This window comes from Rattus norvegicus, chromosome 1 (assembly GCF_021556685.1).
Source record: "Rattus norvegicus strain SHRSP/BbbUtx chromosome 1, alternate assembly SHRSP_T2T, whole genome shotgun sequence".
NCBI lineage: Eukaryota > Metazoa > Chordata > Mammalia > Rodentia > Muridae > Rattus > Rattus norvegicus.
In genome coordinates this window covers 83,335,043-83,479,221 of record NC_141534.1, presented here as the reverse complement: position 1 = coordinate 83,479,221, position 144,179 = coordinate 83,335,043, and the positions used below count along the sequence as shown (strand labels likewise).

At 39.9% G+C, this 144,179-nt stretch overlaps 2 protein-coding genes and 8 pseudogenes across 6 annotated transcripts; 3 read left to right on the top strand and 7 right to left on the bottom strand.

The window, feature by feature from the left end:
* Nucleotides 1-40,771: 40,771 nt before the first annotated feature.
* On the bottom strand, nucleotides 40,772-81,398 carry Vom1r42 (vomeronasal 1 receptor 42). Of its 4 annotated transcripts, XM_087580002.1 has the most exons (8): nucleotides 81,292-81,398; nucleotides 73,645-73,847; nucleotides 72,571-72,670; nucleotides 72,352-72,390; nucleotides 58,953-59,072; nucleotides 50,672-51,161; nucleotides 42,288-42,447; nucleotides 40,772-42,202 (listed from the first exon to the last, which is right to left on the bottom strand). In XM_087580002.1, exons 6-8 carry the CDS (start codon nucleotides 51,065-51,067, stop codon nucleotides 41,235-41,237), a joined length of 1,524 nt encoding a protein of 507 aa, XP_087436128.1. In that variant the 5' UTR covers nucleotides 51,068-51,161; nucleotides 58,953-59,072; nucleotides 72,352-72,390; nucleotides 72,571-72,670; nucleotides 73,645-73,847; nucleotides 81,292-81,398; the 3' UTR covers nucleotides 40,772-41,234.
* A 4,012-nt stretch (nucleotides 81,399-85,410) lies between these two features.
* Nucleotides 85,411-86,264, bottom strand: LOC148007236 (protein YIPF5 pseudogene; annotated as a pseudogene).
* Nucleotides 86,727-87,609, bottom strand: Vom1r-ps50 (vomeronasal 1 receptor pseudogene 50; annotated as a pseudogene).
* Nucleotides 91,704-92,537, top strand: LOC148007235 (ribosomal L1 domain-containing protein 1-like; annotated as a pseudogene).
* Vom1r-ps49 (vomeronasal 1 receptor pseudogene 49) lies at nucleotides 93,685-93,889 on the bottom strand (annotated as a pseudogene).
* On the bottom strand, nucleotides 96,116-101,185 carry LOC148007234 (zinc finger and SCAN domain containing protein 4C-like; annotated as a pseudogene).
* Nucleotides 101,186-103,007: 1,822 nt separating this feature from the next.
* Nucleotides 103,008-117,614, top strand: Zfp494l1 (zinc finger protein 494 like 1). Of its 2 annotated transcripts, XM_087606612.1 has the most exons (4): nucleotides 103,008-103,310; nucleotides 106,308-106,798; nucleotides 116,148-116,301; nucleotides 116,385-117,614. In XM_087606612.1, the coding sequence occupies exons 2-4, from the start codon at nucleotides 106,403-106,405 to the stop codon at nucleotides 117,344-117,346; spliced, it is 1,512 nt and encodes a 503-aa protein (XP_087462738.1). In that variant the 5' UTR covers nucleotides 103,008-103,310; nucleotides 106,308-106,402; the 3' UTR covers nucleotides 117,347-117,614. The 2 variants fall into 2 exon arrangements, with proteins under 2 accessions (XP_087462738.1, XP_087462742.1); XM_087606616.1 differs by lacking the exon at nucleotides 103,008-103,310 and having other exon boundaries at nucleotides 106,068-106,798; nucleotides 116,385-117,611.
* On the top strand, nucleotides 118,923-119,898 carry Vom1r-ps108 (vomeronasal 1 receptor pseudogene 108; annotated as a pseudogene).
* On the bottom strand, nucleotides 130,759-133,498 carry Mtdh-ps1 (metadherin, pseudogene 1; annotated as a pseudogene).
* Nucleotides 133,499-135,899: 2,401 nt separating this feature from the next.
* On the bottom strand, nucleotides 135,900-137,435 carry Sbk1-ps1 (SH3 domain binding kinase 1, pseudogene 1; annotated as a pseudogene).
* Between the last annotated feature and the right edge of the window lie 6,744 nt (nucleotides 137,436-144,179).

The following is a 144,179-nucleotide window of genomic DNA, read 5'->3' as shown; positions in this document are numbered from 1 at the left end:
GGCAATTCTATTTGCTAACTCTTTCTGTTAACTGAAATATGTCAACCTAAAAGGTTTTGTGCTTAAGAGCTCACCCAAAGAGGGGTTCAAGGGCACAATGGGATTCTGAACATCCAGTGTATATCAAGGCAGGCTAATAAATAATTTTTATTTGGCTTAAACACAAGTCTCACCAATCCTTTTTTACGAATTGCCCATAATTCTGGAGGTTCCACAAAGATCCCAAAAATCAGACCATTTGGACATCTATACTCTCAGAACTCCTTTGGCTTGGGTAGAGTTCAGTGGTCTGTAGATTCTAAAAGATGCATATACTGGGATGTTGAACTCCCTCGGGTTCCCTTTGTTCATCCTCTCTCCCCTTCCCCTGGGTCTTAGAGATACTTGAAAACTCTACCTCAAAAGGAAACACTTTAGAAATTCTCCTGGGGGGTTGGGGATTTAGCTCAGTGGTAGAAAGCTTGCCTAGCAAGCGCAAGGCCCTGGGTTCGATCCCCAGCTCCGAAAAAATGAAAAGGGAAAAAAGAAGAAGAAAAAAAAAAAAAGAAATTCTCCTGGTCTGTGACCTCCTAAGCTAGGGATGGTTAAGGCAACTACTATTTGGACATATAGGAGAGATCAACCATGGCTGCTGATGCAGTGCCTAGATTTCATGGATACATCACTGAATATCTTTATCTCTCGGTGTATGAATGTGTAGTGGTGTCTTAGGGCTTCCCTTGTTATGAAGAAACACTATTACCAAGGCAACTCTTTTTTTTTTTCAAAGAAAAAATAATGATGTTTATTTTGCATACTACTATAATAAGAGTGCATATGTCACAGTAAACTGAGAATATATGAAAACCTTGAATCAAAGATACTCTTAAAAGACAATGTGAAAGGCTTCTTATAGCAGCTGATGGGAAAAGATACAGAGATCCACAAGCAAATATTAGGTGGAACTCGGGAATCTTAGAAGATGTAGAGGAAGTGCCAGAGGGATCAGGGATACCAGGAGAACACAGCTCATAGAATCAACTAAACAGGACTCATAGAGACCGAAGGAGCAACCACAGAGCCTGTATGGGCCTGAGCTAGGGCCTCCTCTACACATGAATTTTGGTTATGTAGCTTGGTGTTATTGTGCGACTCTTAGCAGTGGGAGTGGTGGTGTCTCTGACTCTTTAGCCTGCATGTGGGACAATTTTCCTCCTACTGGATTGCCTTTTCCAGTCATGAGGAAATGTTTCTAGAATAATCACAACTTGATATACCGTATTTGGGAGGTCTGACCTTTTCTATAGGGAAAGGAGGAAGAGTGGATCTGGAGGAGTGGGAAGGTGGCAGGGGAGAGACTCAGGGGAGAGGAGGAAGGGATTGTATGAGAGAAGAATAAAAAAAATGAAAAAAAAAAATGTGAGAAGGATCACAGTGATTAACAACAGCAAAGATAGCCTTAGATTGAACAGACAGCTGCTGGCACATTTTCTTGTATGATATTGTGCTGTGTGTACAAATTCTTTTATTTTCAATAGTCTTTTGTAATAGTTATCAGAAATCATGTGTAAAAACACTTGCTTCAAAACGTTTCCTTTTATCTACTCTTTCCTTCTGTTAGGGTTTGTGGGACTCTTTTGTTTCTGAAAACTTTGACATTTTTCTCCCATTCTCTTCATTTTCAAAATTATTCCATGAAAATGTGTTTTATTAACCATCCCACAGGTTTTGGACCTGGGTTTTGTACTGGTTCTTGGTTTGTTCTCTTCTTTCTTTTTTTTTTTAATTTTTTTTTATTTTTTTTTTTATTAACTTGAGTATTTCTTATATACATTTCAAGTGTTATTCCCTTTCCCGGTTTCCGGGCAAACATCCCCCTCCCCCCTCCCCTTCCTTATGGGTGTTCCCCTCCCAACCCTCCCCCCATTGCCGCCCTCCCCCCATAGTCTAGTTCACTGGGGGTTCAGTCTTATCAGGACCCAGGGCTTCCCCTTCCACTGGTGATCTTACTAGGATATTCATTGCTACCTATGGGGTCAGAGTCCAGGGTCAGTCCATGTATAGTCTTTAGGTAGTGGCTTAGTCCCTGGAAGCTCTGGTTGCTTGACATTGTTGTACTTTTGGGGTCTCGAGCCCCTTCAAGCTCTTCCAGTTCTTTCTCTGATTCCTTCAACGGGGGACCTATTCTCAGTTCAGTGGTTTGCTGCTGGCATTCGCCTCTGTATTTGCTGTATTCTGGCTGTGTCTCTCAGGAGCGATCTACATCCGGCTCCTGTCGGTCTGCACTTCTTTGCTTCATCCATCTTGTCTAATTGGGTGGCTGTATATGTATGGGCCACCTGTGGGGCAGGCTCTGAATGGGTGTTCCTTCAGTCTCTGTTTTAATCTTTGCCTCTCCCTTCCCTGCCAAGGGTATTCTTTTTCCTCATTTAAAGAAGGAGTGAAGCATTCACATTTTGATCATCCGTCTTGAGTTTCATTTGTTCTAGGGATCTAGGGTAATTCAAGCATTTGGGCTAATAGCCACTTATCAATGAGTGCATACCATGTAAGTCTTTCTGTGATTGGGTTAGCTCACTCAGGATGATATTTTCCAGTTCCAACCATTTGCCTACGAATTTCATAAACTCGTTGTTTTTGATAGCTGAGTAATATTCCATTGTGTAGATGTACCACATTTTCTGTATCCATTCCTCTGTTGAAGGGCATCTGGGTTCTTTCCAGTTTCTGGCTATTATAAATAAGGCTGCGATGAACATAGTGGAGCACGTGCCTCTTTTATATGTTGAGGCATCTTTTGGGTATATGCCCAAGAGAGGTATAGCTGGATCCTCAGGCAGTTCAATGTCCAATTTTCTGAGGATCCTCCAGACTGATTTCCAGAATGGTTGTACCAGTTTGCAATCCCACCAACAATGGAGGAGTGTTCCTCTTTCTCCACATCCTCGCCAGCATCTGCTGTCACCTGAGTTTTTGATCTTAGCCATTCTCACTGGTGTGAGGTGAAATCTCAGGGTTGTTTTGATTTGCATTTCCCTTATGACTAAAGATGTTGAACATTTCTTTAGGTGTTTCTCAGCCATTCGGCATTCCTCAGCTGTGAATTCTTTGTTTAGCTCTGAATCCTATTTTTTAATAGGGTTATTTGTTTCCCTGTGGTCTAACTTCTTGAGTTCTTTGTATATTTTGGATATAAGGCCTCTATCTGTTGTAGGATTGGTAAAGATCTTTTCCCAATCTGTTGGTTGCCCAGGCAACTCTTATAAAGCCAAATGTTTAACTGAGGCTGGCTTACAGTCCATTATCATCCTAGCAGGAACTATGACAGCATGTACGAATTAACTTTGTTAGAGAAGAAGCTGAGAGTTTTATTGCTTGATTCTACGTAACCAGGAGGGAATGGCTTCCAGTCAGCTATTATGAGGGTCTCAACACCAGTGTAAGTGGCTGCCTGTAATCATTTTTACACTGTTTTTCTCCCTGTCCTTTTATGTCGGGGACTGGACGTCTGAACTAAGCAAAGCTAGAACCCTGCCCTGAGTAGATTCCTGAGAAGGGCTTGACCTTTTCAAAGAACTTGTCCCCGGGTAGACTGTTGCCTCATTGTCTAAGGAGAATATCTTGCAGTTTAATGATTCACCTTATGTCCTTGGGCACTTCCCAGTACTCCCCCCCTGCCCTAAGCTTCAGTTCCTGCTTCAATTCCTGCTTCAGAGCTTTAAATGCTGTACATTCCTCTCAATAAACGAGACCTTGACAACAGAACCTTGCTTGGTCTCCTTCTCTCCCCGCCCCCTTGACCCTCAAGGTTGTGCCTCTTCGGGACCCTGAATAACTGGACCTGCTGGACGGGTCACTTTTATGTGCCTGTCAGTTTTGTTTTCATGATTAACTATGGCTTTCTCTAGTTTAGGATCTTCCTCCTTCTCAGCTTAAGACCTTCACCCCCTCCTTTTGCTTTTGGAGACCTGAATCTTTGAGTTTACAAGGTCATCCAGGGAAATAAGCAAACAAAATTCCATCTTTACTGCTTCAGGAACTGGAGCTTGTTTGATTGCTTCATTCCTACTTATAGTCATGGGGAGGGCCTCTTACCAATGGCCTCCTGGTGCCTGAGAGGAATGCACACAGGGAGAAGAAAGTAATCCCCCAATGTAAGAATTCCCCTTTCTCTAAGTCTGTTCTCAGAAGTCCTGGGAAAGAAGAAAAGTTCCTTATTTCTGAGGCCAAAGGAAAAGCTTTATTATTCCTTTCTCTTTCATGATTTATGTTGTCATTTTAACAAATATCCACATACTGAGAAAAAGAAACATCAACAACAAAATCTTACAACTCAAACCAAATGAACAAATTCCAGTGGGCTGGCTAGGCAGAGGGATTGCTGCCAAACATTGTAGCTTAGAGACAATGAATTTCCCCCTCTTTCCAACACTGACCAAAGAGACTGTAAACAATTTTCACTAGATCCTTTTGAAAATTATTAAAATAGCTTTGAAAAAATTTTTTTCTGCATTTAGGCCCAGATGTTTGGAAAAAAGTTTAAGTAATTCAGTGGTATCACTAGGCCCCAATTATTGTAGGTAGCTCAAAGAGTGGTAAGCAATGGAGAACTGATTGGGACAAGACCTTTGCAAAGACTGAAAGCCACTTCCACTATTACTAATAATGAGATGCAATTAGACTTACAGATACTCATAAATTTGTGGTTTCTTATTGTACTGGCTGGTTTTGTGTGTCAACTTGACACAAGCTGGAATTATTACAGAGAAAGGAGCCTCCTTGAGGAAATGCCCTAAGACCAGTGAGGTCTACTGATATTCTGATGACATACCATGACCCAATTCTGCCTGAGATCTCATAGTAATGAAGTAACATCTGGTGGGATTCTATTAATTGACCTTCATCAGGCTATTCTTGTGGGATCTAGAAAATGCTCTGAGTTTCTTAGACCAAGGTATGTTATGCCTAGGCTGGACAACTAGTGTGCGATGTCTCAGCCTAATGTCATGATTGTGTTCTAGTAAATGAAAAACAGCCCTTACCCAGGAAGGATTCTGAACAACAGACAAACCCTGGTGAACTCTGGGGAAATTCATTTCTTAAGATCTTTAGTATGGGGAAGATAAAAATACTTGCTCATTTTCATAGATATCTATTATTGGTGGGTAAAAATATTTCCTATCTGGAATGAAATTTTTCAAATAGGGCAATAGTGGTCAGGTAGTGGGGAGATAGAGAGATATAGAGGGACAGAGACAGAGAGAGACAGAGAGTGTGTGTGTTTATGTGTGTGCTTGTGTGAGTGTGTGTGTGTGTGTATGTGTCTACGAGTGCTTGAGCATATCTGTGGGTCTGTGTGCGTTCTTGTCTCTCTCCCCTTCTTCCTTTTCTGTTTTCTCTGATTCATGAAGAGTTAACTAACTTGAGGTTCCTGCCTGACCAGTGATGGCCCTTGGGACAGAGAAAAAAAGAACAGAAGTAACTAAGCCTTTCTTAATTCCTTGCTGCTTCTCATTAGGAGTCAAATTAAGCCAGCAGCTTTTTGCCACAGAATAAGGAATACTTCAAAAGTAAGGAGCTTTAGGCCACACAGTGGCTGACAGAGAATTGTTAAAGCTAAAGCAATTTTGGTCACAATCAGTGACTCCAAAACTTACTTTTTGCAGCATGATTCAAATTATCAAGCCTACTCCTAGCAATAGTATCCAACAACAGACTGTTCTCATAACTAAAATCTCTCAACCAATAGCTGATCCTTTTCAAACTTTATTTGGTATATAGACTTCAGAATTCTGGCCAAGTAAAGTGATTAAATGGGTTATTAAAAATAAAAGAAAACAAAACAATAACAATAACAAAGGAAGAGAACACTAACAAAACATTAATTAGAAATCAAAAACAAAAACAAAAAATGAAAAACAGGTAGACATGCTTTCCTCTGATTTGCTTGAGTCTTCTGCACCCCATAGAGGGTGGGATTTACCCCTGTATGGGTTATGGACTCACTGAAATTCAGGTTTCATTAGTCCTTAAGTCTTTCCCTTCCACATCATTCTACCACCTCCTGACAATTATATTTTGCATCATGGGTAATGGTACAACCCCGACTGTTGCTCAAGCCTGTAGTGGAAACTAAAGAAGACAGATGCAAGGAAGGTATTTGCTAATGTGACCACAAGCCAGCAAACCATATCTCATTGCTACCTTTACTTACTGAAGCACACTTTAAATATCTGGTTATAGGCGGAGTGGGGGTGGGGACTACAGGAACTTATCTCTGCAGGTAGAAATACCAAGCTTACAATCTTCTGCATGCCCTGCAGATGGTTCCCCTAGTTGCTACAAACAAGGTAGTTTCCATTGCAAAAAAAAAAAAAAAAAAAGGAACTTTAGCAGTGAGACTTCCTGAAGATTTCCTTTAAAAAGCTTCTGGCCTTTAGGGAAAAGAAAAAAGTAGAAATAAAAAATTTATTCAAAAACAACCAGGGTTGCTAGTTATACTTAAGCCCCTGTCTCCCATACTATGTAGAAAAAGAAACTAATCAACCAGCCAGTCCATTGACTGATTAAACTCACTGTGATGGGAGACAGCCTAAATTAACATTACAGAACTATTAAGGGGCTGAAATTTGTCTAATATTCAAAACCCTTAACCTTTCAACCTTAATAACTTGTCTGTTTTCTGACTTATGGGCTAATTCTTCTGGATAACAGCAATATTATTGAACCTCTGAGACCACTTTTTTAATATATTCCAGTGGTTTGACTAAATATGCCTCTTCTTATACTTTTCAAACTAGATAGGAAGGTTGATCAGGATCTGGAGGTATTAAGACATTCCATTTCCGAATTAAAACAAAAGTTAGATTCCCTAGCTGCAGTGGTCATACAAGATTGGAGAGGCTTAGATGTCTTATAAGATAAAGTAAAATATGTCTGGCTTTAGGAGCAAAACTATTGCTTTTATGTTAATTGTCCAGGAGTAATTAGAAAAGTTCTTTCCATAGACAAAACAAACAAACAAAAAGAAAACACACAAAAAAACCACTGAAAAGAAAAAGAAAAAAAGAAGACATAAGTCAGAACTTTGATACTAATTTTTGTTCTCTTAGCTCCCTAACTAACTACTCTGCAATCAACACTGACTGGACCATTAATTCTCATTCTGACTGAATTAACTGTTTGCCCCATGTACCTTAAAATATGTGGTCAATTAAGTATCAGTGCAGTAAACTAATGTTCCTTAAGAGCAACTGCATTTCTTTAGAGCAGGATAAACCCACTGAACTCATAACAGCCAGAAGCTGGAAACAACCCAGATGTCCCTCCAACTGACGAATAGATGCAGAAAATGTGGTACATTTACACAATGGAGTACTACTCAACTATTACAGACAATGACTTCATGAAGTTCACAGGCAAATGGATGGAACTAGAAAATATCTTCCTGAGAGTGAGGTAACCCAGTCACAAAAGAAAACACGTGGTCTGTACACACCGATCAGTGGATATTTGGCAATAAACTTGGAATACCCATGACACAATTCACAGATCATATGAAGCTCAACAAGAAGGAAGATCAAAATGTGGATGTTTCATTCCTACTTAGGAAAGGCAACAAAATAATCATTGGAGGCAGAAGGAGGGAAGGACCAGAGGTAGAGAGGAGGGGGAGGGAAAAAGAGGGGCAGGATCAGATGTGAGAGGGGACTGGGAAGAAGTACAGAGGGTCAGGAAATTAGAGGTTTGGAGTGATGGGGGATGGAGAACTGGGGGTAGTGACTAGAAAGTTCCAGATGCCAGAAAAGCAAGAGACTTCCAGGACCTGACTGGGATATTATTAGTTGAAATAACCAACAAGGGTGGGGGGGGGGGCCTGTTAAGACCATAACCAGAGGTTAGGCATGGTCCCCAGTTGAGGGATGGGGCCACACACCTATTTCAAAAATAGTAACGAAGAATTGCTCCTGTCTAAAAAATACAGAGACAAAGAGTAAAGCAGAGACTGAAGGAAAGATAACCCAGACACTGCCCCCACCTAGGGATCCATCCCATTTACAGCCACATAACCCAGACAATATTCTTGATGCCGAGAAGTACAAACTGACAGGAACCTGATATAGCTGTCCCCTGAGAGGCTCAGCCAGAGCATGACAAATATAAAGGTGGATGCTTGCTGCCAACCATTGGACTGACCCAGTGACTCCAATGCAGGTGTTAGGGGAATGACTGAGGAAGCTGAAGGCGTTTGCAACCCCATAGGATGAACAACAACATCAATCAAACATAACCCCCAGAGCTACCAGGGGCTAAACCACCAGCCAAAGAGTATACAGATGGAGGGACTGGCATCAGTGGGAGGGGAAGCCCTTGGTCCTGTGAAGGCTTGATTTCCCAGCATAGGGGAATGCTAGGGAGGTTAGGTGGGAGTGGGTGGGTGGATGGGGAGCACCATGATAAAAGCAGGGGGAGGGGAATGGGATAGGGGGTTTTTGGAGGGGAAACTAGGAAGGGGGATAACATTTGAAATGCAAATAAAATAATAACAACAGCAACAACAGACCAGTGGGGAATGTAACAAATACCTAGACTTCAATAGACCAGAAGACCTCAGCACAACTAACACCATGATGGTAGGACCAAACAAACTTTAAAACTCAGTACATGATAGTCTGCCAAAACTAAAATAAAGTTCTAACCCATTAAAATCCATAGTTCTGGAAAAGTCTCTAAATGTGCTAATCTTGCCTTTTGGCTTCTGTACTTCTGCTACTGGTTACCTGCTCTTGTTAACCCAAGACATGATTTTTGTGCTTTAAAGTTCACCTTGAGAAATACTGAGGGCTGTGAATGGATTACCAACACTCATTTTAGTCCCTGGGTGTCTCATAACGACTTTCTATAGACTTAAACCCATTTCCAAGCAGACATCTCTGGTGAATACCCCACCACACTTCCACTACTGAGATTCCCTCAAATTCATGATTGTACCATCTCTCAGACCCACAAATAATAACAAATACACATGTCCTTACTCAGGGGGACAAAGAAGGAAGTGCATCTGTTCTCCAAACTTACCTTTTTCTATGGAGAATTTCAGGGGTGATTACAGGAAGCATTGGGATGTGGTGTGTGTCTGTGCCTCGGCTTTCCTTTAAGTTCTGTCTGAATTCACTTCCTTTTATAGTTCAGGGCTTCAGTGAGTCAGTTACAGATTAACTTCAGAATGTGATGGGATTAGACCTCCCATGGCTGGGTTGGGCAGCTCACAATTTTCTATTTAGTACTCTTAGCAGGGTTGGCTCTAATCAAACATTGCTTGGTAGGCTAAGAATGCCAAGGTCTGCCTGGCCTATTTGAAAAGATGGTGTCTACTTAGAGCAGTGAAAGAAAGCAAGGCAACAAAATAGGGGAAAGATACCTCTCCTGCTGATTGCATTACAGCCTGATTTAACCCAAGCTCTGTTTATCCAGTACAATCCTGGTAATTCCCGTAAGAAGAACATATCCTAAATAAGCATTGTAAGTCACTGTGGTGAAAGCTGAAAGCACCACACTGAAAGGGAATACCAAGGCTAGGATTTGTCTCTCATGACTTCTGATCTTGTGTTCTAACATATGGCTCATTTGAAAGTTGTTAAAATTTTCTAATTTCCAGAGAATTTTGGAAACTAAGTGCTTCAGTGAACATTGTCAACTCCTTGGTCATTGAATGAGACAATAGGAAAGAGACACTCACATGGTATCCCTAGCACAATATAGAGAAGGCAGAGGCTGAAGGGAGCTGAGCTCTATCAGCAAGGATAAGAACTTCATTTTGGAAAAACATGACTTTTGATGGATATTATGTGAGGACTATAGTCTGGGGAGGAACTACAATGTGTAGTCAAAAAAAATCTCTATCGTTATTGACTGTTTTTGTCTCCTTTTCTGTTTTGGTATTTGCTTGTCTCTGCAAATGGATGTGTTTTAGCTTATGCTTCCCACAAGCTAGCTAAGAATTTGAGGATGACCTTGTTATGGGTTTTAACTCCTGAGTGCAGAGTTTCCAGACCTGGAATACTACTTCAAGTAACCTGTCTGTGTTTTTAGTTCATTGGTTGGTTGGTTGGTTTTCTTTGAAGAGAGTTAGAGGCCCTTAATTCCTGTGCACACCTTTAATCCCAGCAGTCGGGAAGCAGAAGCTGCTCAAAATCTGTGTGCTTGAGTTCACCCTGGACTAAAAAAGGAAGTTTCAGGATACTCAGGGCTAGGTAGACATAGCTCTCTCAAGATAAAAGAAAAGGAATAAAATAAAACAGATAGTTGAAGTAGGGAGGTGGTGCTGGAACCCCAGTACTAGGAAGGGAAAGTCATGTGATCAGAGTACTAGATCATCCTGAACTTCATAAAGAGTTTGGGAATAGAATAGTTGAGAATGACCTTGTCCCTTACTCTTTTGGCTTTTACCTCCTCAATGTGGTTTCCAGTCCTGCCTTGCTACTTTAAGCAACCTAGTTTTCTGCTTGTTTGTTTTCTTGGTTTGGTTTTAAAAGTATCAATATTAATCCCGTATAAGCATTTAATCCCAGCATTCAGGAAACAGAGGCTGGTGGATTTCTGTGAGTTTGAGGAGAGCTACATAAACATATGGTTTCTCCAAGCACAACAAAACAAAATAAGACAAAACAAAATGGATGCTTGAAGTAGTGAGGCTGTCCTCTAATTCCAGCAGTGGGAAGATAGAATCGATGGGATAGGAGTACATGGTCATCCTCAACTTCTTAGTAAGTTTGTGAAGAAAATAGGCTACAAGGTAATATTTGGAAAAAACATGCAGAAACAAACAAACAAAAAACCAAAGAAACATAATTTTTAAAAATTCCAAAAAGAAGGAAAAAATAAGACAGAATGATGACAAAACACTCACTTTTTGCAACATAATTTAAATTCCTCCCCAGACCACAATCTTTACTTCACATTTATCAAAAATCTTATTTTCCCATAGCAAAACACATGCCTCTCTCTCTGCTGACAGAGGTAAGTTCACTTCAGCTTCATTTTTCTATGCTGTGTTTCAGACACACCCTGTTTGCCTCATGTCCTCTGTTTCACTCCAATGGAAGAAGTATCTGCCCATGTTCACTGCAGTATTTGGTTTCCAAATATCTCTGAACATCAGGAAATTTTAATGACTCTGGAATGAGTCATATATGAGAACACATGATTAGAGTTCCCAGACCACTCCCTACTATAATTCATCTCAGGTGCTCCTCAATTAGCCCCAGGACCTGTCTGACTCTGAGTCCTTCCCTTCCCATCCCTCCCATATTCCTCTACAATGGAAAATCAATGATGATTCCGCTGCTGAAATAGAAGAAAGGATATTATCTATACTGGCTGGTCTTGTGTGTCAACTTGACACACTGGTTATCACAGAGATAGTAGCCTCCCTTGAGGAAATGCCTCCATGAGATCCAGTTGTAAGGCATTTTCTCAACTAGTGATCAAGTGGGGAGGGCACACTGTGGGTGGTGCCATCCCTGTGCTGGTAGGCCTGGGTTCTAGAAGACAGCAAGCCAGTAAGTAACATCCCTCCTTTGGTGATGAACAGGAATGTGAAAGTGTAAGCTGAATAAATCTTTTCCTCCCCAATTTGCTTATTGTTCATGATATTTGCGCAAGAATAGAAACCCTGACTAAGACAGTTGGAAACCAGGTTCCTCACTTGGCACCCTGCCAATCTACTAGAAGTGGTCTTTTTACGTTACCTCTCAGCACTATTAGGCATTTTGGTGAAGGTCGCCCCCACTAAGTTCTGGATCCTAGGTCTCTGGGACTTTCTGGAGCTCCCCTTCTCCCTTCTAAGAAGCTTCAAATTTCCATTCATTCTCCTGATCTTGTCTTCTGTTCCCTTCCCCATATCTGATCCTGCTCCCATTTTCCCTCCCCTTCCCTACTCCCATCCAGGTCCCTCCCTCTGTCTCTTATGATTATTTTGTTCCCCCTTCTAAGTGGGATTGAAGCATCCTCACTTGGGCCTTTCTTCTTGTTAAACTTCTTACAGTCTGTCGGTTGTATTCCGTACTTTTGGGCTAATATCCACTTATTAGTGAGTACATACCATGCATGTCCTTTTGGGACTGGGTTACCTCATTCAGGATGATATTTTCAAGTTACACCATTTGCTTCCTGTATTGGCTGCTTTTGTGTATCAACCTGACACAAGCCAGAGTTATACAGAAAAAGGAGCCTCCCTTGATGAAATGCCTCTGTGAGATCCAGCTGTAATTCATTTTCTCAATTAGTGATCAAGGGGGGAGAGCCCAGCCCATTGTGGGTGGTACCATCCCTGGGCTGGTAGTCCTGGGTTCTATAGAAAGCAAGCTGAGCAAGGCAGGGGAAGCAAGCCAGTAAGCAGCATTCTTCCATGGCTTCTGCACCCACCCCTGCCTCCAAGTTCTTGCCCTGTGTGAGTTCCTGTCCTGACTTTCTTTGGTGTGAAAGTGCAAATTGAATAAACCAGTTCCACTCCAACTTTCTTCTTGGTCATGATGTTTTGTGTAGAAATAGAAAACAAAAGACACCCCCAAAATGCATAATGTCCTCATTTTTAATATCTGAATAGTATTCCATTGCATAAATAAATCACATTTTTTGGTATCCATTCTTCTCTTGGGAGACATCTGGCTTGTTTCCAGCTTCTGGATATTATGAACAAGGCAGCTAGGGACATAATGGAGCACATGTCCTTGTGGTATGGTGTAGTATCTTTTGGGTATATGCACCAAAGCATACAGCTATGTCTTCAGGTAGAACTATTCCTGATTTTTTGAGGAACAACCAGATTGATTTTAAAAGTAGCTATACCAGTTCACAATCCCAACAGCAATGGAAGAGTATTCTTCTTTCTCCACAACCTCAACAGCATATGCTATCACTCTGACTGTTCCACATCCCATACCTCCTTCACCCATGTCCAAGAAAATGTCCCCACCCCCATCCCCCACCCCACCAGACCTTCCTACTCCCTGGGTCCTCAAGTCTCCTGAGGGTTAGGTACATCTTTTCTGACTGAGTCCAGACCTGGGAGTCCTCTGCTGTACATGTGTTGGGGTGGGGGGCTCAAATCAGCTGGTGTGCCTGGTTGGTGACTAGTGTTTGAGAGATCTCAGGTATCCAGATTAGTTGAGACTGCTGGTCTTCCTATAGGGTCACCTTCCTCCTCAGTTTCTTACAGTTTTTACATAATTCAAACACAGCAGTCACCAACTTGTATCCATTGGTTGGATCACCAGCTTCTGTGCATTGGTTGGGTATATTTTTAAACTGTGAAGAAGAACATAATTAATAGGCCTGAAGGAAATAGTTGCAGTGAATGATCTTTGTCTCCATTTCTTCAAGCTGTATTTTCTAATAGATAGATTCATTTTACTGTGCAACTGTCATATATTCTTTTGAATTACAGTTACAGTATTCCATGAATAAAGTATGTAGATAGCTAATATGTGACTCTGATTAGGATTATTTTGCTCTGGCCTTTTTATCAAGTAATTATAGTAAAAACATGCAGGTTTGCCCAGGCAGACTGAACACTACCTGATTAATGGAGTTTTTTTTTTTTAAAGATTTATTTATTTATTATATATAAGTACACTGTAGCTGTCTTCAGATACACCAGAAGAGGGCATCGGATCTCTTTACAGATGGTTGTGAGCCACCATGTGGTTGCTGGGAATTGAACTCATGACCTCTGGAAGAGCAGTCGGGTGCTCTTAACCACTGAGCCATCTCTCCAGCCCGATTAATGGAGTTTTGAAATACTGTCTTTTCCCTTAATTCTTTGAGAGTATCCTATATGCATAAGTGTACCTCGATCATGTTCAACCCACTTAGCTACAGATAATATAAAATATGTTGGGGTAACTCTACCCAAACAAGTGAAATATCTTTATGATAAGAACTCCAAGTATCTCAAGAAAGAATTCAAGGAAGATCTCAGAAAATGGAGAGATATCCCATGCTCATGGATTGGCAGAATTGACATAGTAAAAATGGTCATCTAACCAAAGGCAATCTAAAGATTCAATGAAATCTCCATCAAAATCCCAACACAATTTTTTGAAGACATGGAAAGAGGAATTCTCAAATTCATCTGGAAAAGCAAAAACCTTAAAATAGTGAAAACAATTCTTAACAATAAAAGAACGGCTGAGGGAATCACCATCTCTGACCTCAAGCTTTAATATGTAGCAATAGTGATAAAAACTGCATAGCATTGGTAGAGAAACAGACAACTTGGTCAATGGAATAGAGTTGTGATAGCCAGAAGCTGGAGACAACCCAGATATCCCACAACAGAAGAATGGATATAGAAAATGTGTTCCATTTACACAACGGAATACTACTCAGCTATTAAGAATGAGGACATCCTGAGTTTTGCAGGCAAATGGATGGATCTAGAAAATATCATCCTTAGTAAGGTAACTCATACCCAAACGGACATGCACAGTATATCTCACTAATAAGTTGATATTACCCACCCCTCCAAATTACAGAATACCTAACATACAATTCACAGAACTCAAAAGGTTAACAAGCTGAGGATACCTCAGTCCCACTTGGGAGGGAGAAGAAAGCAACCACAAAGTGGGGGGCAGTGAAGAGAAAGGGGGTGGGGGTGGGCGAAGAGGGGAACATGATCTGGTATTGGGTGGGGGAAAAAGAACTAAAGCCCTGAGGGACAGCAGAAAGAATGGAAACAGGTGACCTCGGGAGGAAGGAGGTTCAGAGAACACTCTAGGATGTACCAGAGACCTGGGAATTGAGAGACCATCAGGAATTAAAGGTGGAAACCCTGAATAAAATGCCCTACAGTGGGGAGAGAGAATTTACTGAACCCACCTCCAGCAGAAAGACAGGGAAGGCATTAAGTGAAGGTTGGGGTTGCTATCCCACAGTCAAAGCTCTGACCCAGAATTCTGAAGGAAATTCTGAAAGAAATTCTGGGATAGAAATAGAGAAGAACCTGAGTAAACAGAAGTCTAGCAACAGGTTCAAAGTGGGATCCAGATCAAGGGGAGTCCCTAAGACCTTACACCATTACTGAGGCTATGGGGTGATCTCAAAAACGGACCTAACATAACTGCCCTCCAAAGGACCCAGCAAGCAGCTAAAAGAGTCAGATGCAGATATGTGCACCCAACTAATGAACAGAAGCTGCTGACCCCTTGGTTGAATTAGGGAAAGTCAGAGGAAGCTGAGGAGGAGGGCAACTCTTTAGGAGCCAGCAGTCTCAATTAACCTAGACTTCGGAGATTTTCAGACATTGGATCATCAACCAGGTAGCATACACCAACTGAGATGAGGCCTCCAACACATATACAGGAGAGCACTACTGTGTCTGGGTTCAGTCAGAGAAGATGTACCTAACTCTAAAGAGACTGGAGGCCCAAGTAAGTTTAGAGATCTAGTGGGGTTGATGGGTTGGGGACATATTTGTAGAGACTGGATGGAGGGGGAGGAAGTATGGGATGTGGAATAGTTGGGGCAGTAGACTGGGAGGGGAATAAAATCTGGAGTGAAAAAATAAGTAAAAAAAAAATTTGAAAGTAGCATTTATCAACCTTCTTTCTTTAGAGAATGTTTACATTATGAAAGTATTTTTGTCACAATAAAATCCTTAATAAGATAAGACAAGCTACTGCCCAGAAGATCCACAAAATGAAAACAAGATCTTCTGATGTTTTGGAGCAGATCACCAAGTGATAATTTCTGTAATATGCAGAGAAAGCTCACAGGCAATGCATTAGACAATAGATGATAAATTACATCAGAGAAGATTTAAAATAATCTTCAGCTTATACAAAAATATGAGGAAAATTATTTGGTTTTTGGAAATGTTTTTTGGTACATAAAGTAAAACTAAAAACAAGATACATGAATGAAACAACTGTAAAAGTATGAGTATAGAACCTGTAAAATGACTTGAGGCTAGTACACATGGCTTAGTATTATCACAGTTATTTAGAAAACAGTATGTCAGTGCTTCTAAAGAATGGCAAGCTAGGGTGGAGGTGGTGCACGCCTTTAGTCCCAAAACTTGGGAGGCAGAGACAGGCAGATCTCTGTGAGTTCAAGGTCAACCTGGGATATATTCTTCTACCTAGGCTGCATTATCTTGCCTCTGTGGGAGAGGAAGTGCCTTGCCTTGTAGATACTTGAAATTCCAGGGTGGCAAAATAACCAGAGGGCCCCCACACATTCAGAGAAGAAGGGCAGGAGGTGGGCAGGCAGAGGTAGAGGCAGAGGTAGATCTCTGTGAGTTCAAGGCCAACCTACTCTACAGAGTTCTAGGATAGTTAGGGCTAAAAAACCGACTTTATCTGGAAAAATCACAAATAAGTAAATAAAAGTACAGGACAAAAAAGAATGGCAAGCTGTAGTAATAAAAACCACATGGCATTGGGATAAAAACAGCTCTGTTCAATGAAATTAAATTAAAGACCCAGACTTAATTCTACCAGGTGCCCTACCTGGTGATCCATCCCATATACTGTCACCAAAACCAGACACTACTGGGGATGCCAAGAAGTGCATGCTGACAGGAGCCTGATATAACTGTCACCTGAGAGGCTTTGCCAGAGCCTGACAAACACAGAGGCAAATGCTTGCAGTCTATCATTGAACTGAGGACAGGGTCCCCAATGGAGGTGTTAGAGAAAGGACTGAAGGAGCCGAAGGACTTTGCAACCCCATAGGAAGAGCAACAATATCAACCAACCAGATCCTTCAGAGCTCCCAGGGACTATCAACAAAAGAGTATACATGGAGCAACCCATAGCTCCAACCACATATGTAACAGAGGATGGCCTTGTAGGATATCAATGAGAAGAGAGGCCCTTGGTCCTGGGAAGGCTCAATGCCCCAGTGTAGAGGAATGTGGAGGAGGGTGGGGAGGAGGGAGGGAGTTGGTGGCTGGGTGGAGTAGGACCCTCATAGAAACAGGGGGAGGGGATGGAATAAGGGGTTGCTGGAGGGGAAACTAGGAAAAGAGATAACATTTTAAATGTAAATAAAGAAAATATCCAATAAAAGAAAAAACTAAAAACCCAAGAATTAGAAGGATGCAAATAAAACTGTATTTATTACCCTGGACAAAACTCAAGTAGAAGTAGATCAAAAGCCCCAGCATAAATTCAAATATGCTGAACCTGAAAGAAGAGAAGTTAGGAACTAGTCTTATATACATTAGTATGGGAGATAATTTCTTGACAAAATACCAATTGCACAGGCACTAATATCATCAATTAATAAATTGGAACTCATGAAACCAAACATACTTTTTAAGGCAAAGAACACCATCAATAGGACAAAACAGCAGTCTACAGAATGGGAAAAGTTTTGCAGCAACCCTACATATGACAGAGTGTTAATACACAAAATATATAAGGAACTCAAGAAATTAGGCACCAATAAACCAAATAAGCCAATTAAAATGGGGTATATAGTTAAACAGAAAATTGTTCACAGAGGACTCTCAAATGAATGAAAAGCAGCTGAAGAAATGTTCAACTTATAAAGACAGTCATTGTGGAAATGCAAATAAAATAACTTTAAAATTTCATCTTATACCTGACAGAATGGCTAAGATCCAAACTCATTCTGGAAAGGATGTGAAGCAAAGGGTGCAATCTTCCACTGCTGGTGGAAGTAGAATCTTGTATAGCCACTTTTGAAATCAATATGACAGTTTAACAGAAAATTAGGAATCAGTCTTCCTTAACACTCAGTTATACCACTTCTGGGCATATACGCAAAGGATCTTCCACCATACCAAAAAGAAACTTGCTCAACTAGGTTCAAAGCAGCTAGATAGACAAGAAGTGGAAACAACCTGGATATCCCTCAATTGGAGAATGGATAAAGAAAATGTGATCCATTTATACAACGGAGTATTAGAAACAATGACATTATGGAATTTGTAGGTAAATGGATTGAACTAGAAAATATCATCCTGAGTGAGGTAACCCCGACCAAAAGGAAATGCATGTTATATACTCTCCACCAGACAGAAGAGCTGCTAAGGTTGAGTGATCCCAAACCCTATGACACACAGAATTGAGTATGGTAGATGTGGTGCTAGCTCCCGGCCAAACTACCTGATCTGGAACACATAACTATGACACCCCGCTGAGAGGGTCACAGCAATCAGTCACCTAGCATAAAATCCTAGATTTTTCCATACTAGTGAGGCATCTAGTTATGTCCTTAGTGTTCAGCCAATGTGCTTCTGTTCCTGGGCATTCCTTTCTGCCAAGGGTATTTAATCCCTGGTTCACCTTAAGCAACGTGTATGTATTTTCACCATCAAATAAAGCTGTTTGGAGAAGCAAGGAACTTCAAAGATCAAAGACCCAGGTGGAGGGGTTTGTCTTAAAGAACCTTGCCTTAATCACCAAGAGAAAGCTTTCTCTATCCCAGCTCCTTCTTACTCTAGGTACTCACTCAGAACCAAACCAGATTCTGACCTCTTCAGAAAAGTACAAGCTTCTCCTGGATACAATCCAGCCATCCAGCCGTAGGATATCATGTTGCAATAAGTTTAGTCACCTCTTCTCCTATTAAGGCTAGAGAACACAACTTAGTAGGAGGAAAGGGTCCTAAATGCAGTCAACATAGTCAGAGACAGCTTCTGCTCCCACTGCTAGGATTCCCAAAAGAACACCAAATTATAGAACTATAACATATGTGCAGAGTCTCTAGGTTAGTCTCATGGTGGCTCCCTGGTTGGTAGTTCAGTCTCTGTGAGCTCCTATGAGGGCAGGTTAGTTGGTTCTGAGAGTTTTCTTGTGCTGTCCTTGATCACTCTGGTTATTACAGTACTTCTTCCTCTGCATGCACTAGTTTTCCCAAGTTCTGCCTAATTTTTGAGTGTGTCTTTGCATCTGTTTTCATTAGTTGCTGTGTGATGTCTCTCTGATGGAATTTGGGCTAGGTGCCGATGTAGGAGTATACCCGAATATTGTTAGGAAACATTTTATTGACTGTTTTGTGCAATTTCATTTTGATTCCATCCGAGGACACTGGGTTATTAAGCTTTTGGGGACTGGTCCTCAAGGCATTGTCTGTCCGGGCCACCTGGCCTGCTTATGCCTATCTTTGCATGAGCTAGGTGTATTCCACTTCATGGGTCCTTGTTTCCAAGTAACATACGTGCAGGTCACCACCAGTCAAGAGTACTGGAGGCTTCCTGGTAGCTTGCTTCGGCACTAGAATGAGTTTCATTCTATTGTTAGAAGCTTCAGGGAAATTGAAACTTGTTTTAGGTTGGAAGTTTTTGGGAGATCGAAACTTATGCCATTGGTTTCTGATGTGACATGTTTATTGTTACCTTGACAACCAGTTTGTGTTGTATGATTTTTCTGCTTATAAGCAAGTGCTTTTTGCTTTATTAAATGAGACTTGATCAGAATACTATCTTGTCTCCATTTCTCATGCCTCTTGTCCCATCCATTCCCACTCCCCTCTCCAGGGTCTTTGTTGATGTTCCCATGGGCTAGGACAATTGTCAGGAGTTGGTTTCCTTTCAGGGTATTCATGCTGGGCCAGTCACTGGTTGACCAGTCCTCCAATCTTTGAACCATCTTTGTGCAATTTGCAAGCAGGACCAATTGTAGTTGGAAGGTTTTGTGTAAAGTTCGGTATCTGAATCGCTCCAATTGGCTATGAAATAGATGAGTAAGTCCTTGTGATATGGTTTATACATTACCATATCCTTTGGGTATATTTTCAGGAGCGGTACAGCTCGGTCTTCCGGTAAATTTTTACCAATGTGCTTAGAAACTGTTATATTGATATAAAAGTGGCTGTAAAATTTGTACTACCATCAGCACTGAAGTAGTGTTCTCTTATTTCCCATCCATGCTCCATGAGCTCTCACTTGTGTTGTTGATCTTAGCCATTCTGAGACTAAGATGGAATCTGGGTTGTTTTGATTTGTATTTCCCAGATAGAGAAGCATGTCGAACATTTCTTGATATGCTTTTTGGCCATTTTAGATTCCTTTTAAATATGTTTGTTTTATTTTGTTCTTGAGCTTTTAGTTGTGCTGGGCAGTCTCTAGTATGAGATCCTTCTAATTTCCTTATGAAAGCACTCATTTGCCATTATCTTTCTTCTTAGCATCACTTTCATTGTGTCATATAAATCTGTGTTCATTTTGCATTAATTTCCATCGAATTGTCTTGTTTTAAATGTCTATGAAGTCTTTAATTTCCTTTTTTTTTCATCTTTATTAAATTGGGTATTTCTTATTTACATTTCGATTGTTATTCCCTTTCCCGGTTTGTGGGTCAACATACCCCTAACCCTTACACCTGTCCTTCTCTATGGGTGTTCACCTCCCCATCCTCCACCCATTACCACCCTTCCCCCAACAATTACATTCACTGGGGATTCAGTCTTGACAGGACCAAGGGCTTCCCCTTCCACTACTGCCCTTACTAGGCTGTTCATGCTACCTATGAAGTTGGAGCCCAGGGTCAGTCCATGTATAGTCTTTGGGTAGTAGCTTAGTCCCTGGAAGCTCTCGTTCGTTGGCATTGTTGTTCATATGGGGTCTCAAGTCCCTTCAAGATCTTTCAGTCCTTTCTAAGATTGCTTCAACCGGGGTCCCGTTCTCAGTTCAGTGGTTTAATGATGGCATTCAGCTATGTATTTGCTGTATTCTGGCTGTGTCTCTCAGGAGAGATACATCCGGTTCCTGTCAGCCTGCACTTCTTTGCTTCATCCATGTTATCTAGTTTGGTGGCTGTATATATATGGGTCACATGTTGGGCAGGCTCTGAATGGATGTTCCTTCTGCCTCTGTTCTAAACTTTGCCTCTCTATTCCTTCCCAAGGGTATTCTTGTTCCACTTTTAAAGAAGGAATGAGGCATTTGCATTTTGGTCATCCTTCTTGAGTTTCATGTGCTCTGTGCATCTAGGATAATTCGAACATTTGAGCTAATATCCACTTATCAATGAGTACATACCATGTGTGTTGTTCTGTGATTGGGTTACCTCATTCAGGATGATTATTTTCCAGTTCCATCCATTTGCCTATGAATTTCAAAAGTCGTTGTTTTTGATAGCTGAGTAATATTCCATTGTGTAGATGTACCACGTTTCTGTATCCATTCCTCTGTTGAAGGGCATCTGGGTTCTTTCCAGCTTCTGGCTATTATAAATAAGGCTGCGATGAACATAGTGGAGCACGTGTCTTTTTATATGTTGGGGCATCTTTTGGGTATATACCCAAGAGTGGTGTAGCTGGGTCCACAGGTAGTTCAATGTCCAATTTTCTGAGGCACCTTGAGACTGATTTCCAGAATGGTTGTACCAGTCTGCAATCCCACCAACAATGGAGGAGTGTTCCTCTTTCTCCACATCCTCACCAGCATTTGCTGTCACCTGAGTTTTTGATCTTAGCCATTCTCACTGGTGTGAGGTGAAGTCTCAGGGTTGTTTTGATTTGCATTTCCCTTATGACTAAAGATGTTGAACATTTCTTTAGGTGTTTCTCAGCCATTCGGCATTCCTCAGCTGTGAATTCTTTGTTTAGCTCTGAACCCTATTTTTTAATTGGGTTATTTGCCTCCCTGCAGTCTAACTTCTTGAGTTCTTTGTATATTTTGGATATGAGCCCTCTGTCAGTTGTAGGACTGGTAAAGATCTTTTCCCAATCTGTTGGTTATCGTTTTGTTCTAACAACAGTGTCCTTTGCCTTACAGAAGCTTTGCAGTTTTAGGAGATCCCATTTGTCGATTCTTAATCTTAGAGCATAAGCCATTGGTGTTTTGTTCAGGAAATTTTCTCCAGTGCCCATGTGTTTGAGATACTTCCCCACCTTTTCTTCTATTAGTTTGAGTGTATCAGGTTTGATGTGGAGGTCCTTGATCCACTTGGACTTAAGCTTTGTACAGGGTGATAAGAATGGATAGATAGGCATTCTTCTACTTGCTGACCTCCAGTTGAACCAGCACCATTTGCTGAAAATGCTATCTTTTTTCCATTGGATGGTTTTGGCTCCTTTGTGAAAAATCAAGTGACCATAGGTGAATGGGTTCATTTCTGGGTCTTCAGTTCTATTCCACTCGTCTATCTGTCAGTCTCTGTACCAATTTTTATCACTATTGCTCTGTAATACTGCTTGAGTTAAGGGATAGTGATTCCCTTGGAAGTCATTTTATTGTTGAGGATAGTTTTAGCTCTCCTGGGTATTTTGTTATTCCAGATGAATTTGCAAATTGTTCTGTCTAACTCCCTGAAGAATTGGATTGGTAGGGAGAGAGTGGGCAGCCTTGTCTAGTCCCTGATTTTAGTGGGATTGCTTCAAGTTTCTCTCCATTTAGTTTAATGTTAGCTACTGGTTTGCCGTATATGGCTTTTTACTATGTTTAGGTATGGGCCTTGAATTTCTATTCTTTCCAGGACTTTTATGATGAAGGGGTGTTGAATTTTGTCAAATGCTTTCTCAGCATCTAATGAAATGATCATGTGGTTTTGTTCTTTCAGTTTGTTTATATAATGGATTACGTTGATGGTTTTCCATATATTAAACCATCCCTGCATGCTTGGGGTGAAGCTTACTTGATCATGGTGGATGATTGTTTTGATGTGCTCTTGGATTCGGTTTGCCAGAATTTTATTGAGTATTTTTGCGTCGATATTCATAAGGGAAATTGGTCTGATGTTCTCTTTCTTTGTTGGTTCTTTGTGTGGTTTACTATAAGAGTAATTGTGACTTCATAGAAGGAATTTGGTAGCACTCCGTCTGTTTCAATTTTATGGAATAGTTTGGATAGTATTGGTATGAGGTCTTCTATGAAGGTCTGATAGAATTCTGCACTGAACCCGTCTGGACCTGAGCTCTTCTTGGTTAGGAGACCTCTCGCCATCAGGTTGTCTCTGGTGTTACCTTGTTCTGCTATTTCTGTCAGTGGCTAGACCGTCCTATAGGCCTTTGTGTCATGAGTGCTGTAGACCTGTTTTCCTGTTTTCTTTCAGCCAATTACGAGAACACAGTGTTCTGCTTTCAGGCATGTAGTCTTTCCTATCTACTGGTCTTTAGCTGTTGGCCTGTATCTTAAGTCAACCAGTAAGGTCACTTGGAGCAGAAAAGTTGGTCTTAGCTGTGGTCCTGGGCCTGAAGCTGCTCCTGGGGGGCTGCGTTTGAGGGCTCCGTGAGGGTGGCAACCAGAATTGGCTGCCCTGCCTATTCCCGGGGCCCCTGTGCATAGGGGTCCCAGATGGCGTTAGGTGTTTTCCTCTGGAGTCAGAAATGTGGGCAGAGTGTAGTCTCGTCTGGCTTCCCTGGTGTATATGCCCCTCCAAAGGTTTTGCTCTCCCTCCAGTGGGATTTGGGTGCAGAGAACTGTTGATCCAGTCCCTTCACGTCCAGGCGGTGTCTGGAGAGCGGGGTACCTGCAGCTCCAGTGTCCCTATCTTCTGGTTCGGAGAGGCCGTATATAGTTTCCTCTTGGGCCAGGGATGTGGGCAGGGATGGGCAGTATTGGTGGTCTCTCCAGGTCTGCAAGGGGTTTGGGAGCAGTGAGCTGTGGGCCGGGATCAGGAAGGCTGGGGCTCCAGCTAAAAACCTACGTTGTATCTTCTTGATCTCCTTTGTTTTCTTGTTCTAACTAATATTTCAAGTACTATATTGAATAGATATTAAGTAGTGGTCCCAAAGACACTCAGCTGAAATGGCTAACTGAACGAGTATTAACAAGTCAGAACAAATGCTAGCTGTCAGACACTCACAGCACTCAAAATACCGCTTTCAGAATCCTTACTCCTCTTATCAGAACCATATTCATCTAAGTTAAATCTCTCTAGAACCAGAGGTTCACTTCCTTTCAAACAAGCTCTCTTTCATATAAACTCAGACATTTTTGCCAATGTTCTATTGGGTCTTGTTTCTTCTAAGGGTCCTCCTTCTTTAAGTTTTCTCATGACACATTATACTCTTGATTTCCTTGGTTCTCTCTCCCCTGTCTTCAGTTCATCTCTTGTTCTTTCCCTATTTTACTTTCTTAACCAGGTTCTGAGTACTGACCATGTCCAATATATTAGTTTCTTGATAGGCCCTGAGCAAGTCCAGATGGCTCTTCAGTTCTCTCCTTCATATTTACAAGAAAAAGCTTCTTGTTAATGATACCTTGTTTTGGTCATGTATGTAGTTTCATTTCATTCAAAAATTTTACAAGAGTAGGGCTATGTCAGAATGCAGACATTATAAGTCTGTGTGCATTGCATTCTCCAAGTCAAGATTTCTAAATTATTTCAGCCATAATTTTAATTGTGTACTGAGAATCTAATTCAGTCTTACAATGTGTAATTCAGATTACAATGTGAGAACCTCAATGATTGAGCTGTCTTCAGACACAAGGACTCTTCTTCTTTTTTTATTAGATATTTTTTATTTACATTTCAAATGTTATTCCCATTCCTGGTTACCTGTCCATAAGACCCTAACCCACCTCCCCTCCCCCTTCTTCTCTAAGAGTGTTCCCCCCTTGAAACACCCCCCTTCTAGCCTTCCCGCCCTGACATTCCCCTACTCTGGGGGTGTCCAGCCTTGGCAGGACCAAGAGCAACTCCTTCTATTGGTACACAATAAGACCATCCTTTGCTACATATGAAGTTGGAGCCATGGGTCTGTCCATGTATACCCTTTGGGTAGTGGTTTAGTCCCTGGGAGCTCTGGTTGGTTGATATTTTTCTTATGGGGTTGCCTTTTCATAAGCCCTTTCATCTCCTTCAATCTTTTCTCTAACTCCTCCAACCGGGATCCCATTCTCAGTTCAAAGCTTTGCTGCTAGCATTCGCCTCTGTATGTGTCAGGCTCTGGCTGAGCCTCTCAGGAGACAGCTATATCATGTTCCTGTCAGCATGAACTAATTGGCTTCATCAATACTGTCTAGGTTTGGTGGATATATATATATATATATACATATATATATATATGTATATATATATATATATATATCCCCATTTTAAGTAGGACTGAAGCATCTATACTTTGTCCTTTTTGAGCTTCATGTGGTCTGTGGATTGTACCATGGGTAGTTCAAGTTTTGGGGCAAATATCCACTTATCAGTGACTGCAAATCATGTGCATGCGTGCGCGTGTGTGTGTGTGTGTGTGTGTGTGTGTGTGTGCGTGTGTGTGTGTGTGTGTGTGTGTGTGTGTGTGTGTGTGTGCGTGTGTGCGTTTTGTGATTGGGTTACCTCACTCATGGTGATAGTTTCTAGTTCCATCCACTTGTCTATTGATTTCATGAAGTCATTATTTTTGATAGCTGAATAGTACTCCACTGTGTAGCTGGACATCCTCTGCTACATATGCACAGGGTATCCACATTTTCTGTATTTCTTTATCCATTCCTCTGTTGAAGGGCATCTGTTTTTTTTCCAGCTTCTGGCTATTATAAATAAGACTGCTATGAACACAGTGGAGCATGTGTCTTTGTTATATGTTGTAGCATCATTTGGGTATATACCCAGGAGTGGTATAGCTGGGTTCTTAGGTAATGCAATGTTGAATTTTCTGAGGCACCTTGAGACTGATTTCCAGATGGTTGTACCAGCTTGCAATCCCTCCAACAGTGGAGGAGTGTTCCTCTTTCTCCATATCCTGGCCAGCACCTGTTGTTATCTGAGTTTTTGATCTTAGGCATTTTGAACAGTGTGAGGTGGAAGCTCAGGGTTGTTTTGATTTGCATTTCCCTGATGACTAAGGATGTTGAAAATTTCTTTAGGTACTTCTCAGCCTTTCAGTATTTCTCAGCTGAGAATTTTTTGTGTAGATCTGTATCACATTTTTTTAATAGGGTTATCTGACTCTCGGGGGTCTGACTTCTTGAGTTCTTTTAATATTTTGAATAATAGCCCTCTATCAGATGTAGGATTGGTAAAGATCTTTTCCAAATCTGTTGGTTGCTGTTTTGTCCTAATGACAGTGTACCTTGCCTTGCAATTTTATGAGGTCTCATTTGTCAATTCTTGATTATAGAACATAAAGCATAAGTGTTTTGTTCAGGAAATTTTCTTCAGTGCCCATGTGTTCAAGGCTCTTCTCCACCTTTTCTTCTATTAGTTTTAGTATATCTGGTTTGATGTGGAATTCCTTAATCCACTTGAACTTAAGCTTTGTACATGGTGATAAGAATGGATCCATTTCCATTCTTCTACATGCTGACCCCCATTTGAACTAGCAACATTTATTGAAAATGGTATCTTTTATCCACGGGATGCCTTTATCTCCTAGGTCAAAGATTAAATGACCATAAGTGTGTGGGTTCATTTCTCGGTCTTCAATTCTATTCCATTGATCTACCTGCCTGTCTCTGTGCCAATACCATACAGTTTTTTATCACTATTGCTCTCTAATACAGCTTGAGGTCAGGGATGGTGATTCCCCCAGAAATTCTTTTATTGTTGAGGATAGCTTTCACTATCATGGTTTTTTTGTTATTCCAAATGAATTAGAGAATTGTTTTAAATATCTCTGAAAAAAATTGAGTTGCAATTTTGATGGGGATTGCATTGTATCTGTAGATTGCTTTTGGTAAGATGGCCATTTTTTACAACATTAATTCTGCCAATCCATGAACATGGGAGATCTTTGCATCTTCTCAGGTCTTACTCTATTTCTTTCCTCAGGGAACTGAAGTTTTTCTCATATAGATCTTTCACTTGCTTGTTTAAAGTCAAACCAAGATATTTTATATTATTTGTGACTATTGTGAAGGGTGCTGTGTCCCCAATTTCTTTCTCGGCCTGTTTATCCTTTGAGAAGAGGAAGGCTACTGATTTGTTTGAGTTAATTTTTTATCCAGCCACTTTCCTGAAGTTGTTTATTACCTGTAGGAGCTCTTTGGTAAATTTTTTGTGGTCACTTGTCCTATCATCTGTAAATAGTCATTACTTGACTTTCTCCCTCCCGATTTGTATCCCTTTGATCTCTTTTTATTTTCTAATTGCTCTGGCTAGCATTTCCTGTACTATATTGAGTAGGTTGGGAGAGAGTATGCACCATTGTCTTCTTTCTGAATTTTTTTATTAGATATGTTTCTTTATTTACATTTCAAATGTTATTCCCTTTCCCAGTTTCCTGTCCATTAGGCCCCATCCCCTCTCATTCCCCATACGGGTGTTTCCCCCATCCACTTCCCTCATCCCCACCCCCGGGGGCATTCCTTGGCACTGGGGGTCCAACCTTGGCCCGACCAAGGGTTTCCCCTTCCACTGGTGCCCTCACATGGCTATTCCCTGCTACATATGCAGTTGGAGCCCTGGGTCAGTCCATGTATAGCCTTTTGGTAGTGGTTTAGTCCCTGGAAACTCTGGTTGGTTGGCATTGTTGTTCTTATGGGGTTGCAAGCCCCATCACCTCTTTCAATCCTTCCTCTAATTCCTTCAAAGGGGATCATGTTCTCAGTTTAGCGTTTTGCTGCTAGCATTGACCTCTGTATTTGACATGCTCTGGCTGTGCCTCTCAGGAGATATCTATCTCTGCTTCCTGTCAGCATGCACTTTTTAACTTCATCAATCATATCAAGTTTGGATATACATATATATATATGTATATATATATATATATATATATATATATATATATATATATATATGTATATATATACACACATATGGGGGGAACGCTCTTAATGGCCGTTCCTTCATTCTCTGCTCCAAACTTGGCCTCTACATCCACTCCTATGGATATTTTTGTTACCTCTTTTAAGAAGGAGTGGGAGCAACTGGATTTTGCTCATCCTTCTTCTTGAGCTTCCTGTGGTCTGTGGATTGCATCTTAAGTAATTTGAGCTTTTAGGCAATATCCAGTTATCAATGAGTGCATACCAAGTGTGTTTTTTTGTGCTTGGGTTACCTCCCTCAGTATGATATTTTCTAGTTCCATCCATTTGAGTATGAATTTCATGAATCATTGATTTTCATAGCTGAGTAGTACTCCATTCTGTACATGTACCACATTTTTTTAAATCCATTCCTCTGTTGAAGAACATCTGGGTTCTTTTCAGCTTCTGGCTATTATAAATAAGGCTGTTATGAACATAGTGGAGCAGGTGTCTTTGTTGTATTTTGGAGCATCTTGCTTGTACCAGTTTACATTCCTACCAGCAATGGAGGAGTGTTCCTCTTTCTCCACCTGCTGGCCAGCATCTGCTGTCACCTCAGTTTTTTATCTTAGCCATTCTGACTGGTGTGGGGTAGAATCTCAGGGTTGTTTTGAATTGAATTTCCCTGATGACTAAGGATGTTGAACATTTCTTTAGATGTTCTTTATCTATTTAATATTCCTCAGCTGAGAATGTTTTGTTTTACATGGTACCCCATTTTTAATAGGATTATTTGGCTCTCTGGAGACTAACTTCTTCAGTTCTTCGTATATTTTGGATATTAGCCCTCTATCAGATGTAAGATTGGTAAAGATCGGGGTTGGGGATTTAGCTCAGCGGTAGAGTGCTTGCCTAGCAAGCACAAGGCCCTGGGTTCGGTTCCCAGCTCTGAAAAAAAGAAAAAAAAAAAAGATTGGTAAAGATCTTTTCCCAATCCATTGGTTGCTGTTTTCTCCTAATGACAGTGTCCTTTGCCTTGCAGAAAATTTGCATTTTTTAAAATTTTTTAATATTAACTTGAGGAAAATTTGCATTTTTATGAGGTCCCATTTGTTGATTCTTGATGTTAGAGCATAAGCCATTGGTGTTTTGTTCAGGAAAATTTCTCCCATGCCCATGTGTTCAAGGCTCTTCCCCACTTTTTTTTCTGTTAGTTTGAGTGTATCTGGTTTGATGTGGAGATACTTGATCCACTTGGAATTAAGCTTTGTACAGGGTCATGAGAATGGAACAATTTGCTTTCTTCTACATGCTGACCTCCAGTTGAACCAGCACTATTTGTTGGAAAGGGTATCTTTTATCCACAGGATGCTTTTGCTTCCTTGGTCAAAGATCAAGTGACCATAGGTGTTTGGATTCATTTCTGGGTCTTCAATTCTGTTCCATTGATCTATCTGCCTGTCTCTGTACCAATACAGTTTTTATGACTATTGCTCTGTAATACTGCTTGAGGTCAGGGATGGTGTTCCCCCAGAAGTTCTTTTATTGTTGAATGTAGTTTTCACTATCCTAGGTTTTTTGTTATTCCAAATGAAATTGCAAACTGCTCTTTCTATCTCTCTAAAGAATTGAGGAGGAATTTTGATGGAGATCACATTGAATCTGTAGATTGCTTTTGGCAAAATGGCCATTTTTACTATACTAATCCTGTCAATCCATGAGCATGGGCGATCTTTCCATCTTCTGAGATTTTCTTCAATTTCTTTCTTCAGAGACTTGAAGTCCTTGTCATACAGATATTTCACTTGCTTGGTTAAAGTCACAGCAAGATATTTTATTTTTGGGGGGCTTAATGTGAAGGGTGTCATTTCCCTAATTTCTTTCTCATCCTGTTTATTCTTTAGTAGAGGAAGGCTACTAATTTGTTTGAGTTAAATTTATACCCCAAGATTCTTTGCTGAAGTTGTTTATCAGATTAGGTAGTTCTCTGGTGGAACTGTTGGAGGCACTTAAGTGTACTATCATATCATCTAAAAATAGGGATATTTTGATTTCTTCCCTTCCAATTTGTATCCCTTTAACCTTTCATTGACTGGTTGCAAGGGCTAGTGTCACAGCCTCCTGGGTCCCCTGCAGAGTTTCACCCTCTTGTTAGACCCTTCTGGGTCCCTTGCAGGGTTTGACCCCTGCTGAGCCCTGCTGATGCATGTGGAAGCCTTTTGTTCCTAACGAGGAGCAGTCTGGCCCAGTAGTGATGGCTAATTTCTTCCTGCCTTTTGTCTTCCCAGTCTTTTGTTTTTGGGATTTAGGCTGGTCTTCCTGGATTTCTCCCCAGTAAATTTGGGGCAGGTATTCGGGTCTTTTGTTACTGAAGTCTTGAGCAAGGCTTTCCCATTGTGCTTCCCAGATTTTTCCACCTGGTCAACTAGGGGTATATATTCGGTAAAAAATGCTACAGAATTGACTTTTCTTTCTTAACATGAATAACCCGTGTGTGTGTGTGTGTGTGTGTGTGTGTGTGTGTGTGTGTGTGTGTGTGTGTCTGTGTGTGTCTGTGTGTGTCTGTGTGTCTGTGTGTGTCTGTGTGTGTCTGTGTGTGTCTGTGTGTGTGTGTGTGTCTGTGTGTGTCTGTGTGTGTGTCTGTGTGTCTGTGTGTGTGTATTTTTTAATCCTGCAGGCTTTCACCTGGTTCTCGGTGCTGTTTCTGTGTTGGCATCAACAGGCTAGGACTTCAAGTACTGTGTTGAATAAGTAGAGAAAGAGTGAACAAACTTGTCTAGTCCCTGATTTTAGTGGGATCGCTTCAAGTTTCTCTATATTTAGTTTGATGTTACCTACTGGTTTGCCATATACTGCTTTTACTATGTTTAGATATGGGCCTTGAATTTCTGATCTTCACAGGACTTTTAACATGAAAGGGTGTTTTATTTTGTCAAGTGATTTCTCAGCATCTAATGAAATGATCATGTGGTTTTTATCTTTGAGTTTGTTTATATAGTAGATTATGTTGATGGATTTCTGTATATTAAACTATTCCTGCATCTCTGAGATGAAGCCTACTTGATTATGATGGATGACCATTTTGATGTGGTCTTGGATTCAGTGTGCAAGAATTTTCTTGAGTATTTTTGCATCAATATTCATAAGGGAAATTGTTCTGAAGTTCTCTTTCTTTGTTGGGTCGTTGTGTGGTTTAGGTATATGAGTAATTGTGGCTTCATAGAAAGAGTTTGGTACTGCTCCATCTGTTTCTATTTTGTGGAATAGTTTGGATAGTGTTGGTATGAGGTCTTCTATGCAGGTCTGAAAGAATTCTGCACTAAAACCATCTGGTCCTGGCTTCATTTTGGTTGGGAGACTTTTAATAACTGCTTCAATTCCTTTAGGAGTTATGGGGTTGTTTAGATGGTTTATTTCCTCCTGATTTGGTATCTGGAATCTCTCTAGAAAATTGTTCATTTCCTCCAGGTTTTCCAATTTTGTTGAATATAGGTTTTTGTAGTAGAATCTGATGATTTTTTGAATTTCCTTTGATTCTGTTGTTATGTCTCCTTTTTCATTTTTGATTTTGTTAATTTGTATTCACTCTCTGTGACCTCTGGTTATTCTGGCTAAGTGTTTATCTATCTGATTGATTTTCTCAAAGAACCAGCTCCTGGTTTTGTTGGTTCTTTGTATAGTCCTTTTCCTTTCTAGTTGGTTGATTTCAGCCCTGAGTTTGATTATTTCCTGCCTTCTGCTCCTCTTCAGTTTATTTATTTCTTTTTGTTCTAGATCTTTTAAGTGTGCTGTCAAGCTGCTGACATATGCTCTCTCCTGTTTCTTTTTGTAGGCACTCCAAGCTATGAGTTTTCCTCTTAGCACCACTTTCCTTGTGTACCATAAGTTTGCAAACATTGTATCTTCATTTTCATTAAATTCTAAGAAGTCTTTAATTTCTTTCTTTATTTCTTCCTTGACCAAGTTGTCATTGAGTAAAGCTTTGTTCAACTTCCATGTATATGTGGGCTTTCTGTCATTATTGCTGTTACTGAAGACCAGCCTTAGTCCGTGGTGATCTGACAGGATGCATGGGATTATTTCTGTCTTCCTGTATCTGTTGAGGCCTGTTTTGTGACCGATTATATGGTCAACTTTGGAGAAGGTTCCATGATGTGCTGAGAAGAAAGTGTATCCTTTTGTGTTAGGATGGGATGTTCTATAAATATCTGTTAAATCCATTTGCTTCCTAACTTCTGTTTTAGTTTCTCTATATTTCTGTTTAATTTCTGTTTCCATGATCTTTCCATTGATGAGAGTGTGGTGTTGAAATCTCCTACTATTTTTATGTGAGGTGCAATGTGTGATTTGAATTTTAGTAAGGTTTCCTTTTTTAAATGTAGGTGCCCTTGCATTTGAAGCAGAGATATTTAGGATTGAGAGTTCATCTTGGTGGATTTTTCCATTAATGAATATTAAGTGTCCTTCCTTATCTTTTCTGATGACTTTTGGTTGGAAGTCGTTTTTATTCGATATTAGAATGGCAACTTCAGCTTGTTTCTTCGGGCTATTTGCTTGGAAAGATTTTTTACTCTGAGGTAGTTTCTGTTTTGTCTCTGAGGTGTGTTTCCTGTATGTAGCAAAATTCTGGGTCCTCTTTAGGTATCCATTCTGTGAGTCTATGTCTTTTTATTGGGGAATTGAATCCATTGATGTTGAGAGATATTAAGGAGTAGTGATTGTTGCCTCCTATTATTTTAGTTGTTAGAGGTAGAATTATGTTAGTGTGTCCCTCTTTTGGTTTCATTGTAGAGATTATATTCTTGTTTTCTTTGCAGCATAGTTTCTCCCCTTGTGATGAAGTTTTCCATCTTTAATCCTTTGTAGGGCTGGATTTGTAGAAAGATATTGTGCAAATTTGGTTTTGTCATAGAATATCTTGGCTTCTCCATCTATGTTAATTGAGAGTTTTGCTGGATATTGTAGCCTGGGCTGGCATTTTTGTTCTCTTAGGGTCTGTATGACATCTGTCCAGGATCTTCTGGCTTGCATATTTTCTGGTGAGAAGTCTGGTGTAATTCTTATAGGTCTGTCTTTATAGGTCTGTCTTTATATATCACTTGACCTTTTTCCCCTCACTGCTTTTCATATTTTTTTCTGTGTTTTGTCCATTTGGTGTTTTAAATATTATGTGACAGGAGGAATTTCTCTTCTGGTCCAATCTATTTGGAGTTCTGTAGGCTTTTTGTATGTTTATGGACATCTCTTTCTTTAGGTTAGGGAAGTTTTCTTCTATAATTGTGTTGAATAAACTTACTGGCCCTTTAATTTGGAAGTCTTCACTGTCTTCCATACCTATTTTCTTTAGGTTTGATCTTCTCATTGTATCCTAGATTTCCTGGATGTTTTGGGCTAGGAGCTCTTTCCGTTTTACATTATCTTTGATGATTGTGTTGATGTTTTCTATGATATCTTCTGCTCCTGAGATTCTCTCTTCTATTTCTTGTATTCTGTTGGTGATGCTTGTATCTATGACTCCTAGTCTCTTTCTGAGGTTATCTATCTCCAGGGTTGTCTCCCTTTGTGCTTTCTTTATTCTTTCTATTTCCATTTTTAAATCCTGAATGCTTTTGTTCAATTCCTTCATCCGTTTGGTTGTGTTTTCCTGTAATACTTTCAGAGATTTTTGTCTTTCCTCTTAAGGGCTTCTACTTGTTTACTTGTGTTGTCCTGTGATTCTTTAAGGGAGTTATTTATGTCCTTCTTAAAGTCCTCCATCATTATCATAAAATGTGATTTTAACTGTAAATCTCACTTTTCCAGTGTGTTTGGATATCCAGTATTCTCTTTGGTGGGAGAACGGGGCTCTGATGATGCCAATTAATCTTGGTTTCTGTTGCTTAGGTTCCTGGATTGCCTCTCACCATCATGTTGTCTCTGGTGTTTGCTTGTCTTGCTCTTTCTGAGAGTGACTTGACACCCTCCCCACCCCAGGTCTCTGTGTTAGCACTCCTGTAAACTGTTTTCCTGTTTTCTTTCAGCCTTTTCTGGGAACAGGTGCTCTGATCTCAGGTGTGTTGGCACTCCTGGTGACTGTCTTTCAGCTCTAGGCGCAGGCACGAATCAGAAGAATCTTGGCCCTGACTGCTCCTAGTTCCCTGCACCCAGGGGCACAGTTGGCACTAGGCGATTCCCTCTTGGGTAAGGAATGTGGGCAGAGGATAGTCTTTTCTGATTTCTCAGGAGTGTCAACACTTCAGAGGTTCCAGCTCTCTCCCTCACGTGATTTCAGTGCAGGGACCTGTTTGACCAGTTTAGTTCAGTCCAGTCCTGGGTGCAGACCAGAACCTCAGGTACTGGCAACTCACTCTTCCTATCTTGTTTCTGATTTTTAATGAGATTGCTTTGAATCCCTCTCCATTTAGTTTGATGTTGGTCATTGTTTTGCTGTATATTGCTTTTCTTATATTTATGTATGTAACTTGAATTTCTGATCTCTCCAATACTTTTAATGTGAACATGTGTTGAATTTTGTCAAATGCTTTTTTAGCATCTAATGAGACAATCTTGTTTTTTTTCCTTTGACTTTGTTTATATAGTGAATTACATTGATGGATATTTGAATATTGACTTATCTCTGCATTCCTGGGATGAAGCCTTCTTGATCACGTTTGATGATTGTTTTGATGTGTTCTTGGATTCGGTTTGCAAGAATTTGAGTATTTTTGTGTCGATATTCATAAGGTAAATTGGTCTGTAGTTCTCTTTCTTTGATGGATCTTTTTGTGTTTTAGGTATTAGTGTAACTAACTGTGATTTCATAGAAAGCATTGGGTAGTGTACCTTCTGTTTTTATTTTATGGAATAGTTAGAGGAGTATTGATAATAGTTCTTCTTTGATGGTCTGATAGAATTTTTCACTAAAACCATCTGGCCCTGGGTTCATTTTGCTTGGGAAACATTTAATGACTGCTTCTATTTCCTTGAGGGTTATGGGCTTGTTTAGACTGTTTATCTGATCCTGATTGAACATTGGTACCTGCTATCTGTCCAGGAAATCATCCATTTCATCCATGTTTTCTGGTTTTGTTGAGTATAGACTTTTGTAGTAGAATCTGATGAATTTTTTGAATTTCTGTTTTCTGCATCTCTTTTCATTCCTGATTTTGTTAATTTGGATACTGTTTCTATTGCCTCTGGTTAGTCTGGCTAAGGGTTTATCTACCTTGTTGATTTTCTCAAATAACCAGCTCCTAGTTTTGTTGATGCTTTATATAGTTTCTATTTGGTTGATTTCAATCCTGAGTTTGAATATTTCCTGCTATCTACTTATTTGGGTGTATTTGCTTCTTTTAGTTCTAGAGCTTTCAGAGGAGCTGTTAAGCTGCTAGTTTATGATCTCTCCAATTTCTTTACAGAGGCACTCAGAGTTATGCGTTTTCCTCATATACTGTTTTTAGTGTGTCATATAATTTTGGATTTGTTTTGCCTTCATTTTCACTGAATTCTAAAATGTCTTTAATTTCTTTCTTTATTTCTTCCCTGACCAATTCATCATTGAGTCAATAGTTGTTCAGCTTCAATGTATATATGGGCTTTCTGTTGTTTTTGTTGCCATTAAAGATCAGCCTTAGTTTATGGTGGTCTGATGGTATATATTGGATTAATTCAATGTTCTTGTATCTGGTGAGGTTTGTTTTTGCCTGAGTATGTGGTTGATTTTTGAGAAGGTAACATGAGGTGCTGACAAGAAGATATATTCTTTTGTTTTAGGCTGAAATGTTATGTAGATATCAGTTAAATCTGTTTGTGCATAAGTTCTTTTGTTTTCACTGTGTCTCTGTTTAATTTGTATCTCCAAGATCTGTCCATTGGTAAAACTGAGCTGTTGAAATATTCTACTATTATTGTTTGAGGGTCAATGTGTGCCTTGAGCTTTAATAACATTTCTTTTACAAACGTGTGTGCCCTTACATTTAGGTCCTAAATGTTTAGAAGTGAGAGTTCATCTTGATGAATTTTTCATTTGATGATAATGTAGTATCCTTTCAACTTGTTTCTTGAGATCACTGGCTTGGGCATTTTCCCATCCTTTTACTTTGAGGTGATGTTTCTCTTTGACTCTGAGGTGTGTTTCCTATATGCAGCAAGATGCTGGATCCTGGTTATGTATCCAGTCTGTTAGCCTATGTCTTTTTATTGGGGAATTGAGTCCATTAGTGGTAAGAGATATTAGGGACAAATGATTGTTGCTTTCTGTTATTCTTGTTGTTAGAGTTAACATTATGTTTATGTGATTCTCTTGGTTTTTTTTTGTGAAAAGATTAATATCTTGCTTTTTCTTGGGTGTAGTTTCCTTTCTTTTGTTGTTTTTTCCTTCTATTATTTTTTGTAGGGCTAGGTTTTTGGAAAGATATTGTTCAAATTTGGTTTTGTCTTGGAATACGTTGGTTTCTCCGTCTATGTTAATTGAGAGTTTTGCCGATTATAGTAGCCTGGGCTGTCATTTTTGTTCTCTTAGGTTTATATGACATCTGTCCTGGTTCTTCTTGATTTTAGTCTCTTTTGAGAAGTCTATTGTAATTCTGATAGGTCTGCCTTTATATGTCATTTGACCTTTTTTGCTTACTGCTTTCAATATGCTTTCTTCGTTCTGTGCATTTGGTGTTTTAATTATTATGGGATGAGAGGAATTTCTTTTCTGGTCCCATCTGTTTGGTGTTCTGTAGTCTTCTTTTATGTGTATGTGCATTTCTTCTTTTAGGTTAGGAAACTTTTCTTCTATAATTTTGTTGAATATGTTTGCTGGCCCTTTTAGTTGGAAATATTCACTTTCTTCTATCCCTATTATTCTCAGATTCACTCTTTTCATGTGTCCTGGATTTCCTAAATGTTTTGAGTTAGGAGGTTTTTACTTTCTGTATTTTTCTTCACTTTTGTGTTGATGTCCTCTATTCTACCTTCTGCCACTTAGATTCTCTCTACTATCTCTTGTATTCTGTTGGTGATGCTTACATCTGTGATTCTTCTCTTTCATAGGTTTTCCCTCTCCATGGCTGTCTCCCTTTGAATTTTCCTTAATGATTCGACTTAGATCCTGGATGGTTTTGTTCAATTTCTTCACCTGTTTGATTGTGTTTTCCTGTATTTCTTTAAGGAATTTATGCATTTCCTCTTTAAGGACTTTTACTTGTTTACTTGTGTTCTCCTGTATTTCTTTAAGGGACTTGTTTATGTCCTTCTTAAAGTCCTTTATCATCTTCATAAAATGATAGTTTAGATCTGAATCTTGCTTCATAGGTGTGTTGGTGTATCCAGGATTTGGTGTATGAGGCGAGTTGGATTCTAGTGTTGTCAAATTAAAGTGGTTTCTGTTGCTGATGTACTTGTGCTTGCCTCTTGCCATCTTTGGTGTTATCTGGCCTTTCTGTATCTGACTGGAGCTTGTCCTCCCTGTGAACCTGTGATCCTGCTATTCTGTAATCCAGGGTGTGTCAGAATATCTGAGGAGTTGAGCTGCAACTGGGGTGTGGGAATCTGTGGGATGTGGTCTGGCGTTGGGGCTCTGGTTTATAGCACAGGTGGAAACCAGAAGACAGGGCAGCGAATCTGCTTTCCTGGGTTTCAGGGATCGTGATATTCCAGATTTAGGGGTGGGGTTTAGGGTCTGACCTATGAACTGCTGTATATCAGAATACCTGAGGAATCGAGCTGCAAATAGGGTATGGGCTGTTTTGAAATGGGTCCAGTGCCTGGTTACTTATTCCTGGCACAGGTTGGAACAAAAAAGTGCACAGGTCTTTTGCAGGGTGGAGGGGGCAGGGATCTCCATTATTTATAAACTACAGGTTACTCCGTTCCATGCATAAAGTAATTTGTATGGAAAGATAATATGTGACCTCATATTTAGGATTATTTTGTTCTGAATATTTTCCCCATTAATTGTAGTACAAATGTGCATGTGGCATGTAAAGACTGAAGAGAGAATTATGGTTATTGGTGGAGTTTTGAAATACAGTATTTTTATTAATTCTTTGAGAATGTCATATACCTATACATACACTTTGATATTGCTTACCCTCTCACCTATCCTCTTTTGTCTACATCCACCCCCACATTTCCAACACTTTCAGCTTCATGTCCTCTACTTTTCATAGCTCACACACAATGCCTTCTTTCTATATACACATAGGCCGTGCACTAGAGATTAGTTGTCTGACATACTGGGGTCCAGTTCCAGTATGGGGCCATAAGGAATAATAACTCTTCCTCCATAGATTTCATGGAATGTAAATATATCTATTGTTAGGGCCGGGGTCTCATAAACCCTTGTCCCTTATGTAAGAATGTTGAGTGGCTTGATTATGTACCAATTTTATGTAGACAATCAAGCTGTTGTGATTTTGTGAGTACAGTGTCCACCCATAAACAAAGGTACTATTTCTCTCTGATCCTTTTGGAGAGCTGGCTCTTAGAATCCAAGAGATTCCATGTTTTCCATGTTATCTGACCCTTGGGACAAGAAGGATAATACAAATATCTCATTTGTGACAGATCCTTATACACTCATTTGTTCTCTGCACTTTGGCTAGTGTGATAATCAATTTCACAGCATAATGAAATTTCCTTGGTTAATTTCTAATGTTATGATATTCTATTGGTAAAGATATATGATTTAAAGGGTTGTTTGACACTCTATTCATTTAGCACAACAATATCAGGAACAGCATGTTCCATAGATTCCTGGGCAGATTTTCAATAGCAGGATTCCTGTGAAAGAATCCCAAAATCCAACCAGAAAGTTGGATTACCCCAATATAATTGTGCCACCAATTTACCCATGTCAGTATCTTATTACACCAGGTATGACTGTCATTCATTGTGTTCACAGCTGGGTAGGATTATTAGTGACTTCCTTCCTCTATCACACTGTATGCATCCCAGGTGACATGAAAGCCATCCATCAGGGATGAATCTTCTTAGTAAAAATAAACTTTGATTTCTCTTGTTCTATTCACAAAGAATCTAGTGTGTTTGGTCAGAAGGTGTTGTTGAGTCCTCATTGGTAATCAAGAGCAATTGCAATAATCTGTATAGTATGAGGAATTTCATGGATAATCTAACCACTAAATACAGGAAAGGCATTGGATTTTTAGTTGGCATCCTGTGTCTTCTGAGATGACCATCATCCTCTATATAGGGTAGTAACTCCAAATGAATACAAACACACACACACACACACAAACACACACAACGAAAAAACAAAAGAAAAAACCCACATATATACACTTATATACTACATCAATTTCTCAAGTATCTTTGGTGTTAAATATCCCTTCCCCTACATCCTTTGTGCCACCCTCATGCATTTTCCTTCTTGGGTTAATAGCAAATAGTTTTATGAAATATTTAAATATATCATGAGCATAAGTGGACATGTAAATTCATACATATGTACAATATATATATATACATATATATATAATTTTGTTGATTCTGTGTTGGGATGTTTGTGATAATTGAGGTATATATGTATTTATCTTCTCATGGTTAATTATACATTTTAATGTTGGATGTCCTCTGACATTTTGACCATTCAAAATATTAAATTTTGTAAAGAGATTGAGTTATACTTAAAATAAGATGTATGTCTATCAAATTGACAATATATTGTACATTTTAAATTTCATTGCTGAAATGACTGTGAATGTGCTTCAGAGAGGTTCAACAGAAGGAAGACCAACTTTGAATCTGAATGACACTGTTCCACAGGCTGATGTAGAGTCTTAAGAAAAAGAAGCAAAGAAGAAAGAACTGAGCACAGGCATTTGTCTTTCTACTTCTTTATTGTGAACTCAACATAAAATATACCTTATGCTCCTCTTTCTACCAAATTCACTACTTTCCATGATAAACTGTGCCTTCAGACAGTGATACAAGACTTTTTTTCTACTTTGAGTTGTCTTCATCAGATATCTTGTCACAGAAACAATTTTTAAAAATTTACCAAATGATTCTCCATATTTCCTAGGTACCTATGCTTTTCCTGATTTCTAGAATATGAAGTCTGTCTCTCTCTGCTTAATCCCTTATAATTCTCTCTCTCTCTCTCTCTCTCTCTCTCTCTCTCTCTCTCTCTCTCTCTCTCTCTCTCTTTCTCTGTGTGTGTGTGTGTTTCTGTTTCTGTGTGTGATTATGTGTATGTTTATGTGTGTATAAGTGTCTGATTTTGAGATAGCTTTTTTTTCAAATGCATGTTTTAAAAAGGTTTCCTCTAAATTTGTAGTAGTATTTTTTTTTTTTTACTATTTTCTATCAAACAAAAAACAGTTTAAAACAACGACTTTCTGAAATTTGCAGGCAAATCGTTGGAACTGGAAAAAAATCACCTTGAGTTAGGTAACCTAACCCAGAGAGACAAAAATGGTAAGTACCCAGTTATAAGTACATATTATTTATAAAGGACAATCATGCTATTATCCACAGACAAAAAGGCTAAGAAATAAGAAGTGAAGGGAGAACATAAGGGTCTTTCTGGGAAAAGGAAGTTGACTAGATTTAGCAAGTGGACTCTGGATGAGTGGAATTGGTAACAAAAGGGAAGATGGCGAAAATAATGGGAGAAACATCTGAAATTTATGGAGACTAATACAAGGGAAACTTAATGGAATCTATGACAGTAATCCTAGCAAATTCTCCTAGTACTAGGGCACAAAGAGCCTGAACTGGCCATCTTCTGAAAGCAGCAAGGCCTCAAGTTGCTTTGCAACTCCATCTATTTAGGTGGTGGTGGTAATTTTATTCTTGATCTGTAACCAGTGAATATTCATGGGAAGGGAAATGGGTAAGAGGGCAGTGAACTTACCTCGAAATATTAGAATTGGGTTTAAAACTACAACTGGGTACAAAAAGACAGAGCAAATGGTAGGCCACTGTCAGAAATTCCTATGGAGCTTGAGAGCAGAGAATACTTGGAGAATCAAGGGTCACATAGACTGGTATACAAGGTTGCCAATAAACCTTGTCTGAAACAAGGTAAAACTCAAGAATTGACAGCTAAGAGCTCTAACTATCCACTTCTGCTGTGGAACTAAGAGAAAAAACAAACACTCACAAAACCACACCCCTTACACACACACACACACACACACACACACACACACACACACACACACACACTCACACACACACACAGTATAACCACACAAAACAAACAAATGTGGCATTTATTTTACAGTGTCATTGCTTATTTAATATACATCTCGTACAAAGTACAAGCTCTCTTTTAGGCATTAGACATTTGTTACACTAAACTGTCAAATGACTCATCTTCACCCTCACTTGACAGTAGAATGGGACAGCAAACAGATTGAATAATTCAGTATTTATATTTCCAGGAGCCATTGAGGAGAAGCTCCATACTAGCAGGTGTTTTTCTGAGATGGATTCTCAATGGAATGTAGATCTATGACAGTTTCGCTTCTTTAGGTAAGGCTGATAAGATTCATTTTAGGAAACATTCCACCTATTAATATGCTTTTTTCCTAGATGGGTCCTGGAATTATATATTACTCTTCACTGAATAAATGCTGTTTAGAAGCTACATGTTACTTCATGTGCAGATGAAGCACTGAGTATGAAACCCTGCTATCATCTTATAGAATTCTACAGATCAGTGAAATTTGTGGCAATTTCTCATGTGACGGTGGTATGTGGATGACTGGCAGAAGCTTTTGTTACACAGAAAGCAGGTGTAGGGCTTTTCTCCAGTGTGGATCCTCTCATGAGCCTTCAAGTTTGTCTTGTGGCTGAAGGGTCTTTTGCATATATGACATTCAAAAGGCTTCTCTTCCTTATGGATGATCTCATGAACTCGAAGGTCTGATTGACTATAGAAGCCTTTATGACATTCGGAACAGAAAAATGACCTCTTCTTCCTGGTTTTTTTCTGGCGTGCTGAATGATTATAGGGATATTTAAAGGTTTGGGGACATTCACCACTTGTGTATGTATTGAGGTCTTTCTGGATTCTCTCTTGATGAACTTCACAGGTAGAGTTTACCTTATTGCTTTGTAAAAGTTGTAAAGTCACAGAGGGAGGAAGGTCTGGCCTGGTAAGGAACCCTAGTACCTCCACTGGGGCATCTTCTGAAGAAGGTGTCCTTAAGGAATATTCTAGGGGCCTGGAGGTGCCTTGAGTGGCTCTTATTAAACACTCGGTGACTCCATAAGAAGCGCTGCTGTCTTTCAACTCATCTGCCTGATTTGGAAAAGAGACCTTCTCATTTGCAGGACTGCTAACACCATGATTTCCTTCACGAGCATTTGAGGAACTGTAACAGCCATCATCACTATTTTTAGTCCTGTGTGGCCTAGAGAATAATCCTGGTTTTACCTCGGTAGGGACAGTTTGAGAGAAGCATGTCCTCAGGGACTCTATTGGGTACTTGGAAGTGACTTCAGTTGTCTTTCTGGCACTCTGGGTGACTGCATAAGAAACAGCTTTAGCTTTAGGCTCAGCATACTGATCTATTTGGATAATGAGAAGAGGACTCCTCTTCTCTCCAGAACTATTAACACCACTATTTCTTTCACTAGCATTCCATGGATTGTTGCAGGTATCTCCACTGTTCTCATTTCCTGTGAAAATAAGATAGTCTATGAAACTGTGTCCCAGAAGGGATTCTCGCACAACACCCCTCTTCTGTTCAGCTTTTAAACTCACCTGTTTCCATGAACATGTCTTGGGGTCTCTGCAAGTGTGTCTGTAAATTTGTTTGTTTTGGCATTGCTGTTGCTTGCTGTTGTTTCAAATGTTTGATGACTTCTTTTAAGGGCATGTTTTCAGAAAAAAGGGCTGTCTGCCCCTGCATCGAGACACAGACCTGTAAACAAAGCCAAGTGACCATTGTCAATGAATCTGTGGATGACAGAAAACCTTCCCTCAGTCTGCTTACACAGGATCACTGGCCTATAGGTTAGCTCATGTGTCTAGCCCTCATATCTAGGGGTAGTATCCTGGCATTCACAAATTCTCTTCTCTAAAGTCACTATCTACCCTGTGTCTGCAAATATTGTGTCACTGTATAGAAGGAAACAAAAGGTTTCCTATAAACTTTGGCCACAATATTTTCTTCAACTCTTCAAATCATTAAAAGATCAGATGAATTTTGACTAATTTACAAATAGGAAGATCCCCTTCAAAAAAAGTTGCTGCTTCTTGCAATCATTGTCTCTTCTCCCACCCAAGATATTGTAACTGTTACAAACTGGGTCTCTTAGTGTTGTGGTTTGCCCTGAAGTTACTGTATTTTGATGCTAATTCCACTGACCCAAGGACAGCTGCCTAGTCAAGGACTCAGAACTCAGGTGACTTCACCAGAACCACCTCTCCATTGAATTTGTAAAGTACAGGTGAAGGGCAGGTACAGGATAGAAGGAGGCCTGTCATTGGAGGAGAAGGAAGGATGGTGGGAGAGAAGTTTGAAGGAGGAGGAGGAGAAGAGAAGAGAAGGGAAGACAGGAGAGAGGGGAGAAGCCATGGCAGGTGATGTTAAGATTCTGCTCTGTGTATTTACAGGTTGTTATCAGCGTTCTTAAGGGATGGATGGTACTGGGCTTTGTATGTTTAAGTGGGCAATTATATCTTACCAATTGGGTCAAAGGTTATTGTGTTGTGTGTTCCTTTATGTGGGGGTTTGAGTGTAGGAAAATGCGGCTGGGATGTGTTTCCGCCAAGATATCTAGCAGATATCTGAGCACCGAGGTGTAGACCCAGTGGGGTAAAAGACAATAATACATCATTTATTTTTATATTTTTACAACAACATCTTAGGGGGAAATGACCATGGTTTGGCAGGAAAAAACAAAAAGAAAAGGAATCTGTATAGTAGGAGGGCATAAAGGAGCCCACAAATTGTCTGATACAGCCTTCAGGCCTCTGGCTTCAACCAGGACAGATCATCAGTTTGCCTGCTGCTGTGAAGACTCCTCAGGCTGAAGACCTCCCAGGAGATCTGCTATAGCCATGGCCACAGGTTTTCCAGAAGACCTGCAGCAACCCAGGGACACCAGAGGCAGGCTCCAGACAGAAAAACCCAGGCCAGTAAACATAAGTTATAATTAGACGGCAAGAGGAAAGCACAAGTCCATAACCAACAAAAGCCAATGCACTTTGGCACCAACAGAATCCAATTCTCCTACCACAGCAAGCCCTATATACACCAATTCACTTGAAAACCATGATGCTAACATAAAATCCTATCTCATGAAGTTACTAGAGTCCTTTAAAGAGGATACCCACTGAAATACAGGAAAATACTCATAAACCGATAGAAGCCCTTTAGAAAGAAACAGATGAATCCCTTAAAGAAATATAGGAAAACACAGTCAAACAGATGAAGGAATTGAACAAAGTAGCTCTACACCTACAAATGGAAGCTGAAACAATAAAGAAATTAAAAATGGAGGCAACCCTGGCAATCCAATATCTAGGGAAGAGTTAAGTTGATACAGATGCAAGCATCAACAACAAGATACAAGAGATAAAAAACAGAATCTCAGACATAGAAGATACCTTAGAAGATATTGACACAACCATCAAAGAAAATACAAAACATAAACTCCTATCCCAAAACATCCAGGAAATCCAGGACACAATAAACACATAAAACGTACAAATAATAGCTATAGGAGAGAGCAAAGATTCCCAGATCAAAGAAGCAGAAATGTTTTCAAAAATTATAGAAGAAAACTTACCCAACCTAAAAAAAAAGTAAGTAGACATAAATGTACAAGAAGTCTATAGAACACCAAACAAATTGGACCAGAAAAGAAAATTCTCTCCTCACATAATACTTAAAACATTACATGCAGAGAACAAAGAAAGAACATTAACAGTAGTAAGGAAAAAAGTCAAGTTATATGAAGGCAGATCTGTCAGAATTGTAACAGATTTTAACCGAGACATTAAAAACCAAAAGAGGGGGCTGGAGAGATGGGTCAGTGGTTAAGAGCCCCGACTGCTCTTCCAGAGGACCTGAATTCAATTCCCAGCAACCACATGGTGGCTCGCAACCATCTGTAAAGAGATCCGATGCTCTCTTCTGGTGTATTTGAAGACAGCTACAGTGTACTTATACATAATAAATGAATAAATCTTTTAAAAAAAAGTCAAAAGAGAATGGACAGAGGTCATGCATACCCTACAAGAACACAAGCTATTATAACTGGCAAAACTCAATTGTTATAGATGGAGAAACAGAAATATTCTAGGAGAAAAACAAATGTAAACAATGTCTATCTACCAATCTAAACCTACAGAGGATTCTAGGAAGAGAACTCCAACACAAAAAGGGTACCCACACCAAAGATAAAACAAGGAGTTAATCATCACACAAAACCAAAAGGAGAGCATCACATATACAGAATGCACTTACAACAACAAACATAACAGAAACTAACAATCATCTCTGTTTAATATCTGTCAAATCAAAGAACTTAATTTCCCAATAAAAAGACATAAGCTAACTGACTGAAGCAGGATCCCGCATTTTGCTGCAAGAAACACACCTCAGTGACACAGATAGACACTATCAGAGTAAAAGACTGGAAAGTTGGGGTTGGGAATTTAGCTCAGTGGTAGAGCGCTTGCCTAGCAAGCACAAGGCCCTGGGTTCAGTCCCCAGCTCCGAAAAAAAGAAAAAAGAAAAAAAGAAAAAAAAAAGACTGGAAATTCTTCTAAGCAAATGATTACAAGAAACAAGTGGAGTTGCCATTCTAATATCCAATAAAATAGACTTTCAACCAAAAGTTATCAAGCAAGATAAGGAAGGACACTTCATATTCATCAAAGGAAAAATCCACCAAGAGAAAGTCTCAATTCTGAACATCTAAGCTCCAAATGTAAGGGCAACCATACAAATATTAAAAAACCAAAAGAAAACAAAAACAACTTTCCTAAAGCTCAAAACACATGGTGAAACACACGTAATATAGTGGGACACTTCAACACCCCACTCTCACCAATAGACAGGTGATTGAAACAGAAACTACACAACGACAAAATGAAACCAATATAGGTTATGGACCAAATAGATTTAACAGATATACGCAGAAGATTACACCCTAAAACAAAAGAATTATACCTTCTTCTCAGCACCTCATGGTACCTTATCTAAAACTGAACATATAGTCAGTCACAAAACAAGCCTCAAGAGATAAAAGAAGATTGAAATAATCACATGCATCCTACTAGATCATAATAGATTAAGGCTAAACTTGAATAACAACAAAAACAACAACAACCAAAAAAACCCCACATAACCATGCAAACAACTCTCTACTTAATGACATCTTGTCTAGGAAAGAAAGAAAGAAATTAAAGATTTTCAGGAACTCAATGAAAATGCTGACATGGCATTACCAAAACTAATGGAACCCAATGAAAGCAGTGTTAAGAGGAAAATTCACAGCACTAAGTGCCCTGGTAAAGAAATTGGAGAAATCCTATACTAGCAACTTAAACAGCACACCTGAAAGACCTAGAACAAAATGAAGCAAACACACCCAAGAGGAGTAGATGGCAGAAAACAGTTAAACTCAGGGCTAAAATCATCCAAATAGAAACAAAGGGAACTATACAAAGAACCCACAAAACCAAAAGCTGGTTCTTTGAGAAAATCCACAAGATAGATAAACTCTTAGCCACACTACCTAAAAGGCATGGAGATAATATCCAAATTAACGAAATCAGAAATGAAAAAGAAGACATAACAAGAGAAACTTAGGAAACTCAAATAATCATCAAATCCTACTACAAAAGCCTATACTCAACAAAACTGGAATGTCTAGATAAAATGGATGATTTTCTAGACAGATACCAAGTACCAAAGTTAAATCAAGAGCAGATAAATATAGAGGGAAGTGATGATTCCCTAACTGGTACTTGATTGTGTCAATAGAGAAGGCAGAAGTCAATTTCTGGGTGAAAGGAAATAGCTGGGACTTCTGGGTCCCAGGAGCAGAAAGAAAGGATGGAGCTGTTCAGGCCAGACTAAAATGGACAGGAGAAAAAGGGAAGATGGATCCACTGATGGTGGCTTGGTAAAATTAGCCAGCAGAAATGGGCAAATTGGGATTGAGGCCTTGTAGGGAGCCATTCTGAGCTATACAGTCACAAAGGATGTGGGGAGCGGGTGTGGCCGCAGTCCCAAGATGGTGCCCGGGACTGCAGCTAAGTCTCATGACTAGCACCTGACTTTCTCACACACCTGAAACTAGCCACGTCCATTGTGAGAGCTGCGCAGGCGCACCATGACGCAAGATCAGGCCATGTGACATGGACCTATGAACCGAGACTACGCAGTCTGGACTGAGGAGGCGGAGTTGAGGGAGGATATAAGGGAGTGTGCTCCGGGGCTGGGAGGAGGAGAGAAATAAGAAAAGAGATTGTTGCTTGCATGCAGAAAAAGATTCCTGAATAAACTGCTGTGAGAAGAACATCGTAGTTTCGCTCCTTTTCTGCGGGACGGAGACGGAGGCGACAAGGCCTGAAGCAGCTAATCTAAGAGCTAAACTGGGATAGGTCAGAGGTACTAGGAAGGCAATAGCATGCTTTTTAAAACTACATGCAACAAGTAAATATATAAACAGTCTTATATGTCCTAAGACATTAGGAGGAGTCATTAAAAATCTTCCAACCAAAAAAAGTCCAGGGCCAGATGGCTTTAGCACAAAAGTCTACTAGACCTTTATGAAAGAGCTAATATCAACTAACAACACTCCTCAAACTATTCCATAAAATAGAAACAGAAGGAATATAACCTAATTTATTATTCTATGAAGACACAATTACTCTGATCCCTAAACCACACAAGGACCCAACAAAGAAAACTGCAGTCCAATTTTGCTTTTGAATATTGATGCAAATATACTCAATAAAATTCTAGCAAACTGAATTCAAGAAAATATAAAAAGCATTATTCACCACGATCAAGTGGGCTTTATCCCATGGATGCAACTTTGGTTCAATATATGAAAATCCATTGATGTAATCCAATATATAAACAAATTCAAAGAAAAAATCATATGATTATCTCCGTAGATGCTGTAAAAGCATTTGTCAAAATACAACAGTTTTTCATGGTAAAAGTCTTGGAGAGATGAGGAATTCAAGCCCCATACTGAGACATAATAAAAGCAATGTACAGCAAAGCAAGAGCCAATATCAAATTAGAAGGAGAGACACTTGCAACAATCCTCCTAAAATCAGGGAAAGGACAAGGCTGCCCAGTCTCCCCATATTTATTCAATATAGTACTCAAAGTTCGAGTGAGGGTAATTAAACAGACAACAAAAGAAGACCAAGGAAATACAAATTGGCAAGGAAAGAGTCAACCAGAGAACTTCTACAGCTGATAAACAACTTCAGCAATGGGACTGGATATAAAATTTACTCAACAAATCAGTATCCTTTCTTTACACAAATGATAAATGGGTTGAGAAAGAAAATAGGGAAAAAGCACCCATCGCAAAAGTCAAAAATAATATAAAATACAGTGTCACTCTAACCAAGCAAGTGAAAGATCTGTATGACAAGAATTTTAAGTCTCTCAAGAAAGAAATCAAAGAAGATCTCAGAAATTGGAGAGATCTCGCATGTTCATGGAATGGTAGGATTAACATAGTAAAAATGACAGTATTACCAAAAGCAATCTACAGATTGAAGACAATCCGCATCAAAATTCTAAAACAATTCTTCACAGACATGCAAAGAGCAATTCTCAATTTCTTATGGAAAAAAAAAACAGGATAGCTAAAGCAGTTCTTAACAATAAAAGAACTTGTCTGGAAGTCAACATCTCTGACTTCAATCTGGACTACAGAACAATAGTGATAAAAACTGCATGGTATTGGTACAGAGACAGACAGGTAGATCAATAGAATAGAATTGAAGACCCAGAAATAACCCCACACACTTATGGACAGTTGATCTTTGACAAAAAAGCACAAAATATACAATGGAAAAAGAAAGCTTCTTCATTAAATGGTGCTGGTCTAAATTGCAGTTGGTATGTAGAAAAATTAAAATAGATCCATGTTTGTCACTTGAAAAATACTCAAGTTCAACTGAGTCAAGGACCTCAAAATAAAACCAGATATACAAAATCTATACAAATTATATTAGAAGAGAAATTGGAAAGTGGGAAGAGGCTTGAACTCATTGGCACGGGGAGAGGGGATGATTTCCTAAACAGATCTCCAATGTCAGGCTCCGAAATCAAGAATTGATAAATGGGACCTCATGAAACTGAAAAGCTTTTGTAAAGCAAAGGGCATTGTCAATAGGATAAATTGCAAGCCTACAGATTGAAAAAATCTTTACTAACCTTACATCCAATAGAGTGCTAATATCCAAAATATATAAAGAACTCAAGAAGCTAATATTCAAAAAATCCAAACAACCCAATTAAAAATTGGGGTACAGAGGTAAACAGAATTAAGAGCAGGGGAATCTTCTATGGTCATAAGCACACAAAGAAATGTTCAAAGTCCTTATCCTTGAGGGAAAGGCAAATCAAAATGACTCTCAGATTCTACCTTATACCAATCAGAATGGCTAAGATCAAAAACTCAAGTGACAGTACACATTGACAATGATGTGGAGAATGGGGAATACTCCTCCATTGCTGGTGGGATTGCAAACTTTTATAACTACTCTTTAAATCAATGTGGAGGTTCCTCAGAAACTTTGAAATAGACCTGAAAACACAGCTACACTATTCTTGAGCAAATAACCACAAGATACCCCACCATACCACAGGGGTACTTGTTCCAATATGTTCATAGCAGCCTTATTTGTGATCGCCAGAAGCTGGAAACAATCCAGATGTACAACAACAGAAGAATGGATAGAGAAAATTTCATTCACTTAAATGATGTAATACTATTAAGCTACTGAGAACAAGCTTGACATCACAACTCACACCCAACTGAAACCAGTCCAACAAAAACTTATGTCTCCACAAGATGCAAACTGTCTCTGTTCTTAGGAACATGACTGGATTTTATGGCAGCAGTTTACTTGGATTTCAGTTTCAATCATGAAATTTTCAACTTAAAGCTCAAAGGAGTGAAAATGTGAAGTAAAACAAACTGTGAAATGACACCTTGTTTATAGACTTAAAAATGTAAATACACAGAATGGCATGGTAGTCAACACATTTAATTCAGTGCCTGAAAAACAGTTATAAATTCCTTGAGTTCCCATCTAGCCACTGCTACATAATGAAATGATGTCACAAATGAAAACAAACAAAAAGAAACCCCAAATAATCAACCATACAAACAAATCAACCAAAATGTAAATTAAAAAACCTAAAATAATAATAAGTTATTTGTACAGTGATGTTCAGAAACCGTCTTTCAATGTCTGAGAATTATGCAAATCTAGACTTCAAAAGGAGTTACAATGTAATTACATCTGCATTAAATCTTTCCAGTTTAAAAGATACGAACTGAGGCATTAGTATTGATCAAGGCATTTCTTGTGGGTATATGATTGCCAAATACGAATGTGAGAGCCATATTTCAAAATCAGAAAACATACTTTATCATTTTGTCACATCAGTTTTCAAGGAAGAATATCCCAGTGTCATGTAGTAGACTATTTGGAAAGCCATTTAGGCACTTTAATCCCCAGATTCAACCTCATAGGTCCTGGTATCATAGGCTAATGCTGTCATACATATATTTAAGTGTTTGCTAAGGTTCCAACTCAATCCTCATGATTACAATGTAAGTACTTCCATGACTCAGCCATATTCCAGACTCAAGGCATTTCTTCTAAACCCTTAAAGTCCAATTGTCAACTCCTCAGTCTCTCTGCCATAATCTTAATAAACTAAATTTAAGTACGCTCATCAAAACATTGATGACCTTTCTACATTATTTATACTAATTTAGGACAGTGCAAATGCTTCCTTGTAAGACTTTTGGTGGAATGAATAAAATCTCACTAGTAACAAAACTGCCAAACTTTCTTGCTTTTTCCCAAATCCAAATGACTGCCTTTCCTTCCAGCATAGCCATCTCACCCCGGGTACTCACCATGGTAGGAGGCTTCAAGCACTCATCAGTCAGCCCCTCCATGAATCTCCCCATATTTCTTCCACTTGATTCCCAGTTCTCTTTCAAGGCAAACTTGTCCTTGCAGTGCCCAGTGATGAGAAACTGCTCCAAGACCAATTGAGAAATCATCTGCTCCTTGCTCTGCTTTTCAGGTTGCAACCATGCAGTAAACATCTCCCAGAGTGTCTGTAACTCCTCCTTTGCCAATGAGCCATTGCCATTTGGTGGAAAGTTAAGCTGAGCACATGGTGAGGTATCGATGTCTTCTCCAAATTTCACAGCAGAATGCTGTTTAGGAATAAACTCTAGATTGTCTAATTGAAGGGCATTTGTCAGTGAGTCAAGATTAAAAGTTTCTCTGACCTGTGAAGCCATTGTAGAAAGAATCCCAAGAATAATCCCACTATGGCACTTCAATATCTGTCTTGTGACTTTAGGATCACTTTCAATAGTTGGTGATGTGCAAAAGCTATAAATTTAAAAGAGAAGAGACATATAATAAAAGAAAAAATCAATTAAAATTCTGTCACAGTTTCATAGTATCTGACAGAAAATATTTCATACTAGTGTTCCAAAAATGCTTCCAAAGAACAAAACATAAAGAAGATGCAAAATATAACAATGCTTGACATAGGGAGAAAAGTTCTTTGTCAAAATGGGAAGAACATAAGAACATAGCAAAGTGTGAGGTAGCACTGGCCTATCTGTTTCAACATTGGAAAAGGTGAATATATGGTTTCTGACCCTCAAAATTTAAGGTTCACCCTTGTTTCCCATTATAAAGTGCCACAAAATAATACTTCCTTAACAGAAAAACATTACAAGCAAATGATCACAACATTAATTTCATTCAGCAGCAAAAACATATCCATAAACACACACACACACACACAAACACACACACACACACACACACACACATATATATATATATATATAATTCTCATGCTTGAGCAGCATTTAAAATATAAAATGCCATGCCATATATCAAAATGATTATCCATAGCCACCCACTCTATAACAGGCCCCATGTGTTTTGCCCACCTGCTCAATGATAGAAGTACTAATCAGGGTGTAAAACTCAGGTTGTAGACTTTACAGTTTTCAAAACTAAAGTGAAGGCCTAATCCACCAAAGCCCATACATAGGTAAGGGAAAGTCTCTTAGTGTAGTAACCTTGGTTTTTGCTTTGGTAATTCTGCTTCTTGCCAACTGTTCCTGTTACTTGACATATGTCAAGCCCAAATAAGGTTTTGTGTTTAAAAGCTTACCCAGAGAAGGGTTCAAGTGTACAATGGGATTCTGAACTCCTAGCGTTAGCATTCTGTCTAAGCTCCAGTCCCATGGTTATCTAGCAATAGTCAAGTATGCCTGACACTATAATAGGGGCTGCTTGTATCTCCTCACTCTCTTGCTCTCTTGTTCTTTTACTCTTGCCTTCCCCCTCCCTTTGTCCCCATTGCCTTCCCCTCTTTCTCTTCACATGCTCATGGCCAGACTTCCCCCCCCCTCTTCCTCCTCCTCCTCTCTCTATCTCTATCTCTCTCTGTCTCTGTCTCTGTCTCTCTTTCTCTCTCCCTCTCTCTTTCTTTCTCTCTCTGCTCTGCTCTTATATCATCTTAACTCTCCTCCCCATGCCATGAATAAACTCTATTCTACTATCCCTTCCTCTGGCTGGTCCCTCATGAGGAAGGGATATCTCAGCATGAGCCTGTTGAGGCACCCCCTTTCCTCAGACCTCACCACACCTCCATAGAACATAATCCCCCCTCTTTATCTTTTTATAAACACATCACCATTGTATTCCAAGGCAGGCTAATAAAAAGTTTTTAATTGGTTTAATCGCATGTCTGACTAATCCTTTGTTATGAATTGCCCATATTTCTGGAGTTCCATAAACATCTCCAAAACCAGGCCTTTAGGCATCCAGGCTCTCAGAATTGCTTTGGGTGGGGTAGAGTTCAGTGGTCAGTGAACTCTGAATGATGCACATACTGAGATGTTAAGCTCCCCAGGGCTGCCTTTGTGCAGTGTTCCCCTAATGTCCTAGAGGTGCTTGAAAACTCCACCTAAAAGGAAAACACTTTAGAAATTCTCCTGGTCTGTCACCTCCTCAGCTAAGAATGGTTAAAGCAACTACTGTTTGGACATACAGGAAAGATCACACATGGCTGCTGATGCAGTATCTGGATTTCATGGATATGTCACTGGATCTCTTTGTATTTCCAGATGCATAAATGTTTGGTGGCATCTTACTTAGTTCTCCCATTGTTATGAGAAGACACTATGACCAGGCCAACTCTTATAAGGCAAACAATTAGGGCTGGCTTACAGTTTCAGTTTAGTTATCATCACAGCAAGAAGCACGGCAGGATGCAGGAAGACATGTTGCTGGTGAAGAAGCTGAGAGTTTTAAGGCTTGATTCAGCATAACCAGGAGGAACTGCCTTCCAGGCAGCTATTAGGAGGGTCTCAAAGCCCACCCCCACAGTTACTCAGTTCCTCCTACAAGGTCACACATCCTAACAGTACCACTCCTTCTTGGCCAAGCATATTCACACCAATATAAGTGGCCACCTCTGGTCATTTTTACACTGTTTTTCTGCCTATCTTTTATGTGCTTTTGTCAGTTTTGTTGGCATGATTAGCCAGTGGCTTTCTCTGATTTGAGATCCTCCGTCTCCTCAGCTTAAGACCTGTGCTCCTCCTTTTGGAGATCTGAATCTTTTTGGGTGTGCAAGGTCATCCAGAGAAACAAACAAATTTTTATGTGGAGAGTTCTTGGTCCTCCTTATAGAAATTTGGCAAGTACTTGTCATTGGGCTCAAGGAACTAGGCTCAGATAAGAATATTCACATTTTGGCTAATACGAAGCTTTTGCAAAACCTGAAAACTACTTTCTCCACCTCTGATGATGAGATGCAATTAGACTTATAGATACCCAGCAAAATCTTGATGTCTTACCTTGTGTCCAAAGAATACCTACTAGCTGGAATTTCTGCCTTCAAACAAAAGACATACTTGGATTATCTCTCTTATTAATAACATAGATTGCAGATGGTATGATCAGAACCCTAATCCCTAAGACTGGTCTAATACCAAGTTCCTGTAATTGTTCAACTAACTAGTTCAGCTACCGTAATCCTCATTAAAAAATACCCAATGAACAAATCAGGAAAGTGCAGTCCATCATATTGCCTGGATTGGACACAAACACATACTGTTTCCTTGCTAGTCCCCCTGGAATATACCTCTTCAGCATTTGAAGAACCTGGGCCCTCTGATTTTCATGAATGTGATTCTTCCAGAGAAACAGGTATACACCTTGTATCTGAAAGATGTGTTCTTCAGCCTCCCATTGGCAGAGACAGGTTCAAGACTACGTAGGTACAGTAGGGTATTGATGTCTCTGGATACTAGAGTTCGTGGAAATAGCAAGACCTCTATACACCAGCACAAAAATGGTCACTGACTCTCTAATCTGGACAGACACTAAACTAATTCTACCTTAGGCTTCAAAAACAGCTCTGACTTTGACTCTACCACCAGAACTTCCATATATCTTAAAATCTTTTCTTCTGTTTGTCCATTAAACTACAAACCCAATCTTTGGGGCCATGGAAACTCCCTGTATATAGCTGTCCAAATAATTTAATCCTATTAGCACAGAATGACCCACCTATATAAGAGCTGTGGTGGCACTGCTACTTTAATAAAACAAACAAACAAACAAACAAACAAACAAAGCAAGTTATCTCTGGTTTAAATTTCTATACTTACCAGACCTTATGGCATGGTTGAGTTTCTTCTCTGAATGCCACAAGAATGCTATCTGATGTCTATGTGATTCAGTATCAGGCTCAATTCAGGGCCTACCCTCAGGTAAGCTTTGAGAAACACACCATTACTAATTCAGTTTCCCTGCATACTGATAATGCAGTTGCTTGTCTGTGACTTTCACAGGATTAAAGATGAAACCACATACAGTGAGTAGTAAAAAAAAAAAATTAAACAAACAAAGTAAAACAAACTGGGAGGAAGACAGGTAGGTAGGTACGTCAGCCCAGAGAGCAGAACTGATTGGTCTCACACTGACTGTCAGATGGGGAAAAGAAAAGTTAATCACTGTTTAAATAAACATCGTATTTGATATGCCTTTACTTCCAGACATGTTCACAGTGCAACCTATAGGAAAAGAGTGCTTTTCACTTCTTATAAAAGGGTCATTAACACTTTGTGGTCCTCCTAGAGGTTATTTGACTTTCCCTACAAAATGATGTCTACCACTGCCAGGCTGCTAACTTAGTTCTCCTACAAAAGCCCTAAGACCAGTGATGTCTATTGATATTCTATGACAAACTATAAGCCATTTCTGTCTGAGATCTCATAGTAATATGACCTTCACCAGACTATTCATGTGGGGGTCTATAAAACTCTCTGCATTTCTTAGACAAAGATATGTTATACCTAGGCTGGATAACTAGTGTGTGATGTCTCAGCCAGATGTCATGATTGTGCTTAAGTAAATTCAAAACAGCCCTTACCAAGGAAGGATTCCAAACAACAGACCAACCCTGCTGATCTTTGGGAAAACTGACTTCCTGAGAGCTTTAGGATGTGAGAACATAACAACACTTGCTTGTTTTTATAGATATATTTTCTGGGTAGATAAAAGAGTTTCCCACATGAACTGAAATTTCTCAAAAAGTAGTTAAGAAGCTACTCCATAAACTCAATCCACAATGACAAAAGCTATCTAGAAAAGTCCGTGGCAAGCAAGTGAGTTTCCCAGAGGTAGCCAACTGATTTGCATGGGGATGACAGTGGCAGTCTGAAAAGACAGAGTCCTAGAGACTTTATCCCAGGATTGCTTCTCCCTGAGTACAGTCTTTTCCTTCCACTATTACATTGCCTAGTGTTTTGGGGGCACCATCCCTATTGAGCAAATTTCCTACAGATCACCATGAAGATTTACTTTCAGGAATTAATCCTATTTAGATGAATTAATGACTTTGCAGCATTCCTAATTTGATTAAAATAATTTTAAGAACAAAGTTTAAGGAGATGGTTTTAATTGTTTTGCCAGAAATATATAATAACATTAAAATCAAGAATAGAAAGTGTAGTCTCCTCATAGAATAGTAAGTAGATGCTACATGATAAGGAGTAAGTTGATCTTTCAAAATTACACTAAGAAGAGAAATAGACTTGGAACAAATTTTTGATCAAGGAAACACATTCATTCTAGGTTAGGCCCAAGGATGAAGCTACAGTTATGCACTAAAGCAAGGCCATATGAAACTATTGTTTTGAACATATTGAATAAAATATTGCTTTGAACTTACTATCGGGCATCCTTCTATAACTCTTTTTGTTTAACATTTTATCTATGAGGTAGTGCTTTAAAGTACTTCTAAGTAGGTATAAATTGCTGGAGGCAAGAAAATAAGTGTGGCTTTTGGGGGGTCCACCCCATTTACGAAATGTATATTGTTATATCTCTGTCTGTCTATATGTATGTATATAAATATGTATGTGGATACATGTGTGTCTATGTAAGTATTCATGAACACAGATGGTCAGGCAGACGAGAGAGAGAGAGAGAGAGAGAGAGAGAGAGAGAGAGAGAGAGAGAGAGAGAGCATATCTATGTTTCTGTGTGTGTGTGTGTGTGTGTGTGTGTGTGTGTGTGTGTGTGTGTGTGTGTGTGTTTGACTCTCCCCCCTTCTTCTTTTTCTTTTCTCTCTGGCTCATGAGGAACCGATAATCTCTTGAGACTCCAGCCTGACTAGCAGTAGTGGGGCCGGGGAGGAACAAGTAACTAAGCTTTTGTCTTAATTCCCTGCTGCTATTAGCAGGAGTCAAATTGCCAGAAACCATCAGCTTTTCTCTGCAGAATAACAAAGATTTCAAGAGGATAGAAATTGACAAAAATAAGCAGTGTTAAGCCACACAATTGCTGATCAGAGTTGCCAAAATTAAACAACTTTGGCCACAATTGCAGACTCCACACCTCATTTTTCGCTGTCTGCCTCAAGTTACCTAGCCTACCCCTAGCAATGGGATCGAGCGATAGCCTGTTCCCATAGCCAAAACGTCTCAACTTATAGCTGATGCTTTGGACATAGATTAAAACTTTACTTGGTATATAAGAATTCTTGCCAGGAAAAATGATTAAACAAAATAATAAAAACAAAACAAAGTCAATAACAACGGAGAAAACTAACAATTTTCATTAGATATCAGAAAATGGTGCACAGGCCTTCTTCCTTACTTTGCTTTAGTCTTCAGCTATACCAGTCCTGGGCATATACCCAAAAGATGCTCCAACACACCACAAAGATACTTGCTCAATTATGTTCATAGCTACTTTGAAACAGTCCAAAACTGGAAACAACTTAGATGTCCCTCAACTGAAGAAAATGTGGTACATCTATATAATGGAAGGACAAGAGAGATGACAAGATGGCCATGAAAATGAATGGAAATCTGCAAGTGACAGTGGTGAGAACATGGGGGCATCTCCAGGATGAGACAGGTACCTGGGATAAGGGAGACACACAAGAATCATTGGGGTAACCTTAATGGTGATTCAGTACACTGTGGATATAGAGCCTGAAGAAGCCACTTACTGTAGCCAGACAGGAACCCCAGTAGAGCAAGGGACTCCAACCCACCCACAAAACTTTCAACCAAAAATTTATCCTGTCTATAAGAAATATAAGCACAAGGATGAAACAGAGACGGAGGGAATGGCCAACCAATAACCAGCCCAATATACATGTGTTAGCAAATCCCTAACAATATTAATGATACTCTATTATGCTAATCGTCTGGAACATGTTGTACTCTGAGAGTCTTCACCCAGCAGCTGACTCAGATGCTGATACCACCAGCCAAAGAGTGGATGGAACTTGGTGTCTCTTTTGGAAGAATAGAAAGAAGAACCATGGGGAGAGAAGGGATAGGAACTCCACAGAAAGATCAAAAGAGTTAACCAACCTGGACCCTTGGGACTTTCAGAGTCTAAATCACCAAAGAACATATAAGGGCTAGACTTAAGCTTCCCTGAGTACATGTCAAAGATGTGCAGCTTGGCCTTTATGTGGGTCCCAAACACATGGAGTGGGCTATCCTATAAGCTATTGACTTTATGTAGAATATGTTCTTCTAACTGGGCTGCTTTGTCTGGCCTCAGTGGGAGAAGAAAGAAGCCTTGAAATGCCAGCATGGGCAGATACCTGGGGGTGTACAAGCTCAGAGGAGAAGTGGGGGTAAGGAATATGAGAGGGGGTAAATGGAAGAGATACATTGTGTAGGATATAAAGTGGATAAGTAAAACATAAGTGAAAGAAAACAAAACAAAAACAAAAGTAGTAACAAAGGAAGAGAGAGACACTAACAAAATTTTCATTAGAGATCAGAAAACATTATGTTGATTTGCTCCTTTGCTTTGATTTAGTCCTCTGCACCTCATAGAGGAATGATTTACCTCACTATGGACTATGGATTCATTGAAATTCAGGTTTAATTAGGCCCCATGTCCTTCCACTCCATGCCTTTCTACCTGCTCAGGCACCATGGGTATGAATACAAAGTCATGGTACAACCCCAGATGTGCTCAGGCGTGTAGTGGAAACTAAAGAAGACAGAGTGAAGATATTGCCTAACATGACTAGAAACCAGGAAGCCACATTTCATTGCTACCTTTACTTACAGAAGCCTAGTTTAATTGTGTGGTTGTATGTGCTGGAAAGACAAGGGAATTTATCTTTGCAGATAGAAATGCAAAGTTTACATTTTTTTACATGCCCTACAAATGGCTACCCTAGTTGCTAGAAACAAGGTAGTTTCCATTGCAAAAATAGGGATTTTCACCATGAGGCTTCCTGAATATTTCCTTTAAAAAGATTTTGGCCTTTAGGGAACAGAAAAAAACAAAACAAAACAAAACAAACAAAAACAAAACAACAAATAAACAAAACCAAAAAAGCTGGAAAATTATAACCCATGTCACAAGAAGGGACCTTGGAGATAAAGTTAATCATTACATCTAAACTTCATCCAAAAGGCATCCAGGATTGCTGGTTATGCTTAAACCCCTGGCTCCATACTACATAAAGAAAGAAGCTAACAAGACTGTCAGCCCACTGACTGACAAAACTCACTGTGACAGCCCAAATTAGCATTACAGGAATGGCAAGGGGCTTAAACTTGTGTAATATTCAAAACCCATAACCTCCCAACCTTAATAACTTACCCTTATTTTGATGCAGGCTATTACTGTGCCCTTGAGACTGCGTTTTGGGTGTATATCAGTGGTTTTACTAAATATGCCTCTTCTGATCCTTTAAAACTGGACAGAAAGGTTGATCAGGATCTGCAAAGATTAAAACATTCCATTTCTGAATTAAAACAACAGTTAGATTCCCTTGTAGAAATGGTTCTACAAGATTGGAAAGGTGTGGTCATCTTATGAGATGAAGTAAAATAAGTCTGACTTTAGGTACAAAACTGTTGTTTTATGTTAATTGGTCAGTAATTAGAAAAGATGTTTCCACTGTCAGGAAAAAAAAAAAAACTAAAACAGAGAATATGACATAAATTAGATCATTGATACTATTCTTTGTTCTTTGGGGCCCCTAACTTACTATTCTGCTCTCAGCACTGACTGAGCCGTTAATTCTCATTCTGATTGAATTAACTGTTGGCCTCATGCACCTTAAACTATATTACAAATTCCTTTCTCTTTTTCTTTTTTTTCTTTTCTTTTTTTTTTTTTTTTCGGAGCTGGGGACCGAACCCAGGACCTTGCGCTTCCTAGGCAAGCACTCTACCACTGAGCTAAATCCCCAACCCCAACTATATTACAAATTAATTCAGTAAACTAATGATCCTTACGAACAACTGCATTTTTTTTAGAGCAGGATGAATACAATGCAAAATACCTAGACCTTAGTAGGCTACAAGATCTCAGCACAACTAACTCCATGGTGCAAGGACCAATCAAACTTTAAAATCAGCCTGCCAAAACTAAATCAAAGTTCTAATCTATCAAAATCCATAGTTCTGGAAAAGTCATTAAATGTGCTGATCTAAATAAGCTAATTTTGACCTTTATAATTCTGCTACTGGTTGGTTACCTGTTCTTGTTAACTGACATATATCAACCCAAGACATGATTTTGTGCTTTAAAGCTCACCCTGAGAAATACTGAGGGCTGTGATTGGATTACCAACACTCAATGTAGTCTCTGAGTTTCGAATAACAACTTTCTATTGGCTTAAAGCCATTTCCAAGCAGTCTTCTCTAGTTAATACCCCACCACACTTCCACCACTGAGATTCCCTCAAATACGTGAATGTAGCATCTCTCAGATCCACAAATAATAACACACAAATATACATAACCTTACTCAAGGGCACAAAGAAGGAAAGTGTGTCTGTTCTCCAAACTTACCTCTTTCTATGGAGAATTTCAGGGGTGATTACAGGAAGCACTGGGATGTGGTGTGTGTCTGGGCCTCTGCTCTGCTTCATCTAAAGTTCTGTCTGAGTTGGCTTCTTTTTATAGTGCAGGGCTTCAGTGAGTCAGTTAGAAATTAAACCTGTGCCTGGGTGGGGCATCTCACAACTTTCTACCTTCTACTCTTAGAAGGTGGGGCTCTAATCCTAACATAGCTTGGTAGGCTAAGAATATCAAGATCTGCCTGGCCTTTGTGAAAAGATGGTGTTTAACTAGAGGAGTGAAAGAAAGCAAGCAATCAAAATAGAGGAAAGATACCTCTCCTGCTGTTTGCATCACAGATGAAAACCCAATTTAGCCCAAGCTCTGTTTTTCTAGTACAATCCTAATAATTCCCTGTAAGGAGAACATATCCTAAGCAAGCATTGTAAGTCACTGTGGTGAAAGCTGCTAGTACCACACTGAAAGGGAATACCAAGGCTAGAATTTGTCTCTCATGACTTCTGATCCTCTGTTCTAACATATGGCTCATTCCAAAGTTTTTACAATTTCCTGATCTCCAGAGTTTTGGATCCTAAGTGCTGAAAGACCACCAGGGTGGGGAAGACCCCCACTCAAATCTCAAGACAACGCAACCCCCCAAGAACTCACGAGAAACCGGTCTTGATGTAATAAACAAGAGGTGTATTTGAGGAACCAGAGCTCTGGGGATGACACGTATCTCACACAGGAGACAGAGGAGTCGACCCCGAGCCCAATTAGGGGAAGGTATTTATAGGGAAAATTACATAGGCAGTTGGCAACAGTCACACAAAGCAATTTCATTGGTTCGTAACTTGGGCTCAGTTCAACTCTAGGCTACCCTGCTTCTGGGGAAAGCTGACCCTAGTTCTTGTTTTTTTCTCAGGACTGTCAAGTCAGGCCTTATCCAGGCCAGATGGTTTGTGGTGGCTATAGCCAGGCTATGTCCCCAAAACATGTTATGTTATTCTTTGTTGTGAGGTGCACTTGTCCTCACAGCAGGGTCAGTGGGGGCTGGTTGAAAATCTTTATTCTTTGAGTGCTTCAGTGAACATTGTCAAACCCTTCACAGTGGAATTTGACAGAGGGCAGGAGTGACCCAGCATGTGTTTTAGCCTCTAGAGAAGACAGAGGCTAAAGGAACTTAGTTCTATCAGCAGAGATAATGCTATCCTTCATTTTAGAAAAACATGATGTTTGATGGACATGATGTGAAAACTAGTCTAGGGAGGAATTACAATGTGTGGGCAAAAAGTCCCTTCCTTTATGGCCTGTTTTCTCTCCTTTTCTATGTTTTGGTTTCTGCTTGTGTGCTCAAATATGTGTCTTTTATCCTATTCTGCACACAAGCTAGCTAAGTACTTGAGAATGACCTTTTACCCCAATTTTATTGCTTTTAGTTCTTTCCCCCCCCCCCCCCCCCGAGCTGGGGATCGAACCCAGGGGCCTTTAATCTCTGCACACACCTTTAATCCCAGCTATCAGGAAAGAGAGGTATCCAGATGTCTGTGAGTTTGAGTCCACCCTGGACCACAAATGAAGGTTGAGGACAACTGTGGCTAGGTAGACATATGATCTCTCAAAATAAAAGAAAACAAACAAAAACAGAAGAGAACAAAACAGAACAAAACAAAACAAAACAAACAAAACAAAACAAAACAGAACAAAACAAAACAAAACAAAACAAAACAAAACAAAACAAAACAAAACAAAACAGAAGAAAACAAGTGTTTGAAGCAGGGAGACTGCCCTGGAACCCCAGCACTGGGAGGAGAAACCACAGGATGTAAGTGCATGATCAGTTCAGATCATCCACTACCTCTCAGTGACTTTGTGAGCAGAGTCGTTGAGAATGACCTTAATCTTTTGGCTTTTACTTTCTCCGTGCAGAGTTTCTAGATCTTACTTCTTCAAGCAACCTGTTTGTTTGGTTTCTTGTTTTGCTTTGTTTTGTTTCGTTTTGTTTGATTGGTTGGTTGGTTGGTTGGTTTGGTTTTAAAGGTGTCAGTGGCTTTTAATCCCTGTACAAGCCTTTAATCCCAGCACTCCGGGAACGGAAGCAGGTGAATTTGAGGACAACCTGGACCACAAATGGGAGTTCTAGGACAGCCAGGGCTACACAGACATAAGGTTTCTCCAAGCACAAGAAAACAAACTAAAACAAAATAAAATGAATATTTGAAATAGTAAAGCTGTCCTTGAACCCCAGCAATAGGGAGGTAGAAACCATGGGGTAGGTGTATAATATCATCCTCAACTTCTTAGTGAGTTTGTGAGAGAAGTAGGCTACAAGGTAATGTATGGCAAAATCAAGCAGAAACAAAAAGTGTAGAAACAGAATTTTTAAAATATTAAAATAAGAGAGAGCAACAATAACAACTGAGAGGCCAAACATACTCTGTTGTGAGACCAGTCTCCATCTTAAAACAAAACAAAACAAAACAAAACAAAAACAAAACAAAAACTAAGACTTTGACCTATAGCAGAACAACAAGCTGTACCCACCTACCAGAAAGAACCTCAAGACTTGTACTTGGCCAGAGTTACTCCCTAGGCAGTTGCTAAGAACAGTTAGTCAAAGAATATACTGATTGATACAAAGGTACTTTCAGATCATTTGTAATTGTATATGGTTTATGCTTCAGAGCACCCACTTTTCTGCTTACAGTAGACATTCTATTTGATACTTGTAAGGCTGGGCACCTCATTCCTCACCCCTTCCCTTACATGCCATTTCCAATAAAACCATATCCTGATAAGATTTGTGCCTACCTCACCAAACCATCCTGTGGGCTAACAGGGAGTAAGCCCAAACTCTTTGTTATGAAGAGACTCTGATGTGGTTAAATGGATAATGGCTCCTTGGTGGTCTTTCTGGATTCATGAATGCTTCCTGGCACAACAAAACAACAACAGCAGCAACAACAACAACAACAATAGCAGCAGCAACAGCAACAGCAACAACATTTTTATAACATAATTTAAGTTCCTCCCAGAGCACCATTTTCACTTCACTTTTATCAGAAATCATGTTTTCCCGAAGCAAAATACATGCCCTCTCTGCTGACAGAGATGAGCTCACTTCAGCTTCAGACATATCCTGTTTGCCTCTTATTCTCTGGAAGAGTCTGATCTTATTCACTACAGTATTTGGGATCCAAATATCTCTGAAAATCAGGAAATTTTAATGGCTTTGTAATGAGTCATATATGAGAACACATGATCAGAATTTATGGGAGATAAATGCCAGTACCCAGACCACCCCCTACAACAATCCTTCCACAGTGATCCTCACTTAGCCCCAGGCCATGTGTGCCTCTGAGCATGGCCCTTCCCATCTCTCTCATATTGCTTTATGATGGAAAATCATGGAAGGTTCCACTACTGAAATAAAAGAAGGAAGAGAGGGATACTGGCTGGTTTTGTGTGCCAACTTGATACCAGCTGGAGTTATAATAGAGAAAGGGGCCTCCATTAAAGAAATGCCTCCATGAGATCCAGCTGTCAGGCATTTTCTCAAGTAGTGGTCAAAGGTGGGAGGGCCCATTGTAGGTGGTGCAACCCCTGGGCTGGTAGTCCTGGGTTCTATAAGAAGCAAACTGAGCAACCCAGGGGAAGCAAGTCAGTAAGTAACATCCTTTCATGGCCTCTACATCAGCTCCTGCTTCCTGACCTGTTTGAGTTCCAGTCCTGACTTACTTTGGTGATGAACAGCAATGTGGATGTGTAAGCTGAATAAACACTTTCTTCCCCAACTTGTTTCTTGGTCATGACATTTGTTCAGCAATAGAAACCCTGATTAAGACATTCTCTCTCTCTCTCTCTCTCTCTCTCTCTCTCTCTCTCTCTCTCTCTCTCTCTCTCTCTCTGTCTCTCTCTCTCTGTCTCTGTCTCTGTCTCTCTCTCTCTCTCTGTCTCTCTGTCTCTCTGTCTCTCTGTCTCTCTTCTTTTTTTTCCTACATTGCAGCACCAGGACTATAGTTTACCCCTTTAACCACTATTCTATATTGCCACCTCCCCTTTCCCAGGATCACCTCATTTTTTTCTTCTTTCTTTTGTTTTCAATTTATTGTTTTTATTTGTTTACATTGCAGATGTTGCCCCTCCCACAGTTGTATGTCCACCCCCCCCTTGCTTCTGAGAGGGTGCTTTCCCCCTCCCCACTTCTGTGAGGACTCTGGTCTTTACAGGAATAGGACATCCACTCCCACTGAGGCCAGTCCAGAGAGTCCTCTGTTATATATGTGCCAGGGCCTCAAACCAGCTTTTGTATGCTTCCTGTTGATGGCTCAGTCTCTAAGAGCTGCCAGATATCTAGGTTAGTTGAGATTGCTAGTCTTCTCATCCGGTTGCCATTTCTTTCAGCTCCTTTAATCCTTTCCCTAATTCCTACATAGGGGTCCATGATTTCAGGTCAATGATTGGTTGTAAGTAACTACATCTGTCTCAACCAGCTGCTGTTAGGGCCTCTCAGAGAGGACATGGTAGGCTTTTATTGGTAAGCACATCATAGCATCAGGAATAGTGTCAAACCTTGGTTCGCCCAACCAACATGAAATAGATCCCAAGTTGGGCTGGTCACTGGACAGCCTTTCCTTCAATCTCATCTCTATTTTTGTCCCTGGAGTTCATTTAGATAGGGACAATTCTGAGTCAGATATTTTGACTGTGGGTTAATCACCAGGTTACTCCAAGTGAGGACCTCTTTATCTACTGGAGATGGTCTCTTCAAGTTCCCTCTTCCCACTGTTGGGGTAGATATCTTGGCTCATGTCTGGACAAACCAGGCAAACAGGGTTCCACTTGGAAAGATTTAATGAAAGGATGAGACAAGGGGTGGGTGGAAGAGAGAGAGAGAGAGAGAGAGAGAGAGAGAGAGAGAGAGAGAGAGAGAGAGAGAGAGAGAGAGAGAGAGAGAAAGAAGAAGAAGAAGAAGAAGAAGAAGAAGAAGAAGAAGAAGAAGAAGAAGAAGAAGAAGAAGAAGAAGAAGAAGAAGAAGTAGAAGAAGAAGTAGAAGAAGAAGTAGAAGAAGAAGTAGAAGGGAAGTAGAAGGGAAGTAGAGGAGTAGAGGCCAGCCATGAGCATGTGGAGAAAAGAGGGGAGGGGAATGGGGTGAAAAGGGACAAAAGAGGAAGAGGGGAAGAGCAAGAGAGAACAAGAACAAGAGAGTGAGGAGGGGGCAACATAGTGTGAGGCATACCTGGCTGTTGCCAGGTACCTGTGGGGCAGAGCATACCTAACTGTTACCAGGTAACTGTGGGGGTGGAGCTTATACAGAAAGCTAAGAACCCCCATTGAGTCCTGAGAGCCTCTTATATCCCAGGTCTCTGGGACTTTCTAGACTGTACCCCACCCCTGCTTTCCCAGAAGCTTCATATTTTCATTCGTTCCCCTGACCCTCTATGCTTCTTTCCTGTTCTCCCCATACCTAATCCTGTTCCTGTTTGCCTCGCCCCCTCCTCATCCCCCTCTGCTCTCCCACACATTCTCTCCTTTCCTCTGCATACCATGATTATTTTCTTGCCCCTTCTAAGTGGGACTGAAGCATTCTCACTTGGGCCTTTCTGTTTGAAAATCTTGTGTTGAAATTACAGACTGGAATATAAAGCCTATGTAAGATGCTGAGCGGGCTGAAATCTGTGGAATAATCCAAGCCTCTAGTAAATTAGCTGGAGTGTTGACTGGAATAACTATTGGATCATTTTTAAAATACAGTATTTTCATTAATTCTTTGAGAATGCCATATATGTATACAATGCACTCTTATCGTGTTCACTCTTTGTCATCCTAAATCACTGCCAAACACTCCCAATTTCATATACTCTGTTTTTATAACCCATTTTTACTGTTCATATACTTACTCATAGGTGTGTACGGTTTACACTGAGGCTTGACTGACCTACTAGTCACCATGCTCTTATGGAAAATTGCCTTTCCCTGCCCCAAAGCCATGAACTGTCAATAGATCTTCAGTTAGGGCTGGATTCTCATGAGGACTACCTTCATGCAAAGATGTAAGCTGGCCTAGTTGTATGTCTTATGCAGACAACCACAACTATTATGCGTTTATGAGTGCAGTGGTCCTGTCGTACTCAGTAAGTACTGTTGTTCTCTAATCCTCTCTCACATCTGTCTATTTGAATTTTTAAATCCTATTTTCCAAGATATTACCTGAAAGTTGCTACAAAGGGAAAGGATATAGATATCCCATTTTAACTGGACATTTCTAAGTCACTCATTCTTTGCACTTTGTTCAGTGTGATAACCACCTTCACAGTACTCAGAAACTTCTCTGATGAGTTCTGAGTGGTGGACCTTCTTTGGGCTACAGATATATGAATTTAGAGGCAAATTTGACACTTTATTCACTTAACAAACTAGTGGTATTCTTTATATCCATGTGTTCTGTAATCCTCTGTCATAGATTTCTGACATAATTTGTAGCCCCAGGCTTTCTATAGTACAAGTGGTTCTCAATCTGTGGGTAACCACCATTGGAAAGTACATATTTCCTCTGGCTTTAGGAACACATAATCATAATTTACTTTTGTTGTTACAATTTTAATATTGCTACTCAGCAGTGTCTCAGTTACCAAGACAATTGGATATATGTGTTATCCAATGGTCACAACCCACAGTTTGAGAATTGTTACTGTAGAGTAAGCATGAAATCATAACAGAAAGTAGCTGGTTACCTACCCCACTCCCAATAATAGCTGTGCTACTAATGTAGCAATAGGAATAACTTACTAGGAAGGTCACTGTTGAACATCAGTGTTCATAGGTAGGTAATGGTACTAACAACCTTTTTCCTTGGACATCCTGAATGTGTCTGAAGTGCTATAGAATATACACAGCAGGGATACATCTTGGTCAATATGAACTTAATTTCTCATGTTCCAGCTCCATCGTGTGGTATATCCAGCCAAAATGTCTTGCCATGAAATTCTGGTTGGTAACCAAGAACAATGGCAATAGTCTGAATTGTTTTGGGAGGGGGATTGGTTCTCCAGATACTCAGACCAAAAACTCAAAGGTAGACATTTCACATATGGCTTTTTAATTGGCAACAAATGGCTCCTAAGATGAGCATAATGCTCTTTATAGGATAAGCCCAAGTAAACACTCACACAGATATGCAAGCAGAGACTTTCCATATTGATTTTCAGTCATTCTTAATGTTAGTTAGCATCTCTGCCCATCCTTATCTATTTTCCTAGTTTATCTAATCTCAAAAAGTTTTCTGAAACAATCAAAATATACCACGAACATAATTTTTTGAGGTTTTGCATATATAGTTATATATACATATAGTTATATATATGAATATATACACAAATATATATATATATGAATACATATAAATCCTTGTTAACTCTGTGTTGGGATTTTTAATATAAATTTTGGTGTACATGAATTTATCTCTTCATGATTATTTATGCATTTTAAAGATGAATAACTTGTGTCATTTGACCTTAAATATAGACTTTTATTAAAAGATTGATTTTTATTGATAATAATAGTATGCACATGTGTCAAATTGACAGTATTGACTTGTGATCCTTACACTTCATTGCTGATATGACTGTGAATATATTTCAGAGATTGTCACTTGAGGACAGAAATCCCACTTTGACTCTGGGTCATACCATCTCATTGGCAGACGTAGAGTCTTATTTAAAAGGGCCAAAGAAAAAGAATGGAGCAAAGAAATATATGTCTGTCTTGCTTTCTTGTGAATTTAATGTTATCATGTAACTTATGCCCCTCTCTCCACAAATCCATCTTCTCACTTTTACTACCTTACCATGATGGACAGAACCTTCAGAATGTGTGGTTAAGAACACCTTTCCTCTGAGTTGCCTTTGACAGGTATTTTGTCTGAAGGTACAGGAAGCATAAGTAAGACATATACAAAATGGTTCCAGCATAAAAACTGTTGACCACTATACATGATGAAGCAGTTATAGAAAGCTTGATGTTTTCAAATAAGTTTTACCACTGTACAACAGATAAAAGAACATGACAATCTACGATAGTAAAGAGATGACCAGGGCTCTTATCATACTTGGAGGAACCTATTTCTTACCAAAGCAGGGTAAAAACAGAATAAAACTAGACTTCATATTTATGATAAGAACAAAGGGACAAAGTATGGGAAAGGATATTTCAATAAATGTAAATACATTTACTCCCCAGAGCACTGGGTATTTGGAGCAAGTCCGTAAGACAGTCAGAACAGAAGAGAATGAGTAAGAGATGACAAACATGCACAACAATATGAGGATAGTTTGGGTGGCTCTGTCTTCAGGTGAGACTTTTAGAAAGTGCTGAGTACTATGTATATGCTTGACTTGTCTCTTATGTTTGTAGAGGATATTTATCATGGAGACACTTGCACAGGCCATGAGACTCAGACACAGGACATCAGAGAAGGACAGTAAGAACATATATAGTACAGTTGTCATACTGCTAGAAGGAAACAATGAGCAGTATTCATAACTCACCCAGTTAGTAGCATTTTTCTTGTAACTGGGGCCTAACATTCTTGCTGGAATAATGATGTTTAGAACCAGGTGCACAAGCCAACTGACCGAGCAGGAGGGACCAATGTACTTGGTTGCTCTGTATTTAAGCTTCATCCACCTGGAGTTGCTGATGCTGATTATTATTGCTTGGAAACAATTCAGTAGGCACATGGCATAAAGGGACACTCCCCTTGTTATTCGAGAAATATACATTATCAATTTACATCCGATGTCATCTAGAAAATCCTTAAATCCCAAATCTGACATTGTCCGTGGAATGCCTTTTGAGATGATAGACAAGCAGTTGGCAAAAGTCAAGTGCTCTATAATCAGATCTTTGGGCATTAAATGCTTCCCAGTGTGAATTAAAATGATGTAATGAAATAGTACTGAGGAATTGCCAAGCATTCCCACTGTAATCTGAGAGAGGAGGAAAATTCCCATTGCAAAGTTTTCAGAAGACATTTTCATTCCTATTTTAAAAAGAAAATAGATTTATTATGTTCAAAAGACTCTGCAAATTTATTATGTGTGTGAATTACTTCCCAAAGCTAACTTTAAGAAACATTTATCACTTTTTTGTATTTATATGATTCTCTCACTGAAAACAATGCTTATAAGTTTTGTCTTTATAAAGTAGATATTCTCTATTATTTCAGTGGAATAAAAGAATGGATATGTTTACCCAAGTTTAATGTTTTCTCTGGATGTGGTTGTGTCCATCTTTAATTTTAGGACTCAAGAGACATAGACAGACAGTTCTATGAATTTGCAGCTAATATAGTCTAAGGGAGTAGTTTCAAGACTGTAAGGCTATATACAGACAAAACCAATATAAAAACAAAGAAGTATAAAATCCAAATAATAAGATTAATATGTTTTTTCTTTTCTATCTTTTTTTTCTAAGCTCAATGTTTCAGGGTCTATTTTGAAAGAAAAAAATTAAATGTAAAATTCACATGAAATAGATTTCCAAATTTATCAAGAAAAACAAAATATTTAAAAATCATATTTACAGCGAGTGGAGAAAAAGAATATTGTATTTTAAGATTTATCTTATTTTTAAAATTTTATCTTATTTTTAATTAAGCCAACTGACCAAGCAGGAGGGACCAATGTACTTGGTTGCTCTGTATTTAAGCTTCATCCACCTGGAGTTGCTGGGGCTGATTATTATTGCTTGGAAACAATTTTGTAGGTACATTGAATAAAGGAGCATTCCCTTTGTTATTCAGGAAATACGCTTTTTCACTTTGCATTCAACGATTTTAATTAAGTGTATATTTGGGAGGTTGTATGTCAGTTTGAGTGACATTGGAAAGCAGAGGCTTAGTATCTCTTCCAGCTTGATTTATAGATGGTTGTGAACCAGCAGGAGGAACTAGGACTGACCACTGATATTTGGGTCTTCCCACTCTAAAGGATTGTTGAACAGTTTAATCCACAAGGACAGTGGGAGCAGGGAAGATGAACAGGGGTTTTAGAAGCCCTGTGAGTATATATGGTAAAGGAGCACACTAGGACCAGGATGCAGATCAACTTTACCTAGGGTGATTGAAGGCTTATGAAGTTTGGGGAGACTGGGTAGGATCATCCAGCATTTGGCAAAGGCTGGGGACTAAGAGTACCTGAAATGCCCCATTAACAAGGGAAGTATTTCAGGAATCTCAGGTACTGTTAGCAGTTTTCCCACACCAGTACATAATAACAGCAGTATGCACTCTTAATAACTAACTCATCTGTCTACTAAGAAGAATATTTAAAACTACAATTAGGTTTGGAAAGACCGAAAATATAAAATAAGTTGAACTGGATTCATGACTTGGATAAATTTCCTACAAAGAATCAGAAATGTTCAAAATGTGTATAAAAAGTTCAAAATCATCAATAATTAACAGGATGCAAAGAGAGATAATCATAAACAGATGTTATTCAAGACAAGTTAACAGACACAAAAGCAGGTAGTATAAACTCTATAGGAAAGTAAAAAGTTGTAGAAGCTTTACAAATTAGCATTGTTTTTATTCAATAAAATTGAAAAGTAATTACCAAGTTTCAATTGTGCTGTTCCTGTATCTCCTATATGTTAGGTCACTCTTGTTAATCATAATAACAAATGCTATACAAGGATCTGGGGACATGAGAGGATACAAAGTCATACAGGGAATGATCCTTGATAAGTAAGAAAAATAAAAGAGGGGTCAGAAGTTCCACGCTGAAGCCCTGCTAAGTCTCAGCAGTTCTCAGGAAGATCTCAGGAAGTCACAATCACTTCTTTCATGAATATTTGTTGTGATTCAGTGATCAGACCTTCTGATCCTGAATGACTTTGTGTATACCTGCAGAAGGCAATTATGTCTTATATGCACAAAAATTTATGTTAAATTACTTTAAAGATGAATTAATAAAATGATAAAACTCTCAGAGGAAAATGGTAGAAATACAAGATGTAGGTACAGGCAACAATACTAATAGCACAGGAAATGCAGCATGAATTAACAAGTAGAACTGCAGGATATTAAAAGCTATCTGCAGGTTAAAGAAACCACCTGCCAAGGAGAGATATAACCTACTTAATAAGAGAAAATCATTGACTTCTGTATTTCAATCAATAACTTAAAATTTAAATTGTATAAAGTAAAATAAAGATTAAACTGCTTCTTCTTTCTAGTAAAAAAAAACAGATTGATGAAATGGGAAAGGATTTATTTAAGGATAAAATACAAATGGGCAGAAAATAGTTTTCAAAAGTATTCAACGTATTTACCTATCAAGGATGTGTAAATTGCAAATACTTTTAATTACAAATCCTGTACACCTCTAAGAATTATTAACATCAAGAGAATGGACCACAACCACCATCACCAACAACAAAAATCATTGAAGACAATATGGTGTATATAAATTTGATGCACTATAAAACATAGGTAACTAGAAGAGACCCTGTGTTAAATGCTATCATGAGTTATATTGCTGAATGATTCTATCTAGCTGTTGTGACTATAGGATCAACTGCAAATATACAGACCCTTAAATGATGAGGGCCAGCAAGACTGATGTATGTAAAATATGTAAAGGTGCTTTCTACCTCATCTGATGACCAGGGCTCATCATGGAAGGAGAGGCCCAGTTCCCAAAATAAATCTTCAAATCTTCATACATGTATGCTCTCTTAGCTGCACATGCCTCCCTTGCCAAACAATAAATGAATTGTGTAATGCAAAATTTTTTTTCTTTTTTTTGGAGCTGGGGACTGAACTCAGGGCCTTGGGCTTGCTAGGCAAGCGCTCTACCACTGAGCTAAATCCCCAACCCTGTGTAATGCAAATTTAAAAGACAAGAGAACAAAGATTTACAGGGCCACAAGAAGATGATTATGGTATCAAGGACACAGAGTTTTGAGTTTGCAATGGAAATACTCTGGAGCTCAGCTGCAGAACATTTAAGATCATTTTTGACATGACTGAACTACACACTAACAACAGGTAAGATGATTAAAGGTTGTAGTTTGACATTAGTTCTATCTTACATATAAAGGGATTGTGCTTAATATATGTGAAGTTCAGGTTATGTTGCATGGTACACAGCTACAACGAATGCAGTTACATAAAGTCAAAAACTGTCATGGGCTCCTAGGATACTTACATTGCTTTGATGATCACAAGAATAAGATCATATTTTGGTCTGTAAGGAAGAGGTATTGGCATATTAGATATGTATATAACATGGTAAAGCTTTGTTTTTGTTGTTTTGGTCTTGGTTCCATTTATTAGTAGTAATTCATGATAACAGACAGATATATGATATCTCCTGAAAAATTAAGACAGGGACCATGACAATAAGAATAAAAAAAGCCAAACATACCTGTGTCTCTTTTCCAGAAGTGGACAGGAGTGCATGAACAGGCCTCATCTGACAAGAGAACTATTTGTGTATGTTCTTGCAGATAACATATGACCATGAGCTAGAAACATACAACAAACAATTTTATGGTATATATATTGCAATGTTGAAGTATTCACAAAAATATATCATACTTCAGACCACCTGAAGTACTATGTAATAAATCATAATCCTCACATGCATTTCTTACTTTTATGCAATTCATTCGACATAACTATTAATCTTGATGATTCCATAAAATTTATTTTCTTAATAGAAAAATCACCTTATAATTCTATCATTGATTTAAAAATTTAGCTCACTAGTATCAGTGTTTTCTCCCATCCAATATTTTAATTCAACTCGTTAGACATAAATATAGGAATTAGCATTTTGCAGAAGTTTCCGAATTGGTGAGTAGAAAAATAGAATAAAATTATTCAAGTTATTTATGGTAGGATTGAGATGTAGATCATGGTATGTCCAGCAATTGCAGGGCCCAGAGTGTGAGTCTTAATTTCATATGTAAACAAAAATGAAGAATCCAAATAAATCTTCCCTTGAAACTCAAAAACTAGGGAGAGGCATACAAAATGAGATAGAGATAGTGTGAGAAAGATGGAGAGAGAGAGAGAGAGAGAGAGAGAGAGAGAGAGAGATGAAAAAATGGAGGCTAAGAGAAGAAGGGGGAAGGGAATGAGGTGGTATCAATGATAAAAGAGGCTCGGCAGCAGCTGATGGGAGAAACAGGATTCATACAGTGTAGGGAGGCTTGCAGACAGTCTACTTTGCTCTGAGTATCCTTCCTTCCTTTCTTTCTTTCTTCCTTCCTTCCTTCCTTCCTTCCTTCCTTCCTTCTTCCTACCTTCATTTCTTCTATACTTCCTTTCAATAGAGCTTTGGAACAAAATTCTTAATATAAATTTTAAGTACAACCACAAGTAAGAGAGGCAAATAGGAAGAAAATAAGATGCTTCTATGATACAAATGTGGCTTCTCTAAAACCTGCTTTCTAATGTCTTTAGTTCTTACTACTCCTATGCTCCAGTCACTTACCTCAGTGTTAGATGACACCATTTTGGTAGCTGTTACCCTGAGAAGTGAGTTTCTGTTGAAACTGGTGAGACATTCTCCTACACTCAGAGGTTCATGATCTCATGGTATTCTTTCCCACAAGATTAGCCACTTTAATCTTAGTCCTAGAAACATGATAACATCATCTCCACAAGAATTTGAAGTAACTTTCAAATACCTTCGTCCTGAGTTCATGTCAGAAAAGAAAACACAACAAAACAGTTAGTACAGATTACACACATAACTCCAAGGAATCAATTAGGAATCAGAAGAGTTGGATTGGTATTTTGATGGGGATTGCATTGAATCTGTAGATCGCTTTGGGTAAGAAGAGAACTTTTCTGTCGATCTTTGAAGCACAAAGGGTATGGCAGAGAGGCATTCAGAAGGAATAGGGATTCACTGCTATTAAATTATAGGCAAGTTACATGGCATTGCCTCTAGAGAGCCTTTTCCTATCACCCAACATCCTAGAGAGTTTCAGCATCTCAAAATTGTTTGCTTCCAAAGACAAGCAGGGAAAAGGGATAACTGACGTGCCTAATAACTTGTCATATCAGATCCAAGCTGCAAGACTCCCACAACATTGCAAGTTCTGCTTACAAAGTACTGGCTCCTCTAAGTAATACCCTTGACATCTAAGTTAAATCTTTCTAGACCTGACCTTCCTTTCCCTTCTCCCAGCTTCTCTTTTCTATAAACCCAGACATTTTGTCCATGAGGCTTTAGACTCTTGTTTCTTCTCATGGTCCTGCTTCCCTTGGCTCTTCTCAAGGCACATTTTTCCTCTTGATTCCCTTGAAAAGACACTCCTCTGTCTTCAGTTCTTCTCTAGCTTTTCCTTATTTTCCTCTCCTGACTTAGTTAAATGTACTGGCCATATCTATTGTCCTACTTTCTGTCTGTGCTCTAGACTCTTCTGGATGCCTCTGGCTGTTTTTTATGTCATATCTACAACAAAAACCCTCCTCTTCAACCATAAGTTGGTACGGCATGTCCACATTTTATTTAGAAAATTCCAGGTACTGATGTGGGAGAATAGAGATGCCATGGATCTATATGTTTTGCATCCTCCAGGTCAAGGTTTTGAAATAATTAATCCATGTTGTGTGTGTCACTCTTTGTTGGCTTCATGCAGTAGAGGGATCCATTGATTGCATTAAAAAATTTATATTAACAATCAATGGCTAGATACTGTTAGTGCTAGCTCTCATGAATGATTTTTGACTGTGAATAAAATACACTTTCTAGAAATGTTTAACTTGTAGTTGAAAATTGAATCAGGAAACAAGAATGATTTCTGATTTTGGAGAGGAAGCAGTTGAGATCACAGAAATCACTTGCTGGTTAGCAACTATCCCAGAGTTTCCTTACCCTCTTCTTAGCTTCATGAATATTAGACATATAGTTGGTACACATATGTACATATGGGTAAAATATTCATTCATATCAGTATAAAATTAGAAAAAATGATAACTATATACTGGACAGCTTTCTCTTTTTGAATTCCATCAGCAAGCTCATTCAGGATCCTGACAAGTTTGAGGTGCTTAAATCACAGAAATTTAGACTTCCTGTGCTATCTATTCAGGAAAATGAAAGGTAAGTGTGTTTAAAATTCTCTTTCAGTCCCCCCAGAGAAATATTCCTTTAAGAACATTTTAATTCTAAAGAATTAATAAATAAGGCTATATATCTATTTCTCTCTTATTGACATAAATTATTTTATATAAGGTATGTTTTTTCCGTTACATAAATTTATGATAATTTAATTAGATAAACTATCCGAAAACCTATGTAAATATCTAGTTTTATACTAGGATTTGAATACTAGGGTCTTTTAATGTATGTACGTGTTGCAGTAACCTCTCCAACCCGAATTGGCCCGTACAAAGAAAACGCAACTCGATTAATATGAAAACAATCTAGCGTCTAGATTGGGCAGATCCACCCTACACTGTCCTATTCCTCGCTCCCAAATACCTCATCACTTGCACCTTTTGTTTGACAGGTCTCCAGCTTCTCCTTCTCCCCAGACTCCTCTCTCCTCTCCTCGCTTTTTTCCTCTCTCCTCCTCCTCATGACTCCTCCTCTCTCGCTCCCGACTCCTCCCCCTCTCCAAATCTCGAGCTCTTGCCTTTATTTTACAAATTAACAGAGAGAACTCCAAGGCAAACCACAACGTGTACTTGGTAAAAGAAAAACAGCAGAAAAAAGGTATTATAGTTTTAAAAATGGGCACTATCAAGTGGAAGCTGTAGATACATAATAAATCATATTTGCATCTATCAGGAAAGCAGTCTAACCTAGTAGGAAGTAGCATGCACATTTTAGGAGGTGGTCCTATTACACATGACCATGTTTTACTGTCATACTTAAAAATACAAAAAAATAATCAACGTGCCCTACTCCATCTATTTCTTCAGTCTGTTGTTTCCAATATCTTGATATGACAGGAAAGATACTCTACTGGTATACACCTTGGGAACACAATTTTGTCCCATTGGGAAGGGCTCAGATTGTAAACAGTCTCTGAGTATACAATGTATGTATTTACTATTCTTTAGCCTCTTTCCAACCGACAAACTGTCATTTTCTTAACAACTGTATATACACATCACCGTCTAACTGAAGGTTTCAAAATTAGTTTCAAATCACTTTGCTTTAATATTATCTTAGACGAAAATAAGAACTAATTACAGAAATAAATTTAAGAAAGTAAAGATGACGAAATAGAAGGAACCTTTTCCATGATCCTTGGAGTGCTCATTGTGTTCCTAGAAGAAGCAAAGATGATACAAAGGTTCAATGCTAAGCCATGCTCTATCCAGTATTGGGGATGACAAAGTCATTCACTACTTTGCTGCCAATTGTGATTTAGTGAGTAAATGCAAACAATGATCTCACTAACAACAATAGCAACATATGTTCAGGCAAAACATTCTTAGCATGCAAAGAAATAACAAACAGACCAAACTATTTTCAACTCCCCCCCACCCAAGAAAAATAAAAAGCTGTAATTAGCTCTATGCTTATGCTTGCCAGAAATCTTTTTTGACAATGTGCAAGACAGCAAAACATGTGATGGTAGTGTAGAATAGGCAGGCTTCTGCCGGCAGCAGAAATGCACATTACAGTGGTATATACATAGTAATTTTAAGGTTTCAGGAGTGTCATCACACAGACATCCCTGTCATTACTTAAGCCTTTTTACATAGTCACCCCTTCCCTCCCTATTGTGAATGCATGGGAGAGACATATTTAACATCAGCAACCTTACTCTTGCATTCTGCCACTTCAGTTTTCTAGACAGGGTATCTTACTGACGTGTCATAGACAATTTGCATGTAGATACCACCAACACAATTTCTGCCTCCCATGTACTGGGATCTCATGCTAGTAATTTGAATAGTTCTAAGTGTGAGCTGAGGTTCCATCTCAGTCTTCTTGATTACAACGTGAGTTCATATCTGATTGAGCAGTCTCCCAGATGTTGTGCAAATAATGCTCTCCAATTATCTCTGATTGATCAATAAAGAGTCATTCCTATGGCCTATGACTGGGCAGAGAAGTCAAAACATTCAATCCCAGGCATAGGGGTGCAACATGGGAGAGGAAAGAATAGAAGAGGTACCTAAGAGGCTCCAGAAGTCATGACAGTTTGCTGAAGGATTCATCATGGAATTTGTCAGGACGCACATGTAGCAGACCAAGCCAAACCAAGACTCATACTGCAATTAACTCAGGGCCTATGACTGGAAAATAGCTTAGCAGGGTAGAGTTGATGAATATCTGTCCAACCATACTGCTTAAAGTTTGTTAATAAACTTAATATGTCTTTGTGTCAATTATTTTGGAACATATAAGACTATCATCATTAAATTACTGCCTACAGCCCAGTGGTGAGAATCTGCTCCAAGACCAGTTGAGAAGCCATCTGTTCTTGGCTTTGCTTTTCTTACTACAACTACCAAGTAAACATCTGAATTCTTGCAGCTCCTGCTTTATACAGGAAACAATGTTATTGGGGGAAAGTTGAACTGAGCACTTAGAGAGTAAGAGATGTCTTTTTCAGAGAGCACAACAGAAACCTGGGTTAGAGTAAACTGTATATTATCTAATTTAAGATCATTTGCTTTTGATTCAGGCTTATAAGATTCTCTGAGCAGTTGTGAGCTGGTCATTCACACCAACCTGTTGTAAATCCTCAGAAAGATTTAAATATGGAAGTTCAATATATATTTTGTGATTGAAAAAGTATTTCAAAAATTGGTGTGTGTTTAAAAACTAAGAATTATAAAGAGAAGGGGCATATAATTAAAGTGAAAAATTAACTAAGATTTTTGTCGCAGTTGGTTTTATCCTTACCTGACAGTTTTATAACTACAGCAGCAAAACAAGCAAGTAAACAAAATAGGGGAAGAGCCTTTACCTGCTAATTGAGTCATAGATGGAATCCTAACTCAACCCTTGCTCTACATATCTACTGCTACGCTTGATACTTCCCTGGAAGGAGAAGGCACCCTAAGCATGTGCTTTAATTCACAGTGGTTAAAATGTACAGTAGCACACCACATGTACTATTAAGATCAGCATTTATCTCTAGGAAATTCTGACCCTGTGTTGTCACATATACCCCATTCCATAGTTGTCAAAAGTTCCTGATTTCCATAGAGTTCTCAATCTGAAGCGTTTCAGTGAACAAGATCAAACAACCCATTGTATATGGAATGCGACAGAAAGAAAGAAGCACCTAGGAGTTGTCTAATCACAACAGGGAAAAGACTGAGTCAGAACCAGGTTCATCTCCTAGGGGCATGTATTTCTGTTTTGTGAAACATGGTGTTTGTTGGACATGATGTAAGCAATGTAGTCTGCAGAAGAATTAAAACAGGGGGAACAAAAATTAGTGATTTTTTTTGTTGTTGTTCTTTTTTTTCTTTCCTTTTCTATTTTCAGGGTTTGCTTGTCTTTTGCAAAATGAAGTAATGTAGCCTATTCTGATCCCAACCTCCTTAAGTAGTTTTACATGACCTTGTGCTGTAATTCTATGGCTTCTGCCTTCCCACTGCCTGGGTTCCGGACCTGTTCTATGACTTCTGGGTCTTTTTTCTATGTTTGCTTTGTTTGGTTTTGTCTTTGTTACAGTGCCACTTTGCATATCCCTGGCTATCCTGGAACTTTCTATGTAGTCCAGGTTATACTTGAACTCACAGATGTATACTTTCCTCACCTGAGTGCTGGGATTATAGGTGTTTATCATTATGACTATCTTTTTACAAACATTCTAATTGTTAGGTTGAATTTTGTCTTCAGAAGTTCACATGCTGAAGTCTATATCCCAATGGAAATAGCACGATTTCAGAAAGCTGAGAGATCTCAGCATAAAGGACACAACCCTAAAAGAAGGCTGGAAGCTCAGAGATTAGAAGTCTGAAGTGTAAATTTCTCTAAGATTATAACACTGAAAATTTGGAGTGTTGAAGCTTCAAGTTTCACTTCTGGGAGAATAAAAAATGCTATATCTTTAGTGTTATAAAGCCATGTTCTTAGAATGGATTATCCACAAAGTATGCCAAGGATTTAAAAAGGGGGTAAAAAAGTATAATTTTTCTGTATTGATATTCATTCCTGTTGATGATATTCTGTATCTTAAAAACTAAAGCAACATTGGTCAGAAGAAGCATTTTTATGAAAACATTTGTTTTCATGAAAATACATACTACCTATTTCATGGTGTGTCACTGTTTTTTTCTGCATGTAAATTTCATGCATGGAAACCTCACAATTGATTGTTACAATTAGAATGATTAGAGAAAACCCACTGGCATTTAATCCCACCACGCAGGTGAAGGAATTTGGTGCATTTCTGTGAGTTTGAGGTCAGCATGGACTACAATATTTCCAGGCAGCCTGGGCTACATAAGGGGAAACTTTCTCCAAAAACCAAAAGCAAATCAAATAGACAATCAAAAGGAATGCATGAAGAACTGAAACAGCCCTGGATTTACTCACTGTGGAATAACAAAGCATAGGATTGGATTGCAAAGTCAATTGCAACTTTTTGGTGAGTTTGCAAAAATAAGCAAACACCAAAACAAAACACAAATAGATAAGAAAAGTAGAATAGGGAACAAAAACTTCTTTTGGTCACTCCATTTTAATTTCTCTCCAGACTTCAGACCTGACATCATGTCTACAAATCATCATGTCTCCCACAAAGGAAGTATATCTCTCCCTCCCCTCTCAGAGATGACCCTGGTCCACCCTCTGTCTTTTGTATACCCTGCCTCAGACTCCTCCTTGGTGCTTCCTGTCCTCTATCAAATCCCACTACCAATTGTTAGAAGTTGTTCATTGAAGCATTTGGGATCCAATACTCTGGAGAAATCAGGAAAAATTTACAACCATGGAAGGAGCCATATGTGAGAACAGATTCACAATTCCTGTGAAATAAATGTCAATTCCAAGACCACTCTCCTGTAACATCCATCTGCTGGGCTGCACACTGACTCCCAGGGCCTGTTTGGCTTTGAGCCTGCCTGCTCCTGTCCCATGTTATTTGCTCACAGGAATGCTTTTCAACTCAAGTCAAGATCTGCGACACTGTGTACACAGGGACTGAGAACTTTTAATTGACTTTCCACCAATTACATATCAGTGCAAACTTGTGCAAATCACAGGAGCAAATGCAATGGGAGTTAGTAAGAAATCATCACTGTGAGTCCTCAGTGTTTACAAGGAGGCATGCAGAAGGCACAAAGAGCCAAGACTAACTAAGAACATGAAGTTGCCTCATGCCCTTAAAGACTGGAGGACATCTGAGAGACTTTTCCAGTGCTCAGACATTTTTAAAGATTTCTTTAAGCTTTGAAGAATAGCAAAATTGAGAGTTGTGAAGAAAGCAAATGCAATAAATTACCTTTTTCCCTTTCTTCTACTCTGTTTCTAGAAAAAAATGGATTAATTTTTACTCTGAAGTTGTCATTCATTCTTTATAAACTCTACTGCTCTCCACACCATGAAAAAAAGGAACTTACATGAATACTTAATGTGTAGCCTCTAGTTTGGTATTATTTTGCTCAGAACTTCATTATAAATAGGTAATAGGGACTATATATGTTTACCTTCATACAGTTAAGAGCAGATCATGAATATTGGAGTAATATATTTAAACTACATTATGTTGATTATGCTTTGAAAATGGCAGGTGTGTTTAAATGTACTTAGGAACATAGTGACCTGCTAAGTCCTGTAAATTCACTCCCACATTCCTAAGTCTACCACCTTCATACCACCTATTATTTATAACCCCCCAAATCAATTTCTTTTGACCATACACTCATAGATTTGTGAGACCACCTATGGGAACTCTGTTGGCTTACTAGTGGCCACATCTTTATGGAAATCTCATTTTTCTTGCCACAAAGACAGGAACTGTCCGTATCTCTTCAGTTAGTGCAAGTGCCTCATGAACCCCTCTCACATGCTAGAAAGTTGCCTGGCCAGGTATTGTGCCTGTCTTATGTAAGCAACCATAGCTGTTGAGAATTCTTGAGTGTAGTGGCATTGCCGTAGTAGTCAATAGACACTGTTTTCCTGTTACTCTACATGACAATTGGCTCTTACACTGTTTCCATTCTCTTTTTCATTTTAGTTGAAACTTCTGGTGAAGGGAATGGTTTAGTTGTAGGGCGCCATCCTGTGGTGAACAACGGTACTGCGCATGCACCTGGCATCAGTTGACCGGTAATATGCAAATGAGGGAGCAGCACCATGCTAATGAGGTAATTCATGCTCCGCCAATCCCTGAAGGACAATTAGCATAGCCTCAGCCTGCTGTCTATATAAGGCAAGTGCTCTTGCTGCCTGAGCCCCCCCCCCCCTCCAGGTTCAAGAGAGCCGTACAGTAAAGGCTTGTTCGCAGAAGAATCCTGTCGCCGCGCGTCGTTCTTGCTGGCGAGATGTTGGGTGCAGTTTAGTTATCCCATTTGTGACTTGGCATTACAGAGTCACTCATTCTCTGCAATTTGGTCAGTGTGATAACCACTTGCACAGCAGAGAAACTTCTTGGATGAGTTCTGAGTATTGCACTAATATATGGCTATAGATATATGAATTTAGAGAGTAATTTAATAATGTGTCCATTTAGCAAAATAATGGTATTTCTTGTACCCAAGGGGCCTGTGAATTTCCCTATCATGGTTTCCTGACCTAATTTGCAGCATTAGGATTCCTGTAGAGCAGTGTTTCTCATCCTGTGTGTTACAACTATCAGGAAACACATCTTTCTGATGATCTTAACAATCCTGGGCCATAAATTTATTTTCATTGCTACCTCGAATCAGTAATTTTGCCCCTTTGTGGACATTATGGATGCTGAATGCTTGCCTAAAAAATGAGTTGCTCGGGTTGGGGATTTAGCTCAGCGGTAGAGCACTTGCCTAGCAAGCGCAAGGCCCTAGGTTCAATCCCCAGCTCTGAAAAAAAAAAAAGAAAAAAAAATGAGTTGCTCTATGATCCATACTGTTGCAGCATATGTCATAGAGAGCTTACTGCATACATACCACATAAAATACACATTATATCACATAACCCCAATTTAATTATTAAAATTAGGTCATTTATTTCTATTTAACAACATTACATCATCTTTTAGCACCGTTAATATTTTCATCATAGTGGTGCAGTTTCTGAAAGAAGAAAATACAATAAACTTATCTAAAATCTTAGTCAGGAATATCTAATGTTAGCAACCTTCCTTCTTTAGAATATGTTTACATTTAAATTGTTGAAAAGAGGAAGAAGAAGACAAACTATTGTCTTAAAGAAAATAAAATACGAGAGTAAAATCCTCATATGATTTGAAGCTGGATATCATGTTATAATTTGTATAATATGCAAATAAAGTTTACAGATAATGCATTAGACAAAATAATCGAATGAGTGGAGACTAAAAACATGCTCAGTTTCATTCAACCAAAAATAAGGAAATTATTTTTGTGAAAAGGTAAATGGAAATAAAACTAAAGATGTGATATCTGAATGAAACAAATGTAAAAAATATAGATAGATACAGACCCTTTAAACAGACTAGAGGGTTGCACATATGGTTTGGTGGTGTCAAAATTATTTAGAAAATAATAAGTCAATGCCTCATAAAAATGTCATCAAAGTCAGATTTTGAAGCCCCTCCCTCACCAGATTCCATATTATATATGTTGCAATCCCCATGGAGGTGTTGAACCATTTAGAAGGTCAGTGGTATGCACATGGTTTAGTGGCATGTGCATATTCTAGGGGATTGAAGGAGTCCACAGCAGGCATATTTTTCTTTACATGAAAAGAGTGCTTTTCTTGTAGAAAAACTTATTATAAATTAAGTACATTATTAATGTAATTACTCATGAGAAAGGGAGACTCCTAGAGGTATATTTCACTGAAAGTGTAAATATATGCAAAGAACACAATTTATACTCAAAATATTTTAATGCAGAAATTTTGTAGAAAGTGGATGTCACAGCACACGGAACGATATAGGAGTAACATGAACTGAATATGTTACAGGGGATGATGACAGTTTTAATTACTTTATATTTAAAGCATACATTAATTAAACATAGTAATGGATTACATTATGATACTTTCATTCATGTGCATTATGTGATTATGTCATATTTATCCTTTGTGCCCTCCTTTCCTGCTCTCTGGTTCTATTGTCCTTAGTAGTTCATATTTTACTCTCATTACTTTTTGTTCCTTAATTTTACAAGAATGAAAATATAATATTTGCCTTGTAAAGCTACCTAATATTTTTAAGGTGACATCTGTTCCAGTTATTTTTCAATAACATTTTCAGACCAGTGGTGACGTTTGAAAGATTATAGCATCCATATACTAGACGCAATGAACAACAGTTTGGAGCTGGAGAGCTGGCTCAGTGGGGAAAAACTCATCATGATTTTGAGCTCCGTTCCCAGCAAGTACACAAGGTGGTTCATGATTGCATTTAACTACAGTTCCAGAGGACCCAATGTGCTCTTCTTGCAGCTGCAGTCATTAGGCAATGTATGTAGTACACATACATTCACTGAGACACACACATACATACACAAAAAAAAAAACAAACTATGATTTAACAAAAAACAAACCTCAGAACATAAGAGATAGCTTGGTGGATGAGAGCATTGATTGCTCTTCTGGAGTACCCAGATTTTACTTCTTGCATTCAATGTTGGCATACAAGTGTCTGTAGCTCCAGTTTCACCGGGTGTAATGCTATCTTCTTTCCTCTGCAGGTACATTATGCATGTGGTTCACAAACATATAAGCAGGAAAAATCAACAACCACATTAAAAAGTGAGGGTGTTCACACATATATAAAAATATGTGCATGTAGAGAAGAGAGAGAGATGAGATAGAGAGACAGAGAGAGATCAAGAAATAATTTTGGAACCCTTAGACTATACATAGAAGGCTGTGCTACACTTAAGATCTCAAGACCCACATTTCTCCTTGTCTCTCCTGATGATTTGTGCAGAGGCTGAGGCTTGGCTGTCTCTGCTAATTAGTGCATCTGCTTCTGATACCTGCTATTTATTTATATTGAAACTGTGTTGCTGGCATATTTGTGAAGTATTTGCAAATTGATCAAGCTGCTGCTGCTAACCTGTGAACTGAACTGCAGATTTCCAGACAATAAAGAACTTTTCTAAATTGGTCCACTACCCCCAAAACCCATATCCTTTTTTTCCCCCACTACCTCTGTTGGGTGGAGGGCTAAAAGGGAGGTTAAAGTGTTTAAGAACCATCATTAAAAATTGAATTTGAAAAAATTAAAGTTACACTCATGTTCTACTCTACTTTGTCTACTATTACATAATAACTCTTATGGCATGATTCTATGTATTTGAAACTGCTTATTAGAATAAAATTCTGTAAAATTTAAAACTATAATAAAACACCTAGTGATCAAATCACATGACAAGGGAGTTTGTTGAAAGATGACTGATATTTTTTTTAAGTTGGGAAAAATTTAACAAGCATCAAATCCATTATACATCGATAATGCAATACTGAAATTGTGAAATTTTAAATATTGTTTTCTTAGAACTTGGTGATTTCTTTTTCCTGGGACATGTGGAGACAGAACTAAGCACTCACGTGGCCAGTGCAGACTTAGCTGACACTCACGTCTAAAGAGCTGTTCACATTTCATCTCTACAGTAAGGTAAACCGTGAACTGCTTGTATCTGAATCTCAACACAGTTTTCATGAGACAACTTATAGGAATGTGGAATATTTGAGGTGCAAACTCAGAAGCTCTACACTGGGATCCTGTTTTGTTCAGCTTTAACTCAGTGCATTGATCTTGAGGATGCAGCAAGTATTTTCTTTCCTATTTCCTTTGAAAAATATTTCCGCGTTAAAATTGGTTTCTTCTTTAACTCTAACTGGGCTGTTTCTAAGAAAGATTATCAGCTTTGTGGTTGGCTTTCCACTTGGTAAAAATCTATCAAAAACATCCTATCATAATTTGTAAGGAAGAAGAATTGTTTGTTAAAGGCTGTAGGGTCAGGAAAGAAATCGCACTTCTTTGCTGTCTAAGCACACACAGAGAGTAGCCGACAGGTGACCCCACTGTGCTCAACTTCCTGTACAGATGAACATGACTTGTCTACTTCTTTTACTTCCAGACTACTGGCAAGGGGAATGAGCTGTACTGCAGGAATTTGCTGGTCCAATTTTGAGTCCAAGGTCCTTTTTATGAATTCGGCCCACAGATATCCATGTCCCAGACAAAATCAGTTCAAAAGACGGAAATCAGGGCAAAGACTCCATAAAAGACTCCATAAAACAAAGCCACCAAAAGTTGAAATAAAGATTTTGAAAGCAGAAAAACTACACCATCCAATAATTGTGGCAGTGAGAAGAATTCCTACCATTCCTTGTAAAGAAAATACTACTGCAAACCTGGACAGCAGGATCATGGGAAGAAGACAATATCCCAGGACACTTGCCACACAACCAAATGAGACACCTGTCATACTCATTAAATTTAACAAACAAAACATTCCTAAACATCCAATCGCACTGATCCCGTACACATACATAGCCAAACTGGATTTTGCCCGCCAGTGTGGCGCTGAAGGCAAGGCAGAACACCACTGGCCCTGCTAAGTTGGTCTCATTCATGATGCTGCCATCAGATGCCCTCAGCGGGTGAAGCACCGTCAGCGTTTTTTGCCAAATGTGGTCAAAATTGATACCCAACTCTTCTAGCAAAGGGGGCTCCTCCTCAAAGCTGTCTTTATAGAATGTCTGAGGTGTAGTTGGAGGATTGGCCTGAGTGGGCTTTTAAATCTGCCCAGTGTATGTCTGCTGTGACTGCATCATGTCTGGAGGGATATATCGGCCTTGCTGAGAGTACTCACAGCCAGCATACTACTTGCTGTAGGGCCCTCCACTTCCTCCATAGTCATAGGACTGCTGAGATTGCTCGTCGATGCTGTAACTTGTCTGGTAGAAACTGCTGTTTAAGTTATCAAAGCCTGACATTTCAAACGATCAAACGCTCCAGCGGTGGCAGCGGCTGCAGCTCCAACGGGCCTTAGTACCCCCCAAACTCAGTTCTAGACCCGGCAGTAGCCCTGTTGCTAAGTGTCACAGGCCGAGGAACTGTTTCCGGGGCACGCACAAGATGACTGATTTTTAAAACAGTTTTCTTAGCAATCTACAATAGATAATAGGTCATGGCAGTACACAAGAAGGAAGAGATGACCCTGCTCATGCAATATTTGAACGTAATTATCTCTTACCACAGAAGGATAAAAACAGGCTGCAACTAGACTTAAAATTGCTGGTGAGAACAAAGGGGAAACATAAGCAGGTGACCCCACTGTGCTCAACTTCCTGTACAGATGAACATGACTTGTCTACTTCTGTTACTTCCAGACTACTGGCAAGCGGAATGAGCTGTACTGCAGGAATTTGCTGGTCCAATTTTAAGAGTCCAAGGTCCGTTTCATGAATTCGGCCCACAGATATCCATGTCCCAGACAAAATCAGTTCAAAAGACGGAAATCAGGGCAAAGACTCCATAGCATAACAATTGCATAGCATATTTCTAAAAATATAAATACACTTACATCCCATAGTGCTGAGCTTTTGGAGTAGCTCGTAAAGATTACACATATAGAAGAGATTGAGTAAGAGAGGACAAATGTGCACACCAGGATGAGGATAGTTTGGGTGGCTCTATCTTCAGGGTGTACTTTAGAAAATGCTGAGCAGCATGGATATGCTTGACTTGTCTCTTGTGTTTATAGAGGATACAAACCATGGAGAAACTTGAGCAGGCCATGAGATCTACACAAGCCACCAGAGAAGCAAAGTAAAAACATAAACAATGCAGTTGCCACACATCTGGAAGTAAACAAGGAACAGTACTCAAAACTCATCATGGTAGTAATATTTTTGTTGTAACTGGATCCTAACACTTTTGCTGGAGTCAAGATGTTTAGAAGGTAGATAAGCCATCTGACTAAGCAGGAGGGACTGATACACGTGGTAGCTCTGTGCTTAAGCATCCTCCTCCTGGAGTTGCTGGGACTGACTGTGGTTGCTTGGAAGGAACAGAGTAGGCACATGACATACAGGGACATCCCCCTTATAATTTGGTAAATAAAAATTATTAATTTACATCCAATATCATTCAGGAAATATTTAAATCTGAACTCTAACGGTGTCTCTGGAATGCATTTTGAGATAATAGTCAAGCAGTTGGCAAAAGTCAAGTGTTCTATAATCAGGTCTTTAGGAATTAAATAAATGCTTTCCAGTGACTATCAGAAAGACATAATAAAATATTATTGAGCAAATGCCAAGAACTCCAACTGTAATCTGAGAGAGGAGGAATATGACCACTGTCAAGTTTATAGGAGTCATTTCATTCCTGTTAAAAAGGTAAATAAATTTATTGTGTTTAGTACCCTGGAAATAAATTGAGTGCCCATTAATTCATATAGTTAGTTTAAAAAGATAGTCATCACTTTCTTGAATTTATATATCTCTTTCACAGAAAAATATTTAAGTTTTTCTTTATATAACTACATATTCTCTGTTATGTCAAGGAAAAATATTACATATGTTTACTGAAATTTAATGTTTTTTCCTGGATGTGGCAGTGTATCCCTTTCATCTTAGTACTTCAGAGACAGGAAGACAACTCTATGAAGTTGAAACCAATCTGGACTATAATACAGTTGCAGGACAGTTATTGCTACATGCAGAGAACAATGTTCTCAAAAAAGCGTAAAAGGGAAACAAAGAATTAATGTATTCATTTCTTTTGAATTTAATGATTGGGATCAGTTTTCAACAAAAGTATGTTAAAAACATGCCATTATTATTTCTGAAGTTCAAATGAGAGAGAATAAAAATTCATCACGAGAAACAAGAGAAGATATCTGAAACTAATATTCACAATAATTTGAAAAAAACCTAAACTATAAATCAAATGAAAAATAGGTTCATGATTGTCATATTTTTAATAAATTATTCAAATGATCAAAATGCATATGAAATGAAGCTCAATTTTACCAATAATTATGGGAATATAGTGATGGTATGCCAATCAGAGTAGCGAAGAAAAATCATTATGTACCTTACAAACAGTCAAAACTTACAAAAATAAAAGCAGGAATTTACGGACTGGGCATATGGAGATCTGAGAATCCTAATTCAGACTTTATGGAAAGTAAGATGTCAAAGAAACTATATAAATTACTATTATTTTTTAAACAAAATTGAAAATAATTACCAAGTTCCAATGCAGTGTAATTGCATCTCTAACAAATTGAGGCAGCAATTCTTGTTATTAATAATGGCAAAATTAGGACTAGCATCTGGGGATATAAAAGGATACAAACCCAACCAGGAAGTGACCAGGGTGGAATAAGGATAAATGAGGAATCTTCTTTTCCCTGCCATTGTCCTGCAGAGTCTCAGCAGTTCTCAGGACGAATTTACATGTATGTTCATTCTAGAGGTTCATCAGTAGATAATGAAAGTGTGCTATGTAGACACAGTGGGATTTCGTTCATCTGAAAAGGAAATTAAAATCACAAAATTTTCAAGAATTTGATGAACTTACAAAGAACTTAGCAAGTTAACACAGACACAGGGGAAAAACACATATTCTTTCTGAAACAAGAACATGTATCACAATGTCCATATGTTAAGTGTTAGAGAAGGTAGATATGGGCTACAAAATCAGAAAAGAGATCAAAGGTAAGGCGTAAAAGAGATATTAAGAAATCAAGGGGAGAGGGATAGGATAATGTGTCAATAAATTATGAATAAAAAAGAATAAAATCAGGGTCTACAAGATGAACTTTCATAGTCACTTCCATAGCAGAATCATTCCAACACCTGAAAGATGCAATCGTTCCATATGTTCATCAACAAAAACATGCATGAGGACAAAATTGTATGTACAAACAATGGTGTAACATTTATACTCAAAGATGAAAGTTGACACATTCTAAAACATAGATGACAGTAAGAGACTCTGTGTTAAATGCTATGACCACTTACATAGCTGTATGAATCCACCTAGCTGTTGTCATTACAGCGAGTAACTACAAACACACAGAAGCTAAAATAAAGAAACTAGCAGGTAGTAGGTAGACTGCTCAGCAGGTAAAGGTGGTTTCCAAGAAGCCCAGTGACCAAAGTTCAATTCAGGGTCCCAATAGTGGAAGGAGAGGCACAGTCCCAAAACATATTTTCTAACATCCTCACATGTATGCTGTCTTATGTTCACAGGGACCTCCCCAAAATTAAATGAATTGTGTAATGAAAATTTAAAAAGATGTTAGAATGATTGGCAGGAATGCACCGTGGAAGTGATAGATGTTAGTTTCGAGGACAGAGTTTTATAATTGTGATGGAAGAGTCTGAAGATCAGCTACAGAACAAGAGGATCATTCACTAGTCACATGACTGGACTATACAATCGCAATGATTAATGTGATAAATGTTTGTTGTTTGACATAGCTCTCTACTCTTAAATGTAAGGGGATTGTAGTTAATATATGAGAAGTTCTGGTTATGCTGGAGAGTATAGAAGTATACTGCTGACAGTCACCTAAAAGCAAAATAAAAGTTACTGATATTGAATTCAGGGTCAAAATGATGAGTTTATATTTTGTCTGTAAGAAAAATATAAAAGTATATTGGTTAGGCATAGAATATGGTAAGGTTTGTTGTTTTGAATTGGTTTGGCTTCACTTATTAACAACAAACATATCTTGTTGAAGAAGCAGAGTGTTGCTTCTTCAAGGAGTGCTTCTTAAAGTCTTTAGTTCTTACTATTTCAATGCTATGGTCACTCACCTTAGTGCTCAATGACACCACCATGGTGTGTGTCACCATGAAACAGGGTCTCTGCTAAAAGTGCACTGAGACACTAGTCCTGACTTAAAGGTTCATGATATCCTGGTGTTCCTTCCCAGCAGATTGGGAATTATCAACTCAACTCTCAGTCCACCACAGCTTCTCCACAAAGGTGTTAGGTAACTTTTTAAACACCTTTATCCAGAGGTCCTAGTTAAAAGGAAAGAAAAGAAAAGAAAGAAAGAAAGAAAGAAAGAAAGGAAGGAAGGAAGAAAGAAACAAACAAACAAAGAAACAAAAAAAACAAAGAAATGGAGTGCAAATTATATGAGCAGCTCCAAGGAGCAATTAGAAAGCAGGGTGATAACCTTTTCTGTCAGTCCTTGGAGCACAAAGTTTATGGCAGAGATGTGCAGGAGGAACAGGGCTTCATTGCTATAAGTTGTATGGCCTTGCCCCTGGAGAGATGTTTCCTAACACCCAGCATCTTGCACAGTTTAAAAATCTTAATTTTGGGCTGGAGAGATGGTTAAGAGCACCCGACTGCTCTTCCAGAGGTCATGAGTTCAATTCCCAGCAACCACATGGTGGCTCACAACCATCTGTAAAGAGATCTGATGCCCTCTTCTGGTGTATCTGAAGACAGCTACAGTGTACTTATATATAATAAATAAATAAATCTTTAAAAAAAATCTTAATTTTGTTTTGTTTCCGAAGACACTAAGGACAAGAGACTAATTTAGATGCTTATTAATGTATTAAAGGGGATGCTGGCTTCCAGACTGTCACAGCATTGCAAGGACCTCTTACAAAATCCTGGCACCTCTCAGTACTTCCTTGTCTCCTAAATCCTTCTATCCCTGAGCTTCTCTTTCCTTCCCTTTTCTCTTTTCTATAAGCTCAGACATTTTGATCATGTATTCTTGGGCTCTTGGTGCTTCTTTTGTTTCTCCTTTTGGCACTTTGTTCTCTTGGTTCCCTTGGCCTTCTCTCTTCTCTTGCTTACACTCCCTCTCTCTTCTCATGGCCAGGTTCAGTCTGCTAACCATGTCTAGTGTACTACTTACTCTCTTTCCCTGCGCTGTACACTTCAAGATGTCCATGTGTCTTATCTCCCTGATACCTACAATAAAAAACCTTCTCCTCTCCAGAGCATACCGAGAGGTTAGGCATGGCCTTCCCTGGTTGGGGGATAGGGTCACCCACCTATCTCCAAAATTATAGCCCAGAATTGCTCCTGTCTAAAGGAAATATAGGGACAAAGAGTGGAGCAGAGAGTGAAGGAAAGGCAACCAGAGACTGCCCCCACACCCTCCCCCAATCCACCCCACACCCATATCCCAGACACCAAACCCAGAAAGATAAACTATATATATATTTGATACATATAAACCAGAGACAAACAAATAATGCTCTTGTTTATAATTTGAAGACTTTTGAGGCAAAATACAACTTAATTTTTCCCTACCAATTTCCTGATGTCTACTCTAAGTTGCAAGTACATTTTTTTTTTACCTTAAGGATGAAGTAATTCATAGCTTTTCAACATATGAGAGAGAGTGGAAACGTACTTAGACAGCTTTAATTGACATTGTCTTAAGACTTCTAGTTATCACGAATACATTTCGTTACTTCCTTAAACTATGGTGCTTACAATATGCAAAGATTTCTTAAACATTTCTAAACACGGTTCTTGCAGTACTGTACCTATCGGTCACACTGGAATGGAGACTCAGCACATCAGTGAAAATATTCTGGCTGTCTCAGAAATGCTTTAAAAAAATTTGCCAGAGAAATGGCAGCGTGTGAAACTCTTGTTTCCATCTTTTCCTAGTATGTTGCATATTGGAATGAAAACATCATACTCTTCTATATCGTGAAGAAAAAAAGAACTAAAGGAAAAAAGAAAGAATGAAAAGGAAAAGTTGAGGAAGAAAACATGTTAAGGAAAAAGTTCAAGAATGCTTTTACCTCAAGGTGGTTTAATGTGTAAAACCAGTAGTGACCCAGCGAAGGAAGGGCATGGACCACAGAAGAAAAAGGCCAGCAATGAAATCATGCTACCAAAAGTGACAGACAAGTGTGAAGAAATAATTCCACATCTGGTACTGATAGGAGAAACTCCAGATAAAATGTAAAAATGCATGCAAGAAAATATCACAAGAGGAAAACAAAATCTCAAAAAAAAATCTCAAAAAAAAAAAAAAAAAGAGGAGATCTGATCCACATACACTTCAGGGAAAGAAAAGGAAAGCCCCACCACTATAGAGACCCCCAGACCCTAGGGCATCAGGGAAGAAAAAAAATATGTACAAGAACTCAGAAAACCAGAGGCCAAGTCCTTCCCCACTCCCAACAAATCAGTAAAGAAAGCTTCCAACACACTCAAAAACAAAAAAAAGAAAAAAAAAAACTACCAGCAGCCCACTCAAACTCTAATTACTACCTTAGCCTACAGGACATCAGAGTTAACCTAAGAACTTTTCAAGAATAATTAGGCGAGGTGAAGTGGCACACCCTGTCAGATGCAGAGATAGTGTGAGTTTGAGACTAGTCTAGTTGTTTATAAAGGTGGTTGGGAGAGCTTGTCCCAGCAGATAGACAAATGTGGCCAGAATTGGATATGCACACCTTCATTTCTAGCACTCAGGAAGCCAAGGTCAGAGAGTTGGGTGTTTGAGGAGAGCACCTGGAATGAAGGGAGATTCTGCACTTAAGGCCAAATGAAGTCCTGAGCTTGGTAGTATAACAGTTTGCCAGCATATACAAGGTCCTGAGTTCAGTATCCAGAACTATCAAAGAACAAAACAAAAAGACCCCACAAGGGCTGGAGAGATGGGTTAGTAGTTAAGAATACTGACTGCTCTCTCAGAGGTTCTGAGTTCATTTCCCAGCAACCACATGGTAGCTCACACCCATCCATAATGAAATCAGATGCCCTTTTCTGGTGTGCCTAAAAAGAACAACAGTGTACTCATATACATAAAATAAATAAAAACAACAATAAACAATAGCCTCCCCTCCAACACACACACACACACACACACACACACACACACACACACACACACACACAAAGTACTCTGGTACTGATTATATCACAGTCTTTTTTCAACAATAAGTCCAGGATTTAAATTTTTTTCAGAGGTGGGGGGGCGAAGTGTCTGTGGGCGACTTTGAATTTAATATTTCTGTTTGTAAATATTAGGGTCTTGAGGCAACATATATACACACATATATAAATTGTTCAGTGTATTTGCTGACAAATATTTCTGCGTGTTTGTGGCTCTTTGATTAAAGTATGACATCCACTTCACATCCACTTCAAGGTAAAAAAATGTAAAATATGATGAATGAAAAATGGTTTATTATTAGATAATAAAGTCTGTTTTAAAAGTGCTATAATAAAATAACTTGTGATCATTCCACACCGACTTCATTACGGATGGGTGCGAGCTACCATGTGGTTGTTGGGACGTGAACTCAGAACCTCTGCGAGAGTAGTCAGTATTCTTAATGTCAGTTAGAGGGAGCTTGACTTTTTCAAACTGTTGTCTCAGCACTTTACAACAGATTGTGCATATTTGAAGAGACAGCAAGGGATCATACCACACTTAGAGGTAGCTATCTTTTATCAGAGCAGGGTAAAAAGAGGCTGCAACTAGACTTCAGATTCATGATGAGAACAAAAGGGCAAATTATGAGAAAGCATGTTTCTAGAAATGTATATACATTTACTTCTTACAGTATTAGATATTTAGAGTAGGGTCCTAAAAATTGCCAATGATATACAAGAGCTCTTTGAAACGTAATGTGCAAATATATAAACTTAAGCACACAAGCATAATACACTTAAGCACACACACATAAGGTAAAATTTTGGAAGGGCAGATCCAATGTCAGAGACATTTGTCATATCAGCGTCCTAGAAGGTGTAGAGGATGAAGACAAGAGGATTTGTATGTGCTTCAGAGTCACTTTGCCTGGAGAAAAAAATGCGGAACAAGAAAGGCTCTGTCTCAAATAAAGTGAAAGGTAAGGTGCAAGAGCCCAACACACTGGTACCCACTCACACACAGGATACACAAACCCGCAAGAAACCTAACTCACAGGAGAAACGCAGAGCCATCACCACTTATTTATTACTAGGAAATCAGATAACAGCCAGTATTTATCTTGGAAAACTGCCTAGGGCCATGCAGGAGGAACGACAAATGGCTTTAGAACTCATGGCAAGCTGCCTACTGGGTACCATTGCCACATGGGTGATCCTCAACATGGCATGACCCCAGAGAATTCTTGCTGTTATAGAATTTTGCTCTGCTTGCTACCGTCACAACCCTTTTTTATCTAGGAGTTATATGAATACTTTAAGGAGGCTTCCAGTCCCTCACTGGACAGGATCTCTGGCACTCACAATAATAATGCTTGGTTTCTTTCAGGCATTGCTGCTGGAGCAAGTTAACGATTCTCTCACCAACCTAGGGAAGAACTTAGAAATATGGATTGTCAGTGATGACCCTTAGAAAAAATTTGGAAAAATAAAGTTGTTTAGTGAAGCTAGGTTGAGATGTTTTTACTACTGGGTCTGACGTAAAAAAAATGTTAAGGAACAATCTGAAGTTTATTCAGAAAGGCATAATCTTATTAGTTAATCTAGAGTCCTTTTATAATCAGGGAACAAGAACAATGGCACTGGCTGGCATGACTCTCACTGAGGCAGATTTCTTATACCCACTTCTGCTTTCAGGTTTCTCATATGATTTATTAAAAATTTCTAATAAGTAGATATATATTCTGAGGATTTAAGGTAGATGTAACTGATTTCTATATAAAAGCTTTTAATATTCTTACAAGATTACTTTTAAATGTAAATAATAAAATATCTACTTTCTTTATAACCACAAATTGCTTCCTGCCAGTAAGAGAAAATGGCTGAGAAAACTACCTTGCTTTCTTATACTTTGTGAATCTATAGCAAGCTGCTTAGCTACAAATGTATGTGGGTTTGGGGGAGTAGTTTGTTTTCTTTACCTGGGCCATGTGATGTTATTTCTTGTAAATGTATTGGGGAACATATTTTTTCACAATTATTTACTAGAAGAAAAGTCAAGTGTACTCACATTGTAATTCTATACCACCTGAAAGGTTTTGCTGGGATATGTAAGCTATGGAAGGAAAAACAAAGTGTAGGGGTTTGGAATATTGTTCCTTCCATCTGTCAACAATGTGTGTGCATACATTCATGTAAAGCTTGTCTGGGTGTGTGTTGGAGCTTGCTCTATCGACCAGTAGTGTGTGTGTATGATTGCATGTGTATGTGTGAAATGCTTGAAGCCTGCTTTCTGGAGCTTTTTTCTAACCATTCAATGTATGAATGTGTATCTATCTATCTGTATGTATGTATGTATGTGTGTATGTATGTATATGTATATGTATGCATGTATGTATATGTATTTATTTATATATGCATATATGCATATATGTGGTTGTGTGTATGAGGTCCTTGGACTCTGCTTTTGTTTCATCTACTCAGTGTCTGTGTGTGTGTGTGTGTGAGTGTGTGCGTGAGTGTGTGTGTGTGTTATTTTCTCTCTCTCTCCTTCTCTTTCTCACTGGCCCCAAGTTGTTTAAAGAGTTCAGAGTTTTTCTGCAGCTCCAGCAAATTAAGCTTTGTTCCTACAGAGAAAAGTCTGCTGAGTAAATTCTCTAATTACTGCCTGCCATTGGCAACGGCTCCTGTAACTATCTGGATCCATCCCTGTCAGTGGCAGTAAGCACTAACCCCTAATGGCTGCCTGCCTCAGTTTAACCACCACATAGATGCCAAAGCTGGTAACTGGAAGAAAACTTTAGTAGAAAAACTGACAAAAACTTCATTTTTGCCTTCACATGCCAAAGGCATGGGACAACACATGGAAGGGACAATCTGAATGTTAAGTGAAACATCCTCACTGGCTAACTCATATTGAGAAACTGCATGCTTCTTTATGTGAAGATGAGACACTGAGACTGAATGAAGCCCTGCTTGTCTCTGGTGAGGAAGGTCCACAGTTCATTCTGATTTGTGGTGACACTTCCTCACGTGACAGTGGTACGTGGATGACTGGCGAAAGCTACTATTACACAGGGAGCAGGTGTCAGGTTTCTCTCCTGTGTGAAATCCTCTCATAACCCTGCAGGTTGGTCTTTTATCTGAAAGGCATTCCACATGTACTTCATATAAATGACTTTTCTGTCTTGTGTACCAAAAACCATGAGAATATAAATTATCAATTCCCCGGGAATCGTAATGAGCCAGTGACAATGAGCCTTTGGTCAATGATGACTGACTTGGGGAGGACAAGTCTGGACTTGAGTCAGCTCCTAGGACATGGAACTGGAGGAGATAACAAAGCCAGAACAGAGCTGGTCACTGAAATGCTTCACGGTCTCACCAAATATAGTGACACTAACATAGTAGCCAATCAAAATTGTACTAATGTCACTGATTTGTCCCTACCAATCATATGTTACCCAATTCTTCTGGAAATTTTCTGTAGTACTGCATAAAACGGGGCAAACGAGCCCCTCATTTTGATGAATGATTGACCTACTGCATGCTAGCAATTTCTGCAGGATAAATGCTCTTTGTAACTGCATACTACTTGATTCTAGGGTCTTCCTTAAAGATTATTAGACCCAAACATTATGACTTCATAAACTTAGTGTTCTGAGACTTAGTAAAACCCTTTCTGGCACTTCTTATAGAAAAATGGCCTCTCTTTCCTATATGTTTTCTGGTGGATGAAGAGGTGCAGGGATATTTAAAGGTTCTGGAACTTTCCTCACATTTGTGTAGTTTGGGGTCTCTCTAGCCTCTTTCCTGGCAACCCTCACAGGTGGAATTTGCCTCATGATGCTGGAAAACAGGGACAGGCTTACGGTAGGTTGCTTTGGCCTAGAGAGGAACCCAGGTACCTCTATAGCTATATTTTCAAAACAAGCTGCCCACATGGACTCTTCCAGGGACTGGAGGTACCACACAATGTTCTTCCTAAGTTCTGAGGCATTCCATAAGAAACATCTTCCATATCAGGCTCAGAATATTCATCTTTCTGGATAATGAAAAGGGAAACTCCTTTATTTCTGAGGCAAATAATACCACCATTTACATCAGCAGTGTTGTAGCCATCCCCGGTGTCTTCAGACTGCTCTGTCCTGGAGGGAAACACTGGTTGTGCCTTCATATGTATATCCTCAGAAGAAGATGCCCTCAGGAACATTTCCTGGGACCTGGAAGTACCTTGTTTTCTTCTTTTGACAACCTATGGGATTCCATAAAAACATTCCCCTCTTCAAGCTCTGGATACTGTATTCTCTGGAAATTGAGGAGGGGGATCCCTCACAGTTCGAATACTATTAACACTACCATTTCCAACACTAACAGTCCAGAGAGTTTGGGAGGCATTTTCTGTATTTTCATGTCCTGTGAAAATAAGACAGCCAGTGAAACTGTCCAAGAAGGGATCCATACAAGGATCATCTTCTGTTTAGCTTCCTGACTCACCTGAACATATCTTTGGGGATCTCCAAAAGTACCCTTGCATTATCTTGTTTTGAAGTTGTGGGTACTTTCTGTTGCTTCATATGCATGCTTATTTCTTTTAAGGGCATGTTCTCTGAAAAGAGGGTTTCCTGCCGTTCATGGAAATGTGGACTTGTAAACAAAGCCAGGTGACCACTGTCAATTAATCACTGAATGACAGAAAACCTACCCTCAAACTACTTACAAAGGATCCCTAGATTCTGGGTTAGCTCATGGGCCAATCCCTCATTTCTAGTGAACTTATCCTGACACTCCTAAGTTCCGTTCTCTAAAGTCACTATTCATACTGTGTTTGCAAGTGTTGAGTCACTGTCCCTAAGAAAAACACAAGGTTATGCTTCTGTAATGTCTAGCCAACATGTTTTTGTCAATTTGTTAACATTGAATGAAGATAAGATGAAAGGAGGCCAATCTGTCAAACGGGGACTGGCCCTTTTAAGAAAGGTTACTCATTTCAGAAGTGTCAAGGATGCCACACAACTTGGTCCACAGAATTAACAAACTGGGCTCATAGGCTGTAGCAGCAATTACAGAGCCTGTATGGGTTGGTACTAGGTCCTCTCCATTTAACAGTTGTGTAGGTTGGTGTTCTTATCAGATTCCTAACAGTGAGAGCAGTAGTGCGTCTTGACCTTTTGCCTGCCTTTGAACTTTTACTCATACTGGGATGCATTTATGCTCAGTTGCCTCATCCGTTCAACCTCAATATGGAGGGATGTGATTGGACTTACTATAAATTATTATGCCATGTTCGGTTGATAATCATGGGTGGCCACTTCTTATGCAGGGAAATGGAGGGCTGGATCTGAGAAATAGATGAGCTGGGAGGAGAAGGACTAACAGGGGAGATGGGAGGGAAAACTGAGGTCAAAATGAAATATGTGCCAGAATGAATAAAATAAATAAAGAAAAGAAAGGCTACACATTATTCCAGGAATTAAGTAAGATATTGTAACTATTACCAAATGTGTGGCTAGGGAAAAAGAAACCAAGGCTGGGTAGAACCGAGCAAGAAGACTGGAGATGGGGAGAACCCAAAGGAGCCCATAAAATGTCTGACACAGAATCCCCTGAGGTCTCCCATCTCTGGACTCTCTTTTACACCCTACAATAGATGATACCCTAAACTGGATCTGTTTGTTCAAAATAGCTTGTCTTTTTCTGTTTTTTTTTTAACTTAGTTCTATGACTGGTATTTCCAGAAAAAATTTTGTGCGATGGTTTTTATACTCATTTATTCAGTGGGATTAAATATGGGTAATTGTTACATTTTGTCTGGACTCCTCATGATCTCTACATTAATTATGCAAGAGATGCTGTCTTGGTGTCTTGGCCTCAGACAGACAACTATTACTTTCTGTCTAGATACCTCATGATGTTCCATGTTTGTTCTAAAGTATCTGAGGCTTTCTCATCTCCCATCTCTAACCATTAGTCTGTCAGTGGCCCCTCCCTATCTGTCACTTCACTTTTCTGTCTGAGTGAGCTGTATTTCTGATACCTATATTTTTGTGTCCTTTCCATTAAATACTAGCCCTAGACAACTACCTTTATTCAAAGATGTTTTGACAAGAAAGTTTTAATTTGAGGGGCCATAGCTTATTTATTATTGAGTCCTCAACAACACTCATGCCTGTGTGAAACATGCCCAACACTTAACCATTGTTGGCACAAGATGCACACTGCTTCTGAATTTAGAAACATGCCTGGATATTGTGGCAGCAGTTTTCTTGGAATTCAATTTCAATCATGAAATTCTGAATTTAAGATAAAGCCCAGGTGTGAACCTGGAATAAGACAAACTGAAAGAAGTACTTGCTTACAGAGTAAAAGAACTCCAGCAAACAGCATGGGGTGGTAGTGGGGATGGTGCATTGTGTATCTACAACTATAATCCTTCACTTGAGAGGAAGAGGGATTATTTTTTTATTAGATCTATTTCTCTACTTACATTTCAAATGTTATTCCATTTCCCTGTTTCTTGTCCTTAAGCCCTCCATCCTCTCCCCGTCCCCCATATGAGTATTCCCCCATCCATCTCCCTTACTGCCCCCCATATTACCCTGTACTGGGGGTCCAACCTTGGTAGGACCAAGGGCTTCCCCTTCCATTGGTGCACCAACAAGGCTATTCTCTGCTACATATGCAGTTGGAGCCCTGCATCAGTCCATGTATAGTCTTTCTGTAGTGGTTCAGTCCCTGGAAGCTCTGGTTGGTTGGCATTCTTGTAGGAAGAGGGATTATTAATATACACCTAAGTTCTCAGTTAGTCAGGGCTACACTATGAAACCATACCTCAAATAGGAAAACAAAAACAAAAACAAAAATCAAGAAGCCACAAACAAACTGAAATCAAAATTAAAATATATAAGACAAGAAGAAATTATTTACCTAACAATGACCTCTTACAATGTGAATGTGGGGTGTTTGAACAATGTCTCCACTTAGGAAATTTCTGTCACTGACTAAGAAATATGCAAATCAAGATCCTGAAAGAAGATCCAATGTACTTACATTTACATCAAGTCTTTCAAAATTTGAAAATTTCCACTGAAGCACCAATATTCAACAAGGCATTTCTTATGAGTGTGTCACTGGTGCTTATGCATGTGACAGATGTGTTTCAACATCAGAAACATTACTCTACCATTGTGTAACCTAAGGTTTTGTGGACAGGGTGTCTTACTGACATGTATTAGCCAATTTGAAAAGCCAGGTAGTTACTTCAATCCCCAGATTCTGCCTTTCAGGTACAGGGATCAGAGACTAGTGTTGGAAGCCAGACCTTTAGATGTGAGCTGAGGGCTCAACAAATTTTTCATGATTGCAATATGAGTATATCCCTGACTGAGCCATCCTCCAGACAGAAGGCATTTCCTCTAAAACATTCAGTTCTTACCCATATGTCAACTTCTCAGTCTCTCTGAAACCATATAAATATACTATATTTAGTTAGAAACATCAAACATTTGATGGGATCCTTTCTGATTTATTCATGCTAATTTAGAGTAGTAAAAATTTTCCATATAACCATTTTGGAGGAAGGGAAAACTCTCCTTAGTAACAAAAACTACAATAACTTCTTAGAATTTCTTCCCAATTACACATGACTGCTTTTTATAATAATCTCTTACCTCAGGTAACATGACAGGAGGCTTCAAGCACTCATGAGTCAGACCCTGCATGAATCTCCTCATGTTTCTGCCACAGGATTTCCACTTCTCTGTCAAGGCAAACTTGTCCTTGCAATGCCCAGTGATGAGAAACTGCTCCAAGACCAGTTGAGAAATCATCTGCTTTGCTCTGCTTTTCTGACTGCTGCCAGGAGGTAAACATCTCCCAGAGTGTTTGCAGCTTCTGCTTTGCCAGGGAGCAATTGTTATTCGGGGAAACATTAAACTGAACACTTGGTAGGTGAGAGATGTTTTCTCCCCAGTGCATAGCAGAAACCTGGGTTGGAATAAAGTCTGCATTGTCTAATTCAAAGTGATTTGATGATGCCTTGGGCATAAAGGTTTCTGTGCACTGTGGAGCCATTGTGTTAAGAATCCTCAGAAAAATTCAACTATGCCAATTTGCTATTTGTCTTCTGAGTTGAGGCCTGTTTCAACAATTGGTGAATGTATGACAGCTATTCGTTAAAAAGAAAGGAGACACATAATTAACAGCATGTATCTCCTGTGACTTCTAATCCTGTGCTCTCACATATGACTCATTCCAAAATTGTTAAATTTTCATCGTTTTTAGAGCGTTTTAGATTCCAGATGCTTCAGTAAACAAGGTCAGACCCTTGGAGGTGGAATGAGAGGAAGAGGCAGAGACCCTCCTGAATGTGTCTGAATCACAACAGAAACAAACAAACAAACAAATGAACGAACACAGAAGCTGAACGGGGCTCATCTCTGTAAGCAGAGAAGGGTTTGTATTAGTAGTCTGGATAGACTTCAAGTGCTATGGCCAAAAACCAACTATTTAATAGTTCTTTTTCTTTTCTTTCCTTTTCCTCATGTGTGTGTGTGTGTGTGTGTGTGTGTGAGTGTGTGTGTGTGTGTGTTTGCGTGCACACTTCTTTTCTCAAAAGGGTATCATTTAGTCTTTCTGCTCAAAAATTCACTGAAAATGACCTTGTACTCCAATCTTATGTCTTTTACATCCCTAGTGCTGGGATTCTCTCACAAGAATCATTTTTTTTTTTTTTTTTTTTAGTTTTTGTTTTTCTGAGCAAGTATCTCACTAGAGCTGGCTCTCCTGGATGAGCATGGTGGGACTCACAGACATCTGTCTGCTTCTGTCTCCTCTATGCTGGGATTAAAGGCCTGGGCCAGTTTCTCCAAGCATTCTAATTGTTGGGTAAAATTATGTGCCCTGAAATTCAGAAGTTGAGGGATTAACCTCAAAGACCTTAGACTGTGGCCTTATTTCAAAAGAGTTCTGAACTTCTTCACAAAAGTCCGAACCCTAAGTGTCATCAGCCCAAATAAGAAGGCTGGAAGATCAGAGCTGAAACAAACAAACAAACAAAATGAAGCAAAACTTTCAACCAAAGTCCTTGAGATTACAATACTGAAAAATCTGAATGTTGAAATCACAAGCTGTGATTTCATAGAAAAAAAAAGTCACCTGATAGGATTAAGAAATCCAATTTCTGGGGCTGGGGATTTAGCTCAGTGGTAGAGCGCTTACCTAGGAAGCGCAAGGCCCTGGGTTCGGTCCCCAGCTCCGAAAAAAAGAACCAAAAAAAAAAAAAAAAAAAAAAAAAAAAAGAAATCCAATTTCTGGGAATAAGCCACAAGGTATATCAATGCTTGAGTTCAGTGGAAGAAATTCCCATTATTTGGCAGCATTAATATTCTTTTTCATTGATGAAATTCAGGATTTTAATGTCATAGAAACATTGATCATAAGAAGCATCCATATGAAAATAATTTTCCTGAGATTAAAAAACACTTAAATCTGAGAACCAGGGAGTGTTGACTTTAGTCAGTAGTTTCTCCAGTGTGCCTCTGAGTGGATACGTTTTTGTGGTTTGTGTGTGCGTGTGAGTGTGAAAGTACATGCGCACACCACACATGCGCGAGCAAGCACATGTAAATGTGCGTTTATGCATGTGCCACCTGTTACATGGGGGGGTTATGCATTGGGGCATGCACGGGGGTGCGTGCGCGCGAGTGTGTGTGTGTGTGTGTGTGTGTGTGTTTGTGAGATGGTCAGTTATGTGTGTTTCCCACTTGTACAGTAAAATGAATTAAATATTAAAAGATTAAACATGGCTAGCGGTCTGTAAGGCTCAGAAACCTGGGTATAGTGGGCCTACAATTAGCCAGCTGCCCAAGAGTGACCATTTCACCTGCCTGTCTAGAAAGCAGTCCATCAGGACCCCTTGTATGGAGCAAAAGGAGGCCAGGACGAATGCCATACCCAGATCAATCAGGAAAAGCAACAGGCAGCTACAATCTTATACGTCACTGTAGCCCCCGCTCACCAAGACCCCGAAGTTTCTGGAAAACGCCTAAGAAGGCTTTTGCACACGCACCAGCAACTCTCCTCAGTAAGACTCCGAAATTTCTGAAAGACGCCTCATATGCATCGGCAGCAGCGCCTCTCGCTAAGATCCCGACGTTTATGGAAAACAGCCCGCACGGCTTCTTCAGCTTCGGCCCAGGTGTGTAACAGTCCGGAAGGGACAAAGGGCTGAGGGTGGGACAAAGGGCTGAGGGTGGTCCAAAGCACTTCCAGTGAGGTACTTAGTCTTGATGTCACTCCATGAATTCCCCCTGTGCCCATTCTAAGTTCAGGAATGGACAAGAGAAAAGACGTACAGAGTTGAGTAAAAATGAATTTATCATGTTGCTCTGGGATGACCATCCACCATCCCTGTGGGGTTTTTTACATGAACTTCCTCGGTCTTGGGGTTCTAGGATTTTGCTTGTGTATACAAAGGCATGTGCTAACGGCTTTCTTCAGTTTTCACCACAGTGTTTGGTTAAAGTTCATATAAATGAGGCATTGTGTGGTAAGTGCCAGATGCGGGCTGTACTCAGCCTATTGTCAATGCTGGGTATAAACGTGATGGTGGTTTTTAATCCTTTGCTGAGTCTTTTCTCTGGCTTAATGTTCATTGCTAATTGTGTAAGAGAAGTAGGAATTATCGGAATCCCTCTGGGCCTGCACTGAGTGTTGTGTTGGTTTCAGCAACTGATTCTAAAGGCTCAAATGTAGTACTCCTATCCTCCACCCCTATGCCGATCTCTCGTGCTCAGTGTGTTGTGTTCTTATCCGTAAATGTTTTACCAGTAAACATTAGTCAGACAGAGAAAGTTTGATTCCCAAGTGAGTACTTGGAGCTTGGAAAAACGGTGCGTTAACCTGTGGGTCATGTTTTTGTTTTTGTTTTCCACATTAGAACTTTAAAAGTGAAATATCCTTTGTGGTAAATTGATCAAACAAAAATATGAGCATACGAATTTGAGAAAAGTGCAACAAAAAAAAAAATAATAGAAGTTTGCCATGCAAACCGGTAATACAGATATAGTTCCATAATCCTGGACAATTTGTGCTGGGATTAACAGCCTGTGCACACCTCCTTGATGGATGGATAAGCAATTTTACCTTAGAGCATGGCCCTTCCTGAGCTGATTGATTCACATTTTTTTTTTTACATCGTCCTGCTCTTTTAAAAAAGTTTGACAGAGCAGAGGCCGTAGGTCAGCTTGCCTAACATTCCATAATCCCTGGGTTTCATTTCATACCAAATCATCCCTGGTGCCCCTCTCACCTGCAGTCTCAGCATTTGGGAGGTATATACCCAAGTATCAGAAGTTTGAGGTCATCATTGACTGCGTATCAAGTTCAAGGAAAGCCTGAGATATAAGAGATGTGACTGAAAGATTCCTTTTTCCTCAAGGATTAGAGAAGTCTATATAAACAAATGTTGATTTTTTTTTCAATTCCCATCTTTCCAGTGTCATGTTTTGTATTGTTTCAGGTAGGTAAAAATTAATTCTAAGCACTAAATAAACAAAAAGTTAGTTAGCAGGAAGAAAATAGTTACACTCAGTGGCATATGGTATTTTCCCCTCATTAATTTATTTACTCATGTTACATCCTGATCGATGCTCCCCACTCCGCACAACACACACAGGACCTCCTACCTGCACCTCTTCTCTGAGAGGGTGGGCTTTTCCCCCCTAGGCATGTGTTTTTTTATGCTCATGAAAACAACTATTTTCATATGGATGCTTCTTCTGATCAAGGTTACTTTAACTTATTAAAATTCAGAAATTCACCAACAGGAAATAGCAGTTCAGCCAATGATGAATTTTTACATTGAATTCAAATATTGGTATACTTGTAACTAATTGATTCCCAGAATTTGCCTTTCTAACCTAAACACGTGACATTGTTTTCTTCTCATGAAAGATGCAACTTGTGGTTTCAACATTCAGATTGTTCAGTATTGTAGTCTAAGGAACTTTAGACCTCAGAATTTTTCATCCCTGAGGTGCTATTCCTCTTTGGGCTGATGGTATTTAGAATTCTGACTTTGTACAGAGGTTCAGCACTCTTTGAAATAAGGCTACAGTCTGAAGTATTACGGGTTAATCTCTCAGCTCTTGAATTTAATGGTCTATAATTCAACCTAAATATCAGAATACTTGGAAAAAGCCAGTAGCGATGGCATACCCCTTTAATCCCAGCATACAGGAGATAGAAGCAGGCAGATCTCTGTGAGTTCCAGACCACCCTGGTCTGAATGGGGGAATTCTAGGACAGCCAGTATTAGAGGGACACTTTCTCACAAAATCCAAAACCAAAACCTAAAAGAAAACGAGTCTTGTGAAAGAACCCCAGCACTGGGGAGGTAAAAGCACTAAGATTGGAGTTTAAAGGCATTTTCAACTGCTTAGTGAGTTTATGATCAGATTAGGCTACAAGACACCCTTTTGCAAAAACAAGGAAACACACACACACACACACACACACACACACACACACACACACACACACACACAGGAACAGACAGACAAGCAGAAAAGGAAAGAAGAAATAATCATTTTTGGACCAAAACATTTTAATTCCACCCAGACTACAGTAGTCACATCATGTCTGCCAACCATCATATATTTCTGACAAATAAAATACGTGTCTAGCTCTGCTTACAAAGATGAGCCCTGTTCAGCCTCTGTCTTTCTTTGTTGTGATTCAGACACGTTCAGGAGAGGCTCTTGCCTTTGTCTCATTCCACTTCCAAGGGTTTGACCTTCCTCATTGAAGCATCTGGGATCCAAAACTCTGGAAACGATAAAAATTTAACAATTTTGGAATGAACCATATATGAGAGAACAGGATCAGAAGTCATGGTAGATAAATGCCAATCTTGATATTCCCTTCCAGTGTGGTACTCTCCTTTTTGACCACAGTGACATACTGTGCTTGCTTAGGATGTGTTCACCTCAAGGGAAGCTTCAAGCATTGTATTAGAGATCCTGAGCTGAGACTGTTAGGATTCCATGTGTGATTCATTCAGCAGCATTCAAAAGCTGTCTTTTGATATTTTCTCTGATGTAGTGACGCCATTAGCAGGTAACTAGTAAATTAACTGTGACAGAAATTTCCGTTGAGTCTTTACTTATGTGTCTCTTTCCTTTTTACTTTATAGCTTTTACACATTCACCAATTGCTGAAATAGGGCCTCAACTCAGAAGACAAATACCAAATTGCCATAGTTGAAATTTTCTGAGGATTCTCATCACAATGGCTTCACAGTTCAGAGAAACCTTTATGCCCAAGTCATTGTCAAATGACCTTGAATTAGACAATGCAGAGTTTATTCCAACTCACGCTTCTGCTGTGCAGTGGGGAGAAAACATCTCTCACTCACCAAGTGTTCAGTTCAACATTTCCCCAAATAACAATGGCTCCTTGGCAAAGCAGGAGCTGCAAACACTCTGGGAGATGTTTACTTCCTGGCTACAGCCAGAAAAGCAGAGCAAGGAGCAGATGATTTCTCAACTGGTGTTGGAGCAGTTTCTCCTCACTGGACACTGCAAAGACAAGTTTGCCTTGACAGAGAAGTGGAAATCCTGTGGCAGAAACATGGGGAGATTCATGCAGGGTCTGACTGATGAGTGCTTGAAGCCTCCTGCTATGGTAAGTACCTGGGGTAAGAAATTGCTATGTGGGGAGGAAAGACAATCATTTTTAATGGGGAAAAAGTACTGAGAAATTGCTGTAGTTTTGTTATTAGGGAGATTGTTTTTCCCCCTCCAAAACCATTGCATGCTTGAATTTACAATACTATAAATTAGCATGAATAAGTAAGAAAGGATCCAATCAAATGTTTGAAGATTCTAATTAAATATGATATATTTACCTAGTGTCAGAGAGACTGGGAGGTTGACATTTGGGCAAGAATCTAAGGGTTTTAAAGGAAATGCCTTCTGTCTGGAGGATGGCTCAGTCAAGGAGATACTCATTTTGTAATCATGAGAACTGTGCTGGGACCTCAGCTCACCTCTAAACATCTGGATTTTAGCACTAGTCTCTGATGCTGTTGTGCCATGAAACATTCGTGAACCCCAAAAGAACATTAAGGAGCCTAATCCAATGCAATTATATTAGGGTCTCTTTATTCAAGCTCAAGTTTAGACAACCTACCAACCCTAACCCAGCAGGAAAATAGAGCACTGAGCCTAGTTTTAGGCAAGCATTTACAGAGGCAAGAAAGAGCTATCTATCCTGGTACACATATGATTGAAGGATCACTGTGGTCTTTAACATAATTGGCTGATGCTGGGAACTAAACCCGTAAACGTAACTTCTGTTTTCCTCCTGATTGGTGGTTATTAGAAAGTGAAGTATCAGGGGCCGCTTGTAACCTGGAGGTACAGATTAGTAGGAGAATAACCTGGAAATTAGTGCTAGATACAGGTTTTGTTGGGGTGTAACCTGGTAGAAACAGGTCCTGTTGTGGGGTAGCCTGTAAACTGGTGCTAGGTACATGCCTGTTAGTTAACTTGAGTACAATCTTAGGTCAGGTTCTCTAAAATGAAGTCTGAACCCAAAAGATTTGCTCTCTCAATCCCTGTATACAAAGGGCAGAATTTGGGGATTGAAGTGACTACCTTGCTTTCCATATTGGCTAATAAATGTAAGATACCCTGTCCAGAAAACTGAGGCTTCAAATAGGATTCTGATGTTGAAATGCGGCTTTCACATTCACACACAAGAGGGACACACTTATAAGCAATGCCTTGATGAATACTGGTGCTTCAGTGCAAATTTTTAAGTCTTAAAAAAAGGTAAATGTAAATACATTGGATCTTCTTCCAGGGTCTAGATTTGCATATGATGGAACATTTTTCAATTTTAATTTGGGGAGGCAGGGAGTTCCAAATTAGTGCTTTCTTCTTAAGAACATCTGTGGTCAAGAATACTTGTCTAGGGCTAATACTCAATGGAAGGGATGAAAAAAATATACACATTTAAGTAAAGTCCCATACTCACATTGTAAGAGGCTATGCATATGTATTTCAGTTTTGATTTCATTTCTTTTTCTCTAGCGAAGCGATAGGTGTGGAACACTCCCCCTCCCACCAACACATACACTGTTGGTTGGAGTTCTTTTACTCTATAAACGAGTTCTCATTTCATTTTGTTTTATTCTTTTTTTTCAGAGTAAAAATAGTTTATTTTTAGTTTTATTTATTTATTTTTTATCTTTATTAACTTGAGTATTTCTTATTTACATTTCGATTGTTATTCATCTTCCTGGTTTCCCAGCCAGCATCCCCCTAACCCCTCCCCCTGAGCTTCTATATGAGCTTCTCCTCCCCACCCTCCCCCCATTACCACCCTCCCCCCAACAATCACGTTCACTGGGGGTTCAGTCTTGGCAGGACCAAGGGCTTCCCCTTCCACTCTTACTAGGCTATTCATTGTTACCTATGAGGTTGGAGCCAAGGGTCATTCCATGTATAGTTTTTGGGTAGTGGCTTAGTCCCTGGAAGCTCTGGTTGCTTGGCATTGTTGTTCATATAGGGTCTGGAGCCCATTCAAGCTCTTCCAGTCCTTTCTCTGATTCCTTCAAGGGGGGTCCCATTCTCAGTTCAGTGGATTGTTGCTGGCATTCGCCTATGTATTTCCTGTATTCTGGGTGTGTCTCTCAGGAGAGATCTACATCCGGCTCCTGTCGGCCTGCACTTCTTTGCTTCATCCATCTTATCTAGTTTGGTGACTGTATATCTATGGGCTACATGTGGGGCAGGCTCTGAATGGGTGTTCCTTCTGCCTCTGTTCTAAACTTTGTCTCTCTATTCCCTACCAAAGGTATTCTTGTTCACCTTTTAAAGAAGGAGTGAAGCATTCTCATTTTGGTCATCCTTCTTGAGTTTCATGTGTTCTTTGCATCTAGGGTAATTCAAGCATTTGGGCTAATAGCCACTTATCAATGAGTGCATACCATGTGTGTTTTTCTGTGATTGGGTTACCTCACTCAGGATGATATTTTCCAGTTCCAACCATTTGTCTATGAATTTCATAAAGTCATTGTTTTTGATAGCTGAGTAATATTCCATTGTGTAGATGTACCAAATTTTCTGTGTCCATTGCTCTGCTGAAGGCCATCTGGGTTCTTTCCAGCTTCTGGCTATTATAAATAAGACTGCTATGAATATAGCGGAGCACGTGTCATTGTTATATGTTGGGGCATCTTTTGGGTATATGCCCAAGAGATGTATAGCTGGGTCCTCAGGTACTTCAATGTCCACTTTGCTGAGGAACCTCCAGACTGATTTCCAGAATGGTTGTACCAGTCTGCAATCCCACCAGCAATGGAGGAGTGTTTCTCTTTCTCCACATCCTCACCAGCATTTGCTGTCACCTGAGTTTTTGATCTTAGCCATTCTCACTGGTATGAGGTGAAATCTCAGGGCTGTTTTGATTTGCATTTCCCTTATGACTAAAGATGATGTACATTTCTTTAGGTTTTTGTCAGACATTCGGCATTCCTCAGCTGTGAGTTCTTTGTTTATCTCTGAACCCCATTTTTAATAGGGTTATTTGTCTCCCTGCGGTCTAACTTCTTGAGTTCTTTGTGTATTTTGGATATAAGCCCTCTATCTGTTGTAGGATTGGGAAAGATCTTTTCCCAATCTGTTGGTTGCCATTTTGTCCTAACAACAGTGTCCTTTGCCTTACAGAAGCTTTGCACTTTTATGAGATCCCATTTGTTGATTCTTGATCTTAGAACATAAGCCATTGGTGTTTTGTTCAGGAAATTTTCTCCAGTGCCCATGGGTTCCAGATGCTTCCCCACTTTATCTTCTATTACTTTGAGTGTATCTGGTTTGATATGGAGGTCCTTTATCCACTTGGATTTAAGATTTGTACAGGGTGATAAGCATGGATAAATCTGCATTCTACATGCTGACCTTCAGTTTAACCAGCACCATTTGCTGAAAATGCTATCTTTTTTCCATTGAATGGTTTTGGCTCTTTTGTCAAAGATCAAGTGACCACAGGTGTGTGGGTTCATTTCTGGATCTTCAGTTCTATTCCACTGGTCTATCTGTCTGTCTCTGTACCAATACCATGCAGTTTTTATCACTATTGCTCTATAATACTGCTTGAGATCAGGGATAGTTATGCCCCCAGAAGTCCTTTTATTGTTGGGGATAGTTTTAGCTATCCTGAGTTGTTTGTTATTCCAGATGAATTTGCAAATTGTTCTGTCTTACTCTCTGAAGAATTGGATTGGCATTTGTTGCATTGAATGTGTAGATCGCTTTTGGTAAAATGGCCATTTTTACTATGTTAATTCTGCCAATCCATGAGCATGGGAGATCTTTCCATCTTCTGAGGTCTTCAATTTCATTCTTCAGAGGCTTGAAGTTATTATCATACAGATCTTTACTTGCTTTGTTAAAGTCACACCGAGGTACTTTATATTATTTGGGAGTATTATGAAGGGTGTTGTTTCCCTAATTTCTTTCTCGGGTTGTTTCTCTTTTGTGTAGAGGAAGGCTACTGATTTACTTGAGTTAATTTTATACCCAGCCACTTTGCTGAAGGTGTTTATCAGGTTTAGTAGTTCTCTGGGGAACTTTTGGGATCACTTAAATATACTATCATTTCATCTGCAAATAGTGATATTTTGACTTCTTCTTTTCCAATCTGTATCCCTTTGATCTCCTTTTGTTGTCTGATTGCTCTGGCTAGAACTTCAAGAACTATATTGAATAAGTAGGGAGAGAATGGGCAGCCTTGTCTAGTCCCTTATTTTAGTGGGATTGCGTCAAGTTTCTCTCCATTTAGTTTAATGTTAGCAACTGGTTTGCTGTATATGGCTTTTACTATGTTTAGGTACGGGCCTTGAATTCCTATCCTTTCCAGGACTTCTATCATGAAGGGGTGTTCAATTTTCTCAAATGCTTTCTCCACACCTAATGAAATGATCATGTGGTTTTTATCTTTCAGTTTATTTATATAGTGGATTACCTGGATGATTTTCCATATAATAAGCCAACCCTGCATGCCTGGGATGAAGCCTGTTTGATCATGATGGATGATTGTTTTTATGTGCTCTTGGAATTGGTGTGCAAGAATTTTATTGAGTATTTTCGCATCGATATTCATAAGGGAAATTGGTATGAAGTTCTCTTCTTTTGTTGGGTCTTTGTGTGGTTTAGGTATAAGAGTAGTTGTGGCTTCGTAGAAGGAATTCAGTAGCGCTCCATCTGTTTCAATTTTGTGGAATAGTTTGGATAGTATTGGTATGAGGTCTTCTATGAAGGTCTGATAGAATTCTGCACTAAACCCGTCTGGACCTGGGCTCTTTTTGGTTGGGAATCCTTTAATGACTGCTTCTATTTCTTTAGGAGTTATGAGATTGTTTAAATGGTTTATCTGTTCTTGATTTAACTTTGGTACCTGGTATCTGTCTAGGAAATTGTCAATTTCCTGCAGATTTTCAAGTTTTGTTGAATATAGGCTTTTGTAGTAGGATCTGCTGATTTTTTTAATTTCCTCTGATTCTGTAGTTATGTCTCCTTTTCATTTCTGATTTTGTTTATTTGGACATGCTCTCTGTGTCCTCTCCTTAGTCTGGCTAAGGGTTTATCCATCTTGTTGGTTTTCTCAAAGAACCAACTTTTGGTTGTGTTGATTCTTTCTATGGTCCTTTTTGTTTCTACTTGGTTGATTTTAGCTCTGAGTTTGATTATTTCCTGCCTTCTACTTCTCCTGGGTGTATTTGCTTCTTTTTGTTCTAGAGCTTTTAGGTGTGCTGTCAAGCTGCCGATATATGCTGTCTCCTGTTTCTTTCTGCAGGCACTCAGAGCTATGAGTTTTCCTCTTAGCACAGCTTTAATTGTGTCCCATAAGTTTGGGTATGTTGTACCTTCATTTTCATTAAATTCTAAGAAGTCTTTAATTTCTTTCATTATTTCTCCCTTGACCAGGTTATCATTCAGTAGAGAATTGTTCAACTTCCATGTATATGTGTGCGTTCTTCCCTTATTGTTATTGAAGACCAGGTTTAGCCCATGGTGGTCTGACAGGATGCATGGGATTATTTCTATGTTTCTATATCTGTTGAGGCTTGTTTTATGACCAATTATATGGTCAATCTTGGAGAAAGTACCGTGATGCGGTGAGAAGAATGTATATCCTTTTGTTTTAGGATAGAATGTTCTATAAATATCTGTTAAGTCCATTTGCTTCATGATTTCTCTTAGTTTGTCTATGTCTCTCTTTAATTTCTGTTTCCATTGTCTGTCCATTGATGAGAGTGGGGTGTTTAAATCTCCTACTATTATTGTGTGAGGGCAATGTGTGTTTTGAGCTTTAGTAAGGTTTCTTTTATGTATTTAGGTGCCCTTGTATTTGGAGCATAGATATTTAGGATTGAGAGGTAATCTTGGTGGCTTTTTCCTTTGATGAATATGAAGTGTCCTTCTTTATCATTTTTGATGACTTTTAGTTGAAAATCAATTTTATTCCATTTTAGAATGGCTACTACAGCTTGCTTCCTCAGACCATTTGCTTGGAAAGTTGTTTTCCAGCCTTTCACTCTGAGGTAGTGTCTGTCTTTGTCTCTGAAGTGTGTTTCATGTAGGCAGCAGAATGCAGGGTCCTCATTGCCTATCCAGTTTGTTAATCTGTGTCTTTTTATTGGAGAGTTGAGGCCATTGATGTTGAGAGATATTAGGGAATAGTGGTTGTTGCTTCCTGTTATATTAGTATTTGGATGTGAGATTATGTTTGTGTGCTTTTCTTCACTTTGTTTTGTTGCCAAGATGATTAGTTTCATGCTTTTTCTAGGGTGTAGCTTGCTTCCTTTTGTTGGGCTTTACCATTTATTATCTTTTGTAGCACTGGATTTGTAGAAAGATATTATGTAAATTTGCTTTTATCATGGAATATCTTGGTTCTCCATCTATGTTAATTGAGAGTTTTGCAAGATACAGTAACCTGGGATGGCATTTGTGTTCTCTTAGGGTCTGTATGACATCTGTCCCGGATCTTCTGGCTTTCATAGTCTCTGTTGAGAAGTCTGGTGTGATTCTGATAGGTCTGCCTTTATATGTTACTTGACCTTTTTCCCTTACTGCTTTTAATATTCTTTCTTTCTTTTGTGCATTTTGTGTTTTGACTATTATGTGAATGGAGGAGTTTCTTTTCTGGTCCAATCTATTTGGAGTTCTGTAGGCATCTTGTATGTTTATGGGCATCTCTTTCTTAAGTTAGGGAAGTTTTTTTTTCTATTATTTTGTTGAAGATATTTACTGGTCCTTTGAGCTGGGAGTCTTCACTCTCTTCTATACCTATTATCCTTAGGTTTGATCTCCTCATTGAGTCCTGGATTTCCTGTATGTTTTGGACCAGTAGCTTTTTCCGTTTTACATTTTCTTTGGCCGTTGTTTTGATGATTCCTATGGAATTTTCTGCTCCTGAGATCCTTCTATCGCTTGTGTTCTGTTGGTTATTTTTATATCTATGGCTCCTTGTCTCTTCCTTTGGTTTTCTATGTCCAAGGTTGTCTCCCTTTGTGCTTTCTTTATTGCTTCTATTTCCATCCTTTACCTGTTTGATTGTGTTTTCCTGGAATTCTTTCAGGGATTTTTGTGATTCCTCTCTATAGGCTCTTACTTGTTTATTTATGTTTTTCTGCGTTTCTCTAAGGGGGTTCTTCATGTCTTTCTTGAAGTCCTCCATCATCATGATCAAATGTGATTTTAAATTTAGACCTTGCTTTTCTGGTGTGTTTGGATATTCAGAGTTTGGTTTGGTGGGGAATTGGGCTCCGATGATGACATTTAGTCTTGTTTTCTGTTGCTTGGGTACCTGCGGTTGTCTCTTGCCATCAGGTTATCTCTGGTGTTACCTTGTTCTGCTATTTCTGACAGTCGCTAGACAGTCCTATAGGCCTGTGTGTCAGGAGTGCTGTAGACCTGTTTTCCTGTTTTCTTTCAGCCAGTTATGGGAACAGAGTGTTCTGCTTTCAGGTGTATAGTCTTTCCTGTCTACTGGTCTTCAGCTGTTCTGTGGGCCTGTGTCCTGAGTCCACCAGGCAGATCGTTTGGAGCAGAAAAGTTGGTCTTACCTGTGGTACCGAGACTCAAGTTGCTCGTGGGGTGCTGCTTTTGAGCTCTTGGTTAGGGTGGCAACCAAGAGGGCCTGCGATGCCTTTTCCCAGGGCCCCCTTGCTCCAGGGTCCCAGATGGTGTTAGGTGTTTTCCTCTGGAGTCAGAAATTTGGGCAGAGTGTAGTCTCTTCTGGCTTCCCAGGTGTGTCTGCCCCTCTGAAGGTTTAGCTCTCCCTCCCACGGGATTTGGGTGCAGAGAACTGTTGATGGTCCCTTCAGGTCAGGGAGGTGTCTGGCTTCTGGGGGATCTGCTGTTTGAGTGCCCCTATCTCCCGGGTCCCAGAGTCCGCATACAGTTTCTTCTTGGGCCAGGGATGTGGGCAGTGGTTGGCAGTATTGGTGGTCTCTCCTGCTCTGTAGTCTCAGGAGTGCCCACCTGTCCCGGTGGTGAGCTCTCTGTCCCAAGGGGTTTGGCAGCAGTGAGCTGTGGGCGGGGATCAGCGAAATTCTTGTTTTATTCTTTGTTGAACACCTCTGAACTTTATTTTAAATTCAAAATTTCATGATTGAAACTGAATTCCAAGTAAACTACTGCCACAATATCCAGTCCTGTTCCTAAGATCAGAAGCAGTGTGCTTCTTCTTTTGTCAACATTCGTTAAGTGTAGGCTTGTTTCAGACAAGTGCGAGTTTTGTTAAAGACTTAATAATAAATAAACTATGCCCCCCTCAAATTAAAGCTTTCTTGTCAAGAATTTCTTTGAACATGGTAGTTGTCTATGGCTAGTATTTAATGGAAGGGACAAAAAATATAGGTATTAGAAATAGAGCCCACTCAGAAAAGTGAAGTGACATATATGGTGGGGCCACTGACAAACAATGGCTAGAGTTGGGAGATGGGAAAGTCTTAGCTACTTTAGAATGAATATGGAGCATCATGAGGTTTCTAGACAGAAAGCAACAGTTGCCTGTATGATGCTAAGACATAAAAGGGGCATCCACTGCACAAAATATGTAGAGATCCTGAGGATTCAGGCAGAAAATGATAATCGCACATAGTTGATCCCACTGAGTAAATGAGAGTAAAGACCATCACCCAAATTGTTGGTTGAATTAAACAAGTTTTATTTTCTTTTACACAGGGTCATCTCTCTTAAGTGGGCTTTGAGAAAATAGCAATGAAGAAAGAGACAGTGGGGTTTATATGGCTTAAAATGCTGAAAGGCCAGAGCTTTCCAAGATTTGGGTGCTGTATTTTTATGTAGGAATTAGACTGAATCTTTCAAAATGTATCTTACCAGGATGGAAGTCAGGATAGACTTGAGAATGAAAATGGAAGGCCATGGGGTTCCAAGTCAGAAATTAATACTTGTCTGTCTGAGGCCAAGACACCAAAGTGGTATCTACTGCAGAGTATATGTCGAAATCCTGTGATTCAAGACTGAAAATTACAATCACCGATAGTTAAGTTCACAGAATGTATGAGAATAAAAACAATCACACATTTTTTTTTGCTTGAATTAAGCAAGCCCTATTTTATGTCAGACAAGGCCATTTTTCAAAATTTGGCTTTGAGAAAATAGTGAACCTACAGACAGTGGGGTTATATAGCTTTAAACCTGCAAGACTAGAGGCAATCCAAGACTTGGGGACTTTTTTGTTTATATAGGAATTTGGCTGAACCTTTCAAAACTTACTAGAGTGGAGGTCAGGACATGGTCAGAGTATATAGGCTTTAGAAAATGTTAAATTTCAGACATGGTCAAATTCAAGTTTTACAAAATACCAGCAATGATTCTATTTTGACCTTGTCATAAGGTTTCTAACCTTGAGATGGAGTCAGGCTGGTCCATCATTGACCAGAAGCTACATGTTAAGGTAGAGGCTTACAGTGGTCACCTGGTTTTGTTTACAGGTCCATGTTTGTATGCATGGGCAGGAAGCCCTCTTTTCTGAGAACATGCCCTTAAAAGAAGTCATCACACATTTGGAGCAACAGAAAGCAGCAGCAACTCCAACAGAAGAGAATGTAAGGTCACTCTTGGCTATCCCCAAAGATATGGCAACAGGTGAGTCAGAAGGCTGGACAGAAGAGGGATGTTGTGTGGATCCTTACTTGTGCACAATTTCACTGGCTGTCTTATTTTCACAGGATATGAAAATACAGAAAACTGCCAAACTCCCTGGAATGCTAGTGTTCGAAATGGCAGTGTTAATAGTATAGGAACCATGAGGGATTCCCTCCTCACTCTCCAGAGAGTGCAGTATCAAGAGCCTGAAGAGGGGGATGTTTTATATGAAATCCCACAGGTTGTCAGAAGAGCAAGTCAAGGTACTTCAAGGTTTCAGGAAAGGTCCCTGAGAGCACCTTCTTCTGAAGATGTCCTTATGGAGGCAAAACCAGTGTTTCTCTCACTGACAGAACAGTCTGAGGACATTGGGGATGGCCACAACACTACTGATGTAAATGGTGGTATTAGTCTCACAAATGAGGAGGATTCCATTTTTATTATCCAGAGAGAGCAGTATTCTGAGCCTGATATGGAAGGTGTTTCTTATGGAGTGCCACAGGATTTAAGAATTGCAGTGTGCGGTACCTCCAGGTCCCTGCAAGAGTCCCTATGGGCAGCTTCTTCTGAAGTAGTCCCTATGAAGGTACCAGGGTTCCTTTCCAGGGCAGAGCAGCCTAATCCTAAGCCTGTCCCTCTTTTCCAGAATTATGAGGTAAATTCCACCTTTGAGGGTTACCAGGAGAGACTCCAGAGAGACCCCAAACCATATAAATGTGAGGAATGTTCCAGAACCTTCAAATATCCCTGCAACCTCTCCATCCACCAGAAAACACACAGAAAGGAGAGACCGTTTTTCTGTAAGGAATGCCAGGTAGGTTTTTATGAAGACTCAGAACTTCAAGTTCATGAGGTCATACACAAGGCAGAGAAGCCTTTCACATGCAGTTCATGTGGAAAGGCTTTCAGATACAAGACCAACCTGCAGGCTCATGAGAGAATTCACACAGGAGAGAAGCCTTACTCCTGCTCTCTGTGTAATAGTAGCTTCCGCCAGTCATCCACGTACCACCGTCACCTGAGGAAGTTCCACAAATCAGAATGAACGGTGGACTTTACTCACCAGAGACAAGTAGGGCTTCACTCATCCTCAGTGTCTCATCTGCACATGAAGTAGCATGTAGCTTCTCAGTAATGGTTAACCAGTGAGGATGATTCATTTAATATTTAGATTGTTCCTTCCATGTGTTGTCCCATGCCATTGGCATGTGAAGTTAAAAATGAAGTTTTTGTCTGTTTACTAAAGTTTTCCAAGTACCTAAATACTGGCTGTTATCGGATTTCCCAGTAGTAAATAAAGATCTGTTTCTCTTGTTTTATGTGTCTTGTGTGTTTGTGTATCCAGCATGTTAGTGGGTGCCAGTGTGTGGGGCTATGGTGTCCTACCTTCCACCTTATTTGTTACAGACTTTCTTGTTTAACAATTTGTTCTCCAGGAAAGGGTACTTTGAAGAACATACCATCCTCTTGTCTTCATTCTCCACAGTTCTTAGGAAGCTGAGCTCTGACAAATATCTCTGTCACTGGATCTGCCTTTCAAGAATTTTTATTTTATGTGTGTATGCTTGAGTGTATATATTTGTATTTCCTGTTTGAAGGAGCCGTTTTGTGTCTGTGGGTCCATCAGATCTCCTGCTTTTATTTGGGTTAATTTGTTTTGACTGTTACCTGATCTACACAGAATATGACCTCACGTTGCCACTTTGATTTGCATCCCTCATTGTATTTCCTTCATTTTGGAGGGTGATGTATTTCATTTCGCATAAACTTTGGACATTTCTGAGATGTTTGTAGGAAATTTATCCAAGTGTGAATCCATTCCTCATTTGTTTTATATGTTACATTTTTTCCAAACTTAGTTTTAAATATTTTCTTTATGGTGGAGTCATGTGAGAGGTACATAATGCTTTTATGCTGGACCCGAGTTCAGCACCCAGCTCCGGCCAGTGTCTCACAAACATTTATAAATTGAACTGTAGAAGATCTCATGCCTATGGCCTCTGTTGACCCTCATACTTACATTCAACCTCCCCCAGCAAACATAATTAAAAACAAAATAAATCTTAGCTACAATTAATCTTTATAAAATGTGAATATATAACTACTCAATATATTTTGTTGTTTCTTTTGATGGAGTTTGAATTTCAGTCACATTAATTCATGAAATGATGGTGTATTCTGAAAGTTTCTCCTTGAAAAATCATTAGTATTTAGTTAAAACTAATGAAAACAAATTTTCCTTTCTTTTCTCTTTTCTTCCTTCCTTCCTTGCTTCCTTCCTTCCTTTCTTTTGTTCTTTCTTTCTGACAGGGTTTTTCTGAATGTAGCCTGGCTTTCCTATAAGTGAGTTGGTAGTCCAGGTTAACCTCTGATTCATTGATCTGTCTGTCTCTGCCTCTGCCCCTTGGATGCTAGGATTGAGGCTTATGCCACTGCATCTAGTGAAAATATTAATTTTTAAGAGACATATCTATTACTTTACTTTGCATTTAAATAATAGAGGACATCTACTTCTATAAAGAAGTCTAAAATTTTAGACATTTCTTCAGTGAAAGCTACATAAATACAGTGAAGTAATGGCTATTTTATTTAAACTAACTTCATGAAATAATGCACACTCAATGCATTTCTATGGTCTGTTGATCCGATTAGATTTATTTTTTGAAATAGGAATATAAATGGCTACTGCAAATGTGGCAGTGGGCATTTTCCCCTTCCCCCAGATTTCAATGGGAATGCTTCACAATTAATGCTTTTGTAAGCCTTTTTCCTATTAACTGGGAAGCATTTAATGTCCAAAGATGTGATTATAGAGCAAATGACTTTTGCCAGCTATTCAACTATCATCTCAAAAGGTATTCCACAGACAAGGCTAGATTTTGGATTTAAGGATTTCCTGGATGATACTGCCTATAAATTGGTACTGAATAACACTGGGGATGTCTGTGTATACCATGTGTCTACTGACTAGCTACCAGGCAATCACAATCAGCCCCAGCAACTCCAGGTGGATGAAGATGAAACCCAGAGCCACCAAGTACATTGGTCACTCTTAATCACAGAGGTAGCTTGTGCACTGGCTTCTAAACATCTTGATTCCAGCAAGAATGTCAGGCCCCAGGTACAATAAAAATGTGACTTAACAGGATGAGTTCATTGGTACTGCTCATTGCTTGCTTCTGGCAGTGGGGCAACTACACCTCATATGTCCTTACTGTGCCTCTCTTAAGGACTGTGTCTGGGACTCATGTCCTGCTCAAGTGTCTCCATGGTATATATCCTCTACAGACACAAGACAAATAAAGTATAGCCACAGTACTCAGAACTTTCTGAAAATCTCTTCTGAGGACAGAGCTGCCCAAACAATCCTCATCCAGCTGTGCACATTTGTAGTCTCTTACTAATTCTCTTCTACTATGGTTGTCTTTACAACCTACTCCACATACCCGAAGCTATGGAGAGTTAAGTGTATTTCTGTTTCTAGAAATATGCTTTCCCGCGTTTTGCCCCTTTGGTCTCATTAGCAATAGGAAGTTGAATTCCAGCCTGTGTTCACCCTGCTGTGGTAAAAGATGGCAACCTTCAAGTATGACATGAACCCTAGTTGTCTCTTCATTTCTAAGTATGGATAATCTTTTTATCTGTCGGAGGATACTAAGACAATGGTTGCTGGGAATTGAACTCAGGACCTCTGGAAGGGCAGTTGGTGCTCTTAACCGCTGAGCCATCTCTCCAGCCCGACTACATGCTTTTAACCACTGAGTCAGCTCTCCAGCTCCAAGCTATTGTTCTCATATGTTGACATTACAGTCCTCCAAATGTCACCATTGGTCTGGAAATGTCCTAAAAATTATGGAAATGGAGGTCGCCTTAAGAAAATTAGCCTAAGAAGGGCAAATGGTACCTTTTCTATTATGTGAACCAGAATAAAATAGGAATTTCTGAGATGAGGCATAAATCTAGAGAACAGAAAATGGTAACAGATGAGATACTGAATGGATGAATATGACAGAAGCACATAATGCACATATATGAAAATACCACATTGTCATCCCTTAGTATATACAATGAATATACTCCTTAAATTAAAAAGTAACTAAAACCTACTACCACAGGTTTGTGGCCTGGTCGGTTCATTTTACCCATGAGTCATGATCAGTAACATCCACTTTCTCTAGAAGGTACATCAAAATACTTTGTGTAAAATTAAGCTTCTTGTATATATTTATTTCTTCAAGAAAATATATCTCTGGCTTCTGTTATCTGGAGCAGTTACATTACTAACATACTTAATTTATAACAAATTTTTATAGAAAAAATTTGGGCAAAGAAAAAATCAGTTTTGCATGTGATCATCTGGTCCTCTGTAGTATGCACATCCTAATAACCCGTTGAGCAGCTAAGAGCTGCATCACCTCTATGGTGAGAGAAGACATGTTAACAGATGAAACCACACAGGGAAAAGTTCCAGTTCTGGCTTTAATGCTGTTCTTTTTTTTTCTCAGAATATTACATTCTGTTTTCTTTTTCTTTTTTTTTTATTTTTTATTTTTTTTATTAACTTGAGTATTTCTTTTTTTTTGTTTTCATTCATTTTTAATTTTTTCATCCATTTTTTTTATTAACTTGAGTATTTCTTATATACATTTCAAGTGTTATTCCCTTTCCCGGTTTCCGGGCAAACATCCCCCTCCCCCCTCCCCTTCCTTATGGGTGTTCCCCTCCCAACCCTCCCCCCATTGCCGCCCTCCCCCCATAGACTAGTTCACTGGGGGTTCAGTCTTAGCAGGACCCAGGGCTTCCCCTTCCACTGGTGCTCTTACTAGGATATTCATTGCTACCTATGGGGTCAGAGTCCAGGGTCAGTCCATGTATAGTCTTTAGGTAGTGGCTTAGTCCCTGGAAGCTCTGGTTGCTTGGCATTGTTGTACTTTTGGGGTCTCGAGCCCCTTCAAGCTCTTCCAGTTCTTTCTCTAATTCCTTCAATAGGGGACCTATTCTCAGTTCAGTGGTTTGCTGCTGGCATTCGCCTCTGTATTTGCTGTATTCTGGCTGTGTCTCTCAGGAGCGATCTACATCCGGCTCCTGTCCGTCTGCACTTCTTTGCTTCATCCATCTTGTCTAATTGGGTGGCTGTATATGTATGGGCCACATGTGGGGCAGGCTCTAAATGGGTGTTCCTTAAGTCTCTGTTTTAATCTTTGCCTCTCCCTTCCCTGCCAAGGGTATTCTTTTTCCTCATTTAAAGAAGGAGTGAAGCATTCACATTTTGATCATCTGTCTTGAGTTTCGTTTGTTCTAGGGATCTAGGGTAATTCAAGCATTTGGGCTAATAGCCACTTATCAATGAGTGCATACCATGTATGTCTTTCTGTGATTGGGTTAGCTCACTCAGGATGATATTTTCCAGTTCCAACCATTAGCCTACGAATTTCATAAACTCGTTGTTTTTGATAGCTGAGTAATATTCCATTGTGTAGATGTACCACATTTTCTGTATCCATTCCTCTGTTGAAGGGCATCTGGGTTCTTTCCATTTTCTGGCTATTATAAATAAGGCTGCGATGAACATAGTGGAGCACGTGTCTCTTTTATATGTTGAGGCATCTTTTGGGTATATGCCCAAGAGAGGTATAGCTGGATCCTCAGGCAGTTCAATGTCCAATTTTCTGAGGAACCTCCAGACTGATTTCCAGAATGGTTTTACCAGTCTGCAATCCCACCAACAATGGAGGAGTGTTCCTCTTTCTCCACATCCTCGCCAGCATCTGCTGTCACCTGAGTTTTTGATCTTAGCCAATCGCACTGGTGTGAGGTGAAATCTCAGGGTTGTTTTGATTTGCATTTCCCTTATGACTAAAGATGTTGAACATTTCTTTAGGTGTTTCTCAGCCATTCGGCATTCCTCAGCTGTGAATTCTTTGTTTAGCTCTGAACCCCATTTTTTAATAGGGTTATTTGTTTCCCTGCGGTCTAACTTCTTGAGCTCTTTGTATATTTTGGATATAAGGCCTCTATCTGTTGTAGGATTGGTAAAGATCTTTTCCCAATCTGTTGGTTGCCGTTTTGTCCTAACCACAGTGTCCTTTGCCTTACAGAAGCTTTGCAGTTTTATGAGATCCCATTTGTCGATCTGATGATTTTTTGAATTTCCTCTGAATCTGTAGTTATGTCTCCCTTTTCATTTCTGATTTTGTTAATTTGGACGCACTCTCTGTGTCCACTCGTTAGTCTGGCTAAGGGTTTATCTATCTTGTTGATTTTCTCAAAGAACCAACTTTTGGTTCTGTTGATTCTTTCTATGGTCCTTTTTGTTTCTACTTGGTTGATTTCAGCTCTGAGTTTGATTATTTCCTGCCTTCTACTCCTCCTGGGTGTATTTGCTTCTTTTTGTTCTAGAGCTTTTAGGTGTGCTGTCAAGCTGCTGACATATGCTCTTTCCTGTTTCTTTCTGCAGGCACTCAGCGCTATGAGTTTTCCTCTTAGCACAGCTTTCATTGTGTCCCATAAGTTTGGGTATGTTGTATCTTCATTTTCATTAAATTCTAAAAAGTTTTTAATTTCTTTCTTTATTTCTTCCTTGACCAGGTTATCATTGAGTAGAGCATTGTTCAATTTCCACGTATATGTGGGCATTCTTCCCTTATTGTTATTGAAGACCAGTTTTAGGCCGTGGTGGTCCGATAGCACGCATGGGATTATTTCTATCTTTCTGTACCTGTTGAGGCCCGTTTTTTGACCAATTATATGGTCAATTTTGGAGAAAGTGCCATGAGGAGCTGAGAAGAAGGTATATCCTTTTGCTTTAGGATAGAATGTTCTATAAATATCTGTTAAGTCCATTTGGCTCATGACCTCTCTTAGTCTGTCGACATCACTGTTTAATTTCTGTTTCCATGATCTGTCCATTGATGAGAGTGGGGTGTTGAAATCTCCCACTATTATTGTGTGAGGTGCAATGTGTGTTTTGAGCTTTAGTAAGGTTTCTTTTATGTATGTAGGTGCCCTTGTATTTGGGGCATAGATATTTAGGATTGAGAGTTCATCTTGGTGGATTTTTCCTTTGATGAATATGAAGTGTCCTTCCTTATCTTTTTTGATGACTTTTAGTTGGAAATTGATTTTATTTGATATTAGAATGGCTACTCCAGCTTGCTTCTTCTGACCATTTGCTTGGAAAGTTGTTTTCCAGCCTTTCACTCTGAGGTAGTGTCTGTCTTTGTCTCTGAGGTGTGTTTCCTGTAGGCAGCAGAATGCAGGGTCCTCGTTGCGTATCCAGTTTGTTAATCTATGTCTTTTTATTGGGGAGTTGAGGCCATTGATATTGAGAGATATTAAGGAATAGTGATTATTGTTTCCCTTTATATTCATATTTGGATGTGAGGTTATGTTTGTGTGCTTTCATTCTCTTTGTTTTGTTGCCAAGACGATTAGTTTCTTGCTTCTTCTAGGGTATAGCTTGCCTCCTTATGTTGGGCTTTACCATTTATTATCCTTTGTAGTGCTGGATTTGTAGAAAGATATTGTGTAAATTTGGTTTTGTCATGGAATATCTTGGTTTCTCCATCAATGTTAATTGAGAGTTTTGCTGGATACAGTAACCTGGGCTGGCATTTGTGTTCTCTTAGGGTCTGTATGACATCAGTCCAGGATCTTCTTGCCTTCATAGTTTCTGGCGAGAAGTCTGGTGTGATTCTGATAGGTCTCCCTTTATATGTTACTTGACCTTTTTCCCTTACTGCTTTTAATATTCTTTCTTTATTTTGAGCGTTTGGTGTTTTGACAATTATGTGACGGGAGGTGTTTCTTTTCTGGTCCAATCTATTTGGAGTTCTGTAGGCTTCTTGTATGTCTATGGGTATCTCTTTTTTTAGGTTAGGGAAGTTTTCTTCTATGATTTTGTTGAAGATATTTACTGGTCCTTTGACCTGGGAGTCTTCACTCTACCTATTATCCTTAGGTTTGATCTTCCCATTGAGTCCTGGATTTCCTGTATGTTTTGGACCAGTAGCTTTTTCCGATTTACATTATCTTTGACAGTTGAGTCAATGATTTCTATGGAATCTTCTGCTCCTGAGATTCTCTCTTCCATCTCTTGTATTCTGTTGGTGAAGCTTGTATCTACAGCTCCTTGTCTCTTCTTTTGGTTTTCTATATCCAGGGTTGTTTCCATGTGTTCTTTCTTGATTGCTTCTATTTCCATTTTTAATTCCTTCAACTGTTTGATTGTGTTTTCCTGGAATTCTTTCAGGGATTTTTGCGATTCCTCTCTGTAGGCTTCTACTTGTTTATTAATGTTTTCCTGTGTTTCCCTAAGTGTGTTCATGTCTTTCTTGAAGTCTTCCAGCATCATGATCAAATATGATTTTGAAACTAGATCTTGCTTTTCTGGTGTGTTTGAATATTCCATGTTTGTTTTGGTGGGAGAATTGGGCTCCGATGATGGCATGTAGTCTTGGTTTCTGTTGCTTGGGTTCCTGCGCTTGCCTCTCACCATCAGATTATCTCTAGTGTTACTTTGTTCTGCTATTTCTGAGAGTGGCTAGACTGTCCTATAAGCCTGTGTGTCAGGAGTGCTGTAGACCTGTTTTCCTCTCTTTCAGTCAGTTATGGGGACAGAGTGTTCTGCTTTCGGGCGTGTAGTTTTTCCTCTCTACAGGTCTTCAGCTGTTCCTGTGGGCCTGTTTCTTGAGTTCACCAGGCAGCTTTCTTGCAGCAGAAAATTTGGTCTTACCTGTGGTCCCGAGGCTCACGTTCGCTCGTGGCTTGCTGCCCAGGGGCTCTCTGCAGCGGCAGCAACCAGGAAGACCTGTGCCGCCCCTTCCGGGAGCTTCAGTGCACCAGGGTTCCAGATGGTCTTTGGCTTTTTCCTCTGGCGTCCGAGATGTGTGTGCAGGGAGCAGTCTCTTCTGGTTTCCCAGGCTTGTCTGCCTCTCTGAAGGTTTAGCTCTCCCTCCCACGGGATTTGGGTGCAGAGAACTGTTTATCCGGTCTGTTTCTTTCCGGTTCCGGTGGTGTCTCAGGCAGGTGTCCTGCTGCTCCTGGGCCCTCCTCCACGGGAGCCCAGAGGCCTTATACAGTTTCCTCTTGGGCCAGGGATGTGGGCAGGGGTGAGCAGTGTTGTTGGTCTCTTCTGCTCTGCAGCCTCAGGAGTGCCCACCTGACCAGGCGGTTGGGTCTCTCTCTCACCGGGTCTGGGAGCAGAGAGCTGCTGCGGGCCGGGATCCACGGGTGTGGGACTTCCGGTAAACACAGAATGTGCCTGGTCCTAGAGAAATTCTGCTTCCGTGTGTCCCAAGCTCACCAGGCAGCTTTCTTGCAGCAGAAAATTTGGTCTTACCTGTGGTCCCGAGGCTCAGGTTCGCTCGTGGGGTGCTGCCCAGGGGCTCTCTGCAGTGGCAGCAACCAGGAAGACCTGTGCCGCCCCTTCCGGGAGCTTCAGTGCACCAGGGTTCCAGATGGTCTTTGGCTTTTTCCTCTGGCGTCCGAGATGTGTGTGCAGGGAGCAGTCTCTTCTGGTTTCCCAGACTTGTCTGCCTCTCTGAAGGTTTAGCTCTCCATCCCACGGGATTTGGGTGCAGAGAACTGTTTATCCAGTCTGTTCGAGTATTTCTTATATACATTTCGAGTGTTATTCCCTTTCCAGGTTTCCGGGCAAACATCCCCCTCCCCCCTCCCCTTCCTTATGGGTGTTCCCCTCCCCACCCTCCCCCCATTGCCACCCTCCCCCCAACAGTCTAGTTCACTGGGGGTTCAGTCTTAGCAGGACCCAGGGCTTCTCCTTCCACTGGTGCTCTTACTAGGATATTCATTGCTACCTATGAGAGAGGCATTGACTTACTGTTTTCTAAACTGTGACACCATAAGCCAGGAGCACCAGGCTCAGGTGCGTTTATATGGTTTGTATCCACTTTTAAGGTTTCATCCAGATCTCACTTTTACTTTGAGTTTCCCATTTCCAAAAAGGGACAATTTTTATTACTTTTCTTTTTATCAACCTGAACATTATTTTCCGTCTTCCCTGACTTAATTCTTAGCCTCTCATCTACTGAATTGTCTGTGAGCTTTCTCTGCGTATTAGGGAAATTATTATGTGGTAACCAGCTCCAAAACATCTGAGGATTTTTGTTCTCATTTTGTATATCTTCTAGGCAGTAGCTTTTCTTATTATGGAATCTGTTTTCCAGTAAATAAAATTGGGATTTAAACATACTCTAAAGGAAAGTTGCTAAAAATACATTTAATTCTGGCTTATAATTTCACCAGAATGCTTTCTTACTTTTTGCCACAAAAGGTAGCATTGTGACTATTGGGAAAATGTGAGAGTTGCTAACAGATGAGATAATGTTGCTACAAGGGTATCATAGTCTGGATTTGACAATTCGTCTGGGCTTATATGGTGTAATACTGTTTGGGGGAGGAAATTAAATTATAAGCTCTTTTTTTGGCATATAGTATAAACCATGCTAGGTATGAGTTCTTGAAAGGTAAGCATTCTGCCTTCAGAATGTTCACACAGCCAGAACAGAGTCCCAGCTAGTCTGAGTAAAATGGAATGAGAAGAGTTCTTATTCACTTTTCTGCAAATTTTCTATCCACTTGAAATAATCTCACACATTTAAAAAAAATCAACAATTAGGAAACATAGCAACATGTCTCAAACTTTAATTTCAGCACTCAGGATGGAGAAACAGAAAAATTTCTGTGACTATGAAACCAGTTCAGTCTACTTAGCAAGCTCAATAAAACTAGGGCTATATATATAGAAACTACATCTAAAGGACATAACAAAACAGACAAACAAGCAAAAATAATAAAAAGAGTGCTTGAAGAAGTAGAACAGTCCTGGATCCCCAGCACTGGGGAGGTAAAGCCATAGAGCAAAGTCAGGCTCATGCTCACATAGTTTTTAAGATTACTAGGACACCAAGAGTTGCCCACAAACCACACGAACACCAGTCTTAGTCCAACAGGGATGGTTTATTGAATGCACACCCTAATACTGATCGATGAGGATAGTAGCTCAGGCTATAGACAAATATAAGTGACAGTATTTATGACCCTTGGTCATAGCTTTTAAACAGTAATTCCAGGTGCCACAGGAAACAAGCTGCTATTTACAGTGTACATGGCCATGCATGCAGTGTTTGCAGTTACAGAGAGGCCTACAGGTTTCCTAGGGACCACACAGTGCCTAAAAATAGTGACAGATCACACATTTAAATCAACACAATTTCAAGCCAAATGAAATTTTTTGTAAAATCATGAATTGCATTCAAGAAATTGGTGCATATCAAATGCAGTGCAGGTTAAGGCAGTTAAAAAATGTATTCCTGGTAACTGGAGGTCTCAAGACAATGTCAATTAAAGCTGTCTGACTACTTTTCCACTCTTTCTCACATGCTCAAAAACTGTGAATTATTTCATCCTTTTTTTTTTTTCCTTTTTTTCGGAGCTGGGGACCGAACCCAGGGCCTTGCAGTTGCTAGGCAAGTGCTCTACCACTGAGCCAAATCCCCAACCCGAATTACTTCATCCTTAAGGTAAAACATGTACTAACAACAAAGAGTAGACACTGGGAATTTGGTAGGGAAAGGGAAAAATTAATTTGGATTTTGCCTGAAAAGTCTTCAAATCATAAACAAGAGCATTGTTTGCTAGTCTCAGCCTTGTATGTATCAAATAAATAATATAGTTTACTTTTCTTCATTTAAAATATACTCAAGTAATTCAAGTAATGTAAGACTATCAAAAATAACTTATAAGTAATACAAGGGTCAGTCAATTGCATTTTTTTTACTGCTTTATCTTTTAAAGAACTGTAAACTATTCCAAGGCAGTTAGTTAAACAAATGATAAATGACTTCTATTTGCACTTCTGATTCTTTAATACAAATCACTACAACAAATATGTAAGATATGGAAGATTATGCATTTGATCAAAGCACTTTGAATTAAGTCTAAAACAGATTGAAATTGTCTAAGGTCATTCATAAGACCCAAGGACTTGCATACTGGTTTCTAGGAAGCCTTCTCTTTAATCAGAATCCATTATTCCTGAACTGCAGATGAGACAAGGCACAATCAGTTGTAAACAGAGAACTGTTGTAAAACCAGGATAATATTCTTAAATTAAGATCATTCTCATTCAATTGAAAAGACTCTCCCAAGTGTCTTCCAGCACTATAGGATATATTATGTTGACAACTTAATTTCATAAATTAACTTTCCTTTCATTCCATTTTATGGTGTTTTTGTTCATTTTTGTTTTAAAACTTGGTTTAAATTTATATACAGTTCAGTACATGTTTACAAACTTATTGCATAGAGAACATAATCTTCAAGACAGTATTTGTAAACACATATCCAATTCAAGACAAAAATATCACATTTCCCATTTGCTTTTTTCTTCTCTTTTATTTGTTTTGGAGATTGGCAGTTAGTTTCAGACCTGGTTTGTGACAGAGGTGAGGGAGGCACACTGTTTTGCTCCCTATTTGACTTGCTTTTGTCTGTGAACCTTGTAATATCTGTGGCAGTTGAGAAGAGCTCAGCAGAAATAGTAGGCAGAAGAGTCTGGATACACTGTTCATTTTTAACCTCTACTTCAGCTGGATCAATAGTACTCACGGTCTTCAGGGAACAAACGTTTTCCCAGTTTGGAATTGCTTTGCAAGTAGTCACTAGAATCTCTTCTCTAATGTCCTTTTCTAGTTCTTCTGTATCCTGTATGAAATAGTTGTTTTCACCTTGCTTCTTTTTTCTTTTTTTTCTGTTTTTTTTTTATTTTCATTTAAGATTGTCCAGTTGGCATTCTCTCTCCTTTATCTTTGTCATCATCTGATTACTTTTGAGCATTAGAAATCAGTTCCTGGGACATCAGAAGTAACGTTCTTTCTTCATCTACCCAGTTCCCCCACTCCTCTGCTGGTACATTCCAGTCTGAGCTCAGATCAGTAGAAAACAAGCCATTTAACTTAGTCCATTTGTCATTGATATAGGGTTATAGTCTTAGAAACCGGTTCAACAGTAGACCCAAGTGGCAGAAAATACTAAGCAATCACTCCAATTCCTTCCCCAGTTTTTATCATTTGCATTACTGTCAGTGGTGTCTCGAGTCCAAGCAGATAGTGGTTTTCCTCTTGTCTGCAGAAGCAGGTGGGACAGAGTTCCATTTCCCCTCACCTGCACTCAATGGTAAGATGTCGGGAGCCATAATGGGACAAGCTTATAAGTAGCAGGTGATCTTCCTGAGACAACCTGCTTCAGATTATTATATAATCTGCCACAGGTTTGCCCTTATTAAGCAAGGCTATAAGAGAATTCATTTTAGGAATGGTTTCTGCTATTAATATGCTTTTCCTGTTATTATTAAACATATATAACAATCACTAAGTAATAGCCCATCCCTTTGCAGCACATCTCTGCAGAGCTATGAAGATGTACTTGTCTTGTAGTGATGCTGTATACACAAAGAGATGATTTTTAAGTCTTAATGATGATCCTATAAGAGTTCCTAAAATTATGTCAGTGATTATTAAACTCTTTTATAGTATGACTACTAATGGGTTTTTTCCTGATAGTCAAAACTGCAATGAGAACTCTGCCAGTCTCCCAAGTGTCACCAGTTAATTGCTCTTAGATAACCAGAATTTCTCCTACCCAGAGCACATTCCAAGAGGTTGTAAACCAATTAAGGTCATAAAAAGGGAACTAACAATTTATTATCGGTACTAAGACAGAAGCTAAAATATTGACTGAGTTTATCTATAAAAAACTTCACTAGTAACTTTGTTATGGTTTTAAACCTCAGTGAACCTGTGGAGCTGAGACAGGTGATGGATGTTTAGCCAGGTAATTGTTATGCATGCAAACATTCTCTGCCATAAACTTCTGTTTCAGCTTATGATTTTATTTTTTGTGTGAATTTATGATGAACTTTGTAACATATATTCATGTATTTTGAAAGATGTATAGCTACTGAGGACAAAGAGAAGAGAAAAGAAAGTCTTCCCCTTAGGAGAATTTTTTGCCTTTCCCCACTTAGAGTAGAAAATTTTCCCTTTCCACATCTAGAAGAATTTTTCCCTTTCCCTGCTTAGGATCTTTCTGCTTTCCCCCTTAGCTTTCATAGGACACTTTATACAATTTAGTAATAAACTCTATAATCACTTTTCAAAGTGTTCCTTTTTCTTCTGCTATTTCTGACTAATAGAGGAAAGTTGGAACTTGAGCAGTTCCAGCTGAGTTCAAGGTGTTAATCACCTAAGCCAGAAGCCCTTTACCCTCAGAAAGAGCAAGAAAGTTTTTAAGACTTTTTAGAAGTTATCATAAGCATTTCAGTACAGTTAGAGAGCTAGAATGAAGACCCTCAGACTTAAAGCCATCGCCAGAGTCCAACTGCAGCACCACTACTGCCCTCTCCTGGCCGGGAGGCTCCTGGCAGTGAGATGAGTTTTACAGACTCCATAAACGGTAAGATTTTCCATTCCACCCTGAAGAATCCTGAATTTTAGAGTCTCCTTTTCCAGACTTAAAGTTGCTAATTTGAACATTTAGAGGAGAATTATCTTTATTCTTCGTGGAACCAATAGGAAATGATGCAGTTGCAATTTACTCGGTGGTGACTGTGATGGTATTTTCCAATGAACCAAAGTCAGTCAGTACTTTATCACGTTTAGGGGGTTGTCCTTTCTCTCTGTTAACTAATTTTAGTTTTCCAGGCTCCTTCATCAACTTCCTTCCCATCATGGCATGAACTGCATCCGACTTGGATTTCTTATTTTTCTTTGACTTTTTGTTTTCCTTGTCTGTCTCTGGTAGCTGCTTTGCTGCTTTACTTCAGGGAGTTCTAACAATTTCATCCTCTGGTACTTCAACAATCAATCTATTTGGTTTGGGCTTTTTAGGCAACCTCTTCCCAATTTTTCATTTGCTCCTGGCTTCTGATACTCTTCAGTGTGTCTGAGTTCTCGGGCTAGAGCAAGTCTGGCTGCTTTCTCCCGCTTGCATTTGTGGGTTAGGCTCCTTTGTTTCTTGCCTGCACTGGCAAAATCAGCAGCCTAGCACTAGCCAAGAAAGAAGAGCAGCAGCCGTGTGAACGCGCAGGTGCTCAACAGCAGCAATCTGCACCGATACCACGTTTGGTCCAGCCCCAGGGCCAGGACCAACTCAGTGTGCACACGAAGAAAACCTGGGGTGAAGAACAGCTTCCGCAGCTGAACATTTCTCTGTGAGCTGGGCCAGCTTGTTCTGTCAGCTCTTCCCTCCTGTCAGACAGACTCAAGGAATGAGGCCTGAGAACACAGATGCCACTGGAAGAGTCTTGGGAGGCAAGGAGGACCATCACACTTCAGGCAGAGCACGTGGAGGTAGCTCCTAACTCCAGAGCAGGGAGGGCACAGTGTTCCCAGACCTCTCAGCTAGCCTCTTGCCACTGCTACCGCCAAGAGGACATTAGCACTAGGCCCTGCTGTTGTCCCCTGGTGGAAAGATGCTTTCTGTAGCTGCAATTCAAGCACATGCAGAGGCCTGCTGGGTCATGTCTGTAATTTCTTAAATCTTCTGATATATTTAGAAAAGTGAATCCCAATTTTTAATGTACTTAGGGAAAACTGTTCCTTATGCATGCCTATGTACACCTAGATTTAATTACAGCAAATTCCCAGCAGTCTCATTCACCATAGCTCACAATAAGAGGGTCTACCTACTAATTGTCAATAAAAATTGTTCTATACACATGCAATGGAGTGGTCTACAGCATGAAAGTCAACAGTGAGTGACACACACAACATGGATGAATCATTTGGAAAACTAGACCCGAAGGATGCAATGCACACACACTCAGGGCACTTAATGACCTCTCTCTTCTCTCATGCCTCATAATATTTGGTGGTTTTTGAATGAACATGCGGATGTGACTGTCTCAAGTTATCTTTGAGGAGAAGGTTTTTATTGCAGATGTGAGGGAGACAAGAACAAGAAGCATCTAGAAGTATATACATTGCAGGGAAAGAGTAGTAAACTCAACATGGTGTTTTAGTCAAGGTTTTTAGTGTCACAATTTATGGAATGTCTGGATATATTAAGGGAATTTGTTGACTTACAGTCTGTAGTTCAACTACCCCAATAATGGTCAGCTGTAAGTGGGAAGTCCAAGAATCTAGTAGTTGCTCAGTTCCATGTGGCTAGTTGTTTCAGCTGGTCTTCTGAAGGAGATTACAGCAGACGTGCTGCAAGTAAATGCAAGCAGACGAAGAAGAGAGACTCTTTCTTCTTCCAATGTTCTTGTTTAGGTCTCCAGCAGAAGGTGTGGCCCAGATTAAACAAGCCTGGATCTGGGAAGTTTTTGGTTCCAGGCTGACTTTGAATTCAAATATATCCTTGCCTAAGTTCCCTGGGATTAAGGTGTGCACAGCTACCTTGCCTGGGCCTAAGCTTTTTATAGCCACTGTGCCTCAATATCACCATGCCAAGACCCAGGTCAGAAGCTTGTGTCTTCTGGCCTCAACATCTGGATCACAGGTAAGCCAATTTTGTATTGTCATTCATTCCAGATATAGTCAAGTTGAAAACCATGAATAGCCATTACACATGGCTAGTAGGCTGAACCTGGCCATGAGGAGAGAGAGGCAGTGTGAGCCTCTGTGTTAAAATATACTGAATCATGGTTCCTTTAGTTTTTTAAAACTAAAAATAGAGACATGCAAGACTTGAAGAAGCCCTCCTTGGAGAAGCCACACTCCTTATCTTGGATACATCTTTTTTTCCTTAATTTTACTTTAGTTGTACTTAAAATATGAAATTCTTCAAAAGCTCTGCTGAGAAGAAAGAAGGAAGGAAAAAGAATAAAGGAGGGGAAAATGAGGAAAGGAGAGAGTGAAGAAGAGAAAGAGATGTATGTGTGTGTGTGTGGGGTGGCACAGATTGATAGAATAAGTAGAATAGGAAAACGGAACCCAGTTATGGTTTAAAGAGTAGGGACTTGAATGAGCTTTTGGATTAATTTGAGTATTTTCAACTCAGAGCTGAGTCCAGTGTCTCTAATCCTGCTGCTGTGTGAGCGTCTCTCTCCCATAAGCTGCTACTGAGTCTCTATTATATAACTGATATCCCCTCATTTTCTTCTTTCACCTCATTGCCTCTGTCTCTTTGAAAAACTCCATATTGTTTACCTTATATCTATCTCTTCTTCCATGTCTCTTCCTAGTTTTTAGTTTTTTTTTCATTTTTCTAAATTTTTATTTTATAGCAATTGTCATAGTTAGAGAAGTAAATAACACATTTAAAAACCTCCTTAGGGCCAAAGGAAGCCAGAGTATTTACAAACACAAGGGGTAGGAGTGGGAAGACAGGGGTGTGAGGCTCTACAGCTTGAGAACCCAGGCTCTGCCCCAGACTAGGACACTGATGCCAACCACCAGGCCTGTCCTGTGGGCTCAGGCAAGGTTACACAGCCACAGGGCTCGCCTGCTCACAGAACCTGGTGGGAGACCTCTAGCTACCCCGAGGCCTTACCTCCCATCCAGGGAACTCCCCTACACCCCACAAGCCAGCTCAAAGGGGCCCCTGGGAAGCACCAAAGGACAGGGGGCAGTGTGAGGGAAACACAGGGTGGGACAGGTGTCAATAGATGATTTGGCCTGCTCTGGGGTGAGACAGAGATGTGCACATATGTGTGCATACATGAACAAACTGTACTTCACAGAAAAATTGCAAAGGAGGAGGTTCCTCTGTGGTTTGTCTTCTATGCCTCCATGTCTACTATGTTACTAACTTTTTGCAATTATTATTGGTTTCTTCAACAGTGACAAACTGAGGTAAACATCTGTAACCAACACCTCTCCTAAGGGGCAAAGGGTCCCAACCCAACCGACATAGACAGTACCAGCAGTGGCAAGAGCAGAGGCTGACCCAGCCTGAGTTCTGTTTGGGGTCAAGCTGGTTGCTACCTCTAAACAATGGGGCTGGGCTACCTACCTAAAGTCTCTTCTGAGGACTACCATCCTAGATACTACAAGGGAGAAGCCTCCCACACAGGATCTCAACAGAGAGGGTGCTTATGGGATGCGGGATGTCTACTGTGGAATCTCGCTTCCTTGTTATTGCAGATCAGGGTGGAGAGGCCTAAGGCAAGAGGAGAAGTAGCGGCTGGGAAGGAGGGCCTAATGGCCCCAGGTGGGCCAGGGCAGTGATGGGGGCCTTCTGAGACTCGGCTCTTGGCAGGAGGAGGGGTTTGCTACTTACCTGGCATATGTGGGCCCTGTGTCCACTAGGGAAGTGGTGGCACCCCAGGAGAGTAGGACCAGGCCCTGGAGCAACCACAGTTTGTAAACTGGACTCAGGCAGGGCAGGGAGACCTATAGCCCTTTGTGGTGGGTGTAAGGGGGTGTGTAGAGGTGGGGGCTCTGGGCGGAGGGGTGGTTGGTGCCCCTTGTAGCTAGCCAGCCAGCCCCAAGATGGAACCTCCTTGAATGACCAGGGACTTTTTGGAGGGACCTAGGAGAGGCAACACAGGTTGGCCAGTTGGGTGGTGCCAGGTAGAAGGCTCAGCCTCCTGGGTTAAGGTTATTGCAGGGTTCCTCAAGCCTCTTGTGTTGGCTCCCAAAGGAGAGCCGGGGCAGGGTGAAGTCCTGTTTTGCTGCCTAAGAACCTGAGCCAACAGCAGGTATCTCCTGGGATTCCCTGAGGAGTGTGGTAAAACATAGGCCTGGCTCTTGGCAGCTGCCTGGTGAGGTGTGTGGACACTGAAGTCAGCAGACACACGTCACATTCACTCCTGTCATTTCAGTGGCGTCCTGTCCCATCCGTGATGTGCTCCACTCCTGAAAGGGTACTGGCCTAGAACCGAGGCTCAGGCATGTGACTCCAACAGAAACCCAGGAATAGCTGACACAATTGTTCCCCTGCTTGTGGAATGCTCAGGGAGGGAACAGCTGGGCTGTGCATGTACTCCCTAGCCCTAGGGACACAGGAGTGCCGAGCCTCCTGTTCTCCAGCCATCTGCTCCCCTACTCCCAGGAGGGGCACACATTGGAGCTCTGTTCCCAAAAGCCTCGTGGCTGCAGTAATAGCTCTCCCTCCTGGGTTCAAAGTCCCCATCAGCGGGAGGAAGTGAGGGGTACCACTAGATACTCAGGTCTGTTCCTGCACACAACTTTTGCTACATGTAAGGGGCTTGACCTCTTCCTCTGACCTCCTGGACACCATTGTTATCAACCTAGTGCCTGTCCCTACCAGTTTCTAAGGATCTTGTGCCCATATCTGCCTGACACCAAAGCCCCCTTTCTGTGCCCAGGTTTGGATGGAATATTGTAGGGTTATCTGCCAAGGGGTATAAAGCGCCAGGAGTGTTCAGGTTCCAGAGCTCAGAGTCTGGCCCACAAGCTCCTGGCCTTTGTCAGGGGCCTCGGCTGCTCTGTGCTGAGGCCGGCCATATGCACGGTCATTTTGCTAGCTATGTCACCAGCCCACCACCCACCCGGTGTCTGGGCCTCCTAGTCTATGCTACTCTTTCCCACTGCCGCGCAGCGGCTGCTCCTTGTCCCTAGTACGGGTTAGAGTGCGCGGCTTCCCCGCAGCAGCTGTGCTGCAGCGGCTCAGACGCAGATCTCGATGGCTGTGGCCAATACCACCTGCCCTTTGCTCTTGTCCGCACGGCCATCGGTCCTGCCCGGGGGTGCGGGCGGAGCCAGACCAGCCTCAGGTACAGGTACTGGCACTGGCACTGGCACTGGCACTGGAACCGGTACCACGGGCCCTACGCTGGGTGGGGAAGGCCGCGAGTCGCTGCCACTCGCGGTGAACACAGTGCGCTTGAGTGGCCCTGGAGCCTCAAGGCACAGGGGCCCAGGCAGGCGGTCCCCAGGTGGCTTGCGTGCGCGGTGCGATGGCCCCCGCCGCAGCTCAGATGTGAGCTCATGCTTGAGGAAGCGAAAGACCTCCTTGGCGGGCCCACGCCGCTCAGGCTCCAGCGCCAGAAGCCGCTGGAACATGTGTAGAGCGGGCTCCGTAAAGCGGCGCCACTGGGATGGCAGCCTGGGCAGGCGACCCCGCTGCCACCGCACAAATTCCTCGAAGAAGGCATCGGCGCCTGACGCTGCCTCCCACGGGAAGTTGCCAGTGAGCACGCAGAAGATGAGCACGCCGAATGCCCACACATCCACGCCCGTGTCCACCGCGAAGCCATCGGCGCGGCCAGCCTGGCACACCTCGGGCGCCGTGTAGGGTATAGTGTGGCTTACACACTTCACACGACAGCCAGCCTACGCGCCGCGTCATGCCGAAGTCAGCCAGCTTCACGCGGTGGCACTCACGTCAAACAGCAGCACATTCTCGGGCTTGATGTCGCGGTGCACCAGCTGCCTGCTGTGCATGAAGTCCAGTGCCAGCCCCAGCTGCTGCACACAGCGCTTTACTGTGTCCTCCGGGAGCCCCACCTGAGGAGGGATGATGTCAAACAGGTCCCCAGCAGGTGCATACTCCTGAGCAAAGACATAGCACTCCTCCGTCTGGAAGACCAAGTCGAAGACTTTGATGATGAAGGGGCTAGATGATAGGCTGTTGGTGATGCTCACCTCACGCAGGAAGTTCTTCAGCTTGGTCTTACTCTTATTCACAAATTTAAGGGCCATTTTAGTGCCTGTGCCCTTGTAAGCCACCAGGTCGACCTTCCCGTAGGTCCCTTTACCCAGCTCCCGCACGAGCTCGTAGTGCTTGGTGACATCGCTGGCAGCCAGTGTGCGCAGGGTCAGGGCTTGCATGTCTTTGGTGAGGAGGGGCACACCTGCACCTGGTACAGGGGCGGCCCTCGGCCCACAGCAAGACAGGGAGTGGAGCGGTTCAGGCTCAGGGAAGCCCAGGCTCATCTTCTCCCTGGGCTGGGGCCGCGGGGACGCCGCGGCAGGGGGCCTGGGCGCCGTGTCGGTCTTCGTCTGCCCGGCCCGAGAGGGGCTCAGGGCACCACCACCACCCGCGGAAGGCGTCGCAAGGGATTTGGTCGCCCGGGTCCCGAGGCTTTGGGGCGCCCGCGGCTTCTCGTTAGCAAGAGGATCTCGCTGTCCTAGGTTTGGAATCCCGGTGTGCCGGAGCAGCCGGAGCAGCGGAGAGTGGGGCTAGCGCCCCAAGGCTGGGTCTCTGTGTCTTGAGGTGTGAGGTTGTAGGAAGCAGATCTTGGGTGGCCCGGGTTGGAGCGGTCCCTATGTCCCGGCAGCCGCGTGCAGGGATGGAGGTCACTACTCAGCCGCTGGGGGGTTCGCGGGCTGAGGCTGCGGCTCCGGCTTCGGCTCCTGCTCTGCCCGGCGCTCGGGCTCCAGCGCCGGCGCCCGCCCGGGCTGCGCTCCATCGCGGCCTCGCGGCTCCCCTAGTTTTTAGTTTTAAAAAGGTTTGTTTGGTTTCTACATTTTTCTTTACTGATAACACAGGGCATCACACCCAGCGCCTTGCAATAGCTGGAAAAGCCTGAGTTCCATCTCCATCTTATGTTAATTAGCTTGGTGTACTTGTATTCTTTTCATTTCTCCTCCTCAGTAAATACACCTTGAGAGAAAAGCATTCTATTTTTTTATGTCTTAATAACTAATTCACAAAGAATTAGTGGAATAGAATACTGATAACAGTAAATTAAATTATCTTATCAATAGTAGAATGATTTTTACTACCAGAAAAAAAATGACTTTAAGGATGCTTGAAGATTTAGGAAAAATTGAATTACAAGTAAGAAATAATTGCCTGTTTAATGTATATTAAGGAGCATGTTTAATATTTTTTACTTTAGCTATTCTGAATTATGACAGAGATTTTCCTGATTTTATTTTCATGTTTATTGAATGTAACCCCAAACTGACTGTTATATGAATCCTGCTCATGTGTTATATTCAAGAATAAACAGATACAGTGCTCTTGTCATGTGAAACCTATCTAATCCAACCTGCCCACTTCTGGAAAATAGACACAGGTGTATTTGGCTTTCTCTATTACTACTGTCAAGACTACTGTCTAGAGTTTCAGAAGCTATCATATATCTGCCTGATGTCAGGAATTATCATTCTTAATAAGTGAAACCAAACCAACAACAACAACAGAACTCTATTATATTATATACCTGACTAATATACTTCTGTATTTTTCTTACAGACAAAAAAAATAAACTCATCATTGTGACCCTAAATTCAATATCTCCAAATTATAAATCATAGTCAGTTCTGACTTTAACTGACCAACATCAATGTAGTTGTACCATTCAACATAACCAGAACTTCTCATATATTAACCATAATCCTTTTGCATTTAAGATGAGAACTAATTTCAAGCTACAAAAATGTACCATGTTAAGCATTGTACTTATACAGTTAATTCATATGAATAATGATCCTGATGTTCTGCAGCTGATCTCCAGAACATTTTCATCACAAACACAAAACTGTCCTTGAACAAATATCTATCCCTTTCACATTGCATTCCTGTCTATCATCATTCTAATATCTTTAAATTTTTCATTATACCATTCATTTGTTCTTGGGGTAAGCATGTGGACATAAGAGAGCTTACTTGTATGGAGGTTAGAAGATGTGTTTTGGAACTGTGTCTGTCCTTCCTTGATGGGGACCCTGGATTGAACTTCGATCATCGGGCTTCTTGGAAACCATCTTTACCTGCTGAGCAGTCTTGCTAGCCTCATCCTTTTAGCTTCTGTGTATTTGCAATAGATTGTTTTAGTTAGTACAACTAGATGGAATCATATATTAGTATGAGTGGTCGGAGCACTTAACACAGGATCTGTTGTGGTCATCTATGTTTTAGAATGTGTCAACTTCTGTTTTTGAGGATAAATCCTACACCGTTGTTTGTGTACACCATGTTGTCTTCATGCATGTCTTTGCTGATGAACATGTGGAATGACCGCATCTTTCAGCTGCTGAAATGATTCTACTATAAAAGTGACTATGAAGATACCTTTTCAAGACACTGATTTTATTCTTTTTAACTCAGTTTAGTGACATTGTCCTATTACACTCCCCTTGATTCTGCAACACCTCTTTTCTCCTTATCTTTGATTCCATGTTCTCTCTCTCTCTCTCTCTCTCTCTCTCTCTCCATATATATATATATATATATCTAAGAGATCCATATTCTTGTTTCAGAAAGAACATGTGTTTTCCCCCTGTGTCTGTGTCACCTTGCTGAGTTCTTTGCAAGTTCACCTAGTTCTTGAAAGTTTCATGATTTCATTTTCCTTTACAGATGAATGAAATTCTGTGTCTAGATAACACATTTCCATTATCTGCTAATGAACCACTAGGATAAACATTGCTTTTTTGCTATTCTTTATAATACAGCAGTTTACATGGATGTGCAGTATCTTTCTGGTAAGACAGAGATGTTTGGGTATATGGTCAAAATAAAATATCTGTGTTATATCGTAATCCTAGCTATATCCGTAATCCTTATTTAGAAATCTTTGTACTTATCTTTGTAACGAATAGAGTATTTTCCCTCAAACCACTACAGATTAAGGATTGTTTTCCCATGTCATCATCAGCATCTGTTAATGTCTATTCCTTTGATATTCATCATTCTAAGGAGTATAACGGAGTCTCAGCATATTTGTAATTTTCATTCCCCGCATAGCTATGAATACTTTTTTTTTTTATTAACTTGAGTATTTCTTATATACATTTCGAGTGTTATTCCCTTTCCTGGTTTCCGGGCAAACATCCCCCTCCCCCCTCCCCTTCCTTATGGGTATTCCCCTCCCAACCCTCCCCCCATTGCCGCCCTCCCCCCATAGACTAGTTCACTGGGGGTTCAATCTTAGCAGGACCCAGGGCTTCCCCTTCCACTGGTGCTCTTACTAGGATATTCATTGCTACCTATGGGGTCAGAGTCCAGGGTCAGTCCATGTATAGTCTTTAGGTAGTGGCTTAGTCCCTGGAAGCTCTGGTTGCTTGGCATTGTTGTACTTTTGGGGACTCAAGCCCCTTCAAGCTCTTCCAGTTCTTTCTCTGATTCCTTCAATAGGGGACCTATTCTCAGTTCAGTGGTTTGCTGCTGGCATTCGACTCTGTATTTGCTGTATTCTGGCTGTGTCTCTCAGGAGCGATCTACATCCGGCTCCTGTCGGTCTGCACTTCTTTGCTTCATCCATCTTGTCTAATTGGGTGGCTGTATATGTATGGGCCACCTGTGGGGCAGGCTCTGATTGGGTGTTCCTTCAGTCTCTGTTTTAATCTTTGCCTCTCCCTTCCCTGCCAAGGGTATTCTTTTTCCTCATTTAAAGAAGGAGTGAAGCATTCACATTTTGATCATCCGTCTTGAGTTTCATTTGTTCTAGGCATCTAGGGTAATTCAAGCATTTGGGCTAATAGCCACTTATCAATGAGTGCATACCATGTATGTCTTTCTGTGATTGGGTTAGCTCACTCAGGATGATATTTTCCAGTTCCAACCATTTGCCTACGAATTTCATAAAATCGTTGTTTTTGATAGCTGAGTAATATTCCATTGTGTAGATGTACCACATTTTCTGTATCCATTCCTCTGTTGAAGGGCATCTGGGTTCTTTCCAGCTTCTGGCTATTATAAATAAGGCTGCGATGAACATAGTGGAGCACGTGTCTCTTTTATATGTTGAGGCATCTTTTGGGTATATGCCCAAGAGAGGTATAGCTGGATCCTCAGGCAGTTCAATGTCCAATTTTCTGAGGAACCTCCAGACTGATTTCCAGAATGGTTTTACCAGTCTGCAATCCCACCAACAATGGAGGAGTGTTCCTCTTTCTCCACATCCTCGCCAGCATCTGCTGTCACCTGAGTTTTTGATCCTAGCCAATCGCACTGGTGTGAGGTGAAATCTCAGGGTTGTTTTGATTTGCATTTCCCTTATGACTAAAGATGTTGAACATTTCTTTAGGTGTTTCTCAGCCATTCGGCATTCCTCAGCTGTGAATTCTTTGTTTAGCTCTGAACCCCATTTTTTAATAGGGTTATTTGTTTCCCTGCGGTCTAACTTCTTGAGCTCTTTGTATATTTTGGATATAAGGCCTCTATCTGTTGTAGGATTGGTAAAGATCTTTTCCCAATCTGTTGGTTGCCGTTTTGTCCTAACCACAGTGTCCTTTGCCTTACAGAAGCTTTGCAGTTTTATGAGATCCCATTTGTCGATTCTTGATCTTAGAGCATAAGCCATTGGTGTTTTGTTCAGGAAATTTTCTCCAGTGCCCATGTGTTCCAGATGCTTCCCTAGTTTTTCTTCTATTAGTTTGAGTGTGTCTGGTTTGATGTGGAGGTCCTTGATCCACTTGGACTTAAGCTTTGTACAGGGTGATAAGCATGGATCGATCTGCATTCTTCTACATCTTGCCCTCCATTTGAACCAGCACCATTTGCTGAAAATGCTATCTTTTTTCCATTGGATGGTTTTGGCTCCTTTGTCAAAAATCAAGTGACCATAGGTGTGTGGGTTCATTTCTGGGTCTTCAATTCTATTCCATTGGTCTATCTGTCTGTCTCTGTACCAATACCATGCAGTTTTTATCACTATTGCTCTGTAATACTGCTTGAGTTCAGGGATAGTGATTCCCCCTGAAGTCCTTTTATTGTTGAGGATAGCTTTAGCTATCCTGGGTTTTTTGTTATTCCAGATGAATTTGCAAATTGTTCTGTCTAACTCTTTGAAGAATTGGATTGGTATTTTGATGGGGATTGCATTGAATCTGTAGATAGCTTTTGGTAAAATGGCCATTTTTACTATATTAATCCTGCCAATCCATGAGCATGGGAGATCTTTCCATCTTCTGAGGTCTTCTTCAATTTCTTTCCTCAGTGTCTTGAAGTTCTTATTGTACAGATCTTTTACTTGCTTGGTTAAAATCACACCGAGGTACTTTATATTATTTGGGTCTATTATGAAGGGTGTCGTTTCCCTAATTTCTTTCTCGGGTTGTTTCTCTTTTGTATAGAGGAAGGCAACTGATTTATTTGAGTTAATTTTATACCCAGCCACTTTGCTGAAGTTGTTTATCAGCTTTAGTAGTTCTCTGGTGGAACTTTTGGGATCACTTAAATATACTATCATGTCATCTGCAAATAGTGATATTTTGACCTCTTCTTTTCCGATCTGTATCCCTTTGATCTCCTTTTGTTGTCTGATTGCTCTGGCTAGAACTTCAAGAACTATATTGAATAAGTAGGGAGAGAGTGGGCAGCCTTGTCTAGTCCCTGATTTTAGTGGGATTGCTTCAAGTTTCTCTCCATTCAGTTTAATGTTAGCAACTGGTTTGCTGTATATGGCTTTTACTATGTTTAGGTATGGGCCTTGAATTCCTATTCTTTCCAGGACTTTTATCATGAAGGGGTGTTGAATTTTGTCAAATGCTTTCTCAGCATCTAATGAAATGATCATGTGGTTCTGTTCTTTCAGTTTGTTTATATAATGGATCACGTTGATGGTTTTCCGTATATTAAACCATCCCTGCATGCCTGGGATGAAGCCTACTTGATCATGGTGGATGATTGTTTTGATGTGCTCTTGAATTCGGTTTGCCAGAATTTTTTTGAGTATTTTTGCGTCGATATTCATAAGGGAAATTGGTCTGAAATTCTCTTTCTTTGTTGTGTCTTTGTGTGGTTTAGGTATAAGAGTAATTGTGGCTTCGTAGAAGGAATTCGGTAGGGCTCCATCTGTTTCAATTTTGTGGAATAGTTTGGATAATATTGGTATGAGGTCTTCTATGAAGGTTTGATAGAATTCTGCATTAAACCCGTCTGGACCTGGGCTCTTTTTGGTTGGGAGACCTTTAATGACTGCTTCTATTTCCTTAGGAGTTATGGGGTTGTTTAACTGGTTTATCTGTTCCTGATTTAACTTCGATACCTGGTATCTGTCTAGGAAATTGTCCATTTCCTGAAGATTTTCAAATTTTGTTGAATATAGGTTTTTATAGTAAGATCTGATGATTTTTTGAATTTCCTCTGAATCTGTAGTTATGTCTCCCTTTTCATTTCTGATTTTGTTAATTTGGACGCACTCTCTGTGTCCTCTCATTAGTCTGGCTAAGGGTTTATCTATCTTGTTGATTTTCTCAAAGAACCAACTTTTGGTTCTGTTGATTCTTTCTATGGTCCTTTTTGTTTCTACTTGGTTGATTTCAGCTCTGAGTTTGATTATTTCCTGCCTTCTGCTCCTCCTGGGTGTATTTGCTTCTTTTTGTTCTAGAGCTTTTAGGTGTGCTGTCAAGCTGCTGACATATGCTCTTTCCTGTTTCTTTCTGCAGGCACTCAGCGCTATGAGTTTTCCTCTTAGCACAGCTTTCATTGTGTCCCATAAGTTTGAGTATGTTGTATCTTCATTTTCATTAAATTCTAAAAAGTTTTTAATTTCTTTCTTTATTTCTTCCTTGACCAGGTTATCATTGAGTAGAGCATTGTTCAATTTCCACGTATATGTGGGCATTCTTCCCTTATTGTTATTGAAGACCAGTTTTAGGCCGTGGTGGTCCGATAGCACGCATGGGATTATTTCTATCTTTCTGTACCTGTTGAGGCCCATTTTTTGACCAATTATATGGTCAATTTTGGAGAAAGTACTATGAGGAGCTGAGAAGAAGGTATATCCTTTTGCTTTAGGATAGAATGTTCTATAAATATTCGTTAAGTCCATTTGGCTCATGACTTCTCTTAGTCTGTCGACATCACTGTTTAATTTCTGTTTCCATGATCTGTCCATTGATGAGAGTGGGGTGTTGAAATCTCCCACTATTATTGTGTGAGGTGCAATGTGTGTTTTGAGCTTTAGTAAGGTTTCTTTTACGTATGTAGGTGCCCTTGTATTTGGGGCATAGATATTTAGGATTGAGAGTTCATCTTGGTGGATTTTTCCT

Bases quoted from the DNA above. Each gene is read 5' to 3' on its own strand.
- Vom1r42 (XM_087580002.1), bottom strand. From the start codon at position 51,067: ATGGCTTCACAGGTCAGAGAAACTTTTAATCTTGACTCACTGACAAAT. The intron at 42,448-50,671 runs GTGAGTACCCGG...CTTTGTTTACAG, and splicing joins GCTTGAAGCCTCCTACCATG to GTCTGTGTCTCGATGCAGGG. The intron at 42,203-42,287 runs GTGAGTTTAAAA...TTATTTTCACAG, and splicing joins AGACATGTTCATGGAAACAG to GAAATGAGAACAGTGGAGAT.
- Zfp494l1 (XM_087606612.1), top strand. From the start codon at position 106,403: ATGGCTTCACAGTTCAGAGAAACCTTTATGCCCAAGTCATTGTCAAAT. The intron at 106,799-116,147 runs GTAAGTACCTGG...TTTTGTTTACAG, and splicing joins GCTTGAAGCCTCCTGCTATG to GTCCATGTTTGTATGCATGG. The intron at 116,302-116,384 runs GTGAGTCAGAAG...TTATTTTCACAG, and splicing joins CCCCAAAGATATGGCAACAG to GATATGAAAATACAGAAAAC.